The 144179-nt window shown below is 37.9% G+C and overlaps 1 pseudogene; it reads right to left on the bottom strand.

Moving 5' to 3' along the window:
• Window positions 1-29853: 29853 nt before the first annotated feature.
• On the bottom strand, window positions 29854-137403 carry LOC136150703 (CWF19-like protein 1 pseudogene; annotated as a pseudogene).
• Window positions 137404-144179: the final 6776 nt, after the last annotated feature.

Raw genomic sequence — 144179 nt, 5'->3', positions numbered from 1 at the left:
TCCTGAAACAAAGAAGAATCTGAATGGGTGTTAAATATCCCAATTATTTTATGAAAATCCTACCTTTGCCCTTACTGATACGACTTTGAGTAAATGCCTGAGAACATTCTGCTTGTAATTGGATAATTAAAAGAATACTCTGAGTTTGTATTTGAGGAAAGATGTGTTTGGCCACTTGGAGAAGGCAATGGCACCCCACTCCAGTACTCTTGCCTGGAAAATCCCATGGACGGAGGAGCCTGGTGGGCTGCAGTCCATGGGGTCGCTAAGAGTCGGACACAACTGAGTGACTTCACTTTCACTTTTCACTTTCACACATTGGAGAAGGAAATGGCAACTCACTCCAGTGTTCTTGCCTTGAGAATCCCAGGGATGGGGGAGCCTGGTGGGCTGCCGTCTATGGGGTCCCACAGAGTCGGACACGACTGAAGTGACTTAGCAGCAGCAGCAGCAGCAGTGTTTGACCACTAATGGTCAGATTGGCAATTGGATCTCTCAGGATATTTTAAAGATTATTTATTATTTGATTTCTTTAATTTTCATAAATACAGAATAGGAGTTGTCAGCAGCACACTTTCCTCTTCATAAGATTGCATTTCATCATACTTTTTTTTGGTAAGATTGTTTAATGTCTTACCACCAACTGAGACAGATGGTGTCTTAGAGCTTTGGTTGGAATAGTTCAATCATTTGTTTTTCTCAAACACAATGCTAATGAGCTTTGCTGAGAGAAGAACTCCCCAACATATGAGGCTCTCAAAGCATCAAGCAGAAAACAGCTCTACTTCAATTTTTTTCCAACAAATTTTAGAGAGAAAAGAAAGTGTTTCTTTCCCATGTTACTCCTCCTATTCCTCTGGATCATGCCCTCAGACATACAAGAATTCATTTCAACTCCTGTGGCATCAGAGAGCTGAAACAGGTGCTAATGGCAGAGGTGATGGTTTCATCCCACGTGGAATATAGCCTTGGCAAATAGCAAAAGTCAATGGGGCTTCAGTAGCAGTGATATTCTACCCTTCATTTCTGAGAGTTTTCTTAATGGGATCCCATACAGAGAACTGACACAGCATTCAAGGTCATAATGTAAGGTTGGGAGCAGTGGATAGAATTTATACAGGTCACAGGACCGATGAATATGACGGTTAAGCAATGCTGATTTCTTTCACATTTATCTCCAGAGATAATCTGTAATCTGATAATCTGTAGAAAACAAATTAATTTATGAGAAGTACATCACTGGCTACCAGCAAGTCATTTTCACAGCTTTTAACATAGGCTTTTAACATAGCTTTTAACATAGGCTTCTGAATGCTCCTTGTTAAGCAGCTCAGTTCTCAACGGGAGGGGATTGTTGTTCACACCTTGCAGCCAAGGCATACAGCTTTCTCAGCGACCTTGTAACCAGTTCGAATGGGGAAGTACCTTCAGGTGAAATTTGCAAGGAAGAGGAAATTCCTTGATGCATAAAATCCACCTTTATAGGGATTACTAATACGTTGAGAAGCTCTTCGTCACAGTCCCACTTTTTCAAAAATAACTGTGCTCTTGCTGCCCTGGAAGACTCTGAGACACTTAATCCAGGCACGCAGCCTAGTGCTAGTGCTTTTCAGTTCCAGCTCAGAGGCCTGTCATCAAGGCTAGCTTCTGGGTGTAAGTAGCTGCAAGGAACTGGCTCTAGGGTGCAATAGGGCAGAATTATAATAGATAATGAGAGTATAATATACAAGAAGAATGGGGGAGTAGGAAGAGGTATGAAGAAGGGATCAAATTTGGCCTCTGGGGATATCTGTAACAAGAGGAGGATTTCCCACTCTGGGACTGAGCATGGAACCTTGTCACTTTGTGGGAATGGGGCAGTGTTATTGTAACAAAAGATATTTTCTTCCCAAAGAATTTCCTCCCACTTGTCATGTCCTAAAAAATAATTTATACGTATGCTTTAAGACATACAGAACATTATTTTCATATATACTTACCATAAATCCTCATAGCTAGGTTGTATTAAGTGCCATTGCTGTCCTAATTTGGGTTTCTCAGGTGGCGCTGGTAAAGAACCCACTAAAAAGCAGAATGGTGATTTGAGAATGGAAGGCTCCCCATTTTCACAACTGAAGGCTAAAAACAACAACTACAACAACACCAACAAACTATCCTGCTAATGCAGAAGACTTAAAGAAACAAGGGTTTGAGCCCTGGGTTGGGAAGATCCCTGGAGGAGGCAACCCACTACAGTATTCTTGCCTGGGAACTCCCATGAATAGAGGAGCTTGGGGGCTACAGTTCATAGGATAGCAAAGAGCGGACAGGACTGAAGCAACTTGGCCAGCATACATGCACGCATGCCCTTTATCCTAATTTGCATAGGAGAGTTCCAGATTGTTATATTAAGTCAGGGCACATGACTAGAGAGAGGCAGGGCATAAACTTGAGTCTGTGTTCTGATGTCAATCTCAATTATTCTGTTAGTTGTTTGGTTTAACATTATATCATCCTGGAGAGATAGATTCACTTATAGAACTTATTACAGAAATCAGATGCTAAGTAATAAGGTTCATCCTAAGAAGAGTAGCAGGATGGTAAAGTAACTGGGTTGTTGTTTTGCTATTCAGTCCCTAAGTTGGGTCTGACTCTTTGCCACTTCATGGTCTGCAGCACACCAGGTTTCCCTGTCCTTCATTATCTCCCAGAGTTTGCTGAAACTAAGGCCCATTGAGTTGGTGATGTTACCTTTCTCATCCTCTGCCACCCTCTTCCATTTTCCCTCTATCTTTCCCAGCTTCAGGGTCTTTTCCAATGAGTTGGCTCTTAGCATCAGGTGGCCAAAGTATCACAGCTTCAGCTTCAGCATCAGTCCTTCCTATGTATATTCAGGGTTGATTTCCTTTAGGACTGACTGGTTTGATCTCCTTGCTCTCCAAAGGACTCTCAAGAGTCTTATCTAGCACCACAATTAGGAAACATCAGTTCTTCAGTGCTCAGCCTTCTTTATGGTCCAACTCTCACATACGTCCATGACTACTAAAAAAATCATAGTTTTGACTATTTGGAACTTTGTTGGCAAAGTGATATCTCTGCCTTTTAATATACTGGCTAGGTTTGTCATAGTTATCCTTCCAAGGAGCAAATGTCTTAATTTCATGGCTATAGTCACAATCTACAGTGATTTTGGAGCCCAAGAAAATAAAATCTGTCACTGCTTCCACTTTCCCCCTTCTATGTGGCATGAAATGATGGAACCAGGTGCCATGATCTTAGTTTTCTGAATGTTTCAAGCCAGTCTTTTCACTCCCCTCTTTCACCCTGCTGGAGTTCAAATCCAAGTTCTATCAACTCACAACTGTCTGATCTTAGGCAATATTCTTAAACCTTAGCAATGTTATTTATTTCAGGGAGTTACAGTAAGAGTTAATGAGTTAACAAGCATAAAGCTCTTAGAACACTGCCTGGCACCTTCTAAAGGCTCCCTATCAGTTCTCACCACAGCAGCAAACACCATTGTTACCATAATTGATGCTTATTATTAGAGTAACTGAAAGCATTTATTACATTTCTTCCAGCTCTGTGGGAATAAAAATTAGGTCTGAATGGCATGCTTTTATGTTGATTTGAATCCTGCCAGGAATATATTAGGCACTGGAGAGCTGCATTACTCTGGTAAACTCTTATTTCCAGTCTCAGCCAATACTTAAAAACCAGGAAATGTATGTTCATTATCTAGTGTATTTTATTTACATCTCCCAACCTTATATTTAGGGATTACTGGACTCATTCATACTCTTCTGAGTTCGATACTACTTGAGATGACAGATTGCATGTATGAATACTCAATTCTAGAGCTACACATATATAACTTCCCTACTGGTACTTTCCCCCTCTGTTTATCATCTGTCTTTCTTGGGGTTCAGTCCTTGAATGTCTCTTCTCTAGCTTCATCTGCTTCCTGATAGTTCTCATCTAGTCACATGGCTTTAAATGTCAATGCTTTGCTAATAATCCCCAAATTTATAGCGAGGCTGGACTAACTCCAGACTTTTATGTACAACTGCCTATTCCATATCACCTCTTAGAAGTCCCATAGATGTCTGAACTTAACATAAGTCTAGTCCCTCCCAATCATCACTTCCAAACCTGCTGAACTTTTAGTTTCTCTATTTGACGATGACGTCTCCCATCTTCTGATTATTCAGGCCCCAAATCTTGGAGTCTCCCGTGTCTCGTCTCTCTCCAGGATGTTAAGAAATCCTATTGATTTTGTCCTTGAAATCTCTCCAGAATCTGACTGCTTTTCAGCACCTCTGTTACCGCCACCCCTGTCTGAACCAGCGCGGTCTCATGTGGATTCTCACAAGCCCCTGCTAGTAGGTCTCCATTATTCTACCCTTGTTTTCCTACAGCTGATTTTCAACACAGCAGTTGGAATGACGCTTTTAAAATCGAAGTTGTATCATGTCACTCCTCTGCTCAAAACCCTGAAGTCGCTTAGCCATTCAACATGATTTGGTCTCCTATTACTCCTCTTGCTGTCTCTTCTACTCTCCCTTCTTGGTCATGTCTTTATGTTTTCTTACAGGTGCCTAGGGGTGGCTTGGGTTCCCCTGATTCCTGGACCTTTGCTCTCCTGCTTCTGAAACACTCTTGCTTTGGGCCCCTGCTTAGCTAACTCCCTCCCCTCTGTAAGTGAAGATGCCTAAATATCACCTTTCCAAGAGGCCTGACCACTCTTATTAATTCTGCATCAGCTCCCCTCCCCGCCTCTGTCCCTCCAGATCTCCCTCACCCTGTTCCACATTTTCTTTTTCCATTTTCTAGGTCTCTAGGTTCACAGTCCCATCCAAAACCCTTGGGATGATGCTTTTCAGCATTTAGCCTTTTTCAGAGTTTAGTAGAGAATGCCACGTAGATGCAGTACACTACATTTCATGCATAGCTGAGTTCTGTGATCAAATACAATAATATTTCTGAAGCAAAACACAGAAGTAAGCTTATTAACTGGAATAAAGACTACAACTAGTCATTCAGTTCAGATCAAGTTTACTGACAAACTCAGGAAAAACTTTAGGTTTTTAGACCTGTTTAGACTTGTTTCTCAATGAAGGAGTTATAGACTTGTATACTGGTGGTGTTTTTTTCTTGCCACTGGACGGTGAACTCCATGAGGGCCATGTCCATTGTTTTTAGCCCACTGACTTTTCCCAGGTGCTGAGGGCAGTGCGTGGCATATAATATATGTGCAGTGTACGTGTTGCTTAAATTAAGGAATGGTCTCACAAAACTCTTCTCTTCCTTCTTTCTAGATTAACCAGTCAATCATTGTTTGTTGAATGTATATATATACCTTTCCATCTAGACTTTTCCTTTCTTTGATTCTTGAATTCCTATCCTTGTACTCTTTTTATTCAAGGAGTCCTGTCTCACAGTTTAGGGTTAATCACACCCCCATAGAGTCCCCCTGGCTACATAGCTTGTGATGACTTTTCCCTATCAAATACTGTAGCAGTTGTTTTTGTTTTATTTTACTAATGTAGCATTTGTATCCAATTGTTATGTGCCTCATTTCTTTTATTAATGATTTTTTAAAACATGAAATCTCATTACTCCAAATAAATAGAAAATTCCTTGAGTAGAAATGTTATGTTTCCATCAGCACTAGGAGGGCATTTTTTACAGCTCTTATTTTATGTAATAGGCTTACCATTTAACAAATTATTATATTTTGCCATTTTTGTGTGAAACACTATTCTAGATGCTGGGACTATAATGAATTATTAGATATACTCCTTATCTGAAAGCACTTTATTTACTGACTGCTGGGGCAAAAAAGAAGAAAATAGTTCACTACAATTGAATTGATTGGTGTAACTGAGTTGGTTAGGACTGTGGGCATTTAGCCCAATCTTGGAGGACCAGGGATCATCCTGAAGAGCGTGGCAACTAAGATGAGACACACAAATTATAATTTATCCAAAGGAGGAAGGCAATGACAAAAAATGTTGCAAGCAGAGAAGATTACATGTTCCAACACCTGGAAACGAGAGCAAGGGGGGTAAGTGATTTTGTAAGGCACATTTGGATACACTAAGGGCATTTAGTGTATGTTTCTGCCTGTAACTGGGTGGAAACAGGTCCCTTTTTGGGTTTTCCTGGTAGCTCAATCACTAAAGAAACTGCCTGCAGTGGAGGAGACCCACGTTCAATCCCTGGGTCAGAAAGATCCCCTGGAGAAGGAAATGGCAACCCACTCTAGTATTCTTGCCTGGGAAATCCTATGGACAGAGGAGCTTAATGGGCTACAGTCCATGGGGTCACAAGAGTCAGACATGACTTAGCTACTAAACCACCACCACCAAAGGCATTTTAGTGGTCTGATATACAGGTTGCAAGGGTGGTGTTATAATGTACTAAAAGATAAAACTGATTTCAGAGGGAGGTAGAAGCCAGATCATGAAGGATATTATACATCTTGCTAAGGAATTTAGCCTTATTCTAAGAGAAGTGGTGAATTATTCAGGCATTTTAAGCTGGGGTATACGATGTGCTCAGATCTGTATTTTTGAAAGATGACTCTAGGCTGCATTGTGAAGAATGGATCGGAGAGGGCAAGGCTGGAAACAGAGACCAGCCTTTTAATTTTTCCAGGATTTGTGGCAGTGCCTTTTTGAAGAGTTTGGTAAATGGATGTACTTGCTGTTGATTTCTGGTAGGATGAAAAATAAATCTTAATGATTATGCTGCGGAGAAATAGGGTAACACAATTTATTAACTAAAATGTATTGGCTTTTGTTTTATGATCGTTGGGAAATGAATTTCCCCCCAATACAAGAAAAATGTACTTGTGAAATATGTGAGTGGCAGGTATGTGTTCTGCAAAACAGGATGTGATGTGGGCTGAGCCATCCCTCTGAGAGCGGACATCACTCCCAAGGGCAGGGAAAGGATGGATCAGACATGCGACAGAAAGACTGATAGTGACACATGGAGTGTGAGCTCTGTGAGAGTGAAGAGCCCGCTGCACCCCACACTCTATCCTCATGAAAGCAGCCTTCACAAACCTTTAAGAAAATGAATCTGTTCAACAGATGCCTTCGGCCTGTCACTTGCAGACAAAGCTTCTTTTCTGAAACCCTTCTCAGAAAGGTTGATAACGGTTAAGTCTGGTGAGAGGAATAATTTGTCAAACTAATCTATTATCGTCCAAGCACTCTGAATAATACAGGACTCTAGGGGATGGAAGGCAGTCATCTCCTGGCGATAGTGCCTCCCCTCCCGCAGACTCGGGCCTCTGTTTGCTTATTTGTTTTTGGCTTTGTTACATGCAAGAGGCTAACATTGTTCCCAGTTCTGTGGTTCTGTGACTAATAGTCCATTCTTTGTTCATTTTGAAAATGAGAAAATGTGAGCCCATGTGTGGAAATGCTAGGTTTCCAACAGGACTCACTAGGGAAAACTGGATCTGGAAGTGAAAGCTATCAGTAAAACGGGAACTGGATCCATGGGTTCTACTGTTTGGCTGTGAATAATCGGTAGGAGCCACAGGAAAAGGACAGCCCACATCAGGCTTTAGAGGTAGCCATTTATGCCTCTCTGTTCCTGCAGAAGAGCTCGAAACTCAAAGCCAAACCACCAAGCACTGTGCAAGAACTTTTATTTTCTGCCTTTATAAAATAAGAAAAAAAGCTCCTAGCCAAAATAAAAGAGGGGGGAGGGAGCAATTTAGCATTAACTCAATGGGAAAATTATTACCATTCCAAAAGTAATGGTCATTTTTCAAGGGAAAGTGTTAAAATTCCAATTTCTAGTGTAATGGATATCAGGCTGCACATTTCTGAAAGAATCATTTCCCCAGTCATGGTAATAGTTGCATTTGTTAAGCTATTACAAAGGAAAAAAGAAAGGAAGGAAGAAAGAAAATAAGGAAGGGAGAAAGAGAGAAGGTAAAAGACCCCCAGGGGTCCTGTTTTTAGGTCCTGGGCTGTGACATTGCACCACACCAGCACTCAGCCCCTTTTGTTGGCCTTGGTTTTCTAATATGCATCTCATCTCCTCCATGTTAACATTTCAGGATTAAAAAAAATAAAAGTTCCACTGAATGCACTGCAGGAGAATTTAACAATTCCAGAAATTAGAAGAAAACCTAAACAAAACAATTTCCTAATAGTCAGGGCAATACATATCATGACAATGAACATAAAGGAATTCTTACAGTGTGACAGAAAGAGGTAGGGGCTCTGAATCTGCTACTTATTTCTGTAATTTTAGAGAAATATCCTACTTCCTATCACACTTTCTTACTTAGCCAGATGAGAAGATTGGAGTAGATGATGTCTATGTCCTTTTATGTATCTAAAATTCTATATATTAAATGGACACATGTAAATTTAGACAGTAGATATTTTTAGTGCCAGGTTTGGGGGATAAGATCCTTACTTTTGCATAACTCACATTATGCTACAAGTGGTTCTCACTTGTCTAAAATGAGTAGCATTTGTTTCCGAAACACATTAACATAATCAATGCAAAGGCTTTGCAGTGAAGTACCAAAGGGCAAGTGTTAGTCACTCAGTCGTGTCGGACTGTTTGTGACCCCTCAGACCATAGCCCACCAAGCTTCTCTGTCCATGGAATTTTCCAGGCAAAAGTACTGGAGTGGGTTGCCATTTCCTTCTCCAAGGGATCTTCCCAACCCAGGGTTTGAACCTGGGTCTCCCACATTGCAGGTAGGCTCTTTACTGTCTGAGTGACCAGGGAAGATAAGGCACATAGATATGAGGTTGTAAGTATTCATTCAGCCTGTGCTGTTGACCTGCTGGGGACAGAGTGTTAGAGTAACTCAACAGATATTAGTTTGTAGAGGCCTGTTGATGCATGTGTAGACGTACTCTTTAATTTGCCATGAACTCTTCCAATGCTGAATTGTACCCCCAGCCATTCCTTCTACACATGAATGTATTTTCAGCACAAAAATTCATTGAATTCAATCCTGGATGGTCAAGCGCTTGATGAGATGATTCAGTAAGAACAATTTTATGTACTTTCCTCCTGGTTCCTATCGGGAGTGCTAACACTGATGGATAAGGGTGTTCTTATCCTAAACTCACAATAACTTCACCATACTGATCAAAGTCTTTATCCCATCCTTCAATTTTTAGAATGTTCTGACTTTCACGAAATGTCACTGGGCAATTTTTTTTTTTTTTTTTTCTGAATATCTTTTTCTGGGAAACTGCCTAGTACTCCATGTTACTTTTCTTCAAAAAGTCCACTTCATATGATACTCCAGGCCTTTGGACTTTTCAACATTCCTTAGCCAGATGTTCAACAGCAAGTATTTTCTCAGCTGGGAAAAGGAAGAAAAAAAAAAACCAAACAGTGAAACTTGTCAACAGCGGTGGGAATTATCAGTATCAATGAACACTTATTTTTTACTTTGGCATGAGAGACTGGCAGAAATATTTGAAATATGAATCTAGGTCCTATCCCTAATATACCTTAATAAATTCCAGCTCTGCGGTACCAAACGAAAACTGATACTGGAAACTACAGACCATGCAAAAATATGGAACATATTCAGAAGTTATTACTATTCATTCTACTTCCAATCATAGGTTCACTGAACCTCTATGTGATAAATGAAACTTCAGGATATGTTTGCTTTGACATTTATGAGTTTCAATAATAAATGACCTGATTTTTTTGGAGAGGCGTTCCCCAGGGGGCTTAAAGGTAACCGAAATATCTTTGGCCCAGAATACTTCTTAAGTAGCTTTGAAGCCAGAAAGTTTAATTGAATTTGAAAACCCACTTAGGAACAAAATGTAAAGGCACTTTGGGCATTGAATTATGGGACTAAGTCAAATATTTCAAAAATATTTAACTTCAAATGAAATTTTCACTCATTTGGCTGGTTAATTAAATATGATTTTACCCCCTGAATTTCCCTGAGAAGGACAGAACTCTTTGAATACATGGTATTAAAAAGAATACTAAATAAATTGGAACACAAGAGGCCTTTGGTTTGGGGCAACTTTGTGAAGCAACAGTGTTCTATCAAGGAAAGAAATATATCACTTCCTTTGATCTGGTTTCTTGAAGTTACCGAGGGCCTTTTTTGCTCTCTCCAAGTCTGGATGGTCACTTATTCTCCAGGGAGAGTGATTTGGAAAGGAAACACAGTGTGCTCCGCTGTTTTCTCCCAAGGTCCTCAGACTAAAGTATTCTTAAGTAAGATTTATCAAAGCAGGATCATTTTAACTCAGGATCTTAGAATTTAGACTTGAGTTTTTTTAGCATGGAATCTCTTCAAACCTGGTTCATCATATGGAAAAAGCTCATCCTTAGTGACAAGTTATCTTGTAATTAAAAACTAAGCTTTTAAGATACAGCAATCAAAAATCAGCATACCAGGGCATTATGAGTCATCATTCGTTTCTCTCAAAAAGTTCCTTCATTTGAAATTTTGGCGCTTTAATTTTGAGAATATGGCATTGGAGTGTATACTGACAGGTTAGTTGAAAGTTGAATGTTAAAAATCTAGATCTTGGAAAATTTTTTGTGTCTAGTTTAAAGAGCAGTCTCAACCTATAAAATAACAATATCACTATGCATGTGTGCTAAACTATTTCAGTCATGTCCGACTCTTTGCGATCCTATGGGCTGTAGCCCACCAGGCTCCTCTGTCCAAGGGATTCGCCAGGCAAGAATACTGGAAGACGTTGCCATTTCCTCCTCCAGGGTATCCTCCCCACCCAGGGATGAATCCACGTCTCTTATGCTTCCTGCGTTGGCAGGTGAGTTCTGTACAACTAGCGCCTCCTGGGAAGCCCAATATCACTATGGACTTATTTTTTTTCCACTATGAACTTATTTTGGGGATGATAAAACCTTCAAGAATCTTCTCTTTTGTTAAATAAACATGACTTTTAAAATATGAAGGTTAGAAACAACTAATCCTGTCTTGAATCAACAGGATTGATGCTATTCAAGTTGCAAGGTATAGGGAGAAACAGACCAGCAAGTCACCTGCCTGGTCAAATTGTTCTTAAGGTAAAAACTGAATGTAGGAAATGACTACTTTTCTATTTCCATCATATCTCTCTTCCTCAGTAGGGGGGAGTTGCTTTCATTATTGTTTTATATTTATTTCCCAATACCCATAGAATTTACATAACTTAAGTGGAAAAGGCAGGCTTTTCTTTTTTTTTTGGAAAGAAATTGGCAAAATATTTGGGAACTTTTCATGATTATATCAGCCACTCTTGAAGTAACTCTAATGTCTGCAACTTGATTGAAAAGGAACTTTTCAACCCAAACTGAAGCACCTAAAATCTGTAAAGCTGGATCAGAGCATGCTTTTATGATGCTTTGATATTATCATTGAACTGGAAGGTACTCAATTCACGCACCAATAATTGAACATTCATTTGCAGTCCACATAAAACTGAAGCCTAATTCCTTATTAGAGAGGCCTCTGAACCATTTTCCAAACACCTTTCAACTTCAGAATTGGTCCAAATGCAAGAAGCCAAAAGTACGGAGTGTCCTGCCAGAAAAATCTCTTTGCATTTCTGTTACTGAAAACCACTAGACTTAAAACAAAGAAATCTTCTGAGGGAAATTGTAGAGGACTTACCACCCAAATACTGGACCAAATAAATGAGCCTAAGATAATATTTTGAGTGAGGATTATTTGCCTACCAGCAATTACAAACATCTCCATTTACTCAAGGTGATGGAGAACTGATAATGTAGAGCTAAAAATACATCAAATATACTGAACATGTATAGATGCTGTATATGTATATGTTATAGTATATAACACATATAATATAAAATAGAACTACATATAATTATTACTGACCGTTTCTCCTAATATTACCTGGTCTCAAGCTATAACTGTTTACAAAGTTGCCCAGTTACTAGCATCACTTAGCTGTCATTCAGAAATGCAGGTCTTTCCTTCCTTCTCATTTTTTTCCTGAGAGTTTCTGATTTAATAGCATTGGAGAGGGTCCCAAAACCATGTTTTAAAGAAATCTCAGAGTAGTTCTGAAGAGAAACCAAATTTCGTATCTCTTCACTTAGGCCACCTGTTAGTTTGGGGGCCTCTGCTTGTTCAGAGGGTAATAAAGTGAAATAATAAAGAAATAAACCGAAAACAATACTAAATACCAGGGTGGGTTGCTTTAAGACTAATCCCTAGTATTTGCAATTATATTTGTAGGTGTTTCCAAAGTAGACAAAAGAAGAACCCAAAATGGTTATAGTTACACTAAATGAGGAATCTGTTCCTAGAGCTGTTGTCAATAGAATCCAATCTTAAAAGAAGCTGGAAACTTCTTCGTAGAGAAACATGTCAGACATATAAACTGAATTCCAGTATTCTTGCCTGGAGAATCGTATGGACAGAGGAGCGTGGTGAGCTACAGTCCGTAGAGTTGCAAAGAGCTGTTGGACATGACTGATGCAACTTACCACATATAGACGCGTATAAATTGAAAGTTGTCTATTAGGAAATAGCAGAGATCAGGGTTCAGCTTGTTAAAAGAGCATGGAATTCAGGAGTCCTGGAGGACAAGGTATCAAATGCTAGAACTGCAACTTTCTTATATCTTTTATTTCCTCATGAAATTCTATTTTTTTATTACAAAAGTAAAATTGGAAAAATAGGAGATATCATTAAAAAATTAGAAAATAGAAAAACATCAAAAAGAAAATGTCACTCTGCTCATAATCACTCCATATTTTCTGATATTTCCTTTCTGTTTTAAAACATGTATATCTGTATTTCTATATTGAAATGCAGATAGGTATTTACAAAATTTTAAGGCCAAAAATTGTGCGGGTTTATCTAGTTAACACCATTGCTGAATAAAATGTTTCAACTGGAACAATGACCCAGTTAAGTAAGATGATAGAGTAGCTGATGTTTACAAGTTGCTTGTAAGAGGCACTGTGCCCTTACCACATGTTAATATAAAGCTCTAACTCTTCAGAATAGTAATGTAGGTACTCTATGATTTCCCATTTTATTGATGAAGAGAGGAGGTGCAGAGGGTTTGAGTGATTTTTCTCCTACGATGTAGCAGAAGCAGGATTCTAGGCCTGCTGGAGTCATTGCTTTTAACATCCATGGAAAGCCTATGAGGTGAGAGAGGGCAGAGGGTGGCTAAGGGCTTACAATTCCCTGAGATGCTCCTCTGCGCCTGCCTTTCTGTTTTGTTAATAACAAACATTTACGTGGTGGAAAATTAATTAAGAAATCCTGAGGTTCATTGGAGATATGCTGTGATTCTACAAAACCAGCTTTCAGAATCACTGATCTCAGTGTTTCTATCAGGCTGAGTTTTGGCCTCAGCTTTTATTCCTTAAACATGACAGAGGAGAAAAAAGAATTTCACGAATAGCTAACAAGTTTTACCTGTGGCAGATTTCATCTCCCTTTACTCAGTAAAATGGCTCTGATTTTTCTCTTTAGATTTGAAAAATGACTTTAAAAGATTCCTGCAAAATTCTGCAAGGCAAATTTCTAAATTCATGTCAACAAGAAAATATCTTTTTTTTTTTTTCCCCCCGCAGATTAACAGTTGGATACTTGGTTCTGAAAAACAGTCGGGTTTAATTTAGGGTGTAAATTAAGACAAGAGAAATTTCAGAGCCAATAGAGTTAGCTATTTTCGGACAGTCTTCTTGGGTTTTGTGCTCAGTTGCTCTTCGCTAACACAAAGCTCGCTCTCTCCCTGGGTAATCAGCCATCTTAATTGCTCAAGCTTCCACTGAAGGATATCTGAAGTGACCAGACCCTAGAGGGGCAGAGTCATTATGAATAATGTTTATTGCTCTTTTTATGTCCTCATTGTTCAGTGGCACAAAGAAGCATCTCTACATTTTAGTATCATGTAATCAGCATCAAATTGTTTTCTCTGGAAACCTTGACCCTATTACTATTAAATCACATGCAGACTGTTAAATGATTTACAAGCTACCCAGCTTAGCTTCATAGTTTGCATCTCTCTGGTGATTGCATTTTCATTTTATAACAGCAAACTTCTCACAGGTCAAAGAAACCATCCTCTAGGGAGGTCAAATTCTCTTTCACTTCACATTCAGTTTAATGAAACAGGATAGGAAGGCACTGTTTATGAAGCGTCATTTCCAGGTAACATGGCAGCCCTGTATTCTTGAGGGATGGAAACCTCTAAGCTGACATCTGGTGTTGGATGATTTCAGACACACAAAGGAAACCCACTTGTTCTGAGGCTGCTGTGGAGGCAGCTGGTCTGCAGAGTTAAACAAGAACATAAAGATCACACTTGCCCAACTTCTGAATTAAAAAGAAAAGGAAAAACAAAAAAGAAAAGAAAAAAAGTTGGAGGGGGGACATCTGCTTAGCATCTGTTGTTAGAAACTTTGTCTTATGAACTTCAGACTCTGTGTTCCTAGAAGTGCCAGTTTACCAGGTGATAGTGCTAAGACCAGGATAATTTGAAATAAAGATAATAAGGGAAAATGAAGTAATAACAGAGGGAAACTTGTCCCTTTCCAGGTAAAACCTTGCCCATCTAAGATACAGATCCAGTTTTGCTTTTGGGTATGTATCAAGACATCTGGCTTCATAAACCCTTGTTTTTGTCTCAGGTTCCTCTCCAATAGTCTTTTCCATATCCTAAGCACATAGTTTTCCCTACTTTCAATACCTTGCAGAGTTCTTCGTACATAGCTGTTCAATAAAGGACTTTGGAAAGACACCTAATCCATTAAAATTTGTCAAATACTTCAGAGAAACTTTGATGTTCTCTTAGATCTCTTTCCATTTTTTTTTTAATGGAAAATTTCCAACAATCTGCAGTTTATATTGCATTTGGAAAAAAAAACTTTGTTTACTTTTATGTATTTTATTATAGAATATTTCAAACATAAAAGGTAGAGAACAGTTTAATGAATACCCACAAACCCACGAGCAAACTTTAAAACAATTTAGCATTTGCCATATTTGTTTTAGATATATTTTTAGAAAGAAGCAAAAACATTTCATATACTGTTGAAACCCCTACTCCTCTATGAGTCTGCTTCCCTCCCTGCCTCCTTCCCTTCTGCAGAGGGTGCCTCTACACAGAGGTTGGTGTATATCATTCTCATGAATGACTCATCAATATATACTTACTCTTTTTACTATACAAGTTATATATATTTTACCATTTCATTTTACTGTGTGTGTATATATATATATATATATATATATATGAGACAAATATTTTACTAAGTATATATTTATTTATAAAATCACTGGTGATATACTATATACTTTTCAAATTTTCTTTTTTTCATCCGGTGTTATATTTTTCAAAATTTTTTCATGCTTCTTCACCTATTAAATAGTTAAAAATCACCTATTAAATAGTAAAAGCTTCTCCAACTCTGGAAAATAAGTTTGTTTTTTTTTTATATTCAGTCTATCATGAACCATATATCTAATTAAATATAATAAAAAAGGATTATTAGAAAAATGTGATAAAACAAAGATATGTTAAAACGCAATTTCCACATTTAACAGATAAAATTACCCTGAGTTGCTCTGAAAGTTTCTTTAGAGAACAAATAGTGAGTAGTAACAAATAGTGAGTAGTAGCAAATAGTTGGCCAGCTGACACTTGTGGAGTGTAATTCGTCCTGCCTGCTGTGGGGATTGCACTGTGACTTTTTTGCAGAGTACGGTATGGATGGGGGTGGGAGGGCATGAAGGAGGAGCTTTGCTAGTGAAATCTGACATGTGCCAGCACAGCTGATCAAGGACAACATCCTCTGTGAAGTCATGTTGATAGCATGTATCCTTGATACGATGTGATAAGGACACTTTACCTTTGTGATCTTTCTTCTCAAAGCACATAACCACACTACATCCATGGGGGAGAAAAAGAAGTGGAAATACCCAAAAGAGGGACATTCCAAAAACCTGACCAGCAATCCTCAAAACTGTCAAGGTCGTAAAAACAAGAAAAGCTTGACAACCTGTCACAGTCTAGAGCAGCTTAATGAGACGTGACGACTAAATGTAATGTGGTATCCTGATGGGATCCTGGGACAGAAAAGGGATAGTAGATACAAACCAAGGAGATTCAAATAAAGTGTAAGTGAAAGTGAAGTTGCTCAGTCATGTCCGACTCTTTGCGACCCCATGGACTGTAGCCCGCCAGGCTCCTCCATACGTGGGATTTTCCAGGCAAGAATACTGGAGCGGGTTGCCATTTCCTTCTCCAGTGGATCTTCCTGACCCAGGGATTGAACCCGGGTCTCCTGCATTGCAGGTGGACTCTTTACTGTGAGTCACAGGGAAGTTGTGACTGATAAACACAGTAATATAAGATAGTAACCATAGGGGAAACTGAGTCACCACACACAGAAAGTCTCTGTAAATCTAAAACTATTCTAAAACAAAGCATTAATTTTTTAAAAAGGCTTTTGAGAAAATTTAATATAACCAGGGAAATAAGCATTTATGTAAATGTGTCTAGGAAATGAAACAAAACAATTGACCATATACCTAAGCCTTTATTTTGGGATTTTCTATTCTGATTCATGATTTATATGTCTCCTAATGCAATACGACACTATCTTAATTATGTAGTTTTATAGAAAGTTGTGTAGTCAGGTAATGGAAGTCCTCCAACTCTGTTCCTTTTTGAAGTTATTTTTTCTTGGCATTTCAGGTCTTTTGCTTTGCTAATTATTTTTGGGTCACGGTCAATTATTTTCAAAAAAGACTATAATAATTTTTAATAGAGATTACATTAAATAGATATCAATTGGGGATACTTGACATCTTAAAAATATTGAGTCTTATAATCCATGAATATAGAATGGGTTTCTGTTTTGTTACAGATCTTCTTTAATTGCTTTCAGTAATCTTTCTAGATTTCCATGTATAGGTCTTTCACTTCTTTTATTAAATTTATCCCTTAATATTTCTTTCTGATGTTATTGGGAATAAAATTGTTTTCTAGTCTCAATTTTTGATTGTTTTTTGCTAGTATTATGAAGCAATTGCATTTTTAGTTTTGATTTTTGCATCCTGTGGTCTTTCAAACTTGTTTACTGATTCTAGGTTTTGTTTTACACTTTTGAGGTTTCTTAAGAGTAAGGTCCGATGCTGTAAAGAGCAGTATTGCATAGGAACCTGGAATGTTAGGTCCATGAATCAAGGCAAATTCGAAGTGGTCAAACAGGAGATGGCAAGAGTGAATGTTGACATTCTAGGAATCAGCGAACTAAAATGGAATGGAATGGGTGAATTTAACTCAGATGACCATTATATCTACTACTGTGGGCAGGAATCCCTTAGAAGAAATGGAGTAGCCATCATAGTCAACAAAAGAGTCTGAAATGCAGTACTTGGATACAATCTCAAAAACGACAGAATGATCTCTGTTCGTTTTCAGGGCAAACCATTCAATATCATGGTAATTGAAGCCTATGCCCCAACCAGTAACGCTGAAGAAGCTGAAGTTGGATGGTTCTATGAAGACCTACAAGACCTTTTAGAACTAACACCCATAAAAGATGTCCTTTTCATTATAGGGAACTGGAATGCAATAGTAGGAAGTCAAGAAACACCTGGAGTAACAGGCAAATTTGGCCTTGGAGTACGGAATGAAGCAGGGCAAAGGCTAATGGAGTTTTACCAAGAGGACGCACTGGTCATAGCAAACACCCTCTTCCAACAACACAAGAGAAGACTCTACACATGGACATCACCAGATGGTCAACACCGAAATCAGAGTGATTATAATCTTTGCAGCCAAAGATGGAGAAGCTCTATACAGTCAGCAAAAACAAGACCAGGAGTTGACTGTGGCTCAGATCATGAACTCCTTACTGCCAAATTCAGACTTAAACTGAAGAAAATAGGGATAATGACTAGACCATTCAGGTATGACCTAAATCAAATCCCTTATGAATATACAGTGGAAGTGAGAAATAGATTTAAGGGACTAGATCTGATAGAGAGCCTGATGAATTATGGACTGAGGTTCGTGACATTGTACAGAGACAGGGATCAAGACCATCCCCATGGAAAAGAAATGCAAAAAGGCAAAATGGTTGTCTGAGGAGGCCTTACAAATAGCTGTGAAATGAAGAGAAGCTAAAATCAAAGGAGAAAAGGAAATATATTCCCATTTGAATGCAGAGTTCCAAAGAATAGCAAGGAGAGATAAGAAATCCTTCCTCAGCGATCAATGCAAAGAAATAGAGGAAAACAATAGAATGGGAAAGACTAGAGATCTCTTCAAGAAAATTAGAGATACCAAGGGAACATTTCATGCAAAAATGGGCTCAATAAAGGATAGAAATGGTATGGACCTAACAGAAGCAGAAGATATTAAGAAGAGGTGGCAGGAATACACAGAAGAACTGTACAAAAAAGATCTTCATGGCCCAGATAATCACAATGGTGTGATCACTCACCTAGAACCAGATATCCTGGAATGTGAAGCCAAGTGGGCCTTAGAAAGCATCACTACAAACAAAGCTAGTGGATGTGATGGAATTCCAGTTGAGCTATTTCAAATCCTGAAAGATGATGCTGTGAAAGTGCTGCATGCAATATGTCAGCAAATTTGGAAAACTCAGCAGTGGTCACAGGACTGGAAAAGGTCAGTTTTCATTCCAATCCCAACGAAAGGCAATCCCAAAGAATGCTCAATCTACCGCACAGTTGCACTCATCTCACAGGATAGTAAAGTAATGCTCAAAATTCTCCAAGCCAGGTTTCAGCAATATGTGAACTGAGAACTTCCAGATGTTCAAGCTGGATTTAGAAAAGGCAGAGGAACCCGAGATCAAATTGCCAATATCCGCGGGATCATCAAAAAAGCAAGAGAGTTCCAGAAAAACATCTATTTCTGCTTTATTGACTATGCCAAAGTCTTCGACTGTGTGGATCACAATAAACTGTGGAAAATTCTGAAGGAGATGGGAATACCAGACCACCTGACCTGCCTCTTTCTTGAGAAACCTGTATGCAGATCAGGAAGTAACAGTTAGAACTGGACATGGAACAACAGACTGGTTCCAAATAGGAAAAGGAGTACGTCAAGGCTGTATATTGTCACCCTGCTTATTTAACTTATGTGCAGAGTACATCATGAGAAACACTGGGCTGGATGAAGCACAAGCTGGAATCAAGATTGCTGGGAGAAATATCAATATCAATAACCTCAGATATGCAGATGACACCACCCTCCTGAAAGTGAATAGGAACTAAAAAGCCTCTTGATGAAAGTGAAAGAAGAGAGTGAAAAAGTTGGCTTAAAGCTTAACATTCAGAAAATTAAGATCATGGCATCTGGTCCCATCACCTCATGGGAATTAGATGGGGAGACAGTGGAAACAGTGTTAGACTTTATTTTTGGGGGCTCCAAAATCACTGCAGATGGTGATCACAGCCATGAAATTAAAAGATGTTTACTCCTTGGAAGGAAAGTTATGACCAGCCTAGACAGCATATTAAAAAGCAGAGACATTACTTTGCCAACAAAGGTCTGTCTGGTCAAGGCTATGCTTTTTCCAGTGATCATTTATGGATGTGAGAGTTGGACTTGAAGAAAGTTGAGTGCTGAAAAATTGATGCTTTTGAACTATGGTGTTGGAGAAGACTCTTGAAAGTCCCTTGGACTGCAAGGAGATCCAACCAGTCGATCCTAAAGGAGATCAGTCCTGGGTGTTCATTGGAAGGACTGATGCTGAAGCTGAAACTCCAATACTTTGGCCACCTGCTGGGAAGAGTTGACTCATTGGAAAATACCCTGATGCTGGGAAGGATTGGGGGCAGGAGGAGAAGGGGACGACAGAGGATGAGATGGCTGGATGGTGTCACCGACTCAATGGGCATGAGTAAACTGCGGGAGTTTGTGATGGACGGGGAGGCCTGGTGTGCTGCGAATCATGGGGTCGCAAAGAGTCGGAAATGACTGAGCAACTGAACTGAACTGAAGAGTTTCTATACATAGAATCATGTTATTTGCATTAAATGAAGACAGTTTTATTTCTTTTATTCCCTGATATATGTTTTAATTTATTTTTCTGGCCCGATTGAATTGTCTAGAACCTCTCACACAGTATTGAATAGACGTGACAAGAGCAAGCACCCTCCTTTTCTTTCCTGATCTAAGAGTGAAATCATTCAAACATTCATTATTAAGAATGGTCAGCTTTTCCTGGTGCCCTTTGTAAGACTGAGAACATTCCCTCCTATTACTAATTTGTTGAGAGTATTTTTTAAATTTTAAGTGGGTATTGGGTTTTTCTTTTCAAAAGCTTTTCTGATTCTGCTGAGATGGTTAAGTGATTTTGTGCTTTATTCCACTGATATTGTGTATTACAGTATTTGATGTTTAGGATGTTAAAGCAGTTTTGTGTTTTTTGGGAAAATCTCATTTGGACATGGTATATAATCCTTTTGCTATGTTGATTAGATTTGCTAATATTTTATAAAGGATTTTTGTATCTATATTCATTTAGGATATTTGTTTACAGTTTTCTGACCTCCAGATGAATTGGAAGTTTCTTCCTTCTTTGAAAGAGTGTGATGGATTGGTATCATTTTTTCTTTAAATGTTAGGTAGAATGCATAGTGAAGTCACCTGGATCTGTTCTTTTCTTTGTGGGAAGCTTTTTAATTACTAATTTAATTTCTTTACTTGTTATAGCTTTATACAGATTTTCCACTTCTTGTTATGTCTCTCTTGGTAATAAATATATTTGTATAAATGTGTTCATTTCATCTAAGTTGTTTAATTTGCTAACATAAAGTAGATTGCAGTATTTTCTTACAGTTATTTAAGTTTCTGTTGGATAATTACTAATGCCCCCTCATTCATCCCTAATTTTATTGATTTGTGTCATCTCTTTTTTTTGCCTTTGTCAGTTTTTTGCCTATGTATCTTTATCAATTTTTGTTGACTTTTCAAAGAACAAATTTTGGTTCCATTGATTTTCTCTGTTGGTTTTCTGTTTTCTTATTCATTGATTTCAGCATTAATCTTTTAATTTGGGTTTGATTAGCCCTTCTTCTTTCTTGATATGGAAGCTTAATCATTTTACATCTTTATTTCTTTCTAATGTAGGTGTTCAGAGCACTCAGTTTCCCTCTGAGCACTACTTTCGCTGTATTTCCAAGTTTGAATATGTTATGTTTTCTTTTTCAAGTAATTAAAGATATTATCTTATTTTCATTGTGCTTTCTTTTTTTTGATCTTTGGGTTATTTATAAATGTGTTCATTTGCAAATATTTGAGATCTCTCAAATTTTTTTCTGCTGTTAATTTCTAGTTTAATTTTATTTTGTTCAGAGAACATACTTCATATGACTTCAATTCTTTTAAATTTATTGAGACATTTTATGTCCTAGACTTATGGTGTATTTTGGGAAATGTTCTGTTTGTCCTTGAAAAGAATGTGTATTCTGCTGCTTTGGGGTAGAGCATCGTAAAAATATCAGGTCAAGTTGATTGAGTTGTTCAAATCTTCTATAACAGTATTGATTTTCTGCCCAGTTGTTCTGTCAATTGCTGGACATAGAGTATTGAAACCTCCACCTATGATTGTTGAACTGTTGATTTCTCCTTTCAGTTTTGTCTATATTTGGCTTATGTATTTTGAGGCTCTAATATTAGGCACATATACATTTATAACTTCCACATATAGTGACCTTTGTATCAAGAAATGTCCTTCTTTGTCACTAGTAATATTTCTTGTCTTAACCTCTATTTTCCCTGATATTAGTGTAGCCTTTCCAGCATATTTAAGATTATTATACGTAGGGTAGATTTTTTTCACCTTTTTACTTTTAATGTGTCTTTTTCTTTTTGGAGGATAATTGCTTTTCAATATTGTGTTAGTTTCTGCTGTAGGACAATGTGAATCAGCTATAAGTATACCTATAGCCTTTGCTTCTTGAGTCTCCCTCGCAGCCTTTCTCCCACCCCTCCCTGCTAGGTCATCACAGAGCACTGAAGTGAACTCTTGTGTTGTATAGCAGCTTCCCACTAGTGATCAATTTCACACATGTAGTGTATATATGTCAGTGCTACTTGCTCAATGCATCCCACTTTCTCAAATTATGTCTCAATTTCTTGTTTATCATTGGTCAATTTTTTATGGTTCTGCAACATTTGTTTGTAACAACTTTGTTTTATGCTTTTTTTTTTTTTTTGGTGGGAGAGAGGATTTTCCAGTGTCTTCATGCTGCCACAATCAGAAAGCTTTCTGTTTTACCAAAAAAAAAAAAAAAAAAGCTTCCTGTAAAGAAGTTAAATAATACATAGAAGAGTAAAGAATAAAAATCAATTCCTCTGTGTTTTAATTGTAACTACTATTGACCTGTGTGAATACTTTTTCATACTCTCAATGCATTACCATGTTATTTTAACTTAAGAGAACCACACATTATGTTACCAAGTCCAGGCTCCCTCTGCTCAGCGTAGGATAGGCCAATGAATCCGAGAGAAGAGGTGTTGAGGCAAGGAAGAGACTTTAATCTGGGAGCCAGCAGACTGAGAAGATGGCAGGCTAGTGCCTCAAAATAACCATCTTATTGGGGTGGTCTCGATGCCAGATTCTTTTATAGATTAGAGATGAGGGAAGGTAAGGAAGCCAAGTAAAAAGGTCATTAATCTTGCAAACCGGAGAAGGCAATGGCAACCCACTTCAGTACTCTTGCCTGGAAAATCCCAGGGATGGGGGAGCCTGGTGGGCTGCCGTCTGTGGGGTCGCACAGAGTTGGACACGACTGAAGTGACTTAGCAGCAGCAGCAAACTTGCAAATATCTCCTAGAATGGCAAACCTTAGGCAGGGGATGTGTTAATTTCTTCCTTCCTGCCATCCAGAGGTGGAACAGTCAGGCAGTGGGGCGGGATTCTCTGAGGCAAACCATTCTGTACGATAATAACAAAAGCAACAAAAAGCATGTCAAAAAAACAGTTCCAACATGGAGTCAGAATTGGCTTCCTCCCTGCAGCAATTACAGAATGTTTTAGGAACTGTGTGTTTGTTTTTTTTTTTTCATTCACCAAGATACAGGGTATTTCAGTATCAGTGTGAATAGATTTACATCATCTTTTTTAATGCCTGCACAGAATTCCATTTTATGACACAGTTTTCCTATAATTTATTATGCAGTCCCTCACTGAGGAGTTTTAAAATGGCTTCTTTTCTTTCTCATTTTACAAGCAATAGTGTGATAAATGTACATCTTTGCACATTTGTCTAGGTATCTTATCAGAATAAACTTCTATAGGAAATACTGTCAGTAATCACAGTGTGATCATTCTGACTTTGAGGACATTTTGTTACCCTCCAATTTATACCCCTCCCATCAATGTATATGGATAGCTATTTCATAAAATTCATAAGCTCATTTTTTTTTATGTTTCCCAGGCTAATGATTGGCATTGATAATTTACTCTTGCTTTTGTTTGTGTTTATTTAATTACTAATGCTTCCTGGTGGCTCAGATGATAAAGAATGTGCCTGCAATGCAGGAGACCTGGGTTTGACCCCTGGATTGGGAAGATCCCCTGGAGAAGGAAATGGCAACCCACTCCAGTATTCTTGCCTGGAGAATTCCATGGACAGAGGAGCCTGGTGGGCTACAGTCCATGGCGTCACAAAGAGTCAGATATGACTGAGTAACTAACAATGCTATTGAACATTTTTTGTTTCTATTGAATATTTATATTTCTTTTTCTGTATGAATGTCCCATTTTCTGTTCTTTGCCCATTTGTTTTATGTTGGTATTATTCTTTGTTAGGACTCTTTCTCACTTGCCATGTCTTTATCTATTTCCCTTTCCCATTTTTTCCATGTCTTCAACTTTATATTTCTTCATTTTTTGGCCTTTAAAAAGTATTTTTATAGCAGAGCTCAGGCTATGTAGTCCAAATGCTGTGGTTCTAATTTTAACTGGCCAATTATAAGCTATGTGATTATAGAAAATAAGCGACTTCATGCCTCAGTGTCCTCAGAGGTAAATTGTGAGTAATGCTAACACCTACCTCTTGGGCTTTGCTGGTGGCTCAGAGGGTAAAGAATCTGCCTGCCATTCGGGAGACCTGGGTTGGATCCCTGGGTTGGGAAGATCCCCTGGAGGAGGGCATGGCCACGCACTCCAGTATTCTTGCCTGGAGAATCCCATGGACAGAGGAGCCTGGGGAGCTACAGTCCATGGGGTTGCAAAGAGTCAAACATGACTGAGCGGCTAAACACATAGCATAGCACCTCATAGACATTATGTGAGTGTTAAGTGTTACAATAATTGTGAAACATTTAGAATACTGCCTATAAATTATTAATGAGTCTCAGCTATGATTATTGCTATGTAATAAAATCTATAATTTTTTTCTGATAATCTGGCTTTCATAGGTAGGCTTTGCCTAAAATTTTGTGATCTAAATGTGCTTATGAAGGGAGGAGGGGCAAGGTAGGGATATGGGGTTAAGAGACACAAACTACTACATATAACATGAAAAAAACAAAGACATATTGTACAGCACAAGGAAATATAGTCATTATTTTGTAATAACTTTAAAGAGAGTATATCCATAAAACATTGAAACTCTCTATTGTGTAATTGAAACTAATATAGTATTATAAATTAGCTGTACTTCAATAAAAAACCTCAGAAATGTGTGCTTGGACATTCTAAGGTCTTACATGTATTTACTCATACTTTGTTCCAGTGTTAGCATTTATACACTTATGTAGTCAATTTATTTGTATTTATTTTGGTCAGTGAGATGTGTATCAGAAGTTTACTTTTTTCCAAATGAATGACCATTTTGTTCATAATCTATCTTATGAAATAATTACCAAATAATATAAGAATTTGTTGCATAGTATATTTTATCTTAGTAATTTGAAATGCCTGCTTTGTGTTTTTTCTCTTTATTTTATATTGAAATACAGCTAATTAACAACATTGTGATAGTTTCAGGTGTGCAGCGGAATGATTCAGTTTTACATATATGTGTATCTGTTATTTTTCAAATTCTTTTCCCATTTAGGTTATTACAGGATATTGAACAGAGTCCTCTGTGCTATATAGTAGGTCCTTGTTGGTTATCCATTTTATCTATTTATTTTTAGATGTTTTATTTTGTATTGGGGGTATAGGGATTAATAGCATTGTGATAGTTTCAGGTGAACAGTGAAGGGACTTGGTCATACATATGCATGTATCCATTCTCCCCCAAATGTATCTTCCATCCATGCTGCTACATAACATTGAGCAGAGTTCCATGTGCTATACAGTAGGTCTTGTTGATTATTCATTTTAAATATAACAGTGTGTACATGTTATACATTCCAAATTCCCTAACTATTCCTTCACCTGATCCTTCCCCCAGCGGCCATAAGTTCAGTCTCTAAGTCTGTGGGTCTGTTTCTGTTTTGTAAATAAGTTCATTTGTGTCATTTCTTTTTAGATTCTGCATATAAGGGATGTCATTCATTATTTCTCCTTCTTTATATGACTTACTTCACTCAGAATGACAATCGATAGGTCCATCCATGTTGCTGTAAATGACATTATTTCATTCTTTTTTAGTGGCTGAGTAATACTCCACTGTATATATCATCTTCAAAATTATGAAAATATCAGTGCTTATCTCAGCACAAGAGATAGTTGCCTGAAAATTTATATGCTAATTATTTAGAAAAGTTGCTTCATGTGTAAATGTTTTGATGCATATTAGAAGCTATTTCAGTCATTACTGTGAAAGAATAGTTTTATGTCTAGACTGATGGACTAGGACAATTAGACCCTCCAGTGAATTATACTCCTGTATGCATGCCACTTTGCAGTGTCAATTTCTTAGCCCTCATCAAGAATGGGAGTCTGTTTCCCCACCTCTTAGATTTGAATAGGGCTGCATCTTGCTTTGACCAATAGTATAGTAGAAGGGATCTTGTAGGATTTGTATGCCTGGATCCTGAGAGGTCTTAAAATGTCTACATTCACCCCATTAGTAAATTTGGATAGAATACTTGAGGTGCCTTGGGTGACTCTATTGGATAACCACTAGACCCATGAGTGAAGGCACTTTGGACCATCCATTCCCAGTAAAGCTCTCAATCCCAGAAACTGCTTGAGTGACCCCAAGTGAGATTAGAAGAAAGACTCTCCAGTTGGGTGCAGCCCAAACTGCAGATCTGTGAGCCAATCAATGTTATTTTATGTCTCAGTTTTATTCCTTTGAAATGTCACAGTAGGTAACTCTGATTATAGTTTCTCATCTTATTTTAAAATTAAATAATTACTTCCAACTCTCAAATGGGACTTTGCATTCTTCAAGAATATTTTACTCTTTTTTCTATAATTTCTGTTTGAATCTATACTTCAATTATCATTCTGGCAGCGCAAATGTCTATGAAGATATAGAAAAAGACGAAAAGTCACAATAATACTTAAAAAGAAAATTGACAAATTTTTGGATGATCTGTGAACATTTTTTATACTAATTAAATAGGGGATAGATCTATATTTACAGCAATTGGTGGCTCACCCATGCTTCTCCCCAGTCATCCTGGTCATTTGAAACTAAACAACAAGCAGCCCTGCTGCCAGTCATTACACCCTCCCTGTCCCATCAGCTAGAAAGCTGGTATCAGTACCAAATGATCATTCTTTTGCCCAGAAATTTCTCAGTTTTTATTTGCAATATAAATTTAGGTTGATTATAAAACATGAATACAAACCTCAAATGCTTTAGGAAATACACCAGAATGAAATATGATAATCGGCACTTTCAGCTATTATTTTCATGTAGCCAAGTCTATTTAATCATGCTTTACTATTATGTATAAGAGATGCTCTGAAAAGCAAGGTTTTAAGTATTTTCCCATATAGATTTTATTCTGTGCTATGCGCCTTAGTTGGCATGTGACAACTGCCAAAATATAAAAAATATTTTATTTCAGAGTTTAGGAAAAATGATAACAAGCTTCAGGAAGTCAAGAAGAAAATTAAGACCAACACGTAAATGTGTTGGCAACTTCTTCTATATCTTAATAGACATTTGTGTTGCCAGAATGATAATTGAAGTATAGATTCAAACAGAAATTATAGAAATGAGAGTAAAATATTCTTGAAGAATGCAAAGTTCCAGTTGAGAGATAGAAGTAATTATTTAATTTTAAAATAAAGTGGGAAATTAAAGTCTGAGTACCTACTGTGGCATTTCAAAGGAATAAAACCAAGGCTCAAAATAACACATAAATGAGTCGGTGTGGTAAAGAAAAACCTTTACCATGGAGTTAGTAGTAAAGAACCTGCCTGCCAATCCAGGAGAAGTAAAGAGGCATGGGTTTGATCCCTGGGTCAGGGAAGATCCAGTTGAGGAGCAAATGGCAACCCACTCCAGTATTGCCTGGAGAATCCCATTGTCTGGAGAGCCCAGTGGGCTACAGTCCATGTGGTCGCAGAGTCGGACAAGACTGAAGTGAGTTAGCACAGAGCACACATAAATGAGTAGCTTGGAATTTTCCATAAAGTAGTTTCTGAAATAAAGACAATCAGGAAGGCGGACCTCCAGCATACCTAAAAACAAACAAACAAAAACCTAGGCGATAAACAAAATTATTAATGACAAACCGTTTGGCAACAGCTACAGAAAAGGTGACCTAGTAATTCAACCATGAGCTATGGTGTTTTGAACTTCTGTGTTGGATAAAAAAAGAAAGTAAATTGGCTGGAATTAAATCCCCCAAATTGAGAATTTCTCAGTTCTCCAATTTTCAGTTAATACAATCATCTTGTATTTGTTGTTGTACAGTCACTCAGTTGTGTCCGACTCTTTGCAACCCCATGGACTGCAGCACACCAGGCTTCCCTTCACCATCTCCCAGGTGTGCTCAAACTCATGTTCATTAAGCCGGTGATGCCATCCAACCATCTCATCCTCTGTCGTCCCCTTCTTCTCCTGCCTTCAATCTTTCCCAGCATCAGAGTCTTTTCTAATGAATCAGTTCTTCACATCAGGTGGTCAGAGTATTGGAGCTTTAGCTTCAGCATCAGTCCTTCCAATGAATATTCAGGATTGATTTCCTTTAGGATTGACCAGTTTGATTTCCTGAAAGTGTAGTCCCAGGAACTCTTGAGAGTCTTCTCCAACACCATAGTTCCAAAAGATCAATTCTTTGGTGCCCTTGTATAGAGAAATATTTTCTATTTCTGTTGTATAGAAATCTCTATACAAGATATCCTGTATAGTGAAATATTTAAAATAGTGAATTTAGTCCTGCTTTTTATGACAGGCTTGATGTTTCTGATTATTTTTATAGATGTCAATCATGAGAAAGTTCTTTTTTAATTTATCTGTGAAAGTATCATCCCATATTCTTCTAGATGGAGATGAGATGATAATGTGTTTTTTCTAATCTCACTAAGAAAAACCTTTAGGGGACCATAAAATAATTAGACGGTTTAATTTGATTTTCTGCCAAAGATGCTTTTCCCAGCATCAAATTGCACACCATTCTCTCTGTTTGTTTAACATACTAAGAGAGTTCAGCAGTAGGATAGGGGTCAGGACAACTATTCCAGTCTATATAACCTATATGCCTTCCTTTCCCACCCCTCCAACAATTTTCATGGTCCATGAATCAATCCTAACTTCTAACATGGCCTGACCCCTAGTTCCTTAGGGGTATGTGTGTGTGTATGAAAGTGTTTATAATGGATGTGTATGTATATCTAAACCAGTGCACAAGATCTCAGAAGAATTTCTCTTGCAATTTAAATTTGTATAGCATTTTATTATTTGCAAAGTACATTAACATCAACCATCTAATTTTACAGTTTCCTACCTGGAATGTATTTTGAGGAAGTAATTGCCTCACACTTTGGAGAAATGACTGTGAACGGGACAGGCTTAAGTGACATATCCAAGGTTACAGGGAAAAGGAAGAGCAGAGGTGGGCCACCTGAATCTCTTTACCCAATGGAGTGCTGGCCCAGAGACAGCAAACAGTTTCATGATACCCAATGGGTGAAACTGAAGAATGATACTCCTCTCTTTACTATTTTTTCTTGGAAGTACATTTCTTTGAGAAACATGTCCAGTGTAACCTGGATAGCATTATATAGAAATATGTAAGGATTAAATTTACTACTATATAGCATATATTTTTTTATTATTTATTTTTAATGGGTATTAAAATTATTTTTTAATGAGTACTTATTACATTAGTACATTAAGTACACTAAGTACATTATTATTTTTAATGAGTACTAATACCCATTAAAAATAAGGTTCTTAAATGCCATTGTCTTATGCAATTTTGAGAGAGTTCCAGTATAGTACACTGCACTCTTTCCTACTAAACACACACACACATACTATACTCACACACACAACATATACACATTATATAGTATATCAGAAGTTAACGAATATTAATCAATAATTAAGCTGTTTCAGCTTAAATATTCAAAGAAATACCTAATTTAGTTCAAAGTAAAAATATCAGAATTAGTATTGCCCCCACCCATCACACACTATTTTTTTTTCATGGAAAAGCATTTGGATTTTGATACTTCAAATGTTTTTTGAAAATGTTGATAAATACAAGCTGTACTTGGAGCTGGGTGACAGATATGCTTTCAACAAATGGATTTTTTATTCGAGGATGGACTTTTTCCAAAAACCATTCAATCTCGGGCCTTTTGCTGCAGGTAGGTTTCAAGGGAATGCATGAAAAAGAAGAAGGGTCCCATTACCCATGGGATATTATAGTTTCTTTAAAGTCAGGCTGCTCTTACTTCCTGTGAAGTTCATAAAATCCTGCTCCCTTTGCTTAATCATCCAGAATGAAACCTGCTGAACAGATTTTCTTCTGCTTCCTTGCTGCTCCGACACTGCCTCCGGCCAGGCTTGTCAGGAATATTAAGGATGGCTTTACCGGCCAGAACTCTCTTCCAAACTGCAAAGGAAAATTCCTTTTAATTCTGTGGAAAGGTTTCTCTCCTGCTTCAAATTCAACATAAAAATGTGTTGCTGCTCCTGGCAGTGCCATCTGCTTGATGGCAGAGGGCTCTGGGATGCCCAAGAGCACTATCTGTTCTTCCTGTGCCCTGGGAAATGAAGGCATTTCTAATGTCAGCAGTGGTGCCCTGGCTGAGTGGCACAAGAATGACCCGCTGCTGGAGGTGATGTCTCTTATTATCTTGTTACCAAATTAAGTCATATGGACCCTGCTTGGGCTCTAGCCCAATGGGCAAGATGAGGACATGGTTAATTAGATAAGCCTCCTTTGGCCAGGGCAAGGTAACAATGTGTACCAATCTTGAACACCAGATGTTTTTCTATTTCAGGGCTGGCAGGGCAAAATCAGCAAGAGCTTGGGGTCCAGGGAGGTCTGCAAGGCTGCTCTGGGTGAGGAGAAGACTTGCTCTCACTGCCACCAGATGGATGTCTCCTTCCTGCCTCAGTGCACCTGTCTCCTTTGCCATCTTATAGATGAACAGTCACAGGTGATGAAAGAGTTGATAGAAAAATGTACATACAAATTTTAGACAAATCATTGGTCACATACGTAGGAATGATTTCATCTTCTGTGTGGGTTGGATGTAAAACACCTTTTTAATTTTATCCACTATTGTGAGCCAGTCTTGTGGAAGTGGGAGAGAGCCATCTGCTCTGGAAAGGTGATTATGAATAACACATAATGAAGCTTCCTTTGGCCAACACTGATTGGGGCAGAATTGCATGGTGATCATGACAGCTTGGAGATTGGGAAAACTGAGTCTGCATAGAAACTCTCCCCCTTACTATCATTGTAACCTCAGATAATTATTTAACCTCTTTTATATCTTTGTCCCTTTATCTGCAAAGTGAAGATAAGCATATCTGCTTCACAGAGTTCTTGTGAGGACTAGGTAAGAAAATGTATACACAGCACTGCGCCTTGCACATAATAAGTGTTCAATAGATGGTTGCTATGACAAGAACTTGGGCATAAGCAAGATTTCTTTATTACTGATTTAAGAGCTCATTTTTAAAAACATTCCTGAAACCTTTGTTATTTGCTATAAAACTTAATATAGACACTAATAATGTGAATATTTCTGTCTTATAATGTTACTCAGAGTTACTATGGGACTTTCCGACCCTCCATTTCTTTCTTCTTTCCTAGTTCCAAGCTTCTGCGTGTTTTACTAAATCCCACCAAATCATGACTACTTCACTTTGAGAAAGGGTCCATTTGCAATCCTACTCAGCGTCTCAAGGTTCTGATCTCTGAAAGCTTGACTTTCTACATCCCCTTTGCCAATTGTTTTCTTTTTTTAATTAACGGAATGGTTGACTGTGCTGGGTGCCTTGCTGCACGTAGGCTTTCTCTAGTTGCGGTGAGCAGGGCGATTCTTCAGTTTTCATGCACAGCCTTCTCATTGTGGTGGTTTCTCTTCGGACTACAGGCTCTAGAGTTCCTGGGCTTCGGTCGTGGTGGCCTGCGGGCCAGTTGCAGCTCGTGGACTCTAGAGCACAGGCTCAGTAGCTGTGGCTCACGGGCTTAGTTGCCCCATGGCCTGTGGAATCCTCCCAGTCCAGGGATCGAAACCAAGTCCCCTGCATTGGCAGGAGGGTGCTTAACCACTAGACCACCAGAGAAGTCCCAATTATTTTCTAAGTAGATGCGGCCAATGGGTGACAAACCTGGGAAACTGGAGGACTAGGGGAGGGAAGACAGGTTACTTCTTTGCTGTCTCCCTGGGCTTTGGGTTGCATTTCTAGCATAATCGGAGTCTCCATAATTCCATCTCCTTCTTCCCGTCCTCTCTGTGGTCAGTGTCCACTGGGAGGATTTCTGCCACAGCCCTGGTTCCCATCTGAACCCCGACTCCATGAGTGACTGCTCCTCTGTGGATTTGGCCTCTGTCTGGACGCTCTGTATTCATACCTTTGGTAGCATCACCTCCTTTGTCTCTGCAGCTCTAGAATAAATTTTGGCTCTGGGTATTGACACTAAACTCTGAGTATCCTCAGTGTCTCTATCTCTTATTCCTTTGTAACTAGTGTCCTATATTAATAACCTCTATTGGACTACTTGGTGTGGTTTCTCCTCCTGACTAGACCTGACTGATTCAATCATGGTGATTCCACAGCTGTTTTCTAAGCAACTAACCTAGTGGAGAAATTTGATTTTTAGTTGAGCTTTGTATCTGAGAGGACATTTACAAAAATAGGTATTGAACTATAATTCAATTCTTTTTTTTTTTATTAAAGAAAGCTAAAATTCCTGCTCTAAACTTTGGTGACTAACTGATTTTGTTAGCAAATAGCTATATAGTAGAGATTCTGTGCTTGAGACTTGCAGGTAAAAAAGTACAATGAAGTTCAACACATAGCTGCATGCCCACAGAAGGGAGAAAAGACTTTATTTTCTTCACTCTTACTGTTAGTGCCATAGTTCCTGATATTTAGGAGTTTGAAGTAGAAGTAGTTTCAAGGTTATCCTAAATAAGAGAGCTTAGAATTATGAACTAAACCTAAAATTTACGTATTAAGATTTTATATATTTTTGTATATTTTGTACATAAGATTTTTTTTTCAATTTTTTAAACTCTTAATTTTATATTGGAGTATAACTGATTAATGGGCTTCTCAGGTGGCTCTAGTGGCAAAGAATTCACTTGCCAGTGCAGGGAGTATGGATTTGATCCCTGTGTCAGGAAGATCCCCTGGAGAAGGAAATGGAAACCCACTCCAATATTCTTGCCTGGAAAATTCCATGGACAGAGGAACCTGGTGGGCTACAGTCCATGGGGCTGCAAAGAACTGGACACAACCGAGTAACTGAGCACCATAGCTAATTAACAATGCTGTCATAGCTGTAGGTGGATAGCAAAGGAACTCAGCCATACGTATACATGGAAAGAAGGTTTATTTTTCCTCTCTCCTTCATTCATATAGTTCCTCCAAATCAAATAAAGAAAAGAAAGAATAAACAAAAGAAAATTCCTGCTAATCAAATATAAAAAAGATAACTAATAGTAGCAAACACATTTTCTGCTTAGTTGCAGGGAATTTCATAAAATGATTCTGATATTTCAAACCTGTTGCTTAAGTCAGTGCAAAAGAATCAAACTTATGGCTTCCTTCACTTTATAGATCATTTGTAATTTGAGGGGAAAAAAGCTGCCCAAAGGAAAAAAAGGAGGCTTGAATTCTGAAGTTTAGGAAAATTGTATTAACTAAACATCTCAAATAAAACAAAACCAGATTCTCTTAGGCAATCAGAAGGCCACATACATAAGCTTTCGTCTTTGTGCACATGGGCTGCATTCAATAGGAAAGAGAACATGGAGTTGTCAAAGTGTCCTGAGACATATGTCTTTGTTTAATTTCTTGAATTGATTCTTTTCTGTTTCCCATACTTATTGGAAAAATATCATCATTCCATCAGGGTTATGGAACTTATCTAAAGTTGTGAAATATCTGCTCTGATGGCTTTATATGACCACTATGTTAATGTAAATAAATAAATGTATTCAGTTGATATTTCAGGCAAATGTGCACTAAAGTAAGCTAAGAATTATCTTAGTTGGCACACCTGGTGCTTAGTAATTATTAAAAATATCACAGTTTACCAACAATAATGAAACTCTAATTTTTTAAAAAAAGTTATTGAGGAAGTAAACATACACTACTGAGAGCATTTCTTAAAACTGTCTATAAAAGTAACATACCCATAAAAGTAAGTCAATTAGGAAAAAAAATGTAGTGTTTTAATGACACAGAAAGAGTTTATAAAGGAAACTGGATCCAGGACTTACATACCTTTGGATTCCATCATTATAAAAATGTAATATAGTAATGGAAACATATATTTAAAGATTGATGCAGTTATAGAAGAAACTAGAAAGCATCATATGAGAAAAAGAAAATGCAATGCTTATTTATTTATTTATTCAAAGGACTATATTTAAAATCTGTTTTAGATTTAAAGAAAAATTGAGCAGAAAATACAGAGAATGCCCAGATACCCCCTTTTACCCTGAATGTAGTTTCCTTTAATTATTAATGTTTTGCATTGGTGTGGAGCATTTGCTACCATTGATAAGCCTATATTCACACATTATTATTAACTAAAGTTTATAGTTACATCAGAGTTCACTGTTTGCATTATGTATTCTATGCGTTTTGGCAAATGTATAATGACACTTATTCGCTGTCACAGTATCATTCCGAATAGTTTCACTGCCCTGAAAATTCTCTGTGCTCCACTTAGTCGTTACATTTTCCCTTCTACAAGCCCCTGGCAACCACTGATCTTTATGTTGTCTCCACAGTTTCACCTTTTCAAGAATGTCATAGAGTTGAAATCACATAGCATGAGGGCTTTTCAAATTGAATTATTTCACTTAACAACATGCATTTAACGTTCCTCCACATCTTCCCATGGCTTGATAGCTCACTTATTTTATTGCTGAATAACATCTTGTCATATAGATGTGCCATGAATTATTTATCCATTCATATTGAAGGACATTTGGCTGCTTCCAAGTCTTGGCAATTATGAACAACGCTGCTATAAACATTTACGTGCAGATTTTTGTCTGGACGTAAGTTTATAACTTATTTGGATACTTCTGGGAATTTTAACTTTTATGACAAGTTTATGGAAAATATGCCATAAAATTTATGTTAGTTGGTTTAAAAATATTAACTGAACTGACAAATTTCTATAATATATACATGCAAATTTACCTAAAGAAGAATTCGAAGATCTGGATAGTATTATAATAACTAATAATTGTATCAGTAACCAAAGATATTCCCACTAAGAAAATTCCAATCACAGATTCTCTACCAATATGTTCAAGGGGTGTTCACAGAACAAATATTTCAATCTTAATTATACTATTCCAGGTGCTAAAATTTTTTTTATGAAGCTAGTGTAATTTCAATACCAACATGTAACAAAGCTAGTAAGGAAACAAAACATGGGAAAATTTTATTTATGAATTTATGAAGCAAGGATACAAAATCATTAATAATATGCTTACAAAGATAATTTAGAACATGTATAAAGCATACTAGTATAATCTACAATGACAAATTTGGGTTTATTTCTGGAAGATAAGCTTGTATTAATGTTAAAATGTATCTTAATATAATTTGCCATACTACAAGATTAAAGAAGATCACAAAATTACCTCACCAATTGCAGAAAAAGCACTCAATAAAATGTAATCTTCATTGATGTTGATGTTCTTGGCAAATTAGAACCTGAAGGGAATTACCTGAACTGACTCATAATCAACAGCAAATCTTATATAGAGTGAGGAGAAAAAACTGATAGCTCTACTTCTGAATTTGCAAAAAAGACCAAGATTCTAAGTACTAACTTTTTATTCAATATTTTACCAGTGTTTCTGGACAGTGTTATCACCAGAAAAAGAAATATGTTTAATGACCTAAAAGAACAAAAATATAAAAGGTTATTTGCAAATCATATAATTGTGTTCAAGGAATAGCCATAGGTACCTACAAGTAAGTTACTCGAATTTAATAGGAAAGTAAAGTTGCTAAATGAAGTCTATATAGTAAAATTATTATGTTCCTATTCTGTGCTTAGTCACTCTGTCTTGTCTGACTCTGCAACCCCATGGACTGTAGCCCACCAGGCTCCTCTGTCCATGGGGATTCTCTAGGCAAGAATACTGGAGTGGGTTGCCATACCCTCCTCCAGGAATTACATTTCTATGCAACAGTAATAAATAGTAAGACTACAAACAAAAGCTGGCTTAAAACTCAACATTCAATAAACAAAGATTATGGATTCTGGTCCCATCACTTCATGGCAAATAGATGAGGAAACAATGGAAACAGTGACAGACTATTTTTTTGGGCTCCAAGATCACTGCAGATGGTGACTGCAGCCATGAAATTAAAAGACACTTGCTCCTTGGAAGAAAAGCTATGATGAAATTAGACAGCATATTAAAAAGCAGAGACATCACTATGCCAACAAAGGTCTGTGTAGTCAAAGCTATGGTTTTTCCAGTGGTGATGTATGGATGTGAGAGTTGGACTATAAAGAAAGCTGACTGCTGAAGAATTAATGCTTTTGATCTGTGGTGTTGGAGAAGACTCTTGAGAGTCCCTTGGACTGCAAGGAGATCCAACCAGTCCATCCTAAAGGAAATCAGTCCTGAATATTCATTGGAAGGCTTGATACTAAAGCTGAAGCTCTAATCCTTTGGCCACCTGATGCGAAGAACTGACTCATTGGAAAAGATCCTGATGCTGGGAAAGATTGAAGGCAGGAGGAGAAAGGGATGACAGAGAATGAGATGGTTGGATGGCATCACTGACTCAATGGCCATGAGTTTGAGCATGCCCCGGGAGTTGGTGATGGGCAGGGAAGGCTAGCATGCTGCAGTCCATGGGGTCGCAAAGACTCAGATATGACTGAGCAACGAAACTGAACTGACAAACAAAAAATTTAAAGATATTTTTTGTACTAGCACCAAGCATACAAATTATATAAAACACATTTAGCACAATATGTTCAAGAACTCTATGAGGAGATTTAAAATATAAGTGAAAGATATTCAACAACACCTAAATAAGTGGAAAAATAAGTTACATTAATTATCTTTTAAGTGATTATAGATTCAGTGCAATCCTAGTTCAAAATCATAGCATGGTTTTTCCATAAAAATTGACAAACTAATTAAAAAATGTTATATGTAAATTCAAGAGACCATATAGATACAATCTTAAAAAGACTTGCCCTTCCGTATATTGAGACTTATTGCCTGGGTATATATGTATAAAAATATGCAAACACTGTGTTGTGCACCAGGGACTAATTTAGTGTCATAAGTCAATTACACTTCAACAAACAAGCAAAGAAACTGATAGAAAAAGAAATGATTTGTGACTACTATAGGTGAAGGGGTAGGAAGAAGGGAAATTAGATTTTAAAAGATTTATTACAAAGCTATATTAATTCAGACAATGTGGCGTGGATGTAGATAGACAGACTAATGAAAATGGAGAGCCCCAAAGCAGATGCACACACATAGAGACATGTATGACAGGGGTGGCATGGAAGTTTAGTGGAGGATGAACAATATTTTCCAGAAATTCTATTCAGGCCACATGTATTTATATGAACAACACATCAAAATCCTAATTTATATCATACACAAAATACAGCCTGGGTGAAAGGCAAAATTATTAACACATGAAAATATCTTCATGATGTCAGGGTACAGAATAATCTATATCTTTAACTTCATGCTGGTGTAGTAAAAAAGAGAAAAATATAATAGTAGACAGTCAACAATATTTATTGACTTGAACAGGACATTTCTGTATGTGTCAAGATGTAGCCACTGTTTTGTACACTTTAGTCTTCTTTCCTTGCGTGAGTGTGTGCTAAGTCGCTTTAGTCGTGTCTGACATTTGTGACCCCATGGGCTGTAGCGCTCCAGCCTCCTCTGTCCATGGGATTCTCCAAGCAAGAATACTGGAGTGGATTGCCATTTCCTCCTCCAGGGGAATCTTCCTGACCCAGGGATGGAAACTGTGGCTCTTATGTCTCCTGCATTGGCAGGCGGGTTCTTTACCCTGAGCGCCACCTAAAATACAAAACACTGGACTTTGCTGGTGGCACCGTGGCTGAGAATCCACTTGCCAATGCAGGGGACATGGGTTCGATCCTTGGTCTGGGAAGATTCCACATGCTGTGGAGCAACTAAGTCCCTGCACTGCAACTATGGAGCCTGAATGCTACCGCTACTGAAGCCCATGCAGCTAGAGCCACGCTCTGCCACAAGAGAAGCCACTGAAATGTAATCCTGCACCCCACAACAGACTAGTCCTTACTCATGGCAACTGGAGAAAACTCGAGCAAAAGAGTGAAGACCCAGTGCGGCCAAAAATAAAATAAATACATAAATAACATTTAAAAATTATTAAAAGAAAACAATACAAAACACTTCAAATGTGAAACAGTATACCAGTGATATCTTTGTAGCATTTTACTATAAGAAATACAAAATTCGCAAAAATGCCTTTTTATATGCATTGTGGTAAACTTAAGAGTATTCAAATATCTAATAGATTTTTTTCTTTTTCCTGAGATCTAATTGATTTGCAATTATAATTATATAATTATTTTGATTACGATTATCACAATAATATAAATTTCAAGTGTTAAACAGTGATTCAGAATTTTTTAAAGGTTATACTCCATTTATAATTATTGTATAATACTGACTACATTCCCTGTGTTATACAGTATATCCTTGTAACTTATTTATTTTATACCTAGTAGTCTGTACCTCTTAGTCTCCTACCCCTATTTTTCCCTTCTTCACTTGCTTCTCCCTACTGGTAACTACAAGCTTTTTCTCTATCTGTGAGTCTGTTTCTTTTTTGTTATATTCACTAGTTTTATTTTTTAGATTTCATGTATAAGTGACATTATGTAGTATTTGTCTTTCTCTCTCTGCCTTATTTCACTGAGCATAAACAAATACCTAATAGACTTTAAACATTCTTTGCCATTTACACAATATAACTGTTTCTATTTTTTTATTCAAATAATATCAGAAGGTTGACATCTTATTTCTAAAATGTGAAAAGAAAAATATATGAGAAGAAAGGGAAATAATAAAAATGAGATATATTCGTAGACCTCTGAGAATTGTTTTTCTAAGGAGTAAAACAACAAATGGGACTTACTTGTTTTAAAGACTATCTTTACTTCTAAAAAGCTACTAAAGCTAAAGTTATTTCTTCCAATATAATGTTTTTTCTTCATAAAATATTGGGTTCTATAGCAAACATTTTAGCGAAAACAATTTTTTTATAATGTGTTCAGCTTAATATTGCAAAAGTTGCATTCCTAAGAAACTGTGTTATCGAAAACAATTATTTAACAGAGAGAAGACAGTTAAGGGCTAGAAAGTTTCCATCTTGCAATAACAAACTGAATTTTACTATAGGAGTTTCAACAATAATAGTGCTTTTTCAGTATGCACTGAATGTTTGTGTTCCCCCAATGTGACTGTGTTTGGATATAAGACCTTTAAGGAGGTGATAAATATTCAATGAGGTGATAAAGGTGGACCCCTAATGCAATAAGGCTGGTTCCCTTATAAAGAAGAGTAAAAGACACTAGAGTTCACTTGCCCATGTGAAAGAACTGTGAGAAAATTAATTTCTGCCATTTAAGGTACCCTGTCTATGGTATTTTGTTATGACAGCCTGAGATGACTAATATAAGAGCTAAAAATGCATTGCTGTAAAACCTAAACATCTTTCACTAAATGTGGCATTTATGACTGCCAGTATTTGCTCCATGATAATGGCCATTTCTATCATCAGCAGAAATATGATTAGCATAATTTCTTACAAACAATATTTATTTCATCCTTATTTATTATTTCATTAGTTTTTGCCATTTAACTAATCAGTCCAAAACTTGGCAAATTAAAAATATATCCATTTATTTTGCTCATAATCTTTTTTTTTTTTTTTTTTTTTTTTTTTTGCTCATAATCTTTAGTTCTGGTTTTAGCTGGGATCCTTAAGAGTTGGCATTTACCTGAGGGTCAGCAAGGCATATCAGTCTCTGGAGGTGGATCTGTGGCTAACATTAGCCTGTAAGTTTCTCTTATTGTTTTGCATACTTTTATCCCAAGCATTAAGCTCAGTGTTAGGAAAACTGTGGGAATATAATAAACACTTGTTGGACAGGCAGGTGGATCCTTTACCACTGAGCCACCTGGGAAGCCCTAAATATGTGTTACCTCCTCACTAAGGAGAGTCACATTTTGCCCCTTACAGCAGCACACATGAATTTCTCACACAGTCTAGTCTGTTCTTAATACAGTTATCCTGAAGCTAGGTAAAATGAAATGAAAACACTTTGAGTCAAAACTGCTGTAAACACTATCAGGACAGTATTTGGGTGATATATGAACTAAGATCCAAAAGGATCATAACGAAAGTTTGCAAATTATTTTCTTATACTTTATTACAGTGGATGCTTTAAACACCCTTTGTGAGGTGGGTAAGTCAAGGGTTATTGTATTATGATTTCACAGGTATGTAAACAGGCTCAGAGGCTCACAGGTCTTGCTCTAGCTTAAGACCGATAATTAGTGAAACTAAGATTCAAAAAATATCTTAGGATTCCGGTCCAATTACTTTTCTCAAGGCAATGTTGTAATTCCAAAAGAAAAGCTCAGTTGAAAAATAAAGGATGTTTCTCTTAGGTTTTGTTTCAAAGTCTAAGCAGTATACTTGTGGCCCATGGGGAGAAAGTATTTATGTGAAGATATTTGTGTAACTCAACAGTCTATTTGCTAACTTTCTTTAAAAGAGACTTTGAAGGCAGACACTTGAGCCATGCTTGCAGAACAGGCCTTCAGAATTTATTTTTCACATTCAGCTTAACATCTATTTACAAAAAGGTTTAAGTTGAACTGATGGTAGTAATACGAAATTTTGGCCTGTATTTTCCAAAATTTTTCTCAACTGAAATACATAATAATCTCTGAAAACCTTGCTTTAAACTTGCATTATTTTCTTAAGATCAAAGAAAAATTGGCATTATTTGTTGGCCAAAAAAAAAATGAAGTGACGTTCCAAGCATCAAAGATGTTTTAAGTGTTTTAAGAACACAATTACACTATTCATCTGTCTTCCCTTTAGAACCAATGTTCATGCATACCAGCTATGGTAGGTACTGTGTGTTTGATGGGATGCTAAAATGTAGTATCAGTTGAAATAAATTGAAATTCCTTCATTAGAGACTAAACACCACCAAGAGAGGAATCAGCTTCCTTTAATCTTTCACATGAAGAGGCAACCTCTTTAAATTCAAGTAAAGAATTTTGCATATTTATTATATTTTTGGATGATGGAGCTTACACATGTACAGGCTAAATATCATTCTTTACAAAGAAAGTACATAGTAAATATCTACTTATGCTATTTCCTATAACAAATGACTACACTGGCAAGCCAAACTCTTTAACAGTACAATTCCTATCTTCTTTTTTCATCCTAATAGTATTCTCTTACATTGATTTGATGCTTCTATAAATGCATAAATCTTGACATTCCAATGAAGCAGCAAGGAAACTCCTCTTGTCCATGTCCAATGCAAATTCTCACCCTGCATATTGGGGGTAGGGTCACTAATTTCCCCTGGTTTGCTGGGACTTTCCTGGTTACCATGATGAAAATTGTCACCCAAGAAATCCCTTAAGTCTGGGAAAAATAAATAGTTAGTAGTTGAAGGGCTGTCAAACCTGGACTGTTGGTATTTTGGAGGGATGATCTTAGCAGACTTTTTAATTTACTTTTTAACTTGTATGTAATTTCAAATTTTCCAAGGAGTTGAAAGCATGCACGTGTGTGCACACACACATCCCTTTTATCCAGATTAGTAATTGTTTAATTAAACTTTCTATATCATCTATCACCCATCTACCTGCATTTTAGAATAGATGGGAGATACGCCACTTTACCTCTAAAAATTCAGTGATTATTTCCTAAGAATGAGTACAGTCTCTTTATAATCACAGTATATTCAGTATGCTTGTTAAAATTCTAAAATTTGGCATTTATGCATACTCTAAATCATAGTACATATTCAAATTTCATTGAATGTTCCATGATAGCCTTTACAGATTTTCCTATACTAGAATCTAATCCAAACTAAATGAATTTCATTTAATTATTATGTCCCATTAGTTTTTTATGTCATTTCAGTCTTCTTTAGTTTACAACAGTTTTACATTTTTTTCCCTGTTTTTCTCATCCTTGAGATTTTTGAAAAGTATAAGTAGGTCTCTTATTGTGTAGAATGTTCCTTAATTTGGATTTGTCTAGTTTCCTCATGATTAGATTCAGGTTATAAAGTATTTAGGAAAGAATATCACTGAGGTGATGCTGTCTTTCTCAGTGTATTGTATCAGAAGCTACATGCTGCTGCTGCTGCTAAGTCGCTTCAGTCGTGTCCGACTCTGTGCGACCCCATAGACGGCAGCCCACCAGGCTCCCCCGGCCCTGGGATTCTCCAGGCAAGAACACTGGAGTGGGCTGCCATTTCCTTCTCCAATGCATGAGAGTGAAAAGTGAAAGTGAAGTCGCTCAGTCGTGTCCGAAGCTACATAATGATGGTTTATTCCAATATTGCTGAGGTGGGGAAATGCTTTAGATTTTAATCCTCTAGTTTTAGTAGCTAAGGGATTTTCTAATGCCAGTATTCCATCCATATTAGTTAGTTACCGTTCTACTGTCATTCTGTTGTAAGGAGGGGTTTACCACTTGTGTTTTAATTTATAGGAGGCACTCAGTGCTGTATGAAATTTATTGCTATGATTGTCCTGTGTGTGTGTGTGTGTGTGTGTGTGTGTGTGTTAGTTGCTCAGTTGTGTCTGATTTTTTGCCAACCCATGGACTATAGCTCACCAGGCTCCCCTGCCCATGGAATTTTCCAGGCAAGAATACTGGAGTGGGTTGTCATTCCCTTCTCCAGGGAATCTTCCCAATCCAGGGACTGAACCCAGGTCTCCTGCATTGGAGGCAGATTCTTTACCATCTGTGCCACCAGGGAAACCTATAAGCCACAGGGATTGAACCAGAAGGATTGTCCTATGTCTAGCTTTATTATTTGATGTACCAGTAGCCCTATGGGGTAACATTTTCTGAAATACGCAGTGATCTCAGGTCCTTGAGTCTTCTGAAAACAGAAGCAGAACTCATCTATTTCTTACCTTTTTCAAAAATAAGAGGAATAAGTGTATGATCAGAAAATACTTTTGAAAACTTCAGAGAAGAGACACAATGTACATTCGACAGGAAAATTCTTCCACAACTCATCAGACAAGCGCATTGCATGTTTCCGACAGGCAGCATGTCTTACCAGATGCTGCTTCATACAATACTGCAGAGTTAGGGTCCTTGGGAGAATATAGCTTCCGCATCAGCTGCATGCAAGGGTTCTTATTATTATTTCAAATGTTAATTGCATAGTTTTAAAGAAATGTTAACTGAGTAGTTTGTAAGACTCAAAGAGCAAAACATAGCTAGTAACACATAGGTTATATATTTACAATTCCTTTTCTCCTTTTATTTTGTGATTCCTTTTGTTGTGTCATAGCTGATCAGAAGAGAGGCTTACACAGATAAGTCAGTTTGAAGACAATCAGTACTCATTCTGTGAATAAAAGAATGTTTTTTTCAGAATTGATAAATTGATTGGCGTTTATGATTTGCTTCATTTTCCAGTGTGTTCTTAGTTGATTGGTTTTATATCCACAGACATGCTTTGCAGGAAGCAACAGTGAACTGTAATATTTAAGTGACTTGGGTTGAAAAGCCCTTCATTTGGTCTATATTATGGGTCCTTCCCTGGTGGCTCAGACATTAAGTGTCTGCCTACAATGTGGGAGACCCAGGTTCAATTCCTGGGTTGGGAAGATCTCCTGGAGAAGGAAATGGTAACCCACTCCAGTATTCTTGCCTGGAAAATCACATGGATAGAGAAGCCTGGTAGGCTACAGTCCATGGGGTCTCAAAGAGTTGGACATGACTGAGCGACTTCACTACTATGGGTCCTTCACCTGTAGGTTGAAATAGAAGAATAAGCCCCTGACTCTTGAGGCCTAAAGCTTGGATCATTTCCTTGGATATGGGCATTTACAAGTAAGCATGAGGTGAAAAGTAATACTTTTAGTAAGAATATTGAGAACAGCTAATTACACTTAGCTGTAATATCTGGGAAACTCAACAGTTTGCCTGACTTATCTTTGGCTTTGTCTCAGGGACTACTACACGTCCTGGTGCTATTGAGTTTTAGTTAACAGTTACTGCAGTTTTAACTCCTCAATGCAGTAAAATGAAACCATTATTTTCATGACTAGGCTGTAAAAAATACTAAGATAGAAAATGGGATTCATTTCTTCATCAGTAATATAAAGACCAACAAGTATATTATTTAACTAGATGAGCTCTCTGTTTGCTTTCAGCTCAAAAATACTATATTTGTAATTACAAAATGCTTAATCATAAGTTTTTATACCTAGCACTTTAGGCTTAAACTAAATTGAGGACAATCCTCTGTCTTTATCTGGAGAGACACTTTATAATAGGGATTTACAGTACAATTATCTATATGACTTATACAGTTAAAAACTATTTCTTAGGACTTGGAATTTCATTACCATTTCTAGTAGTTTATGGTTACTGTATCTTCACTTTAAAGACATTGTTGGTCATATTTAAGAATCATCTGAAGATAACTCTGGTTAGGAATGTAAACCCCAAACAGTATTTTGTTCCTATAGGAAAATGCCATCTGTTAAGAGTGATTCCCTTTAAGATGCAGATTCAAACCTTTTTTTTTTTTTTTTTTTTTTGAACAACCTGCTTTAGCTCCAGGTTGGCCGTGTTCTGTCCCATGGCCAATGGGCAGGAATAGAAGTGGAAGCTGTGACTTCACTTACCTTGAAATGACCTCACGCTGATCTTGGGTCGTAGCCAACAATTGCGATGGTGCTGGACCTCCTGACTGCTCCGGTGTCCTGCAGCCTGGTCTATTCATCGGTCTTGGAAAAGGGTGGTAAAGAAGGTAGATACCTGAGGACTTGAGGTACTGTAAACCATGAACCATGGAGGACCAATAGATGGCAACATGCACAAATGGAGCATGCAGGGCGTGGCAAAAGAGAATTGCATCACCCTATGCCTGATACTTATACCCAAAAAAGATGTCCTTTTCATTATAGGGGACTGGAATGCAAAAATAGGAAGTCAAGAAACACCTGGAGTAACAGGCAAATTTGGCCTTGGAGTACAGAATGAAGCAGGGCAAAGGTTAATAGAGTTCTGCCAAGAGGACGCACTGGTCATAGCAAACACCCTCTTCCAACAACACAAGAGAAGACTCTACACATGGACATCACCAGATGGTCAACACTGAAATCAGATTGATTACATTCTTTGCAGCCAAAGATGGAGAAGCTCTATACAGTCAGCAAAAACAAGACCAGGAGCTGACTGTGGCTCAGATCATGAACTCCTTATTGCCAAATTCAGACTTAAACTGAAGAAAGTAGGGATAATGACTAGACCATTCAGGTATGACCTAAATCAAATCCTTTATGAATATACAGTGGAAGTGAGAAATAGATTTAAGGGACTAGGTCTGATAGACAGAGTGCCTGATGGATGGAGGTTCATGGCATTGTACAGGAGACAGGGATCAAGACCATCCCGTGGAAAAGAAATGCAAAAAGGCAAAATGGTTGTCTGAGGAGGTCTTACAAATAGCTGTGAAATGAAGAGAAGCAAAAAGCAAAGGAGAAAAGGAGAGATATTCCCATTTGAATGCAGAGTTCCAAAGATCAGCAAGGAGAGATAAGAAAGCCTTCCTCAACAATCAGTGCAAAGAAATAGAGGAAAACAACAGAATGGGAAAGACTAGAGATCTCTTCAAGAACATTAGAGATACCAAGGGAACATTTCATGCAAAGATGGGCTCAGTAAAGGACAGAAATGGTATGGACCTAACAGAAGCAGAAGATAATAAGAAGAGGTGGCAAGAATACACAGAAGAACTGTACAAAAAAGATCTTCATGACCCAGATAATCATGATGGTGTGATCACTCATCTAGAGCCAGACATCCTGGAATGTGAAGTCAAGTGGGCCTTAGGAAGAAGCACTATGAACAAAGCTAGTGGATGTGATGGAATTCCAGTTGAGCTATTTCAAATCCTGAAAGATGACGCTCTGAAAGTGCTGCACGCAATATGCCAGCAAATGTGGAAAACTCAGCAGTGGCCACAGGACTGAAAAATGTCAGTTTTCATTCCAATCCCAAAGAAAGGCAATGCCAAAGAATGCTCAAACTACCACACAATTACACTCATCTCACACACTAGTAAAGTAATGCTCAAAATTCTCCAAGCCAGGCTTCAGCTGGATCATCGAAAAAGCAAGAGAATTCCAGAAAAACATATATTTTTGCTTTATTGACTACGCCAAAACCTTTGACTGTGTGGATCACAATAAACTGTGGAAAATTCTTCAAGAGATGGGCATACCAGACCACCTGACCTGCCTCTTGAGAAACCTGTGTGCGGGTCAGGAAGCAACAGTTAAAACTGGACATGAAGCAACAGACTGGTTCCAAATAGAGAAAGGAGTATGTCAAGGCTGTATATTGTCACCCTGCTTATTTAACTTATATGCAGAGTACATCATGAGAAACGCTTGGCTGGATGAAGCACAAGCTGGAATCAAGATTGCCAGGAGAAATATCAATAATCTTAGATATGCAGATGGCAGCACCCTTATGGCAGAAAGTGAAGAGGAACTAAAAAGCCTCTTGATGAAAGTGAAAGAGGAGAGTGAAAAAGATAGCTTAAAGCTCAACATTCAGAAAACTAAGATCATGGCTTCTGGTCCCATCACTTCATGGGAAATAGATGGGGAGACAGTGGAAACAGTGTCAGACTTTATTTTTTTGGTCTCCAAAATCACTGCAGGTGGTGATTGTAGCCATGAAATTAAAAGATGCTTACTCCTTGGAAGGAAAGTTATGACCAACCTAGATAGCATATTAAAAAGCAGAGACATTACCTTGCCAACAAAGGTCCTTCTAGTCAAGGCTATGGTTTTTCAAGATAGTCATGTATAGATTTGAGAGTTGGACTGTGAAGAAAGCTGAGCGCCGAAAAATTGATGCTTTTGAACTGTGGTGTTGGAGAAGCCTCTTGAGAGTCCCTTGGACTGCAAGGAGATTCAACCAGTCCATCCTAAAGGAGATCAGTCCTGGATGTTCATTGGAAGGACTGATGCTGAAGCTGAAACTCGAATACTTTGGCCACCTGATGTGAAGAGTTGACTCATTGGAAAATACCCTGATGCTGGGAAGGATTGGGGGCAGGAAGAGAAGGGGACGACAGAGGATGAGATGTTTGGATGGTATCACCGACTAAATGGACATGAGTTTGAGTAAACTCTTGGAGTTTGTGATGGACAGGGAGGCCTGGTGATTCATGGGGTCACAAAGAGTTGGACATGACTGGGCAACTGAACTGTACCGAACTGAACTGAATATCTGATACTAGGTTTGTTTAGAAACTGATCCACTCTGAAACTTGGGGACTTCTGATAGATTTCTCTATGAAGCATCTATAAATATAATCTCTTAACAAAAAAAAAAATGCACTGTGGGATGACTCTGGCATTGTATTCATCCTCTTGTGTGTGTGTGTGTGTGTGTTTGTGTGTGTGTGTGTGGTGAGTGAGTGTGTGCATGCTCAGTCACTCATTTGTGTCCAACTGTTGGGACCCCATGAACAGTTGCCTGCCAGGCTCCTCTGTCCATGGCATTCTCCAGGCAAGAATACTGGAGTGGGTTGCTATTTCCTTCTTCAGGGAATCTTTCAAACCCAGGGATCAACCCGGGGTCTATTATGTCTCCTGCATTGGCATGCATGTATGTGTTATTTGCTCAGTCAGCTTGTACTCTTTGTGACCTCATGGACTATAGCCAGCCAAGCTCTTCTGTCACGGGATTTTCCAGGCAAAAATACTGGATTGGGTTGCCATTTCCTGTTCCAGGGGATTTTCCTCACCTGGGGATTGAACCGGCTCTCCCACATGGCAGGCAGACTGCAGGCAGCTTCTTTATCACTAGTGTCACCTGGGAAGTCATTCATCCACTTATACCTCAACATACTGAGGTTTACCCAAAATTGTCTTCCCATGAAGGATTCCATGGGAAAGAAGAAACAGTATGAAAGCAGTAGTCTCCAATGTTGAGAGGGAAACAAAATAAAAAGAGAAAAAAAGTAGTAGTAGAGAAAGACAAAAAAATCATCTGAAAGCAAAGGCACACAGAGATGAAGATTGCAAAGAAATGGGGACTGGGTGATGGGTAAAAGAAGAAAGATGCTTTGAGGAAGACAACTTGTCAGCTCAGTTCAGTTTAGTTCAGTCGCTCAGTCATGTCTGACTCTCTGTGACCCCATGAATCGCAGCACGCCAGGCCTCCCTGTCCATCACCAACTCCCAGAGTTTACTCAAACTCATGTCCATCGAGTCGGTGATGCCATCCAGCCATCTCATCCTCTGTCGTCCCCTCTCCTCCTGCTCCCAATCCCTCCCAGCATCAGGGTCTTTTCCAATGAGTCAGCTCTTCGCATGAGGTGGCCAAAGTACTGGAGTTTCAGCTTCAGCATCAATCCTTCCAATGAACACCCAGGACTGATCTCCTTTAGGATGGACTGGTTGGATCTCCTTGCAGTCCAAGGGACTCTCAAGAGTGTTCTCCAACTTGTATATCATCAAAAACTCACTTTATACTTTTTGAAAACTACTTACCCCACAACTTTTCTATTTCTAAAATCACCTCTTTTCTTTCTTTCATAATCACGTCTTCTTATTCCTGTCACCTTGTTTTATGGTACCACCTACACACCAGTTTAGGTAGATACCACAGAAGAAAGATAGCAGGCAAAGGGGAAGGGAACATACTGTGTGTTGGATACTGTATAGAACATCTTAATGATAGGTGTATTAGATGTGTTTATATATGAGGAAGAAGCAATTTTAAAAAAAGATTGAAAAGATTCTAACTGGTTAGATTGATGAGGAATGAATCATGCACCTTCTGAAGATTTATAAGGTCTTACTTAACTTTTAGTTTTGCTTGTAATCCCAACATTTTATTGGCATCTTTGGGAAGAATGGTGTGTAGCTAGAACCAAGTTGATCTATTTGTGGATAATTATTAATAAAGAAGGCTGAGTGCCAAAGAATTGAAGCTTTCAAACTGTGGTGGGAGCAGACTTTTGAGAGTCCCTTGAACTGCAAGAAGATCAAATCAATCAATCCTAAAGGAAATCATTGACTATTCATCGGAAGGACTGATGCTGAAGCTCCAATACTTTGGCCACGTAATAGAAAGAGCCTCCTCATTGGAAAAGACTCTGATGCTCAGAAAAATTGAGGGCAGGAGGAGAAGGGGGCAACAGAGGATGAGATGGTTGGATAGCATCACTAACTCAATGGGTATGAATTTGAGCAAACTCTGAGAGATTGTGAAGGACAGGGAAGCCTGGAGTGCTGCAGTCCATGGGGTCATAAAGAGTCAGACACAACTCAGCAACTGAACAACACTATCAATATGTACACAATTTCCATTTTAATGACAAGTAAATAGTAAATTTGTAAAATAATAAATCTGTCAATAGTAAAAACCCTAATAAAATAGTCTCTCTTATGCCAAGATAGCTTGAGCACTATACATTGTCCCATATTTTGCCTAATCTGTTTTACCTTCTTCACTGGGGACCATTCTATTTCCAGTTCTTTCCTTTATTCTTCCTTCCCTCCCCCCTCCCTCCTTCCTCCCCTTCCTCCTTTCTCTTTTCCCCTCTGTCTCATCATTCCTTTCTCTCTTTTTCTTTCTGGATAACCCTAGTCCTCTCTCTTTTGGTTGAGTCATCACTCTTTACATCATCACTGACATACTGTAGAAGGAGAACGTCAGGAAAAGATTAACACATGAAGTATGATCCCCTGACATATTGTAGTCACACAATGCCTGTTTTGAGGAATTGCGCAGAAGGTTTGGTCAATGTAACAATGCTCAGAATGTTTTCCTATTCTGGGATAATAAATGTTATATCCAACGTTGTGATTCCGAAGTCTAACCTGTGAGAGTAAGTTCCTCACTACATTTTGATCACTGTGGTTACAATGCTGTGCTTTATTTCTAAATCTGGGTATCCTTCCTTAGGTTATCAGAGATCATAAGAATTGCACGTAATATACATGCAGGTCTTCCATTATTTTTAGCAAGCAGTTCAGTTTAGAATGGGAATTTAAAATCACAGATAACGCCACAGCTTTACAAAATCCAGTTGTTAATTCTTCCCCAGGGCTGTTGCACTGGGGCTTATCAAGGAGACGCTGGTTCCAGTGTGGGGTTGGTTTTGAGTGTGGAAGTAGTTTTTGTTTAACATTCTCCTGGGAAAAGTCCCAATCACCCATGGGAAAGGAAATCACAAGTTCGGAAGGTCAGCTATCTCCTGACCTGGGAAGGAGAAAAGGTGGTTTGGAGAGTGGGTGAGGCCAAAGGAAGAGGATAACAGTGAGCTAAGGTTCTCTTTCCTGTTCCCAACCATAGTCTCTTCATAGAAAATTTACCTTCATACTGTGATGCGTGAGCTTTAAAAATTCTGCAACTCATTTTTAAATTCCTCAGAGAATGGTAAGCAATATATTTCTAGCACCTTAAAACTGACTATATATATGTTTTCATATATATTATTTTATTTGATTCTAAGAAGAATCTTATGAATGATCTTTTATCTCCATTTTTGGGAGAGGAACAAAAACTATGAGAAACTGATGCTCTCAAGTCCACTCAATAAGTCAGCAAATTTTCATTGGCATCTGCTATGTGTCAGGCATGATGCTAAGTCATTAAGAGCAGAGCCAGGGTGGAGACAAATATTTTAGAATTCCCAGTCTCTGATCCTATCCTGTTCCATGGCGCCTCACTTCCTGATGAGTACAGTTGACAGAACTCTTCCTGGACTTCCAGCTGCATTTCTCTCTTCCTGGATAATATTCTCCCTTCTTGCCTATTAAAATATGTTAATAGCCAATGCTACTTATTTCTGACTGTGTCATTCCACTTATTAGAATGTAAACTCTCTGAGATAAAGAATCATTTTTGCTTTTGTGGCTGTTGATTTTGTTTTATAGCATCTATGGCACAGTGTTACCCACATTAAGTGTGCAATATAGAATCACTATATGTATATATGTATAAATTTCCATAAATATAACCAGTAGCCTGTGGTAATTATAAAGTAAATCATGATAGTTTTCAGGTGAGGAGATAAAAATTAGCTTGAGCTGCTCTTTTCCCAGGCACTTAATTATTTTAATTGTTGACATTCTGTTTTGAAGCATAAATGAAGTAGAAGTAAGATTTGTCACAATATGTGGGACAAATATAATCTTATAAAAATATAGCTAAATTATTTTGAATATTCAGGTTTATAATTTGACCTTGGAAATGTCTGTGTGTGTGTGTGTGTGTGTGTGTGTGTGTGTGTGTGTGTGTGTGTGAAGGAGAAGAATGTAATGGTAATGAAATCCAGAAATGGAGCAAATGGGAATTGGGGACAGGGAGGTTGCAGCATTTTTTCATCCAAAGCAATCTCAACTCCAAGAGCAAAACTTGATGAGAGTTTAGTTTTTTGAGTGAATTGATGAGCTCACGCTTCCTTTTCACGTGCCTTTCCAATTTGCACAGCTGAAAAGCATTGTCGGCGGAAACACCCTGTTAAGTCAACAATCTGTACACCCTATCTGTTAGTTCTTGTTCCTGAAGTGCCATTTTAACTATTAACCATTTGGAAAAATTAACGTGACATTCCAAACATAGTTGATAAATTTTCTCAGGTTCACACTCAGTTGCAAACACGTTCTGAGTTATATATAATTACTGCACCCGAGGGGATCCTGACAAAAATCCAGGTATTTCCTGTCCACACTCTGTGTCTCAGCCTGTTGTATACTTAGACCCGGGAGCCTGATTCCAGAACATATTCCAAAAGAATCTGGGATTTGAGAGCCCTAAAATAAAAATTCTGAGTGTGTGTGTGTATGTTTGGTCAGAAAGATAAGAAAAGGAGGGGAAAAGGGAGACAGAAGAAAAAGCCATTATACAAAAACATTTAAAGTAGTGAAATTCTTTATGAAGTACATTGAAAATAAAATTTGAATATTCTGCTGTAGTTGAAATGAATAAACTAGGTCTGTGTACCAGTATGGATAGATTAGATGAAAAATACTGTTGAATAAAAATACAACTTGCACAAAAATATTTAGCGATGGCATTCTTTAGGTAAAAAATATCAAAATTACACATAAATATACACATGTGGTGTAGCATGATTATTTTTTAAAATGACTTGAGTTGTATATATAAATATATTTATGAATATATAAAAATTGTATGTATAATAAATTCTATGTATAATAAGTTACATATACATAAAAATCTATACATATTTTTCTATATACATAAAAATCTATGTATAATAAATTCTGGTTAATGGTTTTCTGGGGACAGGAAGGGTAGAGAACAACTTTGGGGAAAGATGATTTGAGTTTTAATGTTTTATTTCCTTGAGTGAAGAAAAAGGATTAGTGTCAAATGTGCAGACTAATATTTTAAAATTATGAGTGGTGGTTGACACAATGGCTGTTTTACTATTTTAAATGCATATACATATATGCATATAAATTAACAATGAAAGTGAACTTTTATCCTTTAACATCATTCATATGTTGAGAAAATTTATGATTAATAAAAGTTTGGAGGTTTCAGATGTATGTTACAAAAAAGAGTAATTGATCTCATTTTTAAGTGTTCTGATAAGACTTGTAATTTAAGGAGTGATGACTTTTTTGTTGAAGAATCATTGATTTACAGTGTTGTGTTAATTTCTGCTGTACAATAGAGTGATTCAATTATACATACATATATATGCATTCCTTTTAATATTTTTCTCCATTATAGTTTACATAAGATTTTGAATATAATTCCCAGTGCTATACAGTAGGACTTTGTTGTTTATCCATTCAATATATAATAGTTTGCATCTGCTAGTCCCAAACTCCCAGTCCTTCCCTCCCCGACTCTCACTCCTTGCTTGGCAACCAAAAGTCTGTTCTCTATGTCTCTGAGTCTGTTTTTTATTTTGTAGATAAGTTTATTTGATCATATTTTAGATTCCAGATATAAGTGGAGTATATCACATGGTATCATATGGTATAGTATGGAATATCATAGATATTTGTCTTTCTCTAGCTGACTGACTTCACTTGGTATGATAATCTCTAGGTCTATCCATGTTGCTTCAAATGGCCTTATTTCATTCTGTTTTATAGTATTCTACCCACTCTCTTCATTCCTTCATCTGCTCATGGACATTCGGGTTGTTTCCATATCTTGGCTAATGTGAATATTGCTGCTTTGAACTTCGGGATGCATGCGTCTTTTTGAATTATAGTTTTGGGAGTGGCAATACTTTATTTAAAACTGTTCACCACATTACTTACTACTTGAGGCCCACTGATTATATTAATACTTTACTATTAAGAAAGATTTTTGGTATTTCACTTGAGTGTTCACTGTCAATGCATTATGGGTGTTTTGTTTGAGTTTTCCATTCCTAACTAAAACTGATAATGCACTCTCAGATTTCCTTGCACTCACTATCTGTGCAGTTGTGGAATTTGCAATAAATTTAGGCAGAAAAAGAAATCCTTCTTCAAATCTTCTTGTAGGAAGAGTGAGGGTTGGGTCTCATCCTGTCTCCACTGGCCTAGTCCTGGTTTTGGAATTAGTCTGGCATCTTACCCCTGGATGGGCTGCATGAGATGGGATGCTTCATGGTCTTATTTCTCCTTTACTTTTTGTTCCTTGCTTGAGACTTTAATCCCTCAAACTCAGAAGTTTAAAAAAAAGTATTTGTTTTATTTAAAAATCCTTTCCTTTTTTAAAAAATGAAAACTAATGGTGAACATAGTGAAAAATAGTACTCTTTCCTTTTGGATCCCATTATCTGCCCCTCTAGTGTTTCTTCTGCAGTCTTATTTGCCTTTAATTGTTCTGTGGTTAGAAAATTACTGTATCCACAGAGAAGACATTTTCTAAGGAGGTGAAATTTTTCTTCTGTGCTTTTCACTTTCTCATTATTTCTCAGTTCTACCCTGTACCCTCTCACCTTTTCTAAGCAAAAAGTCTTGTTCATTGTTGACTTCTGTCTTTTGACATCACTGCTATTTGTATTTCTAATAGCACATGCTCTGATGCAGAATCTTCCTCAGTATCCAAGGGAATGATGCTACTTATAATGGTAAAGAAGTGGGCAATGGGATCAAGTTCCAGGTCACTGACCCTGCTTAGAACTGCTGCAATCTCACCATACATCTGGATATATCTCTCTCTCTTTGGTCAAAAATTATCTTTAAAGAAGGCACATCAAATTTTACCCTTAGGAATTGAAGATATTTGTTGAAGCTAAGATCTTATTGGATAAGAAAAGGCATTTTAGCTCTGTAGCACTTGCAGTATTACATAAGAAAAGGTGGTAGTAGTGTGCTAGCATTTAAAAAATTTAAAATCCTTACTTATTTTAAGGTTTTTAAGTTCCTTCATATTACGACCAGAGGATGAACGTTTGTTCATATTTTTAATTGCTTGGCACATGTTGGGCTTCCCTGTAGCTCAGATGGTAAAGAATCTGCACGTAATGCAGGAGACCTGGGTTTGATCCCTGGGTCAAGAAGACCCCTTGGAGAAGAGAATGGCAACCCCCACCAGTATTCTTGACTTTCGAATCCCACTGGACAGAAGAACCTGGTGGACTATAGTCCATGAGGTCACAAAGAGTTGGACATGACTGAGCAACTAGCACCATGCTGTGGCACATGTTATAAACAAATTTTATACAAGTTCAACAATTTGATATAAGTGAGGATGATGTATTTTTTAAAAAAGCTGGCAGTTTTCCTGTTTCCACAGATTTTAAAGAAATCTTAGGAAACTTAATGACTTTTGGTAGAAAAATACCCAGTGAGTCAGGTGAAGACTTATTGTATCTAAAGAAAGCCAGTTTTTTGTTGGTCTGTTGCAGACACTATTAACACCATGGTTTAATGACTTAAATACTTTGAATGGAACAGAAAACTTCATTACATACTATTTTTGTCTGTGTTAATGTATATGACAGTAAAATGGAAGTAGTTGAATTTTAGTGAAAAACGTGTCACGATGATTTCAAATGCTAACAGTGGAATGAAAACAAGAGAAAAGTTGATTAAGTTAATTAGCTAAGTTTTCAGCTTATATTGAAAATAAATTGCATGTGTTATCTGTCACCCTGCTTCATCTCTGCTCAGTAATGTCCTTTTCTGCATTGACCATCTCCAGAGTCCTTCTAATTATATATAAAGAATAGATCCCTATATAAAATGGTACCTAGATTATCCTCTGCTAGACATTTTATAAGTTGAAATCATTCTAGTTTCAGAATGTAGGTTGTGGAACGTAATGGTTACCTCTGCATTTCCCAGTGTGTGCTTAGAGCAGTAGAACTGAGAGCAAGTTTGTGAATAAAAGGGCTCTGGGGCCAATGGAATGCGGGAAATAGTTCCAATCATGTTTTCTCTTGGAAATTCATAATGAACTTAAGTATAATAAAAGAACTGAGATCTGGCGTATAAAAACTTGTCTAACATGTTTAATTACTGATATCTAAAACAGTAGATTCATTAGGTTTAATGGTATGGAGCTAGTGTTCTGAGACCTATCATTTATGAAGCAGTGGATTAATCAGACTTTGATAAATGAACATTTTGGAAGCTAATTTTTCAGGCTATTTCCTTAATTTGCATTTTGTTTTTTTCTCTTCAGATTGAGATATCTGAAAGCAGATACCTCAGTTTCAGTGTCTAGTAAGCTACCACGTGCAGAAAGGAATCTGAAAGGTCAATAATATCATCAAAACTCAGCATTTTTGTTAAAACTTTTCATTAGTGAATTTTTAAAAATTCAGAATAACAATATTTGAAATTTTAAAACTTAATGTTGGTCAATATGAGGTACGTAGAAAAGAATGCAAGCAATAATTGGAAAGGAATGTATTACAAATTAAAACCTAGGAAATGATTCTAGAAAGAATTGCCTGTTTCTTGAACTAACCCAAGGTGGTGGTGTTGTATAGTTGCTAAATTGTGTCCGACTGTTTTGCGACACCATGGACTATTTAGCCAGCTAGGCTCCTCTGTCCATGGGGTTATCCCAGGCAAGAATACTGGAGTGGGTTGCCATTTCCTTCTCCAGGGGATCTTCCTGATCCAGGGATTGATCTGGTGTCTCCTGCATTGGCAGGTGGATTCTTTACTGCTGAACCACCAGGGAAGCAACAACATACTTAGGGTTAAAAAGCATTACGAGGAAAGAAGCAAAACTGAAAACATTTAGTTTGGCTTTACTCAAAGTTAGAAGTTTTGTAATTCTAATTTGCCGTATCTTAAAGGATAAAGGAACAGTAATACTACAGAGAATAAACTGAAGATTAATAATAGTTTGATAAAGTAGGTAAGTGGATTCTATATCAGTACAAATAGGAAGAAAATAGGGCTTATTAAAAAAAAATTAAAAGGAAAGAGAACAGCAAATAAAGACATACCTAAAATGTTTTAAATCATGGAAAATGTGAGCAGAATCCTTAATTCGTCAAGTTCAGAACATGTACAACAGAGCAACTCTCTTTGAATCATGAAGGTTGATATAGTAGTAGGATCAAAGGGGACACTTCACATAACAATTACAAGAGGCTGAAAATATAAATGAGTTCAAGGGAGATTTTAAGATATTCATGAATAGCCTGTGATTTTAAAACAATATTGTAGCTACCTCCAATGATTATTGAAAATGAATAATGTTTAAATCAGTAAGTTTCATACTGTTGACTTTCTAAGGCAATGAAGTCTTTAAGAGTGTGGCCTCTGGAGTATAACTGCCTAGATTGTCATCACAACCCCTCCACTTATATGTGATGTTTGGACCCTACTAACTTCTCTAATATTATTATCTTCATTTTTAAAATGGAGAAAATAACAGAACCTGTCTGACTGGATTGTTGTAAAGTTCTTAGCACAATGCCAGGTACATAGGAAGGAGATTAAAAGCATTAGCTATTGTGATACTGTTATAAAATGCATGATTGGTGACACTTCACTGAACTTTTAAGGACAAGAAATCCCCAAACACTCCTCAGAGCTATTCTAAAAGACCAGATATTGAGTGTGGAGGAAACTGGCAAGATCTACCATATTTTTAACCTCTTACATAATATTCCCAATGGTACAATTTTGAAATTATATAACTATTTTGAAGTTTATTATATGTCCAAATCTGCCATCCATGTGCTTGATAATATTCTGTGGCCCATAATTTTTGTCATCTCAAGTATTTATTATAAGAAATGTCCCTGAGCACTTTAATTTAACTTTTATTACTTCTTTGCAAATATTTACTTACCTCTGGACTGGAAGAGAATCCTTTGCCTTGCCTCCAGTGATTAAATTCTTTCATTTTTAATTTTGCCTGATGTGATGGAAAAAGAAGAAAGTTGCTTTTTCTTAACTGTTGAAGTTTTCTGAGTGTATTTACTGTAAGTAATGAACTTTAATTACTTCTGCAATTATAGCTTATTTGATTGAATTTTCCACTGACTGCACAAAACATCTGTACTACTGGGACCATGCATAGACTCTGATCTGGGTACAATATGCTGTTAAAATACAGTAACATCTGCAGTCCATTAATTTCTAAAGCAATAGGCAAGTTGGGCTTCCAAATGGGTTCAGCCAAGTTTATACTTAGGAATTCTGTTTCTTTGCTTTCCATATAAGTGGACTGAGACAGCTTATGCTTCTGCCTTGTTTAATAAAGAAATATAAAAATAAACAGTATTTGATTTGATGCTATATTTTATTCTGACTACACTAACTGTCCTCAGAGATGATAGAAGTAACAATGGTCAGAAGACACTCAATTATAATTTTACTGACATCAGAATACTGTTACCAGACTGCTAAGTGATATGAAGATATTTTGCAATAAGAGCACTTTTGTGTGGACTTCTTTAAAAACTAAGTCTAAGAATACTTGAAAAGTGGGATAGGATCCTGAGAAAGTAAGAGTTTTAAATTTTTCCTGAAAGTACAATGAAAGACTGCTATTATCATTACTTTGCTTCTTATTCCTTGCAGAAATATTCTGGTCAATACAGAAATATTTCTCTAATAAAATCTAGAGATCATTTTCTGCATCCTTATGTTTTAGAAAAACAGGTGAGGCATAAAAATTTCATAGAGAAGGAATAATGTTGACATGAAGAGGCTTAGTGCAGCTGCCAATGAAAGTCATTCGTTTCTTAGGTAGGGTTTTAAGCTACCACATTATTTTACCTATGTTTGACTTGTATTTCTCAATCAATAACCAAGGTCACCCCAATTTTCAAAATATAAAATACTATCCATCAAAAGTCTGTGTTAGAAAATTAGGGTTGTAGAAATTGTTCATGTTTTTCTGTTTTCCATGTGTTCTTGCAGTCTTGGTTGCCTTATGAGTGGTTTCTGACTATGAGATGTAGTTGGAAGTAAAGGATGCTACTTCCAAGGCTGTTCCATCAGACTTCTCTGTTCCCCTCCCTGATCAACCTTGGAGGTCAGGTGCTTTAGATGGCAGAGCTACAAGGCAAGGAGGCTTCTTTACTCACATCAGGCAGACTCATCAATAAAAATAAATGTTTTTAGTTTTAAATTTCTGAGACTTATGTCTGTTATAGCATCCATATTAAACATCCCAAGATCATTACTAAGTGTAATGTATAACCCTAGTTAAGTAGTTAGGATTGTATCTGTGAGAGTGAATCTTATTTAAGAGGGATTATTCATGAATCTTTGAATAGTTGGCACTTCTTACATTATATATTATGTCTGTTCCTCAGTTCAATAAAATAACAGCATTTGTCCTTACACATATGCATGTGTGTGCATGCTAAGTCACTTCAGTCATGTCTGACTCTTTGTTACCCCATGAACTGTAGCTCGTCAGGCTCCTCTGTCCATGGGATTCTCCAGGCAAGAGTACTAGAGTGGATTGCCATTTCGTCCTCCAGGGGATCTTCCCAATCCAGGGATTGAACCCCTGTCTCTTTTGTCTCCTGCATTGGCAGGCAGGTTCCTTACCACTAGCACCACCTGGGAAGCACTTCCTAAATTATATATTATGTCTGTTCCTTAGTTCAGTAAGATACAGCATTTTGTACTTACACACACACATACAGATGTATTTTGAAAATAGCCTATTCAGTTGCCAGCTTAGCAGCCCAGAGACAAAAATATCACAACTATTTTTGTGAGGGAGAGAAGAGAGCCTAGGAGTGGGCCCAGGAAGCCCCATTAAAGGATGACCCTGTAAATAAATGGATTGGAGTAAGAACAAGAGAATCGTCAAGCATCGGGAAGGAGGGAAATGTCCTTCTGAGGAGCATTCCCTGAGAAAAGGCTTGCAGGAGTCCAGGGCAGCCATGAAGTCCAGAGGAAAAATCGAGGCCTTGTCATGGTGACTCTGGGACCTGCTATGTACAAACTGCCCGATTACTATTGAAGGTTCTTTCCTCTCCCCTCTCGCAGATGTGGATGGAAACACACTGATGGGGAAGGACTGGGCCTCTTGAGGGAATCTGATGCACTCTCTCTACCACTTTTGTGCATCTTAAATGGGCTTTAAACATCCCAAAATGTCTACAATGTGTTCATTTCCTGTGGTGGATTTACAGTGTGTGACAGGAAATCCATTTCTTTTCCTGTAGATGCTAAATTCATTACCTTGGCACAGAACTCAGGCTCACTCTTTGCACTTGCTGCCATAGCAACCAGTGTCGGGCATTTTTATTTCTTTCTATTTTTTCTCCCCCTGGAAGCAAGGTAGTCACATGTTGCAGCAAGAACTATACTCCATCAAAAAATATTTTAAAGGCACCTCACACTGTCATACCAAGGTCTCCCTACACTGTCACCTCTGTAAACTACATACTTCATAAATCTAAAATCACATTATAGATTACAGCATTCTAAACCAGCAGAGTATAGCATTCTGTAAGATCTCTTCATGAGGTCGCTTCTTTTTTCTCTTTCTTTCAAATGTATTCTCATCGGTGAGAGGTATTTGAAATAATGGGCATAATGGATTTTTCTTCCCTATCTAACAAAATGCTTTACAGAGCAGTGATGGTCATTGGAGCCAAGTCCTGGACAAGGTACTTATCTTAAATGATATAAATGCTACTATGGCTCTTAATAATGTAATATTATAATTCCACATGTGCTAGAGTGTCATCTGCTTTCTGCCTCAAAAAAGAATGCCATAAATGTTGTCCTGATTTCTAAATGGCAGAGGGAGTAATTATAAGAAGTGAAACAAAGTGAATGATTTTCCCTGCCCTGAGTACTAGTAGGGTTGTTTTGGGGGTGGTGTCTGAAAGAGGAAGAAAGAAAAAAAGCACAACTGGTGTGCTTGCCTGAGTCTTAGAAGGTCTTGTTTTTGAGGGTCCAATGTGCAATATACTTTCATATATCCTGTTGGTAGGGCTTTGGGAATACCTACATCAATTCACAGAGGAAATAACAAACATGGGGCAATTGTAAGACTTTGTCATTATGGGGCTAGTTACTGTATAAAAACAATCATCGATTGTATGTGCTAAGGGTCCCAATCATAAAGCGCATGTGACTTAATTTGCTCTCACTATTTAATTTAAATGTAGTATCCAGAAACTACTCCAAGGTGGGAGATGCTCAAAGAAGAAAGAGCCAGTAAGTTATTTGTGCAAAACAGATACATCCTAAAGACTGAAGAATGGGCGATGGCATACGATCCTTTTTACTTTTTCTTTTTTTTGTAGCTTTTTCATGTTCTCTTTTACCTTCCTTCCCAACTAAAATATTTTGCTTTATCTCATTTACCTCTATATTCTTAGGTATGAAATGAATCCAGATCTATACAATAAGATATTACTATTGTATATTTCCATTTCTCTCTTTCTCAATTATTTCATTTATTAAACAATATTGTGCTCACTCACTAAATTAGGGTTGAAGTCTTAGTAATGTATTTTAGTAAGCAAAGACACCTATGATCCAGATTATGAAAATAATGTTTAAACAGTGGAGCATTTTAAGCTTTGCATTGAAACTGTGTTCAGCTATCCAAGGTTTACTAAGGGATTGCATGGATTAGGAGGTATTTCTATGGAATGAGTATGAGAAAGAATTTGAACAATAAAAACTGAATATATGATGATGTAAAACCTATGAAAAGTATGATGAGAGGAAACTCAGAATCAATAAAATGTCAAAGTGTTATAGACCAGGTAGATACAGTAGCAGATGCAAATTGTAAAAATTGACACCTCTTCTCAGGCAGCAGGTCTAATATCTTAGAGCTGCAACAGTGAAGATTTATATAACGCCCCATCAATTATATGTGCTAGTAGGAAAAGAGTTAAACTAGTGAGAGTTGCCTCAATGGGAAATACTTTGCAGGGGACTGAGACTTGATAGATGTAACTAAAGGAAGGCTTCAGGGTTGAAAACAGAAGTGGGCAAGGGAGAGGTATTCTAAGACCTGAGAAATGCAAGAACTATGACACTTGTCCCACTTCCTGGGACCAGCTTTGTCTAAGGCAGGGTACTGTGAAAGTAACCCTTCAGGAAGCTGAAAGGAAATGAATCAGTTTTTTGCCATCTAGGGGATTCTGAATGGATCAAATATCAAGTGCCTATACTAGGATAGCAGTTGTGAAATGGTGAGTAAGGGAAGGATACCAGTTATTTCAAGGAAAACAAGTTAGTGGAACTGAATGATTAAATCTAAGACATGTGTGTGTTAGTCACTCAATCATCTCTGACTTTTTGTGACCCCATGGATTGTGGCCCCCCAGGCTCCTCTGTCCATGGGATTCTGCAGGCAAGAATACTGGAGTGGTTTGCCATTTCCTCCTCCAGGGGATCTTCCCAACCCAGGGATCGAACCAGGGTCTCCTGCATTATAGGCAGATTCTTTACCATTTGAGCCACCAGGGAAGTCCATATAATAATTAATTTCAAAATCAATATTTGTAATGGAAGAAAGCTATCTATAGTTGCTATTTTTTGTTTTTGTTGAAAAGTACCTCTTTCCCCCTTTCTTTTGGCAATGGCTTTCCTCTTCCCCCAAGAACCTTATTCTCCTTGATTCCAACCCAGAAGTGGCTGCCGTGGCATCCTCCCTTCCTTTTCCACACCTAAGGATGGCCACATGACCTACACTTGTCCAGTCAGGGCTCTGCACCTCCTAGCTACAGTTGGTTAAAGGCATAGAAACATAGCCCAAGAGAGAAGTTTGCTCTATGTTGTTGGAGTTGTAGAGATTGCACCTCAAGAGCTGCAGGTGGCCATGTTCCCTGTTAAAGATAAAGCCTGGCAGAAAAAGCTGACAAGCAGTGAGCAACTAAGGTGAGATGTGCATGCACACTTCACACATGGGGAAAGAGATCCAGAGAAGAGAGAACATGAGAGACAGATAATAGCTTTAGTATTTGAATTCTCCATTCTAATCTCCAAGGTCTGTAAAACTCTCAACTTCTGCATATCTTCGAGTCAATGAATTGCCCAGTATCTACTCATTGGACTTCTCTTTATTTTCATAAGGTAGTTCGATTTGGGTTAATGTCACTTGTAACTAGAATCCAAATTAGTGTATTTCTCAATGAGATTAAGAAAGCATTATCAGAAAAATGAAAACATTTTGTTTTGGTTATTAATTGGAAGTGATACATTTGCAGTTATGTCAATCCCATTTGAAACTTGTAAACAGCTTATGTTTGGGGCAGTGATTATAAGGTAATACATAGAAGTAAAGGCCTAGATTTTACCACTTTGATCTATTTTTAAAAAAATGTCTAGGGTGGAGTGGTGGTGGTGATACAAAAGGTGATATCTAGAAGAAATATATCAGAAATAATTGTTAAACATTTCATAAAATTTGTCAATTCTACAACTAAAATGACTGTGTATTGTTTAATCAAAAAATTGTTATGCTCCAGGAACATATTAAATTATTGCAAATACTTCATAGACCCTCTAATGAGAAATGATTGGGCCAGGAGCCAAGTTAAAGCAGGGGTAAGAACTGTCTGTAAATCTGGTGCTTTCCACAAAGGGAATGTTGGCAAAGTACTGTTTCATCTCTTTTCTGTGGCTTGAAGATTTAAATTAACCTTTCTTTTAGTTTTTAAAGGACTTTAATAAAGATAATGGTTTTGTTTATGACAATTAAGTGGTCATGCATTGTAGGTCACTGTAAGAATACTGAAGCTAAATAATGTTAATTTAAAACTTTGTAATATATGTCTGGAGAATCCCAGAGACAGAGAAGCCTGACGGGCTACAGCCTGTAGGGTCGCAAAGAGTCAAACATGACTGAGCAACCAACACTTTCACTTTTTCCATTTATGAGAAGTTTCAGTATGAAACAGTTCTTGAACTGAGTGACAAGAACATCTTTAGGATTTGATTTTGATAAGTGAAAATACAATGGGGAAATGATTTAAGAAATCTTGATGACAAATTTCAGAGTGATATAATACATTCCAAAATGTTGTTACGTCTTGGCTCTTGGGGCAGTAATCTAGTTTCTAGACAGTTTTTATACCATTTTTATTTAAAAAAAATTTATGGATCCTAACCTGTCATGTACCAATCATTTGACATTTTCTAAGTTCATGGGCTAAAGGTGGTGAAAAAAGATATTATTTATAGGCAAGAAAGTATTATGTAGATTGTTTAAGGATTTTATTAATTGTGTTACTACCCATCTTTGGATGATCAAAGAATAATAATGTTGTATACAGAACTGGGATTCAAAACAGAAGATAATAATCACTGATCTATTTGTAGCTTTCATGTTGTGTAAAATGCCATCCCCACCAACATAAAGAGTGACTGTCTGTCAGTCTCCTCTAGGGGAATATTTTCCTGAGTCTTATCTTCTCAGCCTGAGGAACTTGGTTTAGCTATTAAAAAAAAAATCTATCTGCTAAGTTCAGTTCAGTCACTCAGTCATGTCTGATTACTTGCGATCCCATGGACTGTAGCACGCTAGGCTTCCCTGTCCATCACCAACTCCCGGAGCCTACTCAAACTCATGTCCATCATGTTGGTGATGCCATCCAACCATCTCATCCTCATACCCTTCTCCTCTTGCCTTCAATCTTTCCCAGCATCAGCATCAGGGTCTTTTCAAATAAGTCGGTTCTTCGCATCAGGTGGCCAAAGGACTGGAGTTTCAGCGTCAGCATCAGTCCTTCGAATGAACATCAAGGACTGATCTCCTTTATGACAGACTGGTTGGATCTCCTTGCAGTCCAAGGGACTCTCAAGAGTATTCTTCAACACCACTGTTCAAAAGCATCAATTCTTCAGCACTCAGCTTTCTTTATGGTCCAACTCTCAATCCATACGTGACTACTGGAAAAACCATAGCTTTGACTAGACAGATCTTTGGTGGCAAAGTAAGGTCTCTGCTTTTCAATGTGCTGTCTAGGTTGGTCATAGCTTTTCTTCCAAGGAGAAGAAATTAAAATTAAAATTCTTTTAATTTCTTGACTGTAGTCACCATCTGCAGTGATATTGCAGCCCAAGAAAATAAAATCTTTCACTATTTCCATTGTTTCGCCATCTATTTGCCATGAAGTGATGGGACCAGATGCTATGATCTTCGTTATCTGAACGTTGAATTTTAAGCCAACCTCTGCTAAAAATATCATAATTTAGATACTTAGCTATAACTTAAATTTTTCTTGGTGTTCATCAAGAATCTAAGAGGAAATGTCTTTTATACAGCAGTTCTCAAATGTCATCTTGGGACCCCTGAGAGTCCCTGAGATCATTTTAGGAGATCTTTGGGGTTCAAAGCCAGTTTAAAAATAATACAAAGATGTTACTTCTATGGATTTACTATTGCTTTCAGTAATTGATAAATAAATACTTTAAAATATTCTCAGTTTCAATATTCTTTACAGCTGAAGATGGAGAAGCTCTATATAGCCAGCAAAAACAAGACAGGGAGCTGACTGTGGCTCAGATCATGAACTCCTTATTGCAAAATTCAGACTTAAATTGAAAAAAGTAGGGAAAACCACTAGGCCATTTAAGTATGACCTAAATGAAATCCCTTATGATTATACAGTGGAAGTGACAGATAGATTCAAGGAATTAGATCTGATAGAGTGCCTGAAGAACTATGGATGGAGATTCATAACATACAGGAGGCAGGGGTCAAAACCATCCCCAAGAAAAAGAAATGCAATAAGGCAAAATGGTTGTCTGAGGAGGCTTTATAAATACCTGAGAAAAGAAGAGAAGTGAAATACAAAGGAGAAAAGGAAATATATTCCCATCTGAAGAGAGAGTTCCAGAGAATAGCAAGAAGAGATGAGAAAGCCTTCCTCAGTTATCAATGCAAAGAAATGGGGAAAACAATAGAATGGGAAAGACCAGAGATCTCCTCAAGAAAATTAGAGATACCAAGGGAACATTTCATGCAAAGATGGGCACAATAAAGGACAGAAATGGTGTAGATCTAACAGAAGCAGAAGATATTAAGAAGAGGTAGCAAGAATACACAGAACTATACAAAAAAGATCCTCACAACCCAGATAATCAACATGGTGTGATCACTCACCTAGAGCCAGACATCCTGGAATGTGAAGTCAAGTGGGCCTTAAGAAGCATCACTACAAACAAAGCTAGTGGAGGTGATGGAATTCCAGTTGAGCTACTTCAAATCCTGAAAGATGACACTGTGAAAGTGCTGCACTGAATATGCCAGCAAATTTGGAAAACTCAGCAGTGGCCACAGGACTGAAAAAGGTCAGTTTTCATCCCAACCTCAAAGAAAGGCAATGCCAAAGAATGTTCAAACTGCCACATAACTGCCCTCATTTCACACGCTAGCAAAGTAATTCTCAAAACTCTCCAAGCCATGCTTCAATAGTCTGTGAAATTCCAGATGTTCAAGCTGGAGTTAGAAAAGGCAGAGGAACCAGAGATCAAATTGCCAACATCCTTTGTATCATTGAAAAAGCAAGAGAGTTCCAGAAAAACATCTACTCTTCTTCATTGACTACACTAAGGCCTTTGTATGGATCACAACAAACTGGAAAATTCTTCAAGAGATGGGAATACCAGACCACCTGACCTGCCTCCTGAGAAATCTGTCTGCAGAGCAAGAAGCAACAGTTAGAACCAAACATGGAACAACGGATCATTTCCAAGCTGGGAAAGGAGTACATCAAGGCTGTACACTTTCACCCTGCTTATTTAACTTATATGCAGAGTACATCATGAGAAATGCTGGGCTGGATGAAGCACAAGCTGGAATCAAGATTGCTGGGAGAAATATCAATAACCTCAGATATGCAGATGACACCACCCTTATGGCAGAAAGAGAAGAGGAGCTAAAGAGCCTCTTGATGAAAGTGAAAGTCTGGGGGGAAAAGCTGGCTTAAAATTCAATATTCAAAAGATGAGGATCATGGCATCTGACCCCATCATTTCATGGCAAAGAGATGGGGAATCAACGAGAACAATGGCAGACCTTATTTTCTTGGGCTCCAAAATCACTGCAAATGGTGACTGCAGCCTTGAAATTAAAAGACGCTTGCTCCTCGGGAGGAAAAGGTGATCAGAGAGAACAAGATGTTTGGATGGCATCAGTGACTCGACGGACATGAGTTGAACAAGCTCTGGGAGATGATGAAGGACAGGGAAGCCTGGCATGCTGCAGCCCATGGTTCTCAGTGTCAGACACAACTGAGCAACTGAACAGCAACAAAATAGTGATAGTTGTTATCCACTTACACAAAAGGTCTTTGGAGCGCTCAGTAATTTTTAAAAGTATCAAAGTGGTCCTGGGGCTTCCCAGGTGGTGCTAGAGGTAAAGAACCTTCCTATCAATGCTGGAGATATAAGAGATGTGTGTTTGATCTCTGGGTTGGGAAGATACCCTGGAGAAGGGCATGGCAACCCACTCCATATTCTCTCCTGGAGAATCCCGTGGACAGAGGAGCCTGGTGGGCTACAGTGCATGGGGTTGCAAAGAGTCAAACACAACTGAGGTGACTGAGCATGCATGAATAAAGGAATCCTAAGACCCATAAACAGGAGAACTGCTGTTACTTTATAAAGTAGTAGAGTACTCTTACCTGCCAATGTGGAAAAGTGAAGAGTTAAGCACATTGATCAATGTGTAATATTTTCTATGATCAAGAGAAAGGACAGTGTAAACTGAGAATGGTCTCATAGTGGTGAAAATGAGTCATTTTTTAGATTGAACTTTTTGAGGAAGCCCTCACTCCCTGGCCCCCACTAAATTTAGGCATGCCTGTTTTGCATTACATGACATTAAATGGCTGCTTTTTTTCACTCTTTGCCCATGTTGTTACACACGGTATATAGAATGTCCACTGAGAAGAATGCTAGGGTGATATTTATAGGACAAGGGGATTAGTCTAAGCAGCATCAACTTTGTACATTTTTCCTCGGTCATCTAGGGAAAAATGTAGGTAATAACCTGAAGATGGCAAATAGTTGTATTTAGTTCAGATTATAAAACATGGAGACATTGCCTGCAATACCTATGTAACAATAGAAACGTGGTATTTATGGTTTTTATCCATTCAGGAAATTCATCTGGAACCAATTAGGTGGAAATCCTCAGGAGGAACATATGTAGGAAAACAAACTAAATTCCTTCATATGCTTCTCCCCATAATTGTTTCAGGGCAGAAAATGCTTGAGTGATCACATTCCTACAGATTACTTAGTAGGATGAAATATTTCTCTAATTAATTACAAACCTATAGTGCTCTGAAGATGGAGCACTGGTGGGGGAAGAGTATGCAGAGGAGGGGGAGCAATTGATCCCAGACCCAACCTATGGATTCTTCTTGAGAAGTCAGGTCTTACATTCCATCAGATACAGGGTTAGATGTACATCTAGGCTGGACCTTTTTGTACTGTTAGGAGGACTTCCTGGTGATTAATGCCCAGCATTCCCAAACCTCAAGATTATTTTGTATACTCAAATAGACAATCAACAAAATGATGAGGTCAAAGTATTAAGGTCATGAAAAACAAAGAAGGGTTTGGCTCCCTGGGTCAGAAAAAAGAAATGAATATGATAATTGGCAAAACAAATAATATTTATAGATTAAAACCATATTAATTAATTATTGTGGTGGCGGTGGTTTAGTTGCTAAGTCGTGTCTGATTCTTTATGACCCCATGGACTGTAGCCCGCCAGGCTCCTCTGTCCATGGGATTTCTCAGGCGAGAATAATGGAGTGGGTTGCCATTGCTGTTTCCTTCTCCAATTAATTATTGGTACTGCGTTAATGTTAAATTGCTGATTTTGGTAATTGTGCTGCAGGAGTCTGGGTGAAGGTAATATGAAAGTTATTTATACTATTTTTATAGCTTTTTACAAGTTTGAAATTATTTAAAATTTAAACAAAAAAGTGTAGGTTAAAAAAATTACAACTATGAGGCAAATACTAATAAGCTGATATTGCAGTAGGGGTTATAATTGAGAATACAGACTGTGACATCAGAAATCCTGGGGTTGAATTCTAGCTCCATTACCTGCTAACTGCATAACTTTTAAATTAATCTCTAAGTGCTTCAGTTTCCTCATCTGTAAAATAGAGAAAGCAAAGCTTCCTACTTTGTAGTGTGGTTGGGTCCATCTAGCCAAGGCTATGGTTTTTCCAGTAGTCATGTATGGATGTGAGTATTGGACTGTGAAGAAAGCTGAGCAATGAAAAATTGATACTTTTGAACTGTGGGGTTGGAGAAGACTCTTGAGAGTCCCTGGGACTACAAGGAGATCCAATGAGTCAATCCTAAAGGAGATCAGTCCTGGGTGTTCATTGGAAGGACTGATGTTGAAGCTGAAACTCCAATACTTTGGCCACCTCATGTGAAGAGTTGACTCATTGGAAAAGACCCTGATGCTGGGAAGGATTGGGGGCAGGAGGAGAAGGGGATAACAGAGGATGAGATGGCTGGACGGCATCACCGACTCGATGGGCATGAGTTTGAGTAAACTCCAGGAGTTGGTGATGGATAGGGAGGCCTGGCATGCTGCTATTCATGGGGCCGCAAAGAGTCGGACACAACTGAGAGACTGAACTGAACTGAACTGTGAACATTGAACGAACACTGAGTTCACTGAGTGTTCAGAAAAATGCTTGATTCGATAAAATGTTTGTTAGAATTGTGAAAACTATTTGTACAGCAACAGTTGTTATGTAGGGGATATTAGAATGAAATACAATATCACTATTTCCACTTCTATGTGAGGAACTATATATAAAGCCGTCTAATTATCAGCTGTGCGGGAGCTTAGACAAATTAATGTTCGAAGAAGAAGCAGATAGATATAATGATATGATGTCTGACGTTGCAACAGGGGAGCAGAGGGGTGGAGAGGTTAGGAGGTCGAGGGGGGGGAACCAGGAACGGGACATTTCTAAGAGACTGGAACTTCTGGCAAGGCAGTCTGCTATCAGCTCAAGACAGTGTATTTCTGAGAAATAGTGATGCTCAAGAAATGAATTCTCACTCAGTATATAGGCTCAAGAGAAGTTTGAGGTCCCCCCCCCCCCAGAAATCTTATATTTTACATATGCATCCGCTTTGTACCATCCCGGAGCAGCACCCAGAGGGGAGAATGTGGTTAAGATTAGCATTAGAAATCTCAACATTCCAGCACAGCAAGGCCTGCAGGAATAGGGAAAGAGCTTTGAATCACGTAAGACATTAGCTGTGGGAGGATGTGCTGTGGGAAAACTGGACCTAGGATCATAAAGTACAGTTGGTCTGGCTCATGTGTACAATTTCCAGCCTGTGGCTTTGCTATTAGGACCAGCTGTGGTACACTGGGCTCACCAAAATTTATATCTGTTAATTTTGCTCATTCTACCAACTCAGTACTTTTCTGAGAAACTTTGACACTAAGCCTCAGGCCATGAAGTTAGTGTAATGAACATTTGACAGAGTACAAAAAATCAGAATATTAAAATCTAATATCAGTTTCAGTGGCTTACCTGGCTCTTTACTTTACCTCAGTGTGAAAATCCTCACCTCTTCTTCAGTGATAGCCAACACTAACCACAGCTGTGCTGGCTGGGGACCAACCAGGAGGGTGTGTGTGTGTGTGTGTGTGTGTGTGTGTGTGCAGTCGTGTCTGACTCTTTGTGGCCCCATGGACTGTAGCCTGCCAGGCTCCTTGGTCCATGGAATTTTCCAGGCAAGAATACTGGAGTGAGTTGCCATTTCCTAATCCAGAGTATCTTCTTGACCAAGGAATTGAACCTGTGTCTCTTTGCATTTCCTGCAAAGAGCAGATTCTTTACCACTGCGCCACCTGGGAAGAAGCTGGGAATTACTAAATATTTTAAACAAAGGGAGGAACCTCAGGGGAGGTGGAGGGATGCAAGTGGTGGTGTTAACAGAACCCAAACTAAAGACAGAAGGATGGGATGGGGAGGGAGGTGGGAGGGGGGTTCAGGATGGGGAGCACATGTAAATCCATGGCTGATTCATGTCAGTGTATGGCAAAAAACCACTACAATATTGTAAAGTAATTAGCCTCCAACTAATAAAAATAATTGGGAGAAAAAAAAAGAAAAATCCAGGACCATTAAGGTAGGGAGTGTCTAACAGGGAGCTGGAACCATGTAAAATGCTGCCTGAGACATAGAAATAAAGGGGTAAATTCTGTATTTCTCTCCTCCTTTTACCATTAGTTTTCTACCAGTGCCTCTGACTAGGTAAGCATGCCAGAAAGCCAGTTGGCAAAGGAGTCTGGAAGAGATAATCTTCAAGAACAGGGCAGGGGTGCATCTGTGTGCAGACAGGCACCAACCTCCACGAGGTCTCTGCCAGTGAACAGCATGGGCCCTGTCCTGGGGGAGGCCTGCCTACCCGGAGCCACACCTTTAATTTTTCAGGTCTATGTCTGAGGTTGCAGAGTCAGAAAGGAACATAGGCCACCTGGTTTCACAGATACTCATTGTCCTGTCCTCTGTCTGTGCAACCACTTCACAGCTCACTTTATAATGTGCTGGAACTGTGGACTTTAAAACACTGGAGCTAAAAGAGACAACAGATACAATAGACCAAATTTCATCCAGCCTTCCTTTAATGAGAGGAAAATTGAGGTCTAGAAACACTTGTTTAAAGTCACATATTTGGTACCAAAGTGGGAACAATGAAGTAAAGTTTCCCACTAAGAAACTGAGTAATTATATCAATCTTTAATATGAATGTCCTCTGTCCTCTTGTTTTCTACACAAAGTCATTGAGGAAACTCAGGATGAGTTGAAAGCTTGGGTGGAAGGCAAGTACCTGGAAGAGGTAAGGGCTATGCATGCTCAGGCACCTCTATTTTCTCTAAAGAAGGGAGCTAGACTATCTGCCAAGGTCAAGGGGGAAGGAAGGGTATGGGACATTAAAAGCGTGATCTCAGTTTGAACTGTTTATTGAAGGACTGGAAAGCAGATCCCACTAAGAATGAATGCAGGGCTTGTAATTTGTAATGGAGCATTGAAGACCACCCCCCGCAACCCCTGCCTTCCCCTATACCCCCCACCATCTGAGAGTGGAAGAGGCAATGGGAGATAGCGCTAATCAACATGGCTCTGCACATCCTTCAGCAGTGCTCACGGTCCTGGAGAAGAAGTAGAGAAATGAGTGCTTAAACTAATCCAGCACTGTCCCATGGTCTGGCAGGTGAGGCATGCTGATTAGAGAGCAAGTCAGCTGAGAGCTTCCCTAACATAGGCCAGAGGAAATTGCTGGACTCTGAGAAGGGGAGTGTCAAAGGACAGAGTCTCTTGGGGTTTAAATTTTGATTTAATGGTAGAAAAATATTGAACGAACTGCGTGAATAGAAGGTTAAGATCAGAGAATGCAATGTTAAGGATTAGGCGTCAAGATCCAGTCCAGTATGGTAGACACTAGTCCCATGCGGCTACTTCAAATAGAGATGTGCTATAAATGTGCAATATGGAGCAGACATTGAAGACTTAGTATGAAAAAAGGGATGCAAAATATCTCAGTATTTTAAAATATTTAATTAATGTTGAAATAATAATGCTTGGGGCACATTTAGTTAAATATGTTTTTAAAATTAATTTTATATGTTACTTTATTTTTTAATGTGGCTACTAGAGAGTTAAAATTACTTCATGTGGTTTGCATATTCATGTATTACATATTATGTTTCTACTGAATGGTGATGTTGTGGATGTATATTTATATATTCAAGACAGATTTTCAAAATGTGGTTTTAGTTCATTTAATGGCTATATGGAACATATTGAATAATATTTTAAAATAAGTATAAAAATTATGACAGCATAAAATAAATAATAATGCTTAGAATAAATAATATTTTTAATATGTGTTAATAATAATGGTCATTGCTTAATATAATTGATAGAGTTTTCCTAACTTTACACCAAAGTTTTAGTATCAAGTTCATTTGTAGATAGCTTATGTAGTACACAGATTATGAATCACACTCAGAAGTTTGTATTCTTAGTCTTTATTTGTATTAAATAAGTCCTATACTTTCAATCATGAATTTTCAGAGTGGAAAGAATTATTTAGTGGCTGTCAAATAGTCCTGAATATTCAGAATGAAGGTATGTCCAAAAATTCAGAGAGATTTCTCATGTAAGCTAATTCCAGTGTGGCTAACAAACCTTTCCCAATCAACATAGAAGTTGAAAAATACATGCAAACAGATTTCTAACCCATTTTTAAGTTGCATTTATCATTGTAAATTGTATTTTAATTTTTACAGAATTTGAATGTGGTTTAAAAATAAAACCCTCTCATAAATGATCAAAAGATCTTTGGTAATCCTGCCAAGACCACACCATGGGGAAAGATGAGTCTCTTCAACAAATGATGTTGAGAAAACTGGATATCCACATGCAAAAGAGTAAAGTTAGGTCCTTACCTACACAAAAATTAAGTACGTAGATTAAAGACCTAAATGTAAGAATTGAAACTATAAAACTCCAAGAAGAAAACATAGGAGAAATGCTTCATTACATTGGATATGACAGTGTTTGTTTTTGTTTATGACAACAAAAGTATGGACAGCAAAATAAACAAATAGGACTACATTAATCTTAAAAATTTTGGCACATTAAAGGAAGCAATCAACATAATTAAAAGACAGCATAAAAATGGGGAAATATTTGCAAATTACATATGTGATAAGGGATTAATATCCAGAATATATAAAGAATTCCTATAGCTCAACAAAAAAAAAAACAAAGGACCCAATTAAAGTACAAGCAAAGGACTTGAATAGATGTTTCTCCAGAGAAAATATACAAATGGTCAAGGCAAGAAAATATACTCAATATCACTAATCATTAGGGAAGTACAAATTAAAATCATGATGAGTTGTTATCTCATAACCATCAGGATCAGCTCAGTTCAGTCACTCAGTTGTGTCTGACTCTTTGTGACCCCGTGGACTGCAGCACCCTAGGCTTCCCTGTCCATCACCAACTCCTGGAGCTTGCTCAGTCTCATGGCCATCGAGTCAGTGATGTCATCCAAACATCTCATACTCTGTCATCCTCTTCTCCTCTTGCCTTCAACCTTTCCCAACATCAGGGTCTTTCCCAATGAGTCAGTTCTTTGCATCAGGTGGCCAAAGTATTGGAGCTTCAGCTTCAGCATCAGTCCTTCCAATGAATATTCAGGACTGATTTCCTTTAGGATGGACTGGTTGGATCTCCTTGCAGTCCAAGTGACTCTCAAGAATCTTCTCCAACACCATAGTTCAAAAGCATCAATTCTTCAGTGCTCAGCTTTCTTTATAGTCCAACTCTCATATCTATACATGACTACTGGAAAAACCATAGCTTTGACTAGATGGACCTTTGTTGACAAAGTGATGTCTCTGCTTTTTAATATGCTATCTAGGTTGGTCATAGCTTTTCTTCCAAGGAGCAAGCATCTTTTAATTTCATGGCTGCAGTCACCATCTGCAGTGATTTTGGAGCCCAAAAATATAAAGTCTGTCACTGTTTCCATTGTTTCCCCATCTATTTGCCATGAAGTGATGGGACCAGATGCCAAGATCTTCGTTTTTTGAATGGAGTTTTAAGCCAGGTTTTTCACTCCCCCCTTTCACTTTCATCAAGAGGTTCTTTAGTTCTTCTTCACTTTCTGCCGTAAGGGTGGTGTCATCTGCATATCTGAGGTTATTGATACTTCTCCTTGCAATTTTGATTCCAGCTTGTGTTTCATCCAGCCTGATATTTCGCATGATGTACTCTGCATATAAGTTATATAAGCAAGATGACAACATACAGCCTTGACATACTCCTTTTCCAATTTGAAACCATCAGGATGGCTATCATCAAAAGGTGCCATTAAAAAAACAAGTCTCGGTGGGAATGTGGAGAGATTGAAATCCTTGTGCACTCTTGGTGGAAATGTAAAATGGTGAAGGCTGTATGGAAAATAGTATGAAAGTTCTTCAAAAGGTTAAAAAGTTAAAAATACATTTACCATATGATTCAGTGATTTTGCCTTGAGATAGGTAGCTAAATAATTGTCTATCTAATGGCGTATCCAATGGCTATCTACTGGGATAGATAGCCAAGAATTGTCTATCCCATTAATTTATCTAATCAAATAAAGTGGTATCTCAAAGATATTTGCACAACCATATTTAATGCAGTATTGATCACAATAGTCAAGAGATAGAAGCAACGCAAATGTTCATTGATGAATTAATGAATAAACAAAATGTGGTATATATGTATAAAGGGATATTATTCATTCTTGAATAAGAAGGAGCTCCTGTTACATGTAACATGGATGAACTTTGAGTACATTATGCTCAAGGAAATAAGCCAGTCACACAATGTGAACACTATGTGAGTTCACATATGTGAGGTACCTAAAGCAGTCAAACTGATTAGAAAGTGGCAGAAAGGAGGAGGAAATGGGGAAGGTGTTCAATGGATATAGAATTTCAGTTTTACAGGATGAAAAAATTTTGGAAATCTGTTGTACAAAAATATGAATATAGTTTACACTATTGAATTGGTCACTTAAAATTGGTTAGGGTGGTAAATTTTGAGTTTTTAAAACCACAATTTTTTAAAAAGCTTTATAATATGATATCAACTTCTTCAATGAGTGAGAAAACCATGACACGTTGGGGAAATGTGTAACTTGAAGCAAATGACCTACAAGTACAATAACAGTTCCATCTCTGTAAGAAATCCTTGTAATTTTTTCAAACAATTCTCAACATTAAAATGTGTAATTTTTTTATGTTTAAGTGACAAGTGCAGGCTATTCAAGGTAGAACATTTGAGAAAGTCATTTGAAATAGTTGTGAGCAATATCAGTGTCATTATGAAGTGTTTATGTTTTATTCCTTAGTTCAAAAATAGATGTATCTCTCCCTTTAACAATCAGTAAACTGCTTATATTCACTGCCCGACTGTCTCCTTGGCGGCTTCCTCTGTAGCTCAGTGGTAAAGAGTTTGCCTGCAATGCAGGAGACCTGGGTTCGATTCCTGGGTTGAGAAGATCCCCTGGAGAAGGAAATGGCAACCCACTCCAGTATTCTTGCCTGGAGAATCCCATGGACAGAGGAGCCTGGAGGGCTATAGATCATGGGGTCACAAGAGTCGGACATGACTTAGCGACTAGACCACCAACCACCACCTTCTCCTTAAAGTATTCAAACATCATACAAACAGTGATCCTAGCAATTATGTTCACAAAGCTTCATGTTTCTTTCAGTACTGAATCTACATAGGAAGTATGGTGTTCATTAGCAAGAGTTCTCCGAGAATGAGTATGTGTACTGATTGGTATGCAGGTGCAATTAGTTTTATTTGCACAGCAACGTGCCGTGTGGCCACACACATAATTGAAATTTGTTGGCATTGATCTAAATGAACTTCCCCAATCTATATCTGGCTTGTACAATCATTATTATGTACCAAAAATCACATCTCTGTGCAGAACAAATAATCACATAACACTTTGCCCTTGTATATCCCATACATACTTGGATCTAATTCGTGTTCTGCATGTTAGTGACATTTATAGAACTGTGGAAAAAATATCAGCACAGTTAATGCATTGTTAATAACTGCTCTTCTAAATGATGCATCATTGCTACTATGCAAAGTACACTGGGTATTTTGTATTCAACTTATTTTGCTTTCTTTCCAAAACACACACACACACCTGTGATGATTGCCTTATCAACCTCTCAGTAGTAATATGTCTTATACCTGTTTGTGCTATAAGCATAGACTCTGAAAGTTTCCTTTGTTGTTTTTGTTTCTTCTCTTCCTCTGACAAGCAAATTCATCAACTCTATACTGGAAACCATTATTTGTTTTTCATTCTGGAAAAACAGTTGGTTTACCAGAGAAGTCTCTGTGATTTTTTTTTTAAACAATATGCAGTACTAAAAGTTTTTATGTCTTTATAATGTTATTTGGTATTGTTTCAACAGAAAATGCACTGAGACTAATTGATCTCTGGTTCAATACAATTGAATTTTCAGATACTAATTATTATGTAGCCTGTTCTCATTTTGTTCTTTTCTATTTATGTGAAATGATTAGACTTGCAGAGTCACTCATATAGAGGTTCCCATCAGATGTTATCCTGAAGTTTGGCTCGCTATTGATGACTTGCCTGGTTGTAGTCTTTTGTTGCTTACTTTTGTCACTTTTATGCCTTAATGAACAACTTTTAAGTCATTGATCCATTTTTTTTTCTAAATTTGAAATATGTTATAGGGTATTAATGACTGCAAAAAAATTGATAAATTCTCAAATAGTATATTAGACTGAGATGTCTCTAAACTTGAATACTAGGTAAAAACTATTGACTGTTTCAGTTGCACATTGCCCTCATTAAGCATGCGATGATCTTTAAGGAACTAATAGAATTTCTGGCATTTTTTACTTCAAGCTCCCAAGCCTCCATTTTCTGAAGGGCCTTCCCCCAGCACTATATTTATTCTCTTATTCCCAGACCTCAAATCCTCACCTCTCTCTTCCACCCTATCATGTTTTATTTTTCCTTTCAGTATACTCTAAAATAGATTTACTTATCATCATTTACTTATAGATGATTCCCCCTGTTTAAAAATGAATCTCCAGGATAGCAAGGACATTGTTTATCCTGGGAAAAACAAACAAAATTGCTCTGTTTGGTAGATTAAAAACAACAACAAAAAACTAGGCTTATTCAATTTCATGGCCAAGGAAACGCATGCTTCCAAGAAGTTCTAAGTTGAACACATGAGCAAAGACTGTTATACACACTGGAAAGAGCAAATGATTACACAAACATTTTTGTGTTTGTGTTTAATCCCAGATGCTAGTGATTGATAAAGAACAAGTTTTTGTAATATATTGGAGCCCAAATCATGAACCAAAAGTGGATATGGTAAGTTTCATATCATTATCTTTCCTTGGTGGGGAATGTTTCTCTGACTTTAGCATTTTATGGTTATTGCTGCATCTGCATTAGGTGACTTATACAATATAGGAACTCAAGAAGTCTCTGCTGAATGGGTAAATATTACATTTGGCTACTTGATAATGCATTGCTTCTCTTTTTTAATTTTTATAATTGTTTTATTTCTCCCTTCCTTTACTTCTAAGATCATAAACCCCATGAAAAAAGGATATTGTCTGTCTTATTTACTCCTAAATCGTCAGTGCCTCCAATAGTGCCTGGCAATTAGTTGATGCATAGTGAATATTTATGAACTAAATGAGTGAGATTTGTGAAATTAAAGACAAAATGCTTTCATTATCTTTTGCTTTAAACTGCAACTTATTTGCTGACATCATTGGTAATCATCAAAGACCTCTAGGCCACTTTTTGAGAAACTGGTTAGGATATAACCATAAGAGTGAATTTCTGAAATTTAAAGAAAAGATCGCAGGGCAGAGGTTAGTGATATACTGAGATGCATATCACTGGAGAGGTACAACGTGAGTTAATGTAAGAGTCTTCAGTGACTGTAGGGACTTGTATGGAGATTGACAGATGGCAGAAATGAGGATGGAAAGAAGTTGGTTTGCCCAGCTGGAGAGAAACAATGATGTTATGGAGAGAACCTGACTGGGGGTTCCATTCCCACTCCATTTTAAAAGCTAGTTCAGTTATGTAATCAGTTTGAAGCTTACTTTCAAGGAAAGCTACATGGAAATAAATATCACTGCTTCATAGATTGAAGTGAAATCTATGGAAAATAAGCCACTGTCCTCAGACAATGGCTGTCATGTTATTATTTGCTCATAATATATGGGCATTTAAATAAAGGTGTATCCCATCTTTTAAACAAGGGTGAAAGGATAATAGTCTGAAACTATTGATGGGAATTCAGGAGTGTTATGAACCTCAAAATAAAGGGAGAAGAAAAATGAAAAACTTTTTCAGATGAAAGAGAAAACCACGAAGATGTAGTAGAGGGATTATTCTATGAGGAGACTAAGTTCGTGGTAAAATATATTGATAACTGATGGAGGTTCCTTTGGGACCACTGGAACTGATTTTTAAAAAATGGCATCAGTAGAGGAAGGATGAGGAAGGGAAGGGGTTGAGAGGCATCTGGGGAAAGCTTTGCCAGTCCAGAGGGGCTCAGCCTTGGCAGAGACAGAATCATAGAGTGTGAGAAGCAGTGTATTAGAGTGGACAGTGGAAGTGTGGGTTACGCTAAGATCCCATTAGCACTTAGGAACACAATTTTTTTTACTTCTACAGGGTTTTAACCCCAGTTATACCCCCAAAGGACTAAGAGATAGTTGGTGAATTCAACTTCACATTTCAGATCCTGGCCTCCCCTGGCTTCCAAGGGGGCAGGGCTGATGGGAGACCCAAACTTGTTCTGTGAGTTTTCAGAGGGGTCCCAAGGGGAGGATGAGAATGATGAGGAAATCCTTGGCACATTAGTTCTTCAGATTAGGTCAAAGAGGGAGTTAGTCACTGCTTTCTAATATAAGGTAAGTAGCATGAAAAAGTTGAAAGGTACAAAAGCGTTATTTGCATATGACTGGGACTTGAGTATCAACTCTTTCAGGGGTGTAAATTTGGAAAAGTAACAGCTTCCCAGGGGTTCTCTTTTCTCATTTGTAAAATGTGTATAATAATATCTTTCCAGGTATTTGTGAGTATTAAAATAACATGAGCATGCTGCCTTAGTAATTATGCTGAAGGTAGTGAATACAAAGTTCATTTCTTTCCTGTGCATTTATAAGTTATATCTCACAATTTTGAAAAATGGTTAACAAATATGTATTGGGTATCTGCTAATTGCAGGCTCTATGTACTGCTGGGGACATTATGTGGAAAAGGTAAATGCATAGCCATGGCCCTCAACAGAGCTTATAGACATATGAATATTCTGATCCAGATTTTTGCTATTAAAGGCATCAGGTCGTGGTATAGATTTAACACCTGTGCAACCAAGCCTATATTTTATCATGGCACTTCACTCAATGCTAATTTGTAACATAATCTGACCTCTCATGAAAGGGCTTTTTTCTGTGGTAATATGGTATTTCTAGAGCACTGAGGAGAGCTACCCTCCATCTGTCACTTCTTCTTGGTGCTATGACTGTTTTGGTCTTTACATTGAGCCATTCAATGGCTCAGTTCACTTATCAGTTCACTTCAGCTCAGTCACTCAGACATGTAGAACTCTTTGCAACCCCATGGACTACAGCACGCCAGGCTTCCCTGTCTATCACCAACTCCTGGAGCTTACTCAAACTCATATCCATCAATTTGGTGATGCCATCCAACCATCTCATCCTCTGTCATCCCCTTTCTCTCCCACCTTCAATCTTTTCCAGCATCAGGGTCTTTTCCAATGAGTTGGTTCTTTGCATCAGGTGACCAAAGTATTGGAGCTTCAGCTTCAGCATCAGTCCTTCCAATGAACATCCAGGACTGATTTCCTTTAGGATGGACTGGTTGGATCTCCTTGCAGTCTAAGGGACTCTCAAGAGTCTTCTCCAACTCCATATTTCAAAAACATCAATTCTTCGGCACTCAGTTTTCTTGATAGTCCAACTCTCACATGCATACGTGACTACTGGAAAAACCATAGCTTTGACTAGATGGATCTTTGTCGGCAAAGTAATGCCTATGCTTTTTAATATGTTGTCTAGGTTGGTCATAACTTTCCTTCCAAGAAGCAAGCATCTTTTAATTTCATGACTGCAATCACCATCTGCAGTGATTTTGGAGCCCCCCCAAAATAAAGTCTGTCACTGTTTCCATTGTTTCCCCATCTATTTGCCATGAAATGATGGGACTGGATGCCCTGATCTTTGTTTTCTGAATGTTGCACTTTAAGCCAACTTTTTCACTCTCCTCTTTCACTTTCATCAAGAGACTCTTTAGTTCTTCTTTGCTTTCTGCCATAAGGGTGGTGTCATCTGCATATCTGAGGTTATTGGTATTTCTTCCAGCAATCTTGATTCCAGCTTGTGCTTCATCCAGTGCAAAATTTCTCATGATGTACTCTGCAGATGAGTTAAATAAGCAGGGTGACAATATACAGCCTTGACATACTCCTTTCCCAATTTGGAACTAGTCTGTTGTTCCATGTCTAGTTCTAACTGTTGCTTTCTGACCTGCATACAGATTTCTCAGGAGGCAGGTCAGGTGGTCTGGTATTTCCATCTCTTGAAAAATTCTCCACAATTTGTTGTGATTCACCCAGTCAAGGCTTTGGCGTAGTCACTAAAGCAAAAATAGATGTTTTTCTGGAACTCTCTTGCTTTTTCAATGACCCAACGGATGTTGGCAATTTGATATCTGGCTCCTCTGCCTTTTCTAAATCCAACTTGAACATCTGGAATTCCACAGTTTACTTACTGTTGAAGCCTGGCTTGGAGAATTTTGATCACTACATTGCTAGTGTATGAGATGAGTGCAATTATGTGGTAGCTTGAACATTCTTTGACATTACCTTTCTTTGGGATTGGAATGAAAACTGACCTTTTCCAGTCCTTTGGCCACTGCTGAGTTTTCCAAATTTGCTGACATGTTGAGTGCAACACTTTCACAGCATCATCTTTTAGCATTTGAAAGAGCTCAACTGGAATTCCATCACCTCCCCTAGTTTTGCTCATAGTGATGCTTCCTAAGGCCCACTTGACTTCACATTCCAGGATGTCTGGCTCTAGGTGAGTAATCACACCATTGTGATTATCTGGGTCATAGAGATCTTTTTTGTATAGTTCTTCTGTGTATTGCCACCTCTTCTTAATATCTTCTCCTTCTGTTAGGTTCATACCATTTCTGTCCTTTATTGTGCCCATCTTTGCATGAAATGTTCCCTTGGTATCTCTAATGTTCTTGAAGAGATCTCTAGTCTTTCCCATTCTATTTTTCCTCTATTTCTTTGCATTGATCATTGAGAAATGCTTTCTTATGTCTCCTTGCTATTCTTTTGAATTCTGCCTTCAGATGGGAATATCTTTCCCTTTTTTCTTTGCCTTTAGCTTCTCTTCCTTTCTCAGCTATTTGTAAGGCCTCCTCAGACAACCATTTTGCCTTTTTGCATTTCTTTTTCTTGGGGATGTCCTTGATCACTGAGCCATTTATAATGAGATGAAAATATTAATCATCATTTAAATCATAAATAAGTTTGGCTTTAACATAGTCTTATTCTTTGGGAATAATATACGGCCTTGTGACATGCAAAATACTGTTGTCAGGAGTGAATTAGAGTTTCATAATCACAAGTGTGAGAAACCACTTCTCTCTGCCTTTGAATGATAAGAGGAGGAAATAAAAGGTTTCTTTCTTCCTCCATGTACACTTGACTCCCAGGTACAACGACAAAAGACATACGAAGGTCCTGTTCTAGTCATCTCATTATTTTATTGTGAAGGCAGGAGACAATGTAAGCCTCAGGATGACTTCAGTATCTTTATATATCCAAACTGGAAGTTGTTAGACAAATATATATTCCCAGGCAAAGTGATCTTTAATCACTGGAGCACTACTTTATAAGAGAATGTCAGATCTCAGATACACACTCTGATATGGATCACATCACAGCTTTACACAAAACACTTAGACAGCATAAACTAGCTTTTCAAAGCTGCCACCTCCCTTCACCCTCCATTTTCACTTCCCATGCTCCCTTCTCCCTTGGGAAGATGCACACTAGTTCCATTAGCTCTCAGCACCAGCGTCACCATGGAAACTCGCCTCCTTGTCTTCCCCCTCCCCAGTTACCAAGTACAGCTTCTGGACTCAGTGCCAAGACCTCCTCTGTACACCCTCAGCATTCTTTCAATGTTTAGACAAATCTGGTGGAAAATGTTGTTTACATTTTTTCCCCACAGTACTATAGCTGTGTGTTTGGTACAGCACATTTCCGTTGGATCTATCCATGTTCTGAAAGAGATTACTACCCCCTTACCCTGTCCATTATAGCTTAAAAAATTGTACTCTTTGATCTGATTTTTAATGCAGTATTAAAGATAACTCAGGATTGAAGACATCCCATCTTTGTAGTGTTTCTTTTACTTTTCATCGTAATATTACATGTGCATAGTTTCTACACCTCTGGAGATCATTTCTGTTTTGTGAAAATTGTACCATTAATGCTTTTTTTTCAAAAAAACCTAGGCAGTAATATGGAATATCTCTCATGTCTTAGAAGTTCATTCAAGTACATCTGTGAACCTTAGGTTATTTCAGCCATTATAATTCAGATGTTTAAATAATGTATTGGTGTTCCACATTACTTGAATGTATGGTTAGAGGCCTTACTTAGTACCTTTTATGCAGACTTGAATATAATTTAATTAGTTATTCTAACACTCATTTATGCTGACACAAAGAGTTTTGTGGATGTGAAATGACTTTTTCTCCCTTCCCCTGCCTTTAAAATGTCAATTTTGGTTATGTATTTCTCAAACATTAAAATGTAAGCTCAGCAAGGTATTTATTTATTTAACATTTTTTATTATAAATAAATCACATCAGCTGTCCCACCATGCTGACGTTGCCATTTTTCATTATAAACATTTATATTAAAAAAAATTTAAAAAGATAGGTCTTCTATTTGGAAAAATTCCCTCTGATAAACAGAAGAGGGAGCAATATTTCCTTCTTTTTGACACAGAATGCTGAGTTGTTTTTTAAATTCCTACTTCACCTTTTTTTTTTTTTGTAAATGTAAACCTCCTTTGTCATAATCTCTGCTGTTGATTTTCTATTCCTTTCTTTCATTTTCAGGGGGGAGGGATGTCTAGTAGTGGCAGGAGTGGGACCACCCATTTTGATCAAGAGTACAGAGGTTAAATTCTTTCTGGTTTGCTACTTTCTCTTAGGATATAGTTAAATATTAGAAATCTTTGTCTTCTACTGTATATTTTTACTTGCAACAATACTTTAAAAAAATCTATGGCAGCACTTTGCAAAGAGGCCCCGGCATTGTGTGGTCAACTGGAGTGAATGCATGTATTCTCTGGGGCCTGCCCTGGGAGAGACTGTCTCCCCGTTGTTCTCACTGTGAACTGAGTAAGAACCGTGCACATCTGAATAACAGAGTCTTTTCTGCCTGGTGCAATCCTGGATTGTTACAGTCTACAGGCCAGCCATGCTGTCACCGGCACAAATTGATTTAACCATCAATTGCTGTGGTCATTAAAGCTGCTAAAAGTCCTCGCCAAACTGATGAATTGCAACTGAATGTGAAATGAGTCTCTAAGTCCGTTTCCCACCATCTCACATCAAAGGCTATTGTATCCCTGCAAAGTAACGGGTCGGAGGTCCAGGCTGGGGTTCAACAATGGGCCCTGTCAGAAGATAGAGCTCCATTCACTCTGGCAGACCCAATTACAGTTTGCTTTCCATACCTTATTGTATAAAATTTGCATCCAACTAATACATTGAATTATTGGCATACTTTGGGTGTCAAAAGAGTTCACTGAATGGTTTGTCCTTAAAACACATGGAATTCTAAGCATCTGGTGGCTACTGGGTCGTGACAATGAAAGGATTCCCTGGTTTTTCACTGCTTGCAGAAGGACTCATTTTTTTCTCAGCTCAGATTTAACACTTTATTTATTTATTTTGAGAGGAGCTGTAGGGAAGGAATGGTACTCTTCCTGCCTACAAGAATGTAATTAAAAAATTTAAGTGGTTCACTGTAATCTCTTTGGGACAAAGAGGGCAAAACCAGACTTGGAATAAGTGAGCAAAAATAGGGTTACACTTTGATCTTTCCTTTTTTTTTTTTTTTAACCTGAAGAAAAGTAGGGAGTGAAATAATAGTAGGGCAAAATTAAAATCGCATTTAGGTATAGATATCAATGCCCAGAGAACTTTCATTAAGTCTTTCAGGAAAACACATAGGTTAGATTTTAAGTCATCATGGTTAAGCCAGTCAAGAACTACAAGGCAACTAGGCAAAGAACATGTTGATGTTGACACTAATGATTTCTTTATTTAGTCAATAACTAAGTCTGTGGAGATGAACTATCAGAAAAAATTAAATCCTTCAAGTTCTGATATTGCAATACTGATAGACAATTTCAGGAGATTTCAAGTTTTGCAGCAACATTTGATATGCTTCTGCTGATGCTAGAATTCTTCTTTTTCTTATCAGATAATAATCTGAGTAATGATTTTGAGTCTTGGGTTAAGTATGTCAAATAATTTTATTTATGCATGCAGCTTCTTTTGGAATTTTCACAAATTCACTTGAGTTTTTTCTTTAATGTTTAGATTAATATTTAAGAGCTGTGTAAAGGGTCCTTGTTTTTAACCTCAAGGCTTTCATTGTCTGTTCTTTCTCCTTTTCTCTTACTAAATCTCAAGGTAGTATGATTTTAGCTTCTAATGTTTTCCAAGATGTAGCGAGGAAGCTCTCTAGGAGAAACAGGACTTTGGAGATCAAAGGCAGAAAGTTCGATTTTCCTCCTGAAACCCCACACGCTCTGGTTATTTTCTTTCCCAAGCTCATCTTGCCACCAAGTGCTATCAATAAGGCTGAAAAGAGCAGATGTGGAAAACAAAATAAATCTGACTTCATATTGTAATGGGGATTACATGAATGCAAAGTTTAGAAGAAAGTGAGCAAAGCCAGCAAGGGCCACAGTGCCATAGAGAAGAGAGAGGAAGGGAAGTTTTGCTTAAAGAATCAGTGCATAGGTCAGAGGTTCAGGCCATTCAGATGTATTAATAATGAGCTGGCAGACAGACCCAGGTTTGTGTTTCCCTAGACTCTATTTACCATAGACTTTGAGTCTCCAGTAACTGTGTGTGGAAATCCATCAGTAAGAACTGTTACATTTTGCCCAAGGTTCCAAATGACCCTTGAAGAAGGTCATTGGATTCTTGTCTCTGAAAGATCTATTGTTCAAGACAAGGGAAAAGCACAAGCTCCCTTGGAAAAAAGAAAAAATTCTGACTCCAGATTGCTTAAGCATTGTAAACCAAATGAAATGTCTATGTTTTATGACCCAAAGAACTGTAGAATATTTTAGATGGAATGTGATATGGAAATCAATTCTTTTTACAAGCTTCACTCACAAAACAGCATTAAAAAATCTTGTATTTATTTGTGAGAGAAAAGTAAGACAATACAGTCTCCCCAAATCTTTTAAAGATAATTGGCTTCCATTTATTTACTCTGGACCAACACTTTATCAATTTTTTTTTTATATCAATGTTTTTAACATTAATGTGGTTGCAAAATTTCAGCATTCATCATGATTATTAATTTATATCTTGACTTAAGACTTCTTAAGCCCAGATGATATGAGAAAGTCCTACTTTAGTATTATACAAATAACTTTAGATTGCCTAGTACTTATATTGAAATATATGTGCTTATTGAAAATACTTACTGGGATAGTATAGCACAAGAACTTTGCAAAGCCTTACATGAGTTTTTAGCTTTTAAGTTAACATAAATTTAAAAATAATAATTTTACCTGAATATACATTTTAAGACACCTTTAAGAGTCCTTTAATAAGAATTTTTCATTATTTCCTTCCACTAGATTCAGGAGAACAGCAAGCCTGCCTACTTTCTGAATACTCATGTGCGGTATGTGTAATCGACACTTGATAAGCATGTGTTGAGTGAATAAATACAGTCTCACAGTACTGCTATAAGATACTCATGATCAGTGTCTCAGTCATATCCAACTCTTTGTAACCCCATACAGTAGCCTGCCAGGCTCTTCTGTCCATGGAATTTTCCAGGAAAGAATACTGGAATGGGTTATCATTTCTTCCTCTATGGGATTTTCCCAACTCAAGAATCTAACCTGCATCTCCTGCATTGGAAAGAAAATTCTTGACCCCTGAGCCACTTGAGAAACCCCCAGCTAAAAGATAGACAGTACTTTTAAAACTAACCATGCATTTGGTGGGCACTTTCAATTTGAAGACTAATGTCTTTCTTCATGGGGAATTCTCTTCTGTATTTTGTTGTAGTTGTTGTTGTTGTTGTTGTTGAGTTTCTACATATTTTTCCTCTGTTGGGAAAATCTAATAGATTTGGACCTTCTGAACTGATTCTCTAAATCTCTCTATCAAATTTTCATTTTATGCTTGTATATATTATTTTGGCCAGGGGATAAATTCTTAAGAGACTCTACCTTCAGTATGAGGACTGTTGAGTGGGGAGAAGCATGGGTTTCTCTGGTTTTCAGTCAGTTCAGTCGCTCAGTCATGTCTGACTCTTTGTAACCCCAAAGGCTGCAGCATGCCAGGATTCACTATCCATCACCAATGCCCGGAGTTTACTCAAACTCATGTTCATCGAGTCAGTGACGCCATCCAACCATCTCATCCTCTGTCGTCGCATTCTCCTCCTGCCTCCAATCGCCACTGTCTCCCGTACAATGCCACAAACCTCCATCCATAGTTCTTCAGGCACCCTGTCTGTGAGATCTAATCTCTTGAATCTATTTGTTACTTCCTCTGTATAATCATAAGGGATTTGATTTAGGTCATACCTGAATGGTCTAGTGGTTTTCCCTACTTTCTTCAATTTAAGTCTGAATTTGGCAATAAGGAGTTCATGATCTGAGCCACAGTCAGCTACCAGTCTTGTTTTTGCTGACTGTATAGAGCTTCTCCATCTTTGGCTGCAAAGATTATAATCAGTCTGATTTCAGTGTTGACCATCTGGTGATGTCCATGTGTAGAGTCTTCTCTCGTGTTGTTGGAAGAGGGTGTTTGCTATGACCAGTGTGTTCTTTTGGCAAAACTCTGTTAGCCTTTGACCTGTTTCATTCTGTACTCCAAGGCCAAGTTTGCCTGTTACGCCAGGTATCTCTTGACTTCCTACTTTGGCATTCCAGTCCCCTATAATGAACATGACATCTTTTGGGGGGTGTTAGTTCTAGAAGGTCTTGTAGATCTTCAGAGAACCAATCAACTTTGGCTTCCTCAGAGTTACTGGTTGGGGCATAGACTTGGATTACTGTGACACTGAATGGTTTGCCTTAGAAATGAACAGAGATCATTCTGTCATTATTAAGATTGCATCCAAGTACTGCATTTCAGACTCCTTTGTTGACCATGATGGCTACTCCATTTCTTCTAAAGGATTCTTGCCCACAATAGTGGATATAATGGTCATCTGAGTTAAATTCGCCCATTCCAGTCTATTTCAGTTCGCTGATTCCTAAAATGTCAATGTTCACTCTTGACATCTCCAATTTGCCTTGATTCATGGACCTAACATTCCAGGTTCCTCTGCAATATTGCTCTTTACAGCATTGGACTTCACTTCCATCACCAGTCACATCCACAACTGGGTGTTGCTTTTGCTTTGGCTCCGTCTCTTCATTCTTTCTGGAGTTGGTTCTCCACTGATCTGCAGTAGCATATTGGGCACCTACCGACCTGGGGAGCTCATCTTTCAGTGTCCTATCTTTTTGCCTTTTCATACTGTTCATGGGATTCTCAAGGCAAGAATACTGAAGTGGTTTGCCATTCCCTTCTCCAGTGGACCACATTTTGTCAGAACTCTCCACCATGACCCATCCATTTTGGGTGGCCCTACATGGAATGGCTCATAGTTTCATTGAGTTAGACAAGGCTGTGGTCCATGTGATCAGATTGGTTAGTTTTCTGTGATTGTGGTTTTTAGTCTGTCTTCCCTCTGATGGAGAAGGATAAGAGGCTTATGGAATCTTCCTGATGGGAGAGACTGCCTTGTGCAGGTTACTAAAGTCTTCAAACACCAGTTTTCATTCGTAGAGAATGTGAGTACATGTTGTAATCCCTTATTGGAAACTCTTGGAGTCTAGTATGTTCTGAAACTGAGACTTTCCAGATTTTAAGTTAATGGGACAGAAATACACCATATATTATATAGCATCCTAGCTGAAGTCTCGAACAGTTCCCTATAATCAATCACATGGACATCTCAGAAAAGAAATGTAGCATTATTCACAATAAATAAAATAAGTAAATATTATAAACAGCTTGCCACCAATTCAGTTGAGGTCAGGTCAGATTTTGCTACCAAATGAGTTAGGAAAAAGGATTCCAACATTTAGAGCTTTTTTGAACTTCAATACTGCAGGAAAGCAAAGGTGAACCTGGAATATCAGTATCTACATGATGGTATTTTGTACACAGTGAATGCAATTATGTACAGTAAAGTGATCCTAAGTCATATTTCCACTACTGAGATGTGCTCTTTGAACAGAGCGATTATAACCCTAGGAGTACTCAATGCCAGAAAAAGAAATACAATACATCTTCCTACAGCAAATTCTTTTCTAATTCTCCTTTTGTTCCCTTTCTCTCTTCCTCTCTCTCTCACTGGCTCCTTCTGTGTGTGTGTCTCTATGTATATGTATAATACATATCTATATATTATATTATATAAATACATTTATGTAACACTTATATAAATCTATACAAAAAAACATATCTATCATAAATTTTACAACATATAAATTATGTATATATTTTTTCTAACATTTTATCTCAAACATGAGCAAGGGGAGCCACAGCATTCCACCGACTGGGGGAAAGACCACTGTTCTAATATGTCTTCCAGCAGGAGAAAAGAGCAATACAAATTTCACAAAATTGCTGCTTACCATTTCCTGTGCCTTTATACCACAATTGGTAGAAATTAAGAAAAGATCTCTAAGTTCTCCATGCTCCTAATGAGACCAACCTCTGTCCTACCTGCAGCACTTCCAGTATCACACCACTGTCTGCCTTGGCACTTTCAAAACTAATTTCATTTGCCCTACATTTCTGTTTACATCAAACTCAAAGAAGCCCAACACTCCCAGGTCGTATCTTAGTCCCAAGACTCTAATCCCCCTGTGAAAGTGAAAGTGAAAGTCGCTCAGTCATGGCCAACTCTTTGGGATGTCATGGGCTATGCAGTCCATGAGATTCTCTAGGCCAGAATACTGGAGTGGGTAGCCTTTCCCTTCTCCAGGGGATCTTCCCAACCCAGGGATCAAACCCAGGCCTCCCACACTGCAGACAGATTCTTTACCAGCTGAGCTACAAGGGAAACCCAATTCCTACTCCCAACCCATTCCTAAAACAACTACTATGCCCTTTGGCACTCCTGGTCAGTTATCCACAAGATTCCCTATTTCTTCAACATTTTTTTTTCACATTATTTTGCACCAACTAAACTATGACATTCTTCTCCTGTAATTTCTTAGGAAGTGATTTCCTGTCTCACAAAACTTTTACCTCACTGTGTAGATTCCAGACCATTTCCATTCCTCTTCTTTCAAAGCCCCTGATTTTGAATCCCTTAACATCAAACTATACCATCTGTTCATTCCTGCTATGATCAGCCTCACAACTGTTAAGTCCTTCTAGCTCATGCCTTCAGAAATACTAATTCCTGATCACTTTTTTCTCTTATTTAATTCTTTTTTTTTTTTTTGCTTTCACAAACCGATGTCTTTATTTTTTTTTAAATTTTATTTTATTAGTTGGAGGCTAATTACTTCACAACATTTCAGTGGGTTTTGTCATACATTGATATGAATCAGCCATAGAGTTACACGTATTCCCCATCCCAATCCCCCCTCCCACCTCCCTCTCCACCCGACTCCTCTGGGTCCTCCCAGTGCACCAGGCCCGAGCACTTGTCTCATGCATCCCACCTGGGCTGGTGATCAGTTTCACCATAGATAATATACATGCTGTTCTTTTGAAACATCCCACCCTCACCTTCTCCTACAGAGTTCAAAAGTCTGTTCTGTACTTCTGTGTCTCTTTTTCTGTTTTGCCTATAGGGTTATTGTTACCATCTTTCTAAATTCCATATATATGTGTTAGTATGCTGTAATGTTCTTTATCTTTCTGGCTTACTTCACTCTGTATAATGGGCTCCAGTTTCATCCATCTCATTAGAACTGATTCAAATGAATTCTTTTTAATGGCTGAGTAATATTCCATGGTGTATATGTACCACAGCTTCCTTATCCATTCATCTGCTGATGGGCATCTGGGTTGCTTCCATGTCCTGGCTATTATAAACAGTGCTGCGATGAACATTGGGGTGCACGTGTCTCTTTCAGATCTGGTTTCCTCGGTGTGTATGCCCAGGAGTGGTATTGCTGGGTCATATGGCAGTTCTATTTCCAGTTTTTTAAGAAATCTCCACACTGTTTTCCGTAGTGGCTGTACTAGTTTGCATTCCCACCAACAGTGTAAGAGGGTTCCCTTTTCTCCACACCCTCTCCAGCATTTATTGCTTGTAAACATTTGGATAGCAGCCATCCTGACTGGCGTGTAATGGTACCTCATTGTGGTTTTGATTTGCATTTCTCTAATAATGAGTGATGTTGAGCATCTTTTCATGTGTTTGTTAGCCATCTGTATGTCTTCTTTGGAGAAATGTCTGTTTAGTTCTTTGACCCATTTTTTGATTGGGTCATTTATTTTTCTGGAATTGAGCTTCAGGAGTTGCTTGTATATTTTTGAGATTAATCCTTTGTCTGTTTCTTCATTTGCTATTATTTTCTCCCAATCTGAGGGCTGTCTTTTCACCTTACTTATAGTTTCCTTTGTAGTGCAGAAGCTTTTAAGTTTCATTAGGTCCCATTTGTTTAGTTTTGCTTTTATTTCCAATATTCTGGGAGGTGGGTCATAGAGGACCCTGCTGAGATTTATGTCGGAGAGTGTTTTGCCTATGTCCTCCTCTAGGAGTTTTATAGTTTCTGGTCTTACATTTAGAACTTTAATCCATTTTGAATTCTTGTCATAATGATGGTGATTTCAACATTTACAGGTATAATGTCTGTCATCTCAGTACCTTGACCATCTTCTCTCCAAAGATCATATTCTTCACCCTTATTATTGTTCAGTCATTCAGTCATGTCTGACTCTTTGTGACCCCATGGACGGCAGCACACCAGGGTTCCCTGTCCATCACCAACTCCTCAAACTCATGTCCATTGAGTCGGTGATGCCGTCCAACCCTCTTGGTCATCCCCTTCTCCTCCTACCTTCACTTTATCTTTGCCACAAAGGTCTATCATTCACTCCAGGACCACTTCATTATCAATAACTGCAACCCCTCCAATATTCAATTGCAAAAACACACCTCCTGTCTACTCAGTGTATATCAACAATTCTCCAACTCTCTGTAAGCAAGAACCAATTTACTTAACTACATTTTCACCATGAATTACTACTTTCACATCTAATATTTTGTCAGCTTAAATTCCACAATTTTTCATTAGAATCACTTCCTTGCATTCCCAACTCTTCTGCCTCCCCTTCATTCATCATTCTCACCTGTCAAAAGCCCAATTCTGGTTAAATCTAACTCTCTACTCACTTTATACTTTCACTCACACACCTGAATACTTCTGGAGTAAACAATACAACCAAATTGAATGGCCCATGTTAAATTCATGACCTTGAATTCAGACCCAAAGAGCTTTCTGGATATGAGATGAAATGAAAATCTACTAAAATAGAAAGGAAGAGTTCATTGAAAGCATAGGCTACAAAAGAATATATACCATATAACCTCATTTGAGTTAAAAAATATGCCTGTGTATGTGCATAGTTAGGCAGGTGAAAAGGTGGCTGGATGGACAGATCTGCAAGAGAACACAGTAAGAATTTCTGGAATTATATCTTAATTTTTAAAAGATTTTTGCTTGTCAGATTTTCTGCAGTGTATTTGTGCTTCTTCTTTTATAATAAGACTATGTAAAATAAAATAAAAAATGGAGTAATTCCCCCAAATCAGTCAACCATTAAATGATTTCTTAGATTCTGAAATAAACAACCTAGTTCAAGGTGGAAGATCAGGAAATCTCAGTAAAATAAGAGCAAAGTAGTTTTATAAATATATGTCTGACAATATAAATCCTAAAAATAAGTGAAGCATGAGGGAGGCCATCTCCAGATTGAAAACATATATATAATACATGTGTGTGTGTGTGTGTCTGTGTGTTTAAGTTGAGATAGAGAATATTATGGAATATTTGATGAATGAGATGATACAGAGAAAGCTGAAGCTTTTAAAACATATTGAGTAGTTAAAACTGAGGAAGAAGATCTTTCCATCAAAAATCTAGGGACTCTGCAAACTCATTTTAGTTAATATGGAGGATAGAATGACAAGTGGGACTAAAAATTAGAATTGAAGGTTTTGAAACCATTTAAAACCAGAGATATTATAAAGAGCAATACTGGATAGGAACCTGGAAAGTTAGGTCCATGAATCAAGGCAAATTGGAAGTCATCAAACAGGAGATGGCAAGAGTGAACATCACATTTTAGGAATCAGTGAACTGAAATAGACTGGAATGGGTGAATTTAACTCAGATGACCATTATATCCACTACTGTGGGCAAGAATCCTTTAGAAGAAATGGAGTAGCCATCATGGTCAACAAAGGAGTACGAAATGCAGTACTTGGATGCAATCTTAAAAATGACAGAATGATCTCTGTTCATTTCTAAGGCAAACCATTCAGTGTCACAGTAATCCAAGTCTATGCCCCAACCAGTAATGCTGAGGAAGCTGAAGTTGATTGGTTCTCTGAAGACCTACAAGACCTTCTAGAACTAACACCCCCCAAAAGATGTCATGTTCATTATAGGGGACTGGAATGCCAAAGTAGGAAGTCAAGAGATACCTGGCGTAACAGGCAAACTTGGCCTTGGAGTACAGAATGAAGCAGGTCAAAGGCTAACAGAGTTCTGCCAAAAGAACACACTGGTCATAGCAAACACCCTCTTCCAACAACACGAGAGAAGACTCTACACATGGACATCACCAGATGGTCAACACTGAAATCAGACTGATTATAATCTTTGCAGCCAAAGATGGAGAAGCTCTATACAGTCAGCAAAAACAAGACTGGTAGCTGACTGTGGCTCAGATCATGAACTCCTTATTGCCAAATTCAGACTTAACTTGAAGAAAGTAGGGAAAACCACTAGAACATTCAGGTATGACCTAAATCAAATCCCTTATGATTATACAGAGGAAGTAACAAATAAATTCAAGGGACTAGATCTGATCGACAGAGTGCCTGAAGAACTATGGATAGAAGTTTGTGACATTGTACAGGAGGCAGGGATCAAGACCATCCTTGAGAAAAAGAAATACAAAAAGGCAAAATGGCTGTCTGAAGAATCCTTACGAATAGCTGAGAAAAGAAAAGACATGAAAGGCAAAGGAGAAAAGGAAAGAAATACCCATTTGAAGCAGACTTCCAAAGAATAGCAAGGAGAGATAAGAAAACCTTCCTCAGTGATCAAGGCAAAGAAATGGAGGAAAACAATAGAATGGGAAAGACTACAGATCTCTTCAAGAAAATTAGAGATACAAATGGAATATTTCATGCAAGTTCAATTCAGTTCAGTTCAGTTGCTCAATCGTGTCTGACTCTTTGCGACCCCATGAATTGCAGCATGCCAGGCCTCCCTGTCCATTACCAACTCCTGGAGTTTACTCAAACTCATGCCCATTGAGTCAGTGATGCCATCCAACCATCTCATCCTCTGTCGTCCCCTTCTCCTTCTGCCTTCAATCTTTCCCAGCATCAGGGTCTCTTCAAATGAGTCAGCTCTTCACATCAGGGGCCAAAGTATTGGAGTTTCAGCTTCAACATCAGTCCTCCCAATGAATATTCAGGACTGATTTCCTTTAGGATGGGCTTGTTAAATCTCTTTGCAGTCCAAGGGACTCTCAATAGTCTTCTCCAACACCATAGTTCAAAACCATCAATTCTTCTGCACTCAGCTTTCTTTATAGTCCAGTTCTCACATCCATACATGACTACTGGAAAAACCATAGCCTTGACTAGATGGACCTTTTTTGCAAAGATGGGCACAACAAAGGACAAATGGTATGGACCTAACAGAAGCAGAAGATATTAAGAAGAGGTGGCAAGAATACAGAGAAGAACTATATAAAAAAGATCTTATGGTCACACACAATGGTGTGATCACTGACCTTGAGCCAGACATCCTGAAATGCGAAGTCCAGTGGGTTTTAGGAAGCAGCACTGCAAACAAAGCTAGTGGAGGTGATGGAATTCTAGTTGAGCTATTTCAAATCCTAAAAGATGATGCTGTGAAAATGCTACACTCAATATACCAACAAATTTGGAAAACTCAGCAGTGGCCACAGGACTGGAAAAGGTCAGTTTTCATTCAAATCCCAAAGAAAGGCAATGCCAAAGAATGCTCAAACTATTGCATAATTGCACTCATCTTACATGCTAGCAAAGTAATGCTCAAAATTCTCCAAGCCAGGCTTCAACAATACGTGAACCATGAACTTCCAGATGTTCAAGCTGGTTTTAGAAAAGGCAGAGGAACCAGAGATAAAATTGTCAACATCCACGGGATCATCAAAAAAGCAAGAGAGTTCTAGAAAAACATCTATTTCTGCTTTACTGACTATGCAAAAGCCTTTGACTGTGTGGATCACAAAAAACTATGGAACATTCCTCAAGATATGGAAATACCAGACCACCTGGCCTGCCTCCTGAGAAATCTGTATGCAGGTCAGGAAGCAATTTAAAACTGGACATGGAACAACAGACTGGTTCCAAATAGGAAAAGGAGTACATCAAGGCTGTATATTGTCATCCTGCTTATTTAACTTATATGCAGAGTACATCATGCAAAATGCTGGACTGGATGAAACACAAGCTGGAATCAAGATTGCTGGGAGAAATATCAATAACCTCAGATATGCAGATGACACCACCCTTATGGCAGAAAGTGAAGAACTAAAGAGCCTATTGATGAAAGTGAAAGAGGAGAGTGAAAAAGTTGGCTTAAAGCTCAACATTCAGAAAACTAATATCATGGCATCTGGTCCCATCACTTCATGGCAAATAGATGGGAAATAGTGGAAACAGTGACAGATTTTATTTTGGGAGGGCTCCAAAGTCACTGAAGATGGTGACTGTAGCCATTAAATTAAAATATACTTGCTTCTTGGAAGGAAAGTTATGACCAACCTAGACAGCATATTAAAAAGCAGAGACATTACTTTGCCAACAAAGGTCCGTCTAGTCAAGGCTATGGTTTTCCTGGTAGTCATGTATGGATGTGAGAGTTGGACTGTAAAGAAAGCTGAGTGCCAAAGAATTGATGCTTTTGAACTGTTGTGTTGGAAAAGACTCTTGAGAGTCCATTGGACTGCAAGAAGATCCAACCAGTCCATCCTAAAGGAAATCAGTCCTGAATATTCATTGAAAGGATTGATGCTGAAGCTGAAACTCCAATACTATGGCCACCTTATGTGAAGAACTGACTCATTGGAAAGGACCCTGATGCTAGGAAAGATTGAAGGTAGGAAGAGAAGGGGACGACAGAGGATGAGATGTTTGGATGGCATCACCAACTCAATGGACATGAGTTTGAATGGACTCTGGGAGTTAGTGATGGACAGGGAAGCCTGGCAGTGCTACAGTCCATGGGGTTGTAAAGAGTCGGACACAACTGAGCAATTGAACTGAACTGAACTGAAGACTTCCTTTCTGGTCATGGCCTGCTGTTACCTGTCCTTCCTGATATTATGGGCACAATTAAGGGGTTACACATTGGGGTTAAAATGAATATAGCTTTTAGTCTGCTTTTCTGCATTAACACCATAAGTAGGGATTCCATAAGAATTCAGGTAAACACAGAGAAAAGTTTTTTGGCTTGGAGATATTTGACTATAAGTTGGAGATATGTGGAGAGAAGGCTGGGCATAGAAGGGTATGGTGACCAAACCAAATTGTTTCTCATCCTGCAGAAAGTATAGGTCAGTCACCATGGAAGGGGGCCAAGTTGTCTCAAGAGCCTGTGCTTTAAACATTAGATTTTAGAGAAGAATCTATCTCAAAGCTATTCAAGAGCAATGGGAACTCGTGAGTGCAGTGCAGCTTTGACTGTACTTGGAATTAGGTCATATTTCTGAGATCAAGGTTATGTCTTCTATAAGTATTCCTTTATTTCACATGCCATCTGCAAACTCTGAGGTTCCTCAGTCATCTGAACTTCTGACCAATTGGCTACACATTGGAAGGTTTCTATTACCCTCTTAGGTTTGATAGTTCACCAGAATAATGCGTGGAACTCAGGAAAGTACTGAACTTATCATTACAGTTTTTCTATCAAGTAAGGACAAGCCAGGAGAAAAGATGCATAGAACAGGGTCTGGTAGGGTTCTAAATGCTCTGTGTCCTGAGGATGCACTGTATTCCTGGCATATTAATACATTTCACCAGCATAGAAACTCATCAGAGCTCAGATATCCAGAGTTTTTATTGGGATTTCCCTATATGGTATGATTGAATCCGTGGTTGTGTGACTGAACCGTTTCCAGCATCCTTCTCCTTCCCAGAGACTGGGCTGCATCAAAGTTCCAATCTCCAATCAGAGTTGGTCTTTCTGCCCTGATGAGTCCCTATCCTGAAATTATCCAGGGGCCTACAATGAATCACTTCATTAGCATAAACTCAGATGCCAGGGACCACCATGAATAACAAAGAAATTCTTATCACCCAAGAAATTACAAGTGTTTAAAGGCTCCCTCCCAGAACCGGGAACAAGTAGGGGATCCCTGTAGCTGCTAACGAATCCACCTGCAATGCAGGAGAGCCCAGTTCAATTCCTGGGTTGGGAAGTTCTGCTGGAGAAGGGATAGACTACCCACTCCATTCCAGTATTCTTGGGCTTCCCTGGTAGCTCAGCTGGTAAAGAATCCATCTGCAATGCAGGAGACTTGGGTTCAATCTCCTTGGGAGGAGAAAACAGCTGCCCACTCCAATATTCTAGCCTGAAGAATTCCATGGACTGTGTAGTCCATGGGGGTTGAAAAGAGTTGGACACGACTAAGCCTGAACGACTTTCGCTTCACCCAGAACCAGGAACAAAGACCAACCAGATTCTTTACGTAATGCTTAGGTTACATTAGAGAATAGGGTAACAATAAGTACATTATCTTCTGGGGTGTCTCAGAAGACTGTTCTCTCAATTTCTCATTGCTGTTCCCATACACTTTCCACTTAGCTTCTTGGTTAGAGAGGGATGATCTAGTTGCTCTGACCTTCCGGCATGCCTTCTTTCCTGGGCTGATGTGTACTGATGTTTATTTTTCCTCCGGGTTCACCCTGGTGTCTGAACCAGACAGCCCCCTGAGCTGAGGGCAGGGATGGACGCAATGGCAGCTCATCTCCCTTTACTCCACACAGAGTGGGTTAAATTTCTCACTTCTCTTCCCCTTTCCTCATTCAGTCCTTGGGGAAAGAAATCCAATGAGCTCTCACAACCTGTCCATTCTCTATCAGAAACTGATCGTTTACTAATTTTTGACCAGCTGTACTTTGCCAGTGATCGGTGAGCAATTTGACACCCCCGTCCAATCTTTTTGCTCCGTTTAAGACCCCTTTCACATCACAGTGCTTTGTTTATCTTAAGGGAAATGGTTAAGAGACAGTTCTTTGTGATAGTTTAGAGTCTTATACAGCATGGTTGTTCGACATGGTCTCTACCATTGACTGACACTGCAATTGTGGACGTGGCTAGGTGGGTTGGGGTTCTGTCTCTTTAAAGAAACTTGCCAGCCTAGGTGCATCATAACCAACTCAGTTCTTAAGTTGATCCCCACTTGTATTAACCTCATCTGGACGTTTATTGGTGAGAAAAAGGCATTGAGAATAATTGTACACAGGGAGAATTCTTTGGAAATCTAAACTGACAGAAGGTTGACCATTAATGGATTGTTTTTTCCCCCTAAAAGACTTTATTATAAGAGACATTCTAGTATTTTTTAAGTGGCTCTGATATTTTTTAAAACATTATGAAATTTTAGGACTCAGTTTTATTATAATTAAAAGAGTTCTTATCAGAAGGAAAATTATTTTTTCTTTTTCTTTTATTTTGTATCTTCATGCAATGACACATGTTCACAAAACTTACTGTGGTTATCACTTCATGATGTATGTAAGTCAAATCATTGTGCTGTCCATCTTGAACTGATGCAGTGCTCTATGTCAATCATATGTAAATAAAATTGGAAGAAAGAAATATTTTAAAAACTGAGGAGATGATTACATTGAGGGTTTTCATTGTGATATATTCTGCTTTCTTCTCAGTCTATATTATGGGATACTTGCCTTGTTACTTGTATTTTTCTATATAGAAGATATAAAATCTGAATTTCAGTAGTCCTCTAAACTATCACAGGATCTAGAGGTTTTTTTGTTTGTTGTTGTTTTGGGAAGAGCAGTTTAGCTGGAAGACCTGATGAGTTCTCAGGAGCAGTGATTTGGGGAGGAGGCTATCCAGCTTCCCCACAGGACTATCTTCATTGTCCTGATTCAGTCCGACTCTTGAGTCAGAGGCCTGTTCAGGGTACAGTCTGCCTCTGCAGAGCTGGGCTGCTCTGTCCTGACAGGCAGGGTGACAGAAGTGTTAATGCCAGCGCTTCTTAAGCTATTAGCTTAAACGTGCAAATGAAAGAAAAGAAATTCAATATTGAACAAAGGAATACAATATCTAACTAGAAAAAAAGTACAGCAAAGCATTTGTTGTTTGAGAGATGGATTCTCCCCTAGCAAAGTTAGTGGGAGTGAGGCCCTGCTGCCAACTTGTTTTGACTTCTGGCTTTCAGAACTGTGAAAGAATAACTTTCGGTTGTTTTAAGTCACCCAGTTCGTGGTGATTTGTTTCAGAAGCCACAGGAAATAATTGTACCTCCATGAGCTCATACGTAAGGATATGCCCCCTGCTTGGGGCTCCCAGGGTCCCTGCTCTTGTTTTTCATGACCTGTATCACACTGGATTGAAACAGTGTGTTAGAAGTTAGGTTTCCTTTCTAGACTGCAAGTTTATGAGGGCAGGGACGTGGCCTTTCTTGTCTTCTGTGACTTCCCCAGGGCCTTCCATGTAGAAGGTGCTCAATAAATTTCAATGCAATGGATGATTAAATGAGCTGGTATTGAGAATTTCTTGGCTGGGACGGTTGTTAAATATGCTAGGCTTTGAAAACACACTAAGGAAGTTATCATTATAGGAGACATACTCAGTTCTCTGAAACAAATATCTGAGGTCTTGTCTGAAGACCATAAAAAACTTTATTTTATTTAGCAGTAGCACTTGGAATTGATTTGCTCTGGGCAGTTTAGAATTTAGAAACAGTTACACTATGCTGTGGAACTTCCCAGGTGGCTCAGTGGTAAAGAATCCATCTGCCAACGTAGGAGACCCAGGAGACGTTGTTTTGATTCCCGGGTTGGGAAGATCCATTGGAGCAGGAAATGGCAACCCATTCCAGTATTCTTACCTGGAGAATCCCATGGACAGTGGAGCCTGGCGAGCTACAGTCCATGGGGTTTCAAGGGTCAGACAGGACTTAGTGACTAAACAACAACAGCGGAAACCCTACGCTGCAGGTCCGCTGTGGTCACACGCCTTGAGTTCCTAGCGAGGAGAAATTTAGTAAGGGCTAGGTTTGAAGGCTGAGAACCTCTAGCAAATCCATGGTTGGAGGGTCACAGGCATGGAAAACTGAGGCTATTTCCTCTACGTGATCCTTACGTTGACAAAAGGGTAATATACCTGACGGAAAGAGGCCAAGTGTAGCTGAGAAAAAGCAGAGTCAGCTGATCTGTTAGCCAAGTTAGCCTCCTAGAGAGGAACAGTCCACATACTACGTAAAAAGCATGTCTCTTCATTTAAAAGGCAGCTTAAGATTAACCAAGGATGAGTTTAATACAAGGATAGAAAAGGATTGCAACATATTGCTGGATGATACAGAATTGCTGCCTAGAAAATGGACTGTCCTCTGTTACCAAGGAAAAATACAAAAACATCAACTCTTAATCAACATAGTGAGAATTAGGTTAGGAGTTAGAAAAAGAATATATAATTAAGTTCATACTTACTTGATTTGTTTAAATCATATTATACCTATTTCTGTTTTAAAGTTTTTAACTGTACTTAGAAAACAAAATTATAATCTGTTTTTCAAATAACAATATGTACTCTTTTCATGTATTCAGAAAATATAGAAAAGCGTAAAAAAGAAAGCAAAAATAACCTTTAATCTCACCTCAAAGGATAAATGCTATTCACAAAATATTTATATATAAATACATGTTTTTAACAATAGGTCATGTGCTTCTTTGTAGTTTATTATTTTTACTTGCTATATCCTAGATTTTCTGTAGATCATCAGAGATAACTATACATCATTATTTTAATGGTTTTCTTTTATTTCATCGCATGTCTGTTCCATAATGCTTTTTGACAAATGCTGTTGTTTTCTTTATAATCACTACAATGTTTGTGATCCCATGGACTATACAGTCCATGGAATTCTCCAGGCCAGAATACTGGAGTGGGTAGCTTTTCCCTTCTCCAGGGTATCTTCCCAATCCAGGGATAGAACCCAGGTCTCCCTCATTGCAGGCGGATTCTTTACCAGCTGAGTCACAAGGGAAGTTTATAGTCACTACAATGTTTTTATTTTTGTCATTGACAGCATGATACTGTGATAAGATAATTACTTCAGCTTCCTTAAATATTACTTAGGTATACATTAAAAATGTATGTTTAAATTTAAAAATGTAGCACATTAAATAAGTTCTCTGTAAATACTGTCGTCGTTGTTTAGTCACTAATTCATGTTCAATTCCTTTGTGATCCATGGACTGTAGCCCACCAGGCTCTTCTATCCATGGGATTTCTCAGGCAAGAATGCTGGAGTGGATTGCCATTTCCTTCTCCAGGGGATCTTCCTGACCCAGGGATCAAGCCCGCATCTCCTACATTGGCAGGTGGACTCCTTATCACTGAGCCACCAGGGAAGCCTATCTGTAAATATAACTCCTTCTCAATATTTTCCTCCCTTTTTTCATTACAGAAATAACTTCACCTACAAAGTCATAAATAAACTATGAACTCTTACTGCCTAAAAGTATATACAGTTTTGGAACTAGACCAGAGTGTTCTCCTTATGATTTTATAAATCACTGAATGCAGTATTTGTAGTGTTGCATCAAATAAATGACTTACCACCAAAAGTTGTTGTTGTCTCACAACCAGTTCTTCCAGTGATAGACCTTCCAGTGTACCGGTAAAGGTGCCCTGAGTTTAAAAAGTCAAAATTGTCAAAAGACTAGATTTTTAAAAACTAGTACTAGAGATGGTTGCTATTTAAATATTATTATCTTATTAAAATTACTTCAGTTTGTCTAAAGAACAAAACATGCTGCTATCATTTAAATGGAAGCTAACAAAGTCTAAAATAAAATCAGATTAAATTTGTATTAATCTTGGGAAAAGTATTCCATTTAGTTTTAAACATAAATATTGTTTGGCAGTTAATGATGTAAACCAGATCATTTTTTTAGTGTTCTTTTGAAACTTAGATTTTAGAAGTAATGCCATGGCTTAGCTTAGTATTATTTGTCACTTGAATCAATTAAATTTAATGAGAAGATTAATTGAGAAGGTTTCTAAGTTTTATGCTTTGTAAATTATAGTCCAAAAGTAATGCAAATAAAACATTTCTAAATATTGTTTTACTTTTATTACATAAAAATAATTTTAGTGCTTATCTAATACTTCTTGAGTGGTTATCTAGTAAATCACTAAGCAGAAGGTGTCATTCAACAAATATGTTATTATTTTCTGAAGGAATACAAATTTCCAGTCATGGAACAAAAACTGAATAATCAAGTGTTCTGCATCAGGAATTATAAGTATGCCTTTCTAAGATCATTTTTGTGTGTCATTATTTTTACCCTGAAAGTTTTAACTAATCAAGGTGATGATTCAAAATAAATTTTAGAAAATTTAGGAGAGTATTGATTCTGTTCTTGTAACAGAATCTCAATGGACTTTTTTTTTCAAGACTAATACAAGTTTAATCTGGTTTTATTTTAGACTTTGTCCAAAATTGCTGTTCTTAAAATGATCAGTCTCTGTAATTCTAATCATCCTATTCTTGGCTTCCACTCTTTACCCACAGACACATGTGCCTGGGATTGAAGCCTACTTATTGCCTAAGGCCAAACAAAGATATTTATCAGAGTCCTTTCTTTTCCAGCTTTATGGCTTGAAAGACGATCTTTTTCTACTGCTAAAATATAGGAAGACTCAGTGACTGATTAGGTAGATGCTGTTGTATACAATACTCTTTAAATGAGAAAGTCCAAGACAAGGTACCAAGGAAAAAACTTGAATTATATTAAAAGAGAATAAAATATTAAAGACGTGTATACTCCTAAAGGAACCCTTGAGTAGAAAAAAGAAATATTCTTGGAAAACTTATAAAAGTACTCAAGCACAGGAAAAACAAAATTTAAAATAAGAAATGGCTCAGTGGTGAAGAATCCCCTGCCATTGCATGAGACTTGGATCAGGAAGGTCCCCTGGAGAAGGAAATGGCAACCCACCCCAGTATTCTTGCCTGGGATAACCCCATGGACAGTGGAGCCTGCTGGGCTATAGTCCACGGGATCACAGAAGAGTCAGACACGACTTAGTGACTAAACAACAAACGATTTCTTACAGTTGAGGATTTGTTAAAAAGAGAGAAAAAACAACTACTACTTGAATTTTTCTAATTTGGTTCCATTTGCAAAGTCTGTTGTAATACACTAGTTGGAATTACTGGTTAATATTTTCATTTGGTTGTATTAACATAGAAGTCTATTCCTGATTTATGTAAAGATATCAGCTTAAAAGAAAAGAGGAAAAAAATGAAGCATATTATTTACTTACCAAATTAATGCCTGTAACAAGTTTGAGAATTCAGACCAGAAAAAAGTTCTTATTGCAATATTACCTCAAGGTCATAATGTCTAATTCTATATAAAATATCTATGAGAAAATAAGCAGGATTTATTGTAGGCATCCTCAAGCTATAAATTATTAATGCATTTTATTTCATCTTATTTTAAAATGTTTTGGTATTGCAGAGTCCATGAACATAGTTGACAGAGCAGCTTTCTCTTAATGTTTCCCTGCAATCATGATGGGAATATTTTAGATTGGTAATAAATGTCACATAGACAAGTCTCTATAAAGATGCTTGCAGAAAAATATGCAGTGAGGTTGACACTTGGACTGAATCTTTAAGATACTACAATTCCCATGTGGTGTTACCTATCAGATAACATTAGTGTTCCCATAACTAGGAAATGGTTTTTATGTTATAAATAAATAACCACACTCAGGAAAACATCAAATAGTCTCCCCAAACCTTTCCATTTCTGGTTCATCAATGAAAGGCAGCTAGAAAATTGACCTCATTTCATTTTTAGTTTTAGAGCAATAATACAATCACATTGAAATGTTTAGAAACATAAAATCCATGGGAGTGTATACTTGTTAATAAGGCATGTTTTAAAGAAGGTAAGTAGTTCTTTTTTTTTTTTTAAGATTCACTTCTGGTTTTGAGATGTTAAATGATACATAGCACTGTATAAGTTTAAAGTAGACAACATAATGATAAGACTTACATTTATCTTGAGATGATAATCACGGTAAAATTAATGACCATCCTCTGTCTTATATAGATACAAATTAAATAAATAGAAAACATTTTTTCCTTGTGGTGGGAACTCAGGATTTGCTCTCAACAACTTTCGTGTATAACATACAGCAGTGTTAATTCCATTTATCATGTTGTACATTACATCCCAAACAAGACACTTTTGTCAAATGATGCAGAACACCAATGGGGTCAAATGTATTGCCAAGATACCAAATTGGTCCTCTCTTGTCTTTAGGTGGGAAATAGCAGGAGGCATTTTTCTGTGGATAGAGGTTCCTGTATTATTATTATTTTTTTGCTACCTGTTAGTCATCAAGTCCCTCTTCCCTCTTAGTTATAGTATCTTGGTGTTCATTCAGAAGTCTAATTCTTGCCATGCAGCACAGAAACTTCAAGGGAATTCTATCCCTTCCCTAATTTTATGAGTGGACCTAATTGGCTGAAAAGTAATCCATATTCCTTTCCATAGTAAGTCAGTCAGAAGGTCAAGCTTTGGTTATTCAACAAATGGTATTTCCCTTGACCATAGAAACTGAGCCCTGACTGATCATGTGACTCAATTCAGGCAGAGGGACAGAAGGGAAGGTTTCCCTGGTCTTGGAAGTTTCTTCATTCTTAAGAGAGAGGCACCAGAAGAGGAACTTTCTTTTCCTCTAAGTGCCATCCTCTATAGACATAAAGTCTGGGACACCACACCCACTTCCCTACTTCGAGGGAAATCAACCTGGGGATGGTCCAACATAGAAAGGTGGACTAAGCTGGGGGAAAACAAAGAAACTGAACAAGAACCACTAAGCTAAGGTAACTGAAAGCCTCTTTCTAGGCTTCCAATTACATGAGCCATTGAATTCTCTGTTCATGGGGTTCTCAAGGCAAGAATAATGAAGAGGTTTGCCATTCCCTTCTCCAGTGGACCACGTTTGGTCAGAACTCTTCACCATGAACTCCTTATTGCCAAATTCAGACTTAAATTGAAGAAACTACAGAAGCCACTAGACCATTCAGGTATGACCTAAATCAAATCCCTTACCATTATACAGTGGAGTGACAAATAGATTCAAGGGACTAGATCTTGTAGACAGAGTGTCTGAAGAACTATGGACAGAGGTTCGTGACATTGTACAAGAGGCAGGGATCAAAACCATCCCCGAGAAAAAGAAATGCAAAAAAGGCAAAATGGTTGTCTGAGGAAGCCTTACAAATAGCTGAGAAAAGAAGAGAAGCAAAAGGCAAAGGAGAAAAGGAAACATATATCCATTTGAATGCAGACTTCCAAAGAATAGCAAGGGGAGATAAGATAGCCTTCCTTAGTGATCAATGCAAAGAAATAGAGGAAAACAATAGAATGGGAAAGACTGGAGTTGCCTTCAAGAAAATTAGAGATATCAGGGAATATTTCATGCAAAGATGGGCACAATAAAGGACAGAAATGGTACAGACCTAATAGAAGCAGAAGATATTAAGAAGAGGTGGCAAGAATAAACAGAAGAACTATACAAAAAAGATCTTCATGACCCAGATAATCTCGATGGTGTGATCACTCACCAAGAGCCAGACATTCTGGAATGTGAATTCAAGTGGGCCCTTAAGGCACCACTATGAACAAAGCTAGTGGAGGTGATAGAATTCCAGTTGAGCTATTTCCAGTTGAGCTAAAAGACGATGCTGTGAAAGTGCTGCACTCAATATGCCAGCAAACTTGGAAAACTCAGCAGTGGCCACAGGACTGGAAAAGGTCAGTTTTCATTCCAATCCCAAAGAAAGGCAATGCCAAAGAATGCTCAAACTACCACACATTTGCACTCATCTCATACGCTAGCAAGGTAATGTCCCAAATTCTCCAAGCCAGGCTTCAACAGTATGTGAACCATGAACTTCCAGATGTTCAAGCTGGCTTTAGAAAAGGCAGAGGAACCAGAGATCAAATTGCCAACATCCTCTGGATCATTGAAAAAGCAAGAGAGTTTCAGAAAAACATCTATTTCTGCTTTACTGACTATGCCAAAGCTTTCGATTGTGTGGATCACAACAAACTATGGAAAATTCTGAAAGAGATGGGACTACCAGACCCCCTGACCTGCCTCCTGAGAAATCTGTAGGCAGGTCAGGAAGCAAGTTAGAACTGGACATGGAACAACAGACTGGTTCCAAATAGGAAAAGGAGTACATCAAGGCTGTATATTGTTACCCTGCTTATTTAACTTATATGCAGAGTACATCATGAGAAACACTGGGCTGGAGGAAGCACAAGCTGGAATCAAGATTGCCGGGAGAAATATCAACAACCTCAGATTCGAAGATGACACCACCCTTATGACAGAAAGTGAAGAACTAAAGAGCCTTTTGATGAAAGTGAAAGAGGAGAGTGAAAAAACTGACTTAAAACTCCACATTCAGAAAAGTAAGATCATGGCATCTGGTCCCATCACTTCATGGCAAATAGATGGGCAAACAATGGAAACAGTGACAGACTTTATTTTCTTGGACTCCAAAATTACTGCTGATGGTGACTGCAGCCATGAAATTAAAACATGCTTGTTCCTTTAAAGAAAAGTTATGACCAACCTAGACAACATATTAAAATGCAGAGACATCACTTTGCCAACAAAGGTCCATCTAGTGAAAGCTATGGTTTTTCTAGTAGTCATGTATGGATGTGAGAGTTGGACTATAAAGAAAGCTGAGAGTCAAAGAATTGATGCTTTTGAACTGTGATGTTGGAGAAGACTCTTGAGAGTCCCTTGGACTGCAAGGAGATCCAACCAGTCCATCCTAAAGGAGATCAGTCCTGAATATTCATTGGAAGGGCTGATGTTGAAGCTGAAACTCCAATGGTTGCCCAACTGATGTGAAGAACTGACTCATTGGAAAAGACCCAATGCTGGGAAAGATTGAAGGCGGGAGGGGAAGGGGACAACGGAGGATGAGATGGTTGGATGGCATCATTGACTCAATGGACATAAGTTTGAGTTAACTCCGGGAACTGGTGATTGACAGGGAAGCCTGGTGTGCTGCAGTCCATGAGCAGAGTCGGAGACGACTGTGTGAATGAACTGAACTGAACTGAATTCGTTACTTTTAAGTCACTTAATTGTGTTTAACGTTATGTGTAGACAAAACTTCTGTATAGAACTTTCTTTTTTTGTCTTACAGCATGGTACATTACTTTTTTTTTTTTTTTTTGGATCCTACAACATGGTGTCTTCTTCAGATGTTTTAAGTCATATGCTTTCTGAAGATTCTTTCCAAATGTGAACAGATAGTTGTATAAAAGTTTCAGAATTTTTTTTCTCCCCCAGGTGGTACAATAGACTGAAAATTTTACATATGGTTGTTTTCACAACTGTTATAGATTCATGAAAGAAAGCCAGCCTTCAGCTTGTTTATGTAGAATATAATCAACAGATTCATTTGTTTCCTTATTACATGATCCTAATAAATCTTGGACACTCATTTGTCACATTCTCTGTAGAAAAATCACGTGTAAAAAAGTCCCTAAATAGTGCCTAGTTCATAGTAGGAGCTCAAGGATTACTTTTGAGTGCATGAATGACTGACTGAATGAAGATATTAATAACATACATACAACCACAGTCCAGCAACCTGAAAGAGTAATGTTGATATCTTTATAGTTTATCTTTTTAAAGGGACTGATTTTGGGGTTTATTATATATGGTTTTATTTGGACTATACATAACACTTGCCTGAAATCATATCCTTTCCATGAAGTTTCCTGCAAGGTACAGTAGCTAGAAATGCCTCTGATTTTCTCATGTTTATGAAATACTAACTCATTTCCTTCCTTTTTCCTTTCCTGCCCTCCACGTACCCTATGTCACATTATACCACTTTCTGGCCACAAGTAGCCATTGAGATTCGTGCTCCTGACCCCTGATATATTCAATTTCTAAGATGGCTAGGGAACCAGGTGACTCCATGTTCAAAGGCACAAAGGGGTCTTTGCTTCATGCTGATTACTTTCTTATGTGAAATTCTCATGGGGCATTGCTGGTGAATACAGCCCTCAATTTCATCTCAGCATTCCACATATTTGAGATCTTTCTCATTGAGTGGATATTTGTTTAGATCGCCTTGGGACTCCTTTTACTTAGAGCACATTCCCTCTCTTTCTTTCTCCACCTAACTGAACCTGATTCCTTTTGGGGACTCTGGAGATTGTGCCATGATCAGAGTATGACCTTCAGATTTCTGTGTTCAAACCTTAGGGCTGAGAGAGAGGAAAAATATGGAGATTTAAGCTTCTCTGTTCCAAGGTTGACTTCTTTGGTTATAGTAGGGAAAGATGCTTTGGATCAATTAGACAGTACATTTATGTCTTTGTCACTACCAAAATAAAGTTGGGGCAAGTTCCAGTTTTATCCTAAGCATGTTGGAATCTGAAAAAATTCTAGGAGGCAAGAGGACAAGGGCAGTAATCTAGCATTGTACTACTATAGCATTCATATGAGAATCAAATTTATGGATAATCTTCAACAAAGATTATCTCCAGGGACTGAGACCAACTTGTTGGCTTTCTATCTTTAAGGTATATAGTTGTATTACTTCTTTTTTCCCTAAAAGCACCATGGTTTCTCAAACCTGGTTTCCATTTATCAGTCTTTCTTCATGATGTCTGATGAAATTACTTCCATTTCCCTCTCCTCTAATTGACTTTGTTATCAATGATAATTTTAGGACCTGTTTAGGGTGACCATGCTGTTTAATATTGTTTACTAGTTTCTATCTGTAAATTATCCTTATATGAACTTCTGAGCCTCTAGATCTCTTTCCACTGTTTTGGAGCAGAGAGTCTTGCTGGTATAGTTCAACTCTTACTGTGAACAGGATATGTATCCTAGTCCTTGAAATTTCGACAGTGTCCTCCATTTGGGACAGTGAGATGATCCTACTCAGAAACACTTGTTTTTAGGACTTTGAATCTACATAAACTCTCAGTGCATGGCCTTTCACATAAATGGCAACCCATCTTTGTCTTTACATTTATGCAACTCTGAACTGTTTCTATGGCATGTTATAACACGGTTCAAGTTTTTTTCTCTTGCACTGTTCAAGTTTGTGGTTGCATTTAGTTAGTTTATAGCAGAAGATTCAAGCCCTCTTAATTTAAGACTCTGGGTTGTGACTAATCCTGAGGATCCAGTGTAGCTGGTGGAGCTGTGGGTGGATGGCTTTAACATAATGAGCAAATCAGATGTTAACCTCTTCCTACCACCCAGTTGCTATAGAAACCAGGTAGCTATTGAGGATGGGGGAACGATTAGACATAATTTCAGTTCGTGATTCTATGGGGAATTTTCTATAGATTTCCTATACTTGGTAAACTCATATACCATTGCCTAAGTTTGGTTCTCTGGTAAGTACTACAATTCTGACAGCATTCCTCAAAAGTTGAAATCCCAGTTTCAGTGATATATCTATGATATTCCTTTGAATTGCTGCTGTTATTGCAATAACCATTTTGGTTGGGGGTTAACTGGTTCTGTCTTTTGTTCAGTTATCCCAGCAGTTTGACATATTCTTGGGCGGTGTGATCAGTTTAATTCATTACTTGTAAACCATGGCTGTCCAATACCACTCCAAACCAACTGAATCTTTGAAGATAGGTTTTTTTATATACTTATAATTTATTTATTTATTTTTTGAGTTTCTCGGATAATTCCAATGTCCAGTCAAGTTTAAGAACACCTATTTTAATTTCACGTATAGCAGAGTGAAGGGGGACATGGCAACCCACTCCATTATTCCTGCCTGGAGAATCTCCATGGACAGAGGAGCCTGGCTGGCTACAGTCCACAGGGTCGCAAAGAGTCGGACACCACTGAGTGACTAAGCACACAGCACAGAGTGAAGGAATTTAGGAGCAAAATCCTTGGCAACTTCCACCTCCCACTCCATTATAACAGGTTTATACACTCAATTCTGCCTTAAATAAATCTAGGACTGACTGGCTGAAGTTGTATATAAAGAAGAAAAAGATGGCAAATGGAATGTATAATGTTAATCACTGCAACTGGTTTCCTTCAAAGGGGCTGCCTGTGGTTGTACATACTGTAACCTACAGGAAGTTCTCCAGATTTTTTTTTTTTCTAAATGTGATTTCGAAGTTTCATCTTCACAGAAAGCACAAAGAGAACAAATTCTGTACTCTCTCTCTCATTTATTCCTCCTCTAATTGTGTTCCTCTCCTCTCCCCCTCCTCTCCAGTTGTCTAGCTCTGCCAGATGCCCTATGAGTCCTGGGGGGACTGCATGAATACATGCCTTCTGACGCACAGAGCCTTGGAAATGTAGAGTCTGCTCTTTGTGTGTGTGGTATGAGAGTCTGTGGGACATTTTTGGTGAGTGGAACTCTCCTGCTTCTATTGATTTGCTGCTTCTACTTTCCACACAGTTTTGGGGAATCAGTGTGCCCCCAAGCATTTCCGGTGAGAGTATGAACACTTCTCACTCCAAAAGGCGTGAGATCTTTTGTCCACGTCCTCTCTGAGGACTGAGTGGAAGCTAAAGGAACCCCACATCTCTCCAAGGCCTCAAAAGCTTTGCTGTTGTGTTCAGTGAAAAGATGAGAGAAAAACTGTGGTATATACGGGGGGCAGTAGAGCAAAACAGCATGAGAGCTTAATAATTTTAAGATATAGAGTTTATGCCCAAAGAACAATTTGCTGATACTTCTATATGGGTTAGGGTTGCTAGATTTAGAGGGAAAAAGTACAGGACACCCAGTTAAATTTGAATTCCAGATAAATGATATCTATTTCTCAGTATGAAGCCAAATTAAAATAAAATAGTATGAGAGTATGGAGTTCTGACAACTTGAACTATCAGGAAAATACTCCAGTCAAATAAATGGTCAAATAAATAGTCAAATAAATGTATTTTTACATTCATTTTTCATTTTTCTGACATTCAGTTTAACTAGGCATTCCGCATTTTCATAACTAGACAACCCTGAAGTTTAGATAGTGGTTTAGTCGCTAAATCATGTCTGACTCTTATGACCCCATGGACTGTAGCCTGCCAGGCTCCTCTGTCCATGGGATTCTCCAGACTAGCATACTGGAGTGAGTTGCCATTTCCTTCTCCAGAGGATCTTCCTAACCCAGGAATCGAACCCAGGTCTCCTGCATTGCAGGCAGATTCTTTAACAACTGAGCTATGAGGGAAGTTACATACATTCTCTTCTGAAAATTTGTTTCACAATTTTCCCCAGGGTTGTTCTCTTAAAAGTTTATGATGATATGTGCCCTCTATCTCAGAGATTCTCAAAGTGTGATTCCCTGGGAACTCATTAGAAATGTAAATTCTCAGGTTCTACCTTAGAACTATTGAAATCCTTATTCAGCATTTTTGTTTTGATAAGCCCTTCAGGAGCTTTAATGCACGCTCAAATTTGACAACTATGGATCTGTCTCAACCCAGGTTGCCTTACTACCAGTATAACTAATGTTTACAAATCTGTATCCCCAAAGAAGTCAAATTAAAGTAAAATAGTATGACTGTGGAATTCTGACAACTTGAACTATAAGGAAAATACTCTCAGTGCTTGGTCAAGTAATTCATATAGTAGAATCAACTTCTAATGACTAAAAATTCTGTTTTTAAAAAATATAACACACCACAAAATTGGCACCCAGCAACTGAGCAGAACTGCTTTGTTATAACCATTATTATCATTCTATGTGTGTACCATTAACATTCTCTGCTGAGAAAAACCCATGCCATGGACATATCTCCAAAAGGGAGTGCTTAATAGTGAACTATCACAGAACATATTTAACTCTAATACACACTTTGCCTGAATGAATAAGACCTTTTAGGGTCCTGTCTTTTAATATCTAAGTTCCAGGGAGACGCACCATAGCTAGCTCCAAGTTATGATTTCATTTTCATAAGGAAAAACATGAATCACTGAAAATACACATAATAGTTTAAATAAAATGCTGACTTCAATAAAGTGAGTTTTTCATGACAGTATGTCAAAATTATATAACATGGAACTGGTTGGGTTTTTTTTTCCTTAATTGTTTTTATAAGACAAGTACCATGGGCAACTCAGAGATGCACTGAATTCTGTGGAATCAAGGGAGTCTATAATTTGGGTTGATGTTTAAATTAAATTTTATAAAAATATCTCCCTCTGTGGGGGTACACATACCACAACCAATGTGAAGAGTGGTTTCAACTAGGCTGGAAATAATGTGTTCAGAATTAGACCAAGTGACAGCTCTCTTTTGGAAGTCATCATGAGTTTGAGAAAGGACACTGGAACTTACATTGCTATAATTCAAATGATAAGAACAAGTAAGTTTCTCAATTTGAACAAAATATTCTTACTATCTATTTCATTAACAAATTATTAATATAAATAAGATTATTGGAGAAGATGTTAGATAGCTGCCATTTCATTTTTTAGGGAACTTTTTGAGCCCTTAGACCAGCATAGTTTATGTTCTCGGATAAAATATGGATACCAGTTAGTTGATCCAAGAGGTTTTGTGAAATCTGATGTGGTTCCAGCAGGACTGTGTCTATGGCTTCTAGGTTATCCAGACTTTCTGAGCAGAAGTAGGCCCACTAAATGAGAGCCAAACTGGACCAAAAAGGGGCTGATTTGGGAATGGCATCAATTTTTAGAATTTTCATTGTCATTGAATTGAACTTCATGAAATTGCATTCAACTAATTCGTCAACTCTGTTCTATCTCCTCTCATATCCAGTGTGATTCTGTAAACCAGGAGCTATGACATTATTTGGATGGGTACTGGCTTGAATGGCTAAATCATTCTTAGGTGGTAGAATAGCCAAGTGGGCCCTTCCTTCAAAAAACCTGATTGTCTCAAAATGCTTTCTATTGCTTTAAATATATATATATAAATATTTGGAGTCATTGGAGTTTATTGTCTTCATGGACTCTTCTATCCATAATTATTTTCATATTGCAAAATAGTTCTCTGACTCAAGTGTGCATTATTCCATATATCTCTGAGTTGGAATCCTAGGGATGGAAGGGCTTACTGCTTTCAAATGTGCAATGACTTTCATAAGATAATGCCAGAGATTGAACACTTTGACATCAAATTTAAAAAATCCTTTTTCCATATATATAGTCAGAGTTTTTCCCAAAGTCACATTCTTGAAATTAATATGACTTCAATGTGATTATAGATTAAAAATAATTAAAATCAGAACTGTGAGTTAACATAATTTCCTTAAGTAATACTTAAGGCTATGTATTTTGGAGAGAGTCCTCCAACTGGCATTAGAGATAATTACTAAAGACAAGGGATTAGTACCATTAGAAGAAAACACACACAAATTCACAGTCATATCTTGAAGTTTTGGAGTTAAGTTCAATTTCCATAAAGATGAGAATCAGTTAAGTTTGAATATGAGTGTATAACATTAAAACAATCTGATTATTTTAAGGAAGGGGTTTAATTACAAAGTCATGTTTATAAATTTGGTTTTTCATTTATTTATTTTTGCCAGTTCTTTCACCATCCAAGTATATTTTTCATATTGGGGAAACCTATACTCTAATCTCTATCCTCCAAAGAGTTTTGCTAATCTTTCATCTAAAGATTGGGGAAAAGAAAATGAAGTAATGTTTATTTGGGTCTAACATGTGCAGGTAATTTGAGAATACTTCATTTAATGTAAAGGTTTTATATAACAGCACTATTGGCTCTGAGAATGGAAGTGGACACTGATTTCTACACTTAAACATCAATATGATTAGGCTTTTTGCTAGTTATATTTTCTTTGGTTTTGCTGAATACACTGTATATTTCATTGCTGTAGAATTCCTTTTTTTGTGTTAGGACAACATATGCTATGATTTAAAAAAAAGTATATATATCCAGTGGTTAATGACATGTTTCCAAAATAGACTTGTAACCATGATTTTGTCAAGAATTGCACATATGGAGCACATCTACCCTGATTTCTTGGACAATGAGAGGGATGCATGGCCGTAGGCAGTTGTAGTGCTGCCAGGACCTTAAGGAACTTATGGTGAAACCTTGCATTGATTACCAGAATTGATGTCTCTGACTTTCAATTTTCCTGAATTTAGGATTTTTATGCAATATATCCATACCAATCTTTCAAAAGTATCAGAGGATTCCTGAGATTTTTCTTGGCCTCATCACTATAAAAATTTCAGTAACCCTATATGTTGGTTGTATTCATTTTATATGTCAGTTTTCCCAACTTTGTCATTAGGTTTCTTTTTCAGTGGGTGGCTATTGCCTAGATTAAAATATTTATTATTAAAATAGTGTAACTTCATGTCAATGATTCTTAAAAGGCTTCATACTCTCAGTATACAAATTCAATTAATTTTAGGTTGTGTATTCATAACCATCCAGTTAACCTAATCAAACACAAAGGTCAGTCAGAAATTATTTTAGAAGAGGTTTATTTGATTACAAGTAACCGTAATCTACTTGAGTTACTTTAGGAAAAAATGGGGATTTATTGTTAGGATATTAAACTATCTCCTAGAACCCAAGGGCAGAAAGTGCTATCAAGTCTCAGGAAAGATGATACAGGAAACCATAGAGTTGTCAGCATTTAAGGCACTTATTGTTTTAATCTCTTTCCCACTGAGACCATATGGTTTCTCACTTGTTTTTCCATGAAAAGCTAGTTCTTTCTCCAATTCTCTGCAGAATGGTTCTCTGTGCTTCTTTGTGTGTATATAGCAGACACATCTGGTTTCACATCTCTGTAGCTCATTAAAACCCTATTTCCACACAAATGTGCAAAATTATTAGGAATTACTAGGTGTGGGAAGAATGTATTAATATGCACAGTTTTAAATAGATCTCTATGATAGATTTTTATTACCCATCATAGAGGAGACATTTTTAAGTTTACAGAAGATGAAATTTGTGATGAAAATGTTAGAAGTAGTGGTGAGTATGATGAAATCGGCCACATTTCTTGAGACAGATGTGAGGACAAAATGAATGAACCAGCCTGAATCTTATTTATTGTCATAAAATACCAAGTAAAAAGTAATAATTCTGACAAATGTGATAAAAATTATTTGAAATGTGAATGTTTACTACTGGTAACAGAGTGAACATATTCCATTATGTTTGAGGACACTTAAATTCTGAGGACACTCAAACTCAAGTGCAGCTTTGAAATAAACAATGCACACTAGGAAAAAAAACTATAGAATTTTTTCTTAGCAAAGTAAAAGGACAGACAAGTTTCCTGATCAGTCATGGATAGCATGACCAGGATGAAAATGGAAAATCCATAGCCACCTTATTTATAGTGCTCGTGTGTGCTCAGTCGTGTCCAGTTCTTGAGTGGTAGCCCACCAGGCTCCTCTGTCCATGGGATTTTTCTGGAAGAATACTGGGGTGGGTTGTCATTTCCTCCTGCAGGGGATCTTCCCCACCTAGGGATCAAACTTGAATCTTGTGCATCAGCTGCATTGGCAGGCACATTCTTCACTACTGAACCATCAGGGAAGCCCTCATTTATAGAGTAACACACAAGGAAAGGCAAGAACTACTAACTCTGATAGGCTAAAAATTCAATAAAAATTAGAAATAAAACATCTGTCCTGTTATCCTGTCATAGCTTTAATTTTTTGTGTGTGTGCGAGAGTGAGACTGTAGATTATTAAAAACTAGCATAATTCTTAAAGACAATTATTTAAAATTGCTGCTTGATTTCCATTTACAAATATTATTTGTGAGATATTCATCAAAACTTCTAGAAAATAAATGCTGAAAAAGATTATGACCTGGGATTTTATAAAATGGCACAGATTGTGGTAGCATTACGGTAATGGCCCCAAATAAGCTTTTATGCCAGAAAGTTGTTGCAGACTGATAGATACAACAGTCTGTGTTGTATGAACAGCCTTATATGTAATATTTTTCTTTCAAACAGAAGTAAACACAAGGACATCCATTAAAATGTGTTGTTTTGCTTAAACTCGACAATTCATGCAACTGAAGAAGATAATTTTAACCCAGTAGTGAGTTTGTGGTAAACTACAATGTACAATGTAGACAGTGAGTGATTTGAATCTTTTGCTCAGAGATGTTTCTCTGAATTCAAGTAGGTATACCCAGAACAAAATACACACTCCACTCCCAATTGTAAGCTCAAGGGAGCTCCTCTTCTTTGAAAAACTAGGGAGGTTTTCAAGAGCACTTATTGAGGCTATTAAATTTATCAGCCATGATAATTAGGCCCATACAGCTTGGGCTTCGTTCTCAGAATGAAATAACTATGGTTAGTGTTTTCTCAGAAAGTCCTCTTTTGTCTATATAGGTTGTCTGAGGGACTTCAAATTTTCCTGGAGGAATGAGATCTTATGAGTGTCTTGCTTTACAAATTATAATATCCTGAGATTTATTTTCTTTTATAAACAACCAAATATCTATCTTTTCAAAAGATGACATTTTATCAATAATTACAATGGTAGGTGTGATTGCAATGATCACAGAACTAGATCAGTGGAGTATCTACCTTTATCAAGATGAGTTGAATGTCTGTGATTACTTCTGAACACCTTGGTTATAAAGTTATCCAGAGGCACTATACTGAAGAATAATTGTTTTAGACACTTCCGAGAAGTACTAAGAAACACCTGACAAACTTTCTAACAATTTTTCCTAAGAAGACTGTATTCATGAGTGATTAAAAAGTAGATTTTGTTTTCACCACTTTTTTAAACCCAAATTGAGACAGTCAGAGGAAATTCAAGATATTGTTTAAGTTTGTTGAATGACAGTCACACAGTTTTCATTAGCAATGATTTCTCAGTGTCCTACTGTATCAGAAAAGTCAGTTAAATACCTCCTACAGTTTTAGAACACACACACGAGATGAAATTCTCAATGATAAGTCATAACTAAAAATGAGATTGTCATATTGATCTTATTTTCATCTTAAATTAAATCATATCAAGCTGTTACCCTTTCATTCTTGACTAATCTTGTTTTATTATTATCATTGAGGAAATTATTTTGGATCATTGAGGAAATTATTTTGAATTGTTTTAAATTAATTAGATTCAGTATTACATGTGTTTATTTTGTGCTTCAATCTCTATTTGATAACATCATTTATTTTCATCTTATTTTTTTTTATGGTTATAGTATATTTATAACAAGTAATAGTGATTTTTCAGTCCTGTAGCAGTAGTTTTGTTATAAAATAAAGATGTTAAAGGTAACTTCATTGATAGAAAAGTATAAGCAAATACCACTCATGTGCTGATATGACAAAATCATGAAGCTAACAATATAAAACACTGAAGTTTTAAGAACATTTGTGAAGATTTTTAATTTGTGAATATTTTCTGACTGCCAGATTTATCTGATGTAACAATTTGGGAGAAATGACAAGAACTTTGGAATTAGACAGGTGGTGGCTCAAATCTCAGTACAGACAAGAGACTGGCAGTGTTTATCTCGGCAAGTAACTTAGATCATATTAGCCTCAGTTTTTCCATTTGTAAAATGATAATTATTTTCAAGAGGGTTGCTGTGATAATTAGAATTAGCCCACCAGGCTCTTCTGTCCATGGAATTCTCCAGGGAAGAACACTGGAGTGGGTAGCCATTCCCCTTCTTCAGGGGATCTTCCTGACCTATGGATTGAACACAGGTCTCCTGAATTGCAGACAGATTCTTTACTGTCTGAGCCACTAGGGAAGCCCATATGTTAAAGAACTCTGGTTCAATAAGTGGTAGATATTTTTCAGGCAGCTAAGAAAACTTAAGTGTATTGTTAACAAATTTAATATGTTTGGCCTCTATGTATTCACTTTATAAAAATTGAAATTTAGTTGATTTACAATGTTGTGTTCATGTCTACTCCACAGCGAAGTATACTTACATTCTTTTTTATATTTCTTTTCATTATGTTATATCACAGGATATTGAATATAGCTCCCCATATATTCACTTTTTAATGTCAGAATTAGCAAAATTAAAGACTAGCTGTAAGATCCCTAGATTTTAGAAAGGCTTTAGAATGAGATAGATGAGTCTAATATCATTAAAAAAAAAAATGTTAGGATAGTGGAAAGTGAATATGGTCTTAAGAGTGTTCTCCCATAGGACTTAAAATAGATGTAATATCTAGGTTAGCTGTGATAATCAATTGCAGATAAACTTAAATCTTGGATTGAATCAAGAAATGGAAACCAAGAGCTTGACATTCAATCTTAACTCTGAAATTGAACTTGGGTTTTCAATGTCACAGTGATTTCAAAGAGGTTCTTTGTTTCTGTGTTTGAAGGAGGTAGTAACTCACAGGAGCATCTTGCAATTTCTTCTTTTCTGTTTCAGCACTAACCATGTCCTCACTCCCCACTTCAGGGTCTTGTACAAATAAAGAACACTTGACAATCACTGTAGAATTCTAGTAGAAGCAACAACAAAGCCTTTCACTTCTGTAGCCCAGGCTTTGGTTCCACCATGAAATTTAAAGAAATGCATATTTATTCTGTCTGGATATTTATAACATAAATGTTATAAACCTTGAGCTTGTGGAAGGGGCCCCAGTGACAGTCACATTATACTTGTTATTTCTTAGGTGACATTTTTACAGTCCTAAATTTTATGGGAATACTCTATTCTGTAGTGTGGGCTTGATGTTACTGATGACAGCTTCCAGGCCAGGTTACATTCTTTATTCATCTAACAAACATTTATTTGGCCTGAACTCTTGGGTATCAAGTGACTGTACCACTGGCCCTGAATTGAATCTGCCTGCGATATGTGAGGTGAGGCAGCTAATTAGACCAGTGACCACAGGAGATGGGATCCATGTGGGTGGCCTCTGCTTAGCTCTCTCTGGCTTTATCTTGACACCAGGCTGGCCTTTTGTCCTAGAGCCTGTGAGTCACCGGGGCTGACTGCCAGATTCCTCTGAGGACCAGTCTTTCCTCATTAGAAGCAACACCAGGGCAATCACCCACCTGAGGATATGGTTATGTCACCCCTTAAGGCTTCACTTATTAGAAATCCCACATAAGGTGACTGAGTTCTAGGCATGGCGCTAAGACAACCCTAGCTCTTTCTCAGAAAACACAATGTAGAGAATAAAATGTTTTAAAGGCACCACCTAAAATGCAGGAGAGTATTATAGGTGAAGGATTTTTGTGAGGTGATGGTGACTTCATCTTTCTCATACAGCAAGCTTTTTGTAAACCACCTTGAAAATCTGTTTTTATATTCGACTCTCAGCTGCTCAGAGTATCTTCTTTCTCTCTCCTCTCTCCGAACAATCTCTAAAAGCTGTTTTTTTCCTTTTCTACTGTCCCAAGCAACCTCACTTTCCTCTCAGCTCACTTACCCTTCTCAGCAAGTGTGGCATAGTTGGCAGCTGATCTAGGACTGTTTTTTGTTTTTAAGCACATGGAAGCCTCTTCCCACCATAAGTACTGTCATTGAGTTATACTTGATGCCCTAGGAAGACCGACAGGGGCAGGTAAATAATTCCCCAGAAGGAAGTGAGATGTTGTTATTTAGTTACTAAGTCATATTCAACTCTGTGACCCCATGGACTTAGCCTGCCAATCTCCTCTCTCTGAGGGATTTCCTAGGCATTCAAGAATACTGGAGTGGGTTGCCATTTCCTTCTCTACGGGATCTTCCTGACCCCCTCATCTTCCTGATTCACCCTCATCTCTTGCTTGGCAGGAGGATTCTTTACTATTGAGTCACCAGGGAAGCCAAGGAAGTGAATAAGCACATGATCAAAACACACCAGTCGTTCCTTATGAGTAGACTTAACAGTGAGAGTGTGAGGGCATCATACTTATTGGTCTTAGAGAGACAGACCTCTGTGAAGACCTGCCATACTAGAGAAACTGTGTGACCTTATCTTCAAAACTATCAGAACCATTAAAGAACCTGAAGGAACAAAAGGGTACATCATGAGGTTTGGGGTTTAGAATGATTATGAGGCTTTAGTGTTGAGAAGGGGCTGGACCTGTGGAGATAAAGACCAGAGGCTCTTTTTTATTTTGTTTTCTTTTTTTGTGTGTTTGTTTGCCTTTGTTTTAGCATATAATAACACATTTTTCTCCAGAATTATTCTCAAGTTCATAGGTTTTGGTGTGTATATATCTGTATTCATTCATTCAACAAATATTTGTTAAATGCTTACTAAATGCCTGACACTATCTTAGGTTCTGGGGGTGCCTCTCTGTCCCTAACCATCTCCTGGAGTTTGCCCAAGTTCATGTCCATTGAATCAGTGATGTCATCCAACCATCTCATCCTCTTCTCCTGCCTTTAATTGTTCCCACCATTAGGGTCTTTTCCAACAAGTTGGTTCTTTCATCAGGTGGCCAGAGTATTGGAGCTTTAGCTTCAGCGTCGGTCCTTCCAGTGAATATTCAGGGTTGATTTCTTTTAGGATTGGCTGGTTTGATCTCCTTGCAGTCCAAGAGACTCTCAAGAGTCATCTCCAGCACTACTTTGAAAGCATCAATTCTTCGGCGCTCAGTCTTCCTTATGGTTCAACTCTAAGATCTGTACGTGACTACTGGAAAGAACATAGCTTTGACTATACAGACCTTTGTTGGCATAGTGATGTCTTTTTTTGTTTGTTTGTTTTAAATAAACTGTCTAAATTTGACATTTATTGGCACGCTGACTTGTCAAAAGTATCTCTATATTTTAGTTTGATAGGGAGGGAATATGTAGAATAGATATGACTAGTATTTACATGTAATAACTGGGTAACAAGCAACCCCTCCCCTCTCAAGTCTTAGTAACTTCTAAAAAACATTTGTGCTTTTGCTCAGGCAACACATTAGTGGCTATAGGTCGGCACCCATGAATCTGATCCTTGTGTCTTTTCTTTCTGGGACTCAGACTGAAGGAATCAGTGTTATCGGGAAGTGGGAAATGAGCACGCACTCTCAGTTCAGTTCAGTTCAGTCGCTCAGTCGTGTCCGACTCTCTGCGACCCCATGAACCGCAGCACGCCAGGCCTCCCAGTCCATCACCAACTCCCGGAGTTTACCCAAACTCATGTCTATTGAGTCACTGATGCCATCTAACCATCTCATCCTCTGTCATTCCCTTCTCCTCCTGCCTTCAATCTTTCCCAGCATCAGGGTCTTTTCAAATGAGTCAGTTCTTCTCATCAGGTGGCCAAAGTATTGGAGTTTCAGCGTCAGCATCAATCCTTCCAATGAACATCCAGGACTGATCTCCTTTATGACGAACTGGTTGGATCTCCTTGCAGTCCAAGGGACTCTCAAGAGTCTTATCCAACACCATAGTTCAAAAGCATCAATTCTTCTGCACTCAGCTTTCTTTATAGTCCAACTCTCACATCCATACATGACTACTGGAAAACCATAGCCTTGAACAGACGGACCTTTGCTGACAAAGCACTCTAGCTGAATCAAAATTCGCCCTGAAGCTTCTGCTCAGAACTGGTGCATGACCACTTTTGCTTACATTCCAGTGCCCTAAGCAAGTCACATGTCTACAGGAGGCACTATGGGCCATAAACATAGAAGGGGTAAGTCTTTGGAGACAAGATTAAGGAATAACACAGGTAACACTTAATGTTTGGCATATGGCAAATTCTTTATAAGTGTTGTATGCTCAGTTGCTCAGTAATGTCTGACTCTCTGAAGCCCCATGAACTATAGCCCACCAGGATCCTCTGTCCATGGAATTTCCCAGGCAAGAATACTGGAGTGGGTTGCTGTTTCCTACTCCAGGGGATCTTACTGACCCAGGGATCAAACCCAGGTCTCCTGTGTCTCCTGCCTCAGCAGGTGGATTCTTTACCACTAGTGCTACCTGGGAAGTCTTATTATTAAAATAATAAAAATTATTATTCTTCCTCTGTACATAGCATGGGGATTCCCATCTCTGTGTCAGTGTTACTACCTACTTTACCTTTCCTCTATCTAAGCAGTAGAAAACTGATGAGCCTATAACTAAGCCTGTTGAATGGTACCCTAACATCAACTGGATCCCTAGTGATTCTCAACATTTTCCTTTTTCCTGTTTTAGTTTCCACTTCTACTCCTCTCAATGTCTATTTCAGACCTTTCCCATTTTCTCCCAGGTTACCAGAAAACCCTCTTCCACGTGTCCCTGTGCAGATAACTTGCCACTTGACAAATATAAATGGGAAAATTGAGCCCAGAAGGTGGGATCTCCTTGGCATTTCTTGGCTTGTTCAACTGACCTACAAATTTGGCAAAGCGCATTCTCATCTTTATTGCCCTACAAGTGGGCACCAATGGTTAGATGTAATTTTTCTATTCAAGGCCAGCTTCTCCATCTGTGTTCTTCATATGCAGATATATGAACCTATATGTGTATATATATATATATATATATACACACACATACAAATATATTTCTGCCTTCTTTTATATATGATCATTTAACCTTCCCTATTTTCTCCTGTGTTTTCACCATTTTTCCTTATTCTTTTCCTAAGGAATATTTGAAACATTTCACATTCACCTTCATAACTCTCTTGCCACACAGTATCATACTGTGGATATGATAATTGTTTCATACGTATTTGTTGGATGAATGCACAGTAACCCCTAGAAGCTTCTAGTAGTCAGCAGTGTCTTCTCAGGGTCACGCTACTTGCTGCCACCCCTCCCTCTAGCCTTAAATTCTGTACATCAAGTTGACACCGTGAATGGCTTTAATCTGCTGTGCCACCGATAAACCAGTTAAGATCTGTATAGCAGTTACTGTGTCACAGATTCCATTCTGAGTACTTTACATATGTTAACAAATTTGATCTTTGTAACAACTCTGTGAAGTAGGTTTACTATCATCCCTAGTTTATACCCCAGGAAATGCAGAGACTGATGGGTTTTTTTTTTTTTTTTTTTGACTGATGGGTTATTAATATACAGGTGCTATGCTCTTTTCTATATGAGTATGTCAAGAAATAAAATATAGACAGATAGACATAAATATAAATCTAATCTTGTGCTGGCTAGTAAACAGTCAAACCTTAGGATTGTCTCCTGGATTTTTCCTGAGAGTAACTGAAGAAGTCTGTAATTAGTAGCCTGAAGGAGCCAGAAGTTAGTAGAAATTATCACTTAGCTGGTTATGTTCCTCAGAATATAAATGAAATACCCTTCCCGTGCATCCTTGTTGGCTCCTGCTGAAGCTTAAGTGTGTAACTCTCCTGTGCTACTCATTCTGCCCTTGCCACAGCAACTGAAGAATGCTGTTCTCTGCTTTTGGAGGTACCTTCAGTTCAGTTCAGTCATTCAGTCATGTCTGACTCTTTGAGACCCCATGGACTGCAGCATGCCAGGCCTCCCTGTCCATTGCCAACTCCCGGAGTTTACTCAAACTCATGTCCTTTGAATCGGTGATGCCATCCAACCATCTCATCCTCTGTCGTCCCCTTCTCCTCCTGCCCTCAATCTTTCCCAGCGTCACGGTCTTTTCCAATGAGTTAGTTCTTCGCATCAGGTAGCCAAAGGATTGGAGTTTCAGCGTCAGCATCAGTCCTTCCAATGAATAATCGTGACTGATTTCCTTTAGGATGGATTGGTTGGATCTCTTTGCAGTCCAAAGGACTCTCAAGAGTCTTCTCCAACACCACAATTCAAAAGCATCAATTCTTTGGCACTCATCTTTCTTTATAGACCAGTTCTCACATCCATACTTGACTACTGGAAAAACCACAGCTTTGACTAGACAGACCTTTGTTGGCAAAGTAATGTCTCTGCTTTTTAATATGCTGTCTAGGTTGGTCATAACATTTTTTCCAAGGAGCAAGTATCTTTTAATTTCATGGCTGCAGTCACCATCTTTTTTTGAAAAAGATAGTGAATCACATTTTTTAAAAAGCAAGTGGTCCATACGGGAAGCTAACATTTTTGAGTTTCTTGAGACTTAATGAATAGATACCAAATTTTTTCCTAGCAAAATCCTGTCCATTTTAAGCATATCTTATTATGTACATAATATTGAAAGCTGAGAAACCAGGTTTTTATGAACATAGAATTATACCAAATATGGAGTCCTAAAATGTGTAATTTATTTATAATGTTTCTATCATTTTGAAAGGAGTGGTATTTGTCTGAAAATTTACTCTTACAATCTTCACATTTTAGGGAAAAGTCATATATATTTCCTCTGTCATTTTCAAGTGTCTTTCCTTCTTTGCTTATGTATTTTTAAGAAAAGATTCTGTAGAGTATTAATAAATTTTAAAGTTGGGACAAATCATAGATGAAATATTATTGTTTTAATCAGCGGCCTTTTTCAATTGCAAATGACACAGATAAATTCCAGGATTGATTATCCAAAGTGAAATATATTTGAGTACCTCACAGAACCCACCGGTAAGAACTCAGCAGCTTGGTGATAAGGGAAAGTCCAATAAGCATCTCAGACAATGCCTGGATGCCCTCTATCACTCAACTCCATTTCTTTGCTCTTTGGCTCTGTGTTTCTCTCTCACTGCAGACCAGTGTCATGGCGGAAATGTGGCTAATGACGGCATCTAAATGTTATGGCATGGAACAACACACTGGTTCAAAATTGGGAAAAGAGTACGTCAAGACTGTATATCATCACTGGGCTTACTTAACTTATATGCAGAATATATTATACAAAATGCCATGCTGGATGAAGCACAAACTGGAATCAATGTTGCCAGGAGAAATATCAGTAACCTCAGATATGCAGAAGGCACCACCTTATGTCAGAAAGCAAAGAGGAACTAAAGAGGCTCTTGATGAAGGTGAAAGAGGAGAGTAAAAAAAACTGGCTTAAAACTCAACATTCAAAAAACAGAGATCATGGCATCCAGTCCCATCACTTCATGGCAAATAGATGGGGAAACAATGGAAACAGTGACAGATTTTATTTTCCTGAGCTCCAAAATCACTGCAGGTGGTGACTTTAGCCTTGAAATTAAGATGCTTGCTCCTTGAAAGAAAAGCTATGACCAGCCTAGACAGAGTATTCAAAAGCAGAGACATTACTTTGCTGACCAAGGTTCGTCTAGTCAAAGCTATGGTTTTTCCAGTAGTCGTGTATGGATGTGAGAGTTTGACCATTAAGAAAGCTGTGCACCGAACAATTGATGCTTTTGAACTGTGGTGTTGGAGAAGACTCTTGAGAGTCCCTTGGACTGCAAGGAGAAAAAAAACAACCAATCCTAAAGGAAATCAAGTCTGAGTACTCATTGGAAGGACTGATGCTGAAGCTGAAACTCCAATCCTTTGGCCACCTGATGTGAAGAACTGACTCATTGGAAAAGACCCTGATGCTGGGGAAAACTGAAGACGGGAGGAGAAGGGGAAGACAAAGGATGAGATGGCTGGATGGCATTACTTACTCAATGGACATGAATTTGAGCAAGATCCAGGAGAAGGTGAAGGACAGGGAAGCTTGGTGTGCTTCAGTCCATGGAGTGGCAAAGAGTCAGACACAACTGAGCAACTGAACAACAACAAAAAATGTTACTGCCAAAGCCAGTAGAGAGATACTGTGCTAATTCTTTTTCCTCAATCTAACTCAAATAAATAACAAAGAAACAAAATAAAAAAGAGGAAAGGGACTACTCATTGGCCCAGTCTGGGTCAAATGCTACTCATGGAACAGTCAGTACTGGCCAGGAGCCAGTGTAGTGTAGTAACTTATGGTTTATTTGCAGTAGGATCCAGCACTTCCTCCTTTTTGAGGCTCATCCTTCACTTGACTTCCTGGACACCATTTTCCCTCTATCCTCTCATTATTTTTCTGAAAGCCTATGCTCAGTCTCATTGCCTGTTAAAGCTCTGTATAGAACAGACAAGCACATTAAGCCCCTTCGTCATAAGAATTGCCTGAAGTCATTGAATATAGCCCAGGTCAGAATCAAAGAGAGAAACAGGTGAGCTAGTTTGGCTGTACACCAAGGTAAGTCTGTTTCATCCTAGCAGTTTGCGTCCTGTGTAAGCAGCTCTTTGCAGGCAACTGCCTTCAGCAGGAGCCCCTTTCCTTGTCACTTTAGCACAGCTACACTGTAACTAATTTTTAAACCAGGCACCCCCATGTGCTGCTCATCTCCAGCCCAGGCACACCTTTCACATCTTTTAATCACATAATCCTTTGCCTAACTTGCCTGTGCACAGTGGGGAAAGGTGATGACTCTTACCCTCTATCTCACTGATTAACTGGGATTACTTCTTTTCCTCCCTTTAAAACTTTCATGGCTGAGCAAAATCTTCAGAGGTGGTTTTGGGGAGACATTTAACCCCCTATATTCCCAGATTGCCAGCATTCTGATTAAAGGCATCTTTCCTTTCTATCCACAGTTGTATTTTCTTTTTAGGATTTTTAAAAATGTATTTATTTATTGTTATGTTGGGTTTTCATTGCTACTCTTGGGCTTCTCTTCACTGCAGTGCATGGGCTTCTCATGCGTTGACTTCTCTTGTTGCAGAGCACAGGCTCTAGGCACATGGGCTTTGGTAGTTGCAGCACTTGAGCTCAGTAGTTGCAGCTCACAGGCTCTTTCTCTGTGGCATGTGGAATTTTCCTGGACTAGGAATTTGAACACATGTCCCCTGTATTGGCAGGCGGATTCTTATTCACCATACCATCAGGGAAATCTTATATCTGTAAGTATTGATTTGATAAGCTGCAAGCAGTGAGGTCCAATTCACTTGATAACACTTAACATTGTCAAAATTAGACCCCTGCCCATCTTAAAGCAAAATCTTCTCCGTTAAGAAATTCTTCCTGTGCTCAAAGAACTTCTCGTCACTCTTCATATTTTTATTTTTAAATTCATATGTTATATATATATGTAATTAGGTATATGTGTGTGTACACATAAATAATATGTATTAAACTAGGTTTTCTGTGATTTTCTAGGAAATTGTGCCATATAAAAAGAAAGATGAAGCTAAACAACTAGAAACAAAAAATGAAGCCCAGTAGAAATAAAGAAATTCAAGAAATGGAAAAGAACTTAAAGCAAAGCAAAAAAAAAAGAAAGAAAAAAAAGAGAGAGAGAGAGAAAAGTCCAACATACATATACCCGATTATTAGAATCAGAGAGAATTAAGAGGATATAACCATGATAAAAGAAAAAAGAACAACATGAACAACATACTATGAAAAAAGATTTTTAGGGATCAAGATGAGCTATTAGCAACTTAAAAATGTGTTTTCCAAGAACATAATTTAAAAATAAGTAAAAGATTATATTTGGAAAATCAATTAGAATGTGGTACAAAAATTTTAAAAAAATATAAGAAGTGTAGAATCTCAACCTAGGACCCAGTATCTGAATAGTAGAAGTAAAATAAAAGCAGAGTGAAGAACTCAGAGAGAGGAAGCTATAAAAGAAACAATACAAAGACATTTTTCAGAGTGCAAGGAGATGTATCATAAATTTTGTTAAAAGGGCCAATATGTTACTGAGCATAATAGCCCCAAAAGATCCATATCTAGACACATCAAATAAAATTTTAGTACCTCAAGGATAAAAATGAGATATTTAAAAAATTTTAGTGAGGGAAAAGCAGTTAAGCTAGAAAGCAATGACAGATTGGTCTGAGACTTTTGATTTGCATTATGGTGATAGAAAATAGAGGTATGATGCCTTCACAGTCTCAGACTGAAGACAAATCCTTTCCCATCTGGAATCCTAAACTTAGCTAGAATGCTATTCAAGTGTGATGGCAGAGTATAGCCATTATCTGAATAAGAAAATTAATATGTCAGATACCCTTTCTTCAGAAATCTCCTGAGGAGGTACATTAACAAAATAATGGTGTTAACTAAGAAAAAGAATGACTCAGGAAACAGTTTCTACATCAGAAAGCAATAAAAGATAAGAAGAACCAGCATTAGTGGCTTATGGCAGCCTAGAGAGCTAGCACTCAAGATTGGAGAAGGGCGGAGGTGGTGGCAAAGAGGTCTCTGAGGAAAAGAATGAGACTTTATAGCATTAATAGTAGGATGGAGAACTTGGGAAAAATGTAGGCATAAAAGTTTATAATCAGCCCTTCCCTAGTTAAAGTATGGAATAATTAGGGGCAGAGAGTAAGCAGTGAGGAAAATAGTTCTCAGTGGGCTGAAATCTAGATATCTAATGCTAATTTATATGGTCAAATTAGACCAATAATGAAACTAGCATCATGTTGCACCAACCACTTTTTGAGGAGTGGCTCTCAGTTTTATACCAGGATTGATTCCAGAAGCACACATAGTCTCTTTCCCTGAGGAAATTACAATCCGGTAGAAAATCAAGATACAAATGAGTTAATATGGTTTGCTTCCAAAATGTAGAGGCGACCTCATGTGGAGCAGGGCTTGGCCTATGAACCACATGTTCAGAGCACATTTGTAGAGCTGGGAGGACACCCCTGTTGCGGTCAAAACTTATGAACTAAGTTCTCTCTCTTTGGCCACTCCTGTCCTCAATTTAAAGCAATGTAGGCATGGAATAAAAACTGATGTACATCTCTTCTTGTCCCTGGAAATCTCATTTTACATTGAATGCCAAGTTTAACTGCCCTGACTGCAACAAACACATTTCTTCTTCCAGGGTCTTCATCAATCCAGTTGCTGGCAAAGCACAGTTTAGGTCTGAGTCCAGCACTCTATCTCATGGGGCACCCATTTGGCTCCCTACAAAGAGAAATGGTCCTCTGACAGTTCAGACTGCTTTACCCTAGCTCAGTGTCTCTGTCGTTCAGTTCCCATTTTCTCCATGTAATTTCTGTTTGTGATATAGACTGATTGTCCTTTAACATATATATTTGCATTCTTTGTTCTTCTCTCTTTTCTTGGCTTGGTCTGCTTCTCTACACTGACATGCTTTCGGCCTGTACTATTTGTCTCTCTTTCTTATTTTGTCCAGTCTCTTCAGCTTTATTTTGTCTTTCCCTTCTCTGTCCTGCCATGTTTTTCATTCATTTATTCAGAAATATTAGGCACTGCAGTAGGAACGAGGATAAAAAGTGAAATGGTTCTTATTCTTAAATATTTCACATTCTTTTGGGGACAATGAAGTGGAAGAGTGGATGACTCATAAGCTAGAAACAAGATTTCTGGGAGAAATATCTACAGCCTCAGGTATGAAGATGATATCACTCTAATGGCAGAAAGTGAAGAGGAACTTAAGAGCCTCTTGATGAGGGTGAAAGAGGAGAGTGAAACTGCTGGCTTGAAACTCAACATTCAAAAAACTAAGATTGTGACTGAGACTATTCAATATCACAGTAATCCAAGTCTATGCCCCAAGCAGTAATGCTGAAAAGCTGAAATTGAATGGTTCTATGAAGACCTACAAGACCTCCTAGAACTAACACCCAAAAAAGATGTCCTTTTCATCATAGGGAAATGGAATGCAAAAGTAGGAAGTAAAGAGATACCTGGAGTAACAGGTAACTTGGCCTTGGAATACACAATGAAGCAGGTTAAAGGCTAACAGAGTTTTGCTAAGAGAATGCGGTGGTCGTGGCAAACACCCTCTTCCAATAACACGAAAGAAGACTCTACACATGGACATCACCAGATGGTCAATACCACAATCAGATTGATTATATTCTTTTCAGCCAAAGATGGAGAAGCTTTATAGAGTCAGCAAAAACAAGACTGGGAGCTGACTATGGCTCAGATCATGAACTCCTTGTTGCCAAATTCAGACTTAAATTGAAGAAAGTAGGGAAAACCACTAGACCATTCAGATATGACCTAAATCAAATCCCTTATGATTATACAGTGGAAGTGACAAATAGATTCAAGGGACTAGATCTGATAGACAGAGTGCCTGAAGAACCAAGGATGATGGTTCATGACACTGTAGAGGAGGCAGTGATCAAGACCATCCCCAAGAAAAAGAAATGCAAAAAGCAAAATGGCTGTCTGAGGAGGCCTTACAAATAGCTGTGAAAAGAAAAGAAGCTAAAGGCAAAGGAGAAAAGGAAACATATAATTATTTGAATGCAGAGTTCCAAAGAATAGCAAGGAGAGATAAGATAGCCTTCCTCAGTGATCAACGCAAAGAAATAGAGGAAAACAATAGAATGGGAAAGACTAGAGATCTCTTCAAATAAATTAGAGATATCAAGGGAACATTTCATTCAAAGATGGGTTCAATAAAGGACAGAAATGGTATGGACCTAATGGATGCAGAAGATATTAAGAGGTGGAAAGAATACACAAAACTATATGAAAAAGATCTTCACAACCCAGACAATCATGATGATATGATCACTCACCTAGAGCCAGACATCCTGGAATGTGAAGTCAAGTGGGCCTTAGGAAGCATCACTATGAACAAAGCTAGTGGAAGTGATGGAATTCCAGTTGAGCTATTTCAAATCCTAAAGGATGATGCTGTGAAAGTGCTGCACTCAATGTGCCAGCAAATTTGGAAAACTCAGCAGTGGCCACAGGACTGGAAAATGTCAGTTTTCATTCCAATTCCAAAGAAAGGTAATCCCAAAGAATGTTCAAACTACCACACGATTACACTCATTTCACACACCAGCAAAGTAATGCTCAAAATTCTCCAAGCCAGGCTTAAGCAATGTGTGGGCCATAAACTTCCCAGATGTTTAAACTGGATTTAGAAAAGGCAGAGAAACCAGAAATCAAATTCCCAGCATCCGTTGGATCATTAAAAAACCAAGAGAGTTCCAGAAAAACATCTATATCTGCTTTATTGATTACACCAAAGCCTTTGACTGTGTGGATCACAAAAAAACTGTGGAAAATTCTTCAAGAGATGGAATACCAGACCACCTGACCTGTCTCCTGAGAAATCTGTATAGAGGTCAAGAAGCAACAGTTAGAACTCGACATGGAACAACAGACTGGTTCCAAATCGAGAAAGGATTACATCAAGGCTGTATATTGTCACCCTGCTTATTTGACTCATCTGCAGAGTATATTATGAGAAATGCTGGACTAGATGAAGCACAAGCTGGAATCAAGATTGCTGGGAGAAATATCAATAACCTCAGATACGTAGCTGACACCACCGTTACGGCCAAAAGCAAGCAGGAATTAAAGAGGCTCTTGATGAAAGTGAAACAGGAGCGTGAAAAAGTTGGCTTAAAGCTCAACATTCAAAAAACTAAAATCATGGCATCTTGTCCCATCACTCCATGGCAAACAGATGGTGAAACAATGGAAACAGTGACAGACTTTATTTTCTTGGACTTCAAAATCACTGCAGATGGTGACTGAAGTCATGAAATTAAAAGACTCTTGCTCCTTGGAAGAAAAGCTATAACAAACCTAGCATATGAAAAAGCAAAGACATTACTTGTCAATAAAGGTCCATATGGTCAAAGCTATGGTTTTTCCAATAGTCATGTATGGATGTGAGAGTTGGACTATAAAGAAAGCTGAGCACCAAAGCATTGATGCTTTTGAACTGTCGTGTTGAAGAACACTCTTGAGAGTCTCTTGGACTGCAAGGAGATCCAACCAGTTCATCCTAAAGGAGATCAGTCCTTAATATTCACTGGAAGGACTGATGTTGAAGCTGAAACTCCAATCCTTTGGCCACTTGATACGAAGAACTGACTCTTTGGAAAAGACCCTGATGCCGGGAAAGACCGAAGGCAGGAAGGAAAGGGAATGACAGAGGATGAAATGGTTGGATGGCATCACTGACTTGATGGACATGAGTTTGAGTAAGCCGGGCTTGATGATGGACAGGGAAGCCTGGTGTGCAACAATCCATGAGTTGGATACGACTAAGTGACTGAACTGAACTGAAGATCATGGCATCCAGTCCTATTACTTCATGGCAAATATAAGGGGGAATAGTGGAAGTAGTGGCAGATTTTTTTGGGGGGGCTCCAAAATTACTTTGGATGGTGACTTACAATCATGAAATTAAAAGATACTTGCTCTTTGGAAGGAGAGGTATTACAAACCTTGGCAGCATATTAAAAAGCAGAGACATCACTTTTTCTGACAAAATTCCAAGCTATGGTTTTTCCATTAGTCATGTATGGATATGAGAGTTGGATCATATGGAAGGCTGAGCACCAAAGAATTGATGCTTTCGAACTGTGTTGTTGGAGAAAACTCTTGAGAGTCCTTTGGACTGCAAGAAGATCACACCAGTCAATCCTAAAGGAAATCAAGTCTGAATATTCATTCAGAGGGTTGATGCTGAAGCTGAAGCTCCAATCCTTTGGCTACCGGATGTGAAGAGCTGACTCATTGGAAAAGACCTTGATGCCATGCAAGGTTGAAGCAAAAGGAGGAGGCAGCAGAAGATGAGATGGGTGGATAGCATCACAGACTCAATGGACATGAATTTGAGCAAACTCTAGGAAATAGTGGAGGACAGAGGAGCCTGGCAGAGTCCATAGTGTTGCAAATCATTGGACATGACTTAGCGACTGAACAGCAACAGCAGAGTGGAAGAGTAGAAGGTGTAAGGCCTTGAAATCAAGGTACAGTAAAAAATGTCTTGGAAGTGCATAGATCTTAGTATAAGAATGGCACAAATCAGTTTTTCCTAAATGCATAGATAAAGCTTTACAGAGTAAGTACAAAGTGAGGTGGATTTTGAGGGATAAGTAAAAGTTTAATAAAACTAAGTTAAGAAGATAAGAAGATAAGACTAAGAAGGGAAATGCATTCTAGGTGAAAGGAATAGAATATATGAAGTTGTACAATGGGCTACTCCATATCGGTGGTTCCCTCTGTATTTGATTCTTCTATTCTTGGGAAATTACCAGGACCACCAGCATCAGTACCTCCACTGTTGTGTGGTGGAGTGGTCAGAAGTTTTCTGAACAGCTGTTATATTGGGTGGGATAGATTACATCACGGAGAAGGCAATGGCACCCCACTCCAGTACTCTTGCCTGGAAAATCCCATGGATGGAGGAGCCTGGTAGGCTGCGGTCCATGGGGTCACTAAGAGTCGGACACAACTGAGTGACTTCACTTTCACTTTTCACTTTCACACATTGGAGAAGGAAATGGCAACCCACTCCAGTGTTCTTGCCTGGAGAATCCCAGGGACGGGGGAGTCTGGTGGGCTGCCGTCTGTGGGGTCGCACAGAGTCGGACACGACTGAAGGGACTTAGCAGCAGCAGCTTACATCAGCTCTCATGGGAACTCCCCCTTCTTCATCCTCTTTTCCAGAACTTTTCAGGGTACCATTTTATTCCCAATATGGGCAATTGGTAAACAAACTTACATTAAAAATGTGAAATTTGTAAACAAACTCATCTTTTCAAATATTAAGCAGATTATTTATAATGAAAGACATTAGAGGGGTTTTTAAGCCTACATTTTGAGAGGTTCAAACAACAGTGTTTGAGGGCAGCTTACCAAATGCATTAGAGAAAGTCATTTGGAAACCTCTTTACTGCTTTCAGAAACAAGAGAATTGAACTTCTCTTTTGCAGCCAATTCTCTGCAGCCACACACACACACAAATAAAGGTTTACTAACACTCTTTCTCCTGAGAACACTATCTCCTATGAGCGGTGCCAACAGCTGAAAGCGTTGAGCCTGCCCTCGCGCTGTGAGAACACAGCTCTCTCCCAGGGTCTGCCCAGATGCTCATTAAAATCCAATGAGTACCCCACAAGGATGTGTTGTTTAGCCCAACATCATAGCTTTCAGAAAGAAAAGAATTTCAACTCGGTGTGTGTGGGAAGATGAACAAAGTCGAATGCTACAGTAACTGGGTCAAATTAACTCTTTGAACAGGAGCTAGGAGCAAATGAATGACTGCTGACCACACACAACCATTGAACGTGTCACAGCTTAACTTCTGCCATAGGGAACACCTGTTCTTCCCCAAACTCAACAGAACTCAATTTTTCCTTTTTTTTTTTTTTTTTTTTTTAACACCTTCCATCACTGTGGCTTTTCCCTTTTACTCTTCTTCTTTCCCCATCTCAGTAACCGGTCGATGTTTTACTCCTTTCAGATTGGCCTCTCTGGAATATCTCACAGACCTAGTCAACATGTTTACTGCTTTCCCAACTATTGTACCCATAAACTGTAACCACTTCTTCCCAGGCTCATATCGCACATGGGAAAAAGCCACTTGCCCAATATTCTTGTCAACAACACACATTACAAGCAGAATGCTTTGCTGTTTTGCACAGCAGAAGTCCTGGGGAGATGGGTAGTGAGGAGAGCACCAAAAATAGTCCCCATTTTTAAGGAGCTTAAAATTCATTTGGCTATCACAAAGAACACTTTTATAAAGCTTAACTGTGTGAGGAAAATGTTTATTTCTCCTAAAGAACTGGTGTGTTTTCTTTTGTCACATATTGGAAATTATAGTATTTAGAATCTTTCTCTTGTTTACTTTTGCTGCCAGAATGCAGAGCACCAAGAGTAACATTCACAGACTGTAATTACATCAGCTCTAATTGCTTCCTTTCCTTTGTATGGCCTTGACTTCATATGCTTATTACCAATGGATAGATATTATTGTGAGGTTAATCTCCTCTTAAGCTATTTTTTGAAGTGATTTAGGGTATAAATAACTAGACAAAGATCTTTCACCCTGACTTAAAGCTGTGAAAGGCATGCTCACCAAGTTTGTACGTAAGAGGCTAGACAAGAAGGCTGCGGTATTTAAGATGAGGCTGGAGAGAGAAGGGGAATTTATTCCATGGATTTCCAGGGAACTGGCACCCTGAGAGAAGGAATTAGAGTGGCGTGAAGTCCAGGTCACACAGCAGGTGGTGGGCTTTGAGGAGTGTCAGTGGGTAAAGAGTTCTGTGGCCAGAGTTGGAGAGTTGCATGGAATGAATTCTAGGGGACTCTGGGACAGAAGTGAATTCTTGGGAGAGAGGCAGTGAGATTTTTAGTACTGGCCTTAAGTGTAATGTTTTGAGGAAAAGGGAGATGGTTTTAATAATGATTTTAGAAGTATTCCTATAAAATGCTTTTACTTCAAGGTTCTTGGGGTCATACTGATGACCAGGCATCCAGGTGGCAAGGAGTCTGTTTAACTTTGTGATGTTAACAGTGCATGGATTGTGGAGGCAACTAGAAGGCCAGGCTGGAGCTGTTACAGGGAACACTGATAGAGAAAACAACATATTGTCTGGAGTTCAGGTTCAAACTCCAAGTGAAAAACTATGGGTTGTGGTAGATACAGGAAAAAATTGAACATGAGTTAACAGGAGTTGAAAGTATGATATAGGTTTCAGAGAACAGGGGTTATTAGGCAACATGCTCAGAGGGTAGCCGTGGAAGACAGAAAAGGTGGTAGTCCTAGGTGAGTGCCTGCTAAGTTGCTTCAGTCGTGTCCGACTCTTTGCGACCCCAAGCACTGTAGCCTGCCAGATTTCTCTGTCCCTGGGATTTTCCAGGAAACATACTGGAGTGGGTTCCCATGCCTTCCCCCAGGGGATCTTCCCAACCGAGGGATCAAACCTGAGTCTTCTGTATTGTAGGTGGATTCTTTAGCCCTGAGCCACCTAGAAGCCCAGTCTTAGATGAGCTGCATTCAATTCTAAACACAAAAAGTGAACAGTACTTTTTGTAAGGAACACATAGAGCATGGCGTGGCCAGACAGGAAAGTGACTAAAAATGATGTTACACAGGAATGGTTAAGCAGCTGTACACTTTTAACCCAAAGAAGAAAAATAGGACGTGGAAGTTAAGGTGATTATTTTCAGATATTTGAATTAAACAGTATGGCTGGAGGGAAGGAGCCTGTGATTTAAAGCCAGAGAAACAGTGATCTCTGACCTGCCGCTGACTTGCAGGGGACTCACAGGGGATGTGATCTGACCAGTGCTGCCTCAGCAACACCTCTGGGCTTGATGGTGAATGGAGAACAAGCACCTTGTGCAGCATAGGATTATTAGCATTCCCTCAATGAAGGGGAATTCGTTTCCTATAATGGAGAGGATAAGGGAGTGCAATATACACTTTCTCTGTGGTTCCAAAGTGTTAGGTCTAAAATCAATACATATTAGCAATAAGAAGACAGACTTTGGCTCCCTTAAAAAAGTAAGATATGTACTTTTTTTTTTTTTAATTTTATTTTATTAGTTGGAGGCCAATTACTTCACAACATTTCAGTGGGTTTTGTCATACATTGACACGAATCAGCCATAGAGTTACACGTATTCCCCATCCCGATCCCCCCTCCCACCTCCCTCTCCACCCGACTCCTCTGGGTACTTTTGAAGAGAAAAATAAACTTTCTCACCGGTGTTTTTGTTTCTCAGCCCAGACAGTGTTCAAACCTATACTTTCTGATCCCAATCTACTCTAAGGAATAGGTGATGTCAGAGGATGTATTGTGAGACTTTTGCAGGCAACAAGGACTCTTTTGGCCTTCTCTTAGATGTTAGAGATGGTGAAGATGGAGAAAAAATGGAATTCTTGTGTGTATGTAGAAAAAGGTGACCAAAGTCAGAGGAAAGAAAATAAAATGTATTCCTCCATCAATCTTTATGTACACATAAGGAAATGGAGGCAAAGTTTAAGTAGGATAATTTGAAGAAAGTTTTGATGAAAATTCCATTTACAGAGTCAACTGAGGAATAATTACCATCTAGCATTAAGAACCAGAGAAGGCAATGGCCCCCCACTCCAGTACTCTTGCCTGGAAAATCCCATGGATGGAGCAGCCTGGGAGGCTGCAGTCCATGCGGTTGCTAAGAGTCGGACACGACTGAGCGACTTCACTTTCACTTTTCACTTTTATGCATTGGAGAAGGAAATGGGAAACCACTCTAGTGTTCTTGCTTGGAGAATCCCATGGATGGGGGAGCCTGGTGGGCTGCAGTCCATGGGGTCGCACAGAGTCGGACACGACTGAAGCGACTTAGCAGCAGCAGCAGCAGCATTAAGAACAGCAAAGAACAACCTCAAGTGGAATGAGAGCCTCAGGGTAAGATCATCTTGACAGGAGCAGGGCTAATTGGTGAAGTGATACTGACAGCTCTGGGAGAACTGGCATGGACGGTACCAAGAGAAGATGCACTCTGACCTCTCTCCTCCCCCTGTCTCCTTGGGCTTTCCGTTGGCCAAAGACAAGTGAAAGCTAGAGGGCAAGGGAGCATGTTGATGTTTTCTAAATAGGTCATCCTAAGCAGGGAGAAACATACATCTTATTACCAGTGAGAGATGTTTAAATAGAAAGATATAATCCTTTTTTTTTTTTCATGCTTCTAAAATTCTGTTATCGAGATATTCCAGCTATAAACAAGGAGTGGAATCTATCCTGATAAAAGGAAAGTTGTCTTTGTGTTTATCCCCATTTCCTCACCTCTATTTACTTTCTTCTCTTGAACCAGCTACTACCATCTATTCTACCACTGTCCTCAGAACTCTGTGGATCTGACAATGGGCCACTGCAGCTGATGCAGGTTGACAGCTGTTCCTGAGAATTTCTTATGGATCCAGGCTGGGCATCTCCCTTTAGAGATGGATAGTCATAGGGTACTGTTTTGTCTTTCTGATCTGTTAAAACTGTGTCCCTGTATCCAGAAGAGATTCCTGGAAGTTGTGCAGTTCCTGAACCTTGGTACTCTCTCCTCATTTGTCATTGCCATTCATCCATTTATTCATTAATTCATTCTGTTAAAATAGATTGAGACTTTGCAGTGTGTACACACTGGGATGCCATGGGAAAAACACCAGTCATGGTCTTTAACTTAACGCAACTGACTTTATTAAATTAAAAATATTAAAATGTCATAAAAGTTTTTATAATTTCAGTGTACTCCAACACTCTTCTTTATAAAATTAAGAAATATAAACTTTCATTTCAGATCAAATATTCTAGTTTTAATCAGGGAAAATGTACCCCTGTAGCCATTTGAAAGACAAAAGGAAGAACTAGAGTTGAATATCTCTGTGTCTGTGATCAAACAAAAGCTTAAAATGCATATTTTCTAAGAAAGAGTCATTGATAGCTCATAGTTTTCTTTAGTTTGATGATATTGACAAGTATAGAATATATATTTAATTGAAGTGCCATAGAAATTGAGTTATTAGAATATTTTATAAATAAAAGCCTGCTTACTGGAAGGGGAAGATACTGTTTTAAGGATGTTAGCAAGGATGCTCACCTTCTTCAAAATATATAGGAAAGTTAAAATCAATTTTATTTAAGTGAATTGGAGTTTAGATCTATTTATATTGTTCAAGTATGAAAGTAATATAAACTGTCTTCCATAAGTTAAACACCAATATGTGTTAATCATGATTATTTTTAAAAATCTATTTAGAATTCTTGAAGAAACTATGATTTTGCTTAATATAACTTGTAAAACTTATAAGAAATATATTCTTCATAAATATTCAAATAAAAGAAATACATAATAAATATTTTTAGGTTCTTGTGCATGATTTTGAGACAGTTATCACTCTAATACGAAATGTGTAGCAAAAATAGGTTAGTGTTGGACAACTGGCAGTTCTCATAGATTTTGTCTATAAATTTACTCAGAATTATGTATAAACTCTATAAAATTAGGATGGGTCTTCAGGGTTTAACAAATCCAGTCACCTTTCATAGGTCAAAAAGCTTAATTTCCATGTATGTAAAACATAGAAAAGATACTCTCCAGAAGCCACCTACCTTTAATCCTTATATATAAAAATCTTACTTTTAAAATTTTGATTCCTAGCAGGTATGTGAGGCTGAGTTGACCTTGACTTTTTATGTTCAGCTATGAATCATGGGGTTGTTACCATTGTCTCTCATTTCCACCTAAGTTGTACTATCTGGAATTTTGGGGGTTAATCTGACACCAGGAGTCCTCCCCACAATCTTAATGCAATTGCTTCTGAATATGGAATCTGTAAAGTTTTTGGAGAAAAGAAAATTTCTCCTACAAAACCGAATGACATCAAATGACAATAGACATATATATTGTAGACTAATATTTTCCAAAAGATCTGAATGACCTCCAGGAAATTCTTTAATATATCATCTTTGATAATTAAATTATTTTTTTGCTTTCATTCAATATTTGTCTACAAAAAGCTTAGTATAAGTCATTTCTCAGTCAGTTAAGTAACTGCCTTACAGTGAAGTACTGCTATGCAATTTTAGTTTTCTTATTTACATTGGATCTAAAATTGAATTTGCCAAGTGAGGTTTGCTAACATTGGTGCCATAATCAGTTTGAAAAAAGTGAATCATGTGGACCTTGTTTGTGTACATATCACTTATGTAACATTACCTCTAACTCTGGTGGTAAATAAGCAATGAAGTAGTTTCTGTACCTAATTCCATCAGTAATTAAATTGTACATTAATTAATTTGAGTATTTATTTGGCCAGGGCTGGGGTTAGATGAAGGGATACTGCAATAAACATGGGAGTTTATTCTACAGTGGGAGTCAGGAAAAGGGTCAGAAAGTAAACAACTAAATAAATAAGAACATAAAGGCACAAAACCAAGGAAGTGCAAGTTAGTAAGGCTTAACACAAAATTTAATGGAACCACATGAAAACCTTATATTCATATGACACTTTTAAGAGTTATTACAGGACACTAAAATAAAACTTGCTTTAGCAGATGGGTAACTGGCAGAATTTTAATTAAATCTGGAGTCTGATAATCACGAACCCACAACAGAACCTTAAAGTCATGAATATAATTTTGTAAAGCATGCTAACATGAATAGGCATTCATTCTCTACATTAGTATAATTGAAGTGGAAACAGGGAAACATTTTAAATGCAGAAACAGACCTGAGGCTACATTTCACTAATAGTAGTCCCAACTTCTGCTATCTGTTTTAGTACATCAGTATCATCTGTCTCATTGAATTAATGTTTTAATTGTGTTGGATTTTTAGTTAGTTTATATTTAATTTGTAATTTTGATTTTATAGTTGTACACTCTAAGTGTGAGATGTTTGCACATTGTCCTGTAAATATCTATGAATTAATATCATTTATGTAGAAACTGGTGTTAGTTTCTTTAATAAGAAATATTAATAAAATATTGATAGCATTTGGTGTTGTTAAGGTTGTGGGATAACACTTTCATAGGTTGAGGAAAAAATGAGTTGCTATAAATTTTTAGAACAGTCTGACAGAACTATTGATATTCAAAGGGTTTTCATCATTCAGCTCACTTTTGGGAACCTATTCATTAGAAATAAAAGCATCTACATGTGTGGATTTATGTATAAAGATGATATTTGCAGCATTTCTGGTAATACCTCAAATCAAACTCTCAAAAATTAGCAAATCAAGTTCAGCAATGTATAAAATAAAAGAAATAGTTCATGAAGAACTGAGCCATATCCCAGGATTTTAAGGTTCGTGGTCTTATTTCACTTTATTCTTTCATGAGTGTACAGTAAAATCTTCCAGAGACTACGTAATGTGTAATGACACAACAATTCTGATGGCTAATACTATTTGTGCTTTTGTGTTCTTGTGTTTTAGTTTATAATAAGGAAAAACTGATAAATATAACTCTCATACATAAAAGCTTTTTGAGGTCCTCAATTTTTCTTACTATAATATTTTATTGTTTTTTAAATTTAAAAATAACACCCAGAATTCTCTAATCATTTTTATTGTTAGTGTTTGTAAATCTAAAGCTTCTGTTTTCTTTCAATCAATTGACTTTTAGTGACATAGCTTCCTTTTGGGATTTTCTGATTAAAAATATTCTTTAAAAATATATTTATTAGAAAATATTTCAAACATATTTATAAGTAGAGATAATAATATAACTGAGATGCTGATGTCAACAGCTCACTTCTAATAAATGTTGTCCAAGTTTACTTCAGATCTTTTTTTAATCAACTTTATATTTTAGAACACTTTTTGATTTACAGAAAAATTGAGAATATAGTACAGAGAGTTGTTTCCATGTGCTCTGCACCAGTTCCCCTAATTATTATCATTTTTCATTAGTATGGTGTATTTGTCACAATTAATAGACCAACAGTGATATATTACTCTTATGTGTAGTTTGTATTTTATTCAGATTTTCTTAGTTTTTTTTTTTTTTTTTTAATTTAACCTAATATGCTGCTCTTTTGTTTTGTTTTGTTTTTGTTCTAGATCCCACCCAGGATACCACATTTCATTTAGCTTTCATTTCTTATTATGCTCCTCTTTTTTGGGGAAGCAGAGCATGCCATATGTCATGCAGGATCCCAGTTCCAGACCAGGGAAGGAACTCCATGCCTCCTGCAGTGAAAGCATGGAGTCCTAACCAGTGGATGGGGTTTTTCTCATTGTGCTCCTCTTGACTGTGATGGTTTCTCCAACATTCCTTTGTTTTGGTGACCAGGAGGATTTGAAGAGTACTAGTGGTAGATTTTGAAGGACTCTCTTCTATTGGAATTTGTCTAATGTTTTATTCATGACTAGACTGGAGTTGCATGTTTTTGAGACAAAGACCAGAGAGATGAAGTGTCATTTTTATCTCATCATATCAAAGTACTTACTATCTGATTTATCAGCTGTGATGCTGACCTTTATCACCTGGTTCAGGTGGTACTTGCTGTTTCTCTGATGTAAATCATTCCTTCCTTCCCCAACTTGGCACACTGCAGTCTTTGGAAGAGAGTCAATACATGCAGCTCACATTTATAGTCATCCCCTCCTTAAAGGCAGAGTATCTGCATAAATTATTTAGAATTCTTCTGTACAGCAGACTTGTCCCTTCTCTACCTATTTATTTATATGAGTACAACTCATGGATACTTGTTTTACATGGTGAGTTATAATTGCTTTCTGCTTTATCTGTTTCATTGCTTAAATTCTTCCAAATTTGGCCAATGAGCAATCATTCTGTTGGCTCCTATGCACCTCTGACACATGTCTATCAATGAGGGATTATTTTCCACTCCCTTACTTTCTGACATTGCAAGATGCTCCAGGCTTGTTTTGTGTATTTCTTGCCTCAGTCTTAGAATCAGCCATTTCTTCAGGGATACCTGGTCCTTTTTTATTAGAAAATAGTGTTAGAAACCAAGATCTGAACACTAGATGATCCATAACTTTTTAGAGTTTTAAAGAGTTCAGAGACTAAAAGTTTTTGAACTGTTTGTCTCTATTGGAAAAATTACTTAAAATTATGAATAATTAACCTATATGGATGTAAGGGAGGAAGCAGTGTATTGAAAGGAGCACAGAGTTGGGCTTGAGTCTAAGCTCTATGCCTTAGGTACAGTGTAACCTTGTATAATTTACCACCTCTTCTGACTAATTCCTCAAGCTCACACCAACTTGACAAATAAGGTTTCACTTCTTTGTAATTTTCCAAAAGAATAATAATTTTATGACAAATACCAAGCAGAAAATGATATACATGTATATTTTTTAAATAAAATACTTCTACCTTAATGACATTTCTTGATTTATAGTAATTATTTACTCAGGCACTGTGAGTAATTTTAATTCATTATATCATTTAATTGTTGCAACAACACTATGAAGTTTGTACTATTCTTATTCCTATTTTAGTGGTAATTAAACTGAGGCTCAGATGGGTTAAGTTCAAGTATAAAACTCCTAACAGTGTGGCAGGTACATATCTGGTTCTAATTAATGTTATTTCTCTTGTCTTCTTTCAAACATGTAACAAACAATTGTTAGAGTAAACTTTTGACCGGTCTCACAGGGCAGAGAACTGCTTACCATATCTCTATCTTACTTTTACCTGGTTGTCTTACAGAGACAGGCATGCTGTGGACTTATTTAGTGAGTCCCCTGGCTAGAGGACGTTTGCTTCTTGCCAGAGTTAAAGTGGCCCATATAAGCAGTTTTCTCGAGCTGGTTCAACAAGGATATAAGTAACAACAACCACCAAAATAACAATAGAATAATAGCTGAGATTCTACACTGTGTCAGCTACTGTGCTAAATATTTAATATTCATCATCATTTTACATTGTCATCACCCATTTGTCATGTCTTAACTACTTTTTTAGGTAAGAAAAGTGGAGCTCAGAGTGATTAATTTTATTTCCCAAAGTGATGCAAATTGTAAGTGGCAGAGCCAGTGTTTGAAGCCAGGACTGTGTGCTTTCCAAACCCATTTACTTAGCATTATACAAGGAAGAACAGCAGTTGCTGGCAAGGGAAGGTCACTCAGGGCATTTTTCAGAACCCAGTAGCAGTAACAAGCTTCCTTGGAGTTCTAGAACTGCAAAGATTTTGTGCAGTGCAGATGAGGAGTAGGGCTTGTGAGAGCTCTAGAAAGATAGCTGATGAAGGCTTTACGCTCCAAGTATGAACCTTGAGCAACTGTAGACAGATGTGCTGAAAAGCATCAGCTGTAGGCACAGAAGTTCTGAAGCAGGGAACCAGAGATCGATGGGCACAGGAAAGGCGACCCGTGTGTGACTCAGAAGTAGGATGAGGGCGAATTTAGTAGGGCAAAGGCAGACATTCCTGGCAAAGCGCATCATCATTTTCATAATGAGGAGAGATTCGATCCTAACACTTGACTTACACTCTCTTTTATTTGTAGTTTGGATATTGTGGCAGGCAGTATTTTTTTTTTTTTTAAGACCCTGTGGTGGTTAATTTTATGTGTCAACTTGACTGGACCAGACATTTGGTTGAACCTTATTCTGGGTGTGTCTTTGGTGGGAGAGGGTGCTTCTATATTCTCAAGTCATGAGAGAAGGCCTCCATCAGAGCCATTCAGTGAACTTGCTGTCTTACTGAAGTGAGAAATCTGGGAGATTAAGAGATTGCTGGCTATCTTCTTTGATGGCTGAATAAGACTGAACTGCCCTCTGGCCTTTTGTTGGGGGCAAAGGATGTTTATTTCTTGTGGGCTTAGAGGTGGGTTAAGTGGGGACAACAGATCTGCTCTACAGATCTTTTTAATTTTTTTCAAGGATGCTGCATGAAAGACTGATGGAGCATCTGTTTTTATAAGTCATCAGTGCACGAAGGGGTGAGGGATGAATACTTGCCCAGAGGAAAATGGATCACCTATACATGGGGATGTTCCCAGGGGTCTCAGAAGAGTTCACAAGGTCCACATCAGCTTTATGCCCCTGCCTGGCTCTGAGCACTCAGAGTCATCTTCATGTAAATAGTCACTCAGAAATGCCCTCCTCCTCTGACACAGGCCCATCCTCTCTCTCAATCTCCACTCCAACCCAAGAGCAGTGAGGAAACTTGCTCAGCTAAATGGGACAAAGACTAGAAGTTGGGAGAAGTGAAAACAGACTCTCTCCTCTGCCCTTCCACCTACAGAAGACCTTAGTTGAGGGAGAAAAGACAATTTAAATAATTTGAAGCTTTGATTATGAAATGGGATTAGATATTTTCTAATTTCTAAATTGAAATTCAGTAGATACTATATCAGTAATTATTA

Source organism: Muntiacus reevesi, chromosome 19, assembly GCF_963930625.1.
Source record: "Muntiacus reevesi chromosome 19, mMunRee1.1, whole genome shotgun sequence".
Classification (NCBI taxonomy): Eukaryota; Metazoa; Chordata; class Mammalia; order Artiodactyla; family Cervidae; genus Muntiacus; species Muntiacus reevesi.
Note: the sequence above shows the minus strand (reverse complement) of the source record. Positions and strands in the feature narration are given on the sequence as shown.